This window comes from Musca vetustissima, unplaced genomic scaffold (genome assembly GCF_032173495.1).
Source record: "Musca vetustissima isolate MV318-11 ecotype Yass unplaced genomic scaffold, APGP_CSIRO_Mvet_v1 utg5835, whole genome shotgun sequence".
Lineage (NCBI taxonomy): Eukaryota > Metazoa > Arthropoda > Insecta > Diptera > Muscidae > Musca > Musca vetustissima.
In genome coordinates this window covers 169,629-284,862 of record NW_026883122.1, presented here as the reverse complement: position 1 = coordinate 284,862, position 115,234 = coordinate 169,629, and the positions used below count along the sequence as shown (strand labels likewise).

Below are 115,234 nucleotides of genomic sequence, written 5' to 3'. Positions count from 1 at the left end.
TAATAATCCGATATTTCCGTAATGTATTTATTTGTCCGCAAATCGTTTAATATTCGCTACGAACTCCTACTGAAAGTTCTTCTCGACAAGTATGACCATTTTATACTTGCATAGAGTTCTGCTTCAAATACTCTGAACTCGACCGCCCATAGTTAATGAAAGGCTAGATGTCAATGCTTTCTTTAGTTATTTTAAACTTCTTATAACTACCAACCGTTCGGTCAGTGGGTTCAATGTTAGTCGGCTCTAAACATGGTTCTGCTTGAATGACGACAATATTTTTGCAGATACATTGGAGCATTGAAATAAAAAGCGCAGTGATATTAATTTATCGTCCAACCAAAAGTGAAAGAAAAAGTACATTGTTTCTTTATACGCTCGATGACAATTATGTTCATCCATTGATCTGAAAAAAATAATATATGATTACAGAGCTGTTATACCACTTATATTTTGATTCTACGCACGGAGCTAATAATTTTACAATTTTAAGTAGTTATTTTGTATAAAAGAAAGCTCTAATGTTAGATATTTTTCGAAGCCTGGAAAATGGTAGATATTTTTTTACAACAACAATTGTCAACTTCGCACTTGAATGTTGTGAATACATTGTATGAATGTTCTCATTTCGTTGCATTGCAACTATATAACTTTATTCACTTGATGTGAAATTAGCAAAAAAAAAATGGTAGTACACGTAGGATGTTTGGTATTGCAAATTGGTGTAGACCACCTATAAAGGTTTTTTTGGAGATTTTAAAAAAGTTTTTCAATCGAATTGGCTGTAATTTGGTATTTTGTATTAATATTATATAAAATCTCACTATGGAAAATTATCAATTACGATCTCCGATATGGTATAGCCCCACTATTCCACTAGTGTATTTTTCGGTATGTTCATGGTGCTATCACAACATGAGTTTTTTCTTAGAAACCCCAATTAATTTTATATATTTTGAATGACAACCTCATGGTGGAGGGTTTAAAAAATAAGGCTCATATATGCTGTATTGAATTTATATATGATGGTTGCAGAGGAGTCTGGAGCATTTTAGTACTTCAGCAGTGTTGTTGTAGCAGCTTGTACTGTACTTATTCTCCTTAATCTGGTTCTGCTTCTAATTCCATGTTCAGGAAGGCTGCGACCTGAATCGGTTTAGTCCAAAGAGAAGATGGGGTTGGGTGAGTGGGTTTGGCTGGACAGTTGAATAGGTGTAGCGTGTCATGTGGTTCATTACCACATACCGGGAAAATATTATCGACCTCTCCGTCAATTACCAGTATGAATTGAGGCGACTACACCATCCTGATCTTAATTTTGCCAAGACCACTCTGGTTTGTCGAGTTAGATGTTGCTCTTCTGCAGCTATCGTAGGCGGGTGATCTGTGAGGATTGTATTTACACGATATTCTCGAATTGCTTCCTCAAATACATCAGTGTGCATACGATTCAATCCTGCTTGATAGGCCTGTTGATCTAGAGGCTCTCTATTGTACCATTTGACACCTCTTCAGATCATGAAGATCCTTCTTGACATGCCTAGGTGGTGGGTGTCTATCCATTCGGTAACGATTTGGATGGCTACTTTTATAACACCCAATCAGGTATTAAATAGGCAACATCTTGTTTTGTTGACGCAAAGGAAGGATCTTCGTCTCCTCATGTAAATTGTCTATTGGAGTTATGAGGAGACACCTTGTTGCAGTCCTCTGGGCGGCATTCTACCAGGTTTGAAAACTTTTTCCACTGCGTTGCTCTGACGTTAGCGGACGACACTGACGCCGCATAGTTCACCACAGACCGGCCTATAGCTGTGTATGTCGTTAACAAGGTTTCTTTGTCAGCTCCTCAAGTGCTGCAGGCTAGTGACTTGAGAACCTTTTTTATGCTCCCGATCTTATTGAATGTGACCCCTAGAACCTCGGGTAATTGGTGGTCGAATTGTGGACCCCTCAAACTGACTCTCAGACTCTCGCAAATGTCATCAATTTTTTCTTTGTCAGTTCCTCAAGTGCTGCAGGCTAGTGACTTAAGAACCTTGTTTCTGCTCCTGATCTTATCACAAATATCTGTGGCATGCGCGGACGGCTTATAAAGACTGTTGAATGTGACCCTTAGAACCTTGGGGTAATTGGTGGTCGGAATTGTGGACCCCTCAAACTGCACATTCAAAAATAACCGCATCTCCACTGTCCATGTGGTAAACAGTGTTGCCATTGACTTAGTGGCGGATATTCCCATACTCCTCGACCGAAGAAGTCTGCAATATCCACGAGAATGTGGTTCAGACTCTCGCAAATGTCATAATTTTTAGGTCCTGACGGCATAATCGTACAATCATCTGCATATGTTACGATCTTTATTCCGTCCGCTGGGCGTGGAATTACAGAGAGGTAGAGGTTAGTTACTTCAGCAGTGTGATTTAGGTCGCTGTCCTACTGAAGGTAAAATTGTCTACTACTAGCCGTGGTTCACTGTTGGCAGCAAATTTTCTTAATTAAGATTTTGTCCACATCATTTGTTTTCCTTTGATCCCAAAAATGCAGTTGCTAGCACCGTCAAAAAAAGGTTCAGTCGATGTTGCCGACAGCCTATGGTGTGCGTAGGTCTACTTAACTACTCAAAAGTTTTATCATTTGCTTGTTGTTATGAAAGAGTTGACCATCTGTAGAGAGGTACCAGAAGACGTTGCCTTATAGACTTCATATTCGAAGTTAATCTAGACTTGGTAAAAATATTATAAATATTGCAATGTTTGGATCAAAAGAGACATTGCATTAGTTTGATATGGATACTGAGGAAAGTGAGCACTCACTAATCTGTGCCGTCTGTAGGCCAAAACTGGTCAGCCACACAAGAGATGATCAATTGTCTCCGTCTCCTCTTCGTCGTCAAAGAGTCTCCCTTCATTGCTCAAATTTCAGCTTTTCTCAAGTTCAACAGTGAACTGAGTCGCCAGATAGATCTTGACACATTGCACCAATGTTCATTGGCTAGTTCGTCAAAGAACGCCTCAAAATTCCGGAAAAGGTGAAATATGGGTGGTTTGATTGAGTCATCGATTGCTAGATCTGTGGATAGAGATCCTCGTCTAGCTAGTTCGTCTGCTTTTCATTACCCAATGATGTCACAGTGTACTGGTACCCAGCACAGCCGGTAGCTGTTAGTAAGTGTTTCATAAAACTGTTCTACACTCGAGGACGACCACAGACTTGATGTTTCAGAATTTTATAACTTTAAGAGCCGCCTGACTATCCACAAAGATCTCTGCATCCAGAGTTTTTATTAATTCTCCTGCCTTCCAAATAGCGAAGATTTAAATAGCGAAGATTTATTTGCAGTCGTTATAAGATTTTTCTGCACCATTTCCGATACAGACATATGGATTTTTAGGAGTTATTTTGAAATTAGCACTTGAAATTCGATTTACGCCTTTTGATAACTTCCCCAAACTCAGACTGAAACCTTTTTACATGTTTAGTTCTATTTCAATGTCTAATTATTTGTATTTCTGTATTATTTCAGATCTCATACAATCATCGGAAGTGTATCGAAGCAATTCCTGTCAGTATATTTACAGTGTGACACATTACATCATCTAGAGATGAATATCTGAAGACGTAGCTACAGAACGTTACAGGATTGTAAATTTGATATTATTCTCTGTTTGTATCGAAAATTATTTTGTTATTCACATTAAAAACAATATTTAATAAAAACACGTAAATTTTTAATTTTATGTGTAGTATTGCATGAAAATTACCTATATTCTATAAATATAGTATTTATATTTATAATAATAAAATATTTCAAAATTAAATAAAATTTTCAAAAAAAAAATAAGAAACATTTTTATTTCCGTTTCTATTGTATTCAATTCACATGTAAACAGGTTAATGCACTTAAAACGTTTAGCACACATTCTTATTTTGTGTGCGCCTAAAAGTATGCTTTAGATTTTTATTTCATAAAAATAGCAGTTCATATGAAAGGAATATGGTTGGCAACACTCGACATACATTCGTTTTTGGCACCTAGAGATTTGTGTGATTTTCCATTTTCGAATAATAGGCAAACAGAACGCAGTAGTAGCTATATTTTGGTACATAGTCAACTTCAAATGGCAATAACTCTGTATATATTCCACCGATTTCGAAATAATTTTCAGATATGTTTAGAGGAAATAGTAAATTTTATTTGCAAGCGGAAAACAAATATAAATGGTATTGATTTGTAGGTGAAAATCACAAATATGTGTGGACTTCAGAAATATGTAAACAGTTTTACAAAATGTTGGATTTAAATGCTTATGTGGGTATAACCGACAATTTGCTTTATATTACAAGATATTTGGGTTGTTTTATATGAAATATTCCCTTTTATAGCGCATTGTGTAATTTAATAATGAGAAGAAATAGTAAAATAAAATTTCCAAATTTAAAAAAATGTGGTATGTAGAGAATATCGTCTATGGTCGATCATAAGAGGTCATTTAAAATCCACAAAATTTTTACTAAAAGTATTAAAAAGTAGAACCAACATATTTTATGGGCTTTATCCAGGTTATTACAATTGTTGGTGCTGACCGAAAGAAGTTTTTAGGATCCAATGAAGGGAAATATGTCGATTGATATTTTGCTGATTTATGTGTAATATATAAAAAATATTTTGGACTTGATGATATTTTAATTGCACTTAAACTATGATTAGTATCAATATTAAGGTTTTCTTGGATTAGACTATACAGGATTCTCCATTCGGTTTAGATTATGTACATGTTTTTACAAAATCGGATACACTATTCGCTTAATATGAAATTTACAAGATTTTTTAAAACGTTGACCTTTTTAGATGGAGGTACCAAAGGGAATGGGTAAAAATTTTACGATATCCACTTAACAGATCAATTCCTATAATCCATTAGTTTCATATGAAATATTTTAAATTTAGACACTTATTGTTTTGTATTAGGTCCGAAATTAAAATAGGTTTTGTAAATAGCATTAATATTGTGCAAAAAATGGACAATTTGTGGGAGAAGTACCTAAAGAAATGGACCGATAAATTCCTTATTCGGACTTGATCTAGGTTTAGTAAAAGTATTACTATGTGGAATGTTTTGATTAAATCGTAAACTCAATTCGATTCATATTGACTAAAGTTGAAATCAAAAATGTTGACGCGCAAAGTTTAGGTCAAATCTATCAAATCATTGTGGCGGTGGTACCAAGTGGAGTATACCGATGATGGGGCCCATCGGAATACTGCTTCGGAATTCATGTAGGTTTGGTAAACGTATTACGATTTGCAAAGTTTGAATCAAATTGAATTTTCCATTCGTTTTATAATGAATTAACAATTTAACAAAATTTTAAAATTTTTCACACACTTTCACCAAAATGAGTGTGCACCTTCTTCGGACCAAATATTACAATATGTACAGTTTCGATGAAATAAGATATTCCGTTCGCTACATATGAGATTTACAAGTTTTCAAAATGTATACCCTTTGTGGGTGAGGAACTGGAATGAGTGGACATAAGCCCCACCTTTCAAAATTATACTACTTCGTTAAAATATTAGGTTGTGCAAAGTTTAGTTCAAATCGGAGAGTCCGTTCGCGTGATATATACCACATGGGGGAGGTACCAGAAGGAGTATTTTCGGATTTTATATAGTATTACGATTTGCAAAGTTTGGATCAAATCGGACATTCCATTCCCTAAATATTGAATTAATAAATTTTCCAAATTTTCACAATAAATAGATAAAATAGCGATATTTCGATGATATACATTTATTTCGTAACAAATAGCATATACCCTCATTAGCTACAGTTTTGGACCAAATCGTTAGTTTCTTTCACTTTATTTGCAATGTTTAATTTTAATGCAAAAGGAACCCATTGACATCCGTGCAAATGCTATTTTTACTAAAAACGAATTATTTCTTGCAATATATTTAATCGTTTCCAATGGGTAATATAAATATAATAATATCGAATAAATTTTCCACTAATGGCCAATTTTCCATTAAATTTTTAAGACCCACAGCTCTAATAGTCCGAAAATAACTTATTTTCCGTTTAAAATAACGTTATAAGACATGGCAAGATCATAATTCATTATTTTGCATTTGTGAGAAATATATCACTTAATACCATTTCCTACAAGCATTGCCGGATATAGGACACCCATATCCCTCAATACTAGTTGAGAATTGTGCCAACTATAACACAGTACAAAAAATCAGTTGATTAGCTTCACATTCTTCAAGTTGGTATTTTTGATGAATTTCTCCCATAAATGATAATTGTTTCTAATAATTTTCGATTTGCAAAAAAACTTTAAATTTTCCTTTAACCATTGTTGAAAAAATCATCGCAATCACGTAAGTATTTCCCGAGATATTTCAATTTAAAGTTGACCTTCATGCAAAATATAGCTACTGTTCAGTTCTGTTCGCCTATTATGTGAAAATGAAAAATCCATGTATTTGGCATGTGACAGAAAATGATTATTTTGGCTACCTTGCCATATCGTTTGTAGTGGTTATGTGGTGATTATGATGAAATTGATAAAATTAAAGCATACTCTTAGGCGCTTGATAAAAGTATGCCATTAGCCAACCCTTTTATGTTGGATTTATTTTCTATGTGGAGAAAGCAGTTTTATAGTGGGATCGGGATAGTTTTAAAGGTTTTAAATAAATGTTAAATATACCGATTCCGATTTCCTCTATAGAAAATATACATTTTGTATACATTTTAAGTATAGACCATAAATTGGAGATCCATTTCAATTGAATATTACAAAATAAAAAATATTATTAATGTGTATAAGACTTGTCTAAAAGCTCTTAAAGAAGTTCATCTATAGAAATTCTGCAGATGATATATATTTTGATTGAAACGTAATTAAGAGGCTTTTATATATTTGAAATGCATATTTTATTTAAATATTTAATTTTCCGACATGTTTTTAATACTTACCTCTACCACCTGGATATGAATTAACCAATTTCAAAATTAGTTTTTTTTAATGAAAATAGTTTTCTTTATTTAATTTATTTAAATTTGTTTTTATATATATTTTTATCAACAGTTTAAAGTTTTCTTTGTTTTGTTTATTTTATTATTTATTTTTAAAAGAAAAAAGAGACAAAAAATTAGGCTACCTATAATTTAAGTGGATTTGTTTCCAAAAATACGTTTATTACAGATTCTATTACATGTATGTATGCCAAAAACAAAATTAAACTAAATTTTTGTATATACGATATAAATGAAAATTGTTTTGCAAACAAATACTGAGGCATTGTTACAAACATCGAAACATTATCAACAAACAATCGTAAGGTTCAGACTCCTTTTTTCCAGTTACGAAACACAAAATATTTCAGCCAAGGTTCCGTTGACAAATGTTTTTTGTTTTTGGTATCCTGTGTTTTGTTTGTATCAAATTTGAATTCCTTTTTTTTTTTTTGGTTGGTTGGTTTTGTGTGTTTGTTTTGTTGAATGGGCGGCAGCAGTGTGTTGTATTGTTTTTTTTTAATTTTTTAATAATTTCTTTTACTATTTATATAATAAATATGTATATTCTTTATTAATATTGAGTTGTGTTTGTTTTTTTCATTTTTTAATTTGAGAAAAAAGTTATTTAAATAAATCTATTTGTATTTCATTATTTTTTGTTTGTCAATTTGTTTTTTAATACAGTGCAAGATAATAAAAAGTGTTATACTTCGTACTTGTATTGAGTTTTTGTTATTTTATTTTTAAATATATTTTTTTGTTGTGAAAAAGAATAAATATATAATTCTTTTTGTTAAGAAACTCTTTTTTTTCTATATCTTAAATGCTATTTTCAATTTGTTTTTTTATATAAAGTTGATACCTTTTTTCGGTTTTGTTTTGTAGTAATCAATTGATTTACTTCCAATATTTGGTTTCGTTTTTTTAGTTGAATTATTAATTTTTTTTCAATTAATAAAATATTTTTTTATTAGTTGTGGGGTTATTTTTTTTTTAAATAACATAAATGGTGCATTAATTTGATAAGGTAAATATACTTTTTTAATTAAATAGATATATTGCTTTGAAATTGGAATTTAAATCAAAATTGCATATCAAATAAAGATTATATTAACTACCAAAAATAGTTTAATTCTATTACAATTACTTCGTTAATAAATTAATATAAAAAATAAATAAAAATAATTTTGTGGAAATGTATTTTAGTTCTATTATCAGCCTCAGTTTTGGAGAATACTCACCATTCAACAGACTTATAATGTTTTTTTAAGAATTATTTTTTCGAACGAGATTCTGGCATCTATAGGGAATCAATCAAAATTGATTAAAATAATCTAACCAAAGGGAGTGCCCGGTTTGAAACCGATCGAAATGATTATTAGTCCCCAACATCAAAATTATAGAGAAGTTCGATTCTAAATACATTTCTCGAATAAATTGTTTTAATAATAATTCGAATTTCAAAAATTATAATAACCGGTTTCATATAACAAAGGTTGATTGACGCATGGTCTGTTCCAGAACTTACAAGAATATTCTATTAATCGAAATAGTTTTTTTATTTTCCATTTATACATTTCAAATTTTTTATAAACTTCCAAGTATGGAACAAACCAATATTTGTGTTAAAAAATTGAAAATTGTTATAATTAAATGTGTAGAATATGTAAGAGATGTATTTTTTATCAAACAATTTTTTATTTATTTAAATTTCTTATATAATTTAATTAATTATTTTTATTATTTTTGCACTAACAAAAAAATAAAGATCAGTTGGCATAATTGTAACATATGTTTGTAGGTGTGAGTGTGTGTGTGGTTTGTTATTTTAAAAATTCAAATTGAGTTTTTTTAATTTTTTACTGTCAATTGTGGTAAATCAAAAGTATTCGTAATTGAAAGAGGAGGAAATTTGAAAAAAAAAATCTAATACAAAATGTTGTTCTGCTTAGCAAAAAAGGTGACCCCTAAAATTGTTTTACAAAAATTTCTTTGTGTGATTTTTCTTTGTTTCTAGACTTTTTAATTTTCTTTGTAACTGTTATACTTAAATAAGTTAAGTTTATTTTTTCTCTTTTTTTTTGAAATATAATAATTTTCCTAGCAAAAAATATATTTTTATTTTGTATTTTTTGTAAGTTGTTTTTTTTATATTTTTTATTATTATATTTTTTTTTTTTAATTTCACAAACATTTGTTTTTTGGTTTTGTTTCGTTTCCTTGCATTTTCCTTTTAGCATTTTCTTTCATCATTTTGTTCTTTGAGGGTGGTGTTGTAATGATTGTTCTACTCTCGTTTCCCCAAATAATTCTAAATTTATAAAACCAAACAAATCTTAATTCATAACCCTAACAAAAAATCTAACTCAATTCTCAAAATTTAATGGCCTTTCCCTCCAACCCACACAAATGTCGTTGCCGAAAAACTCCGTTTTCGTTATAGGCCCCCTTCATTCTTTCAATTTTTTTTCTTCACACAACGTTAAAAACTACATTCTAATGATAATTGTAACTTCAAAACTAATTTTTGAAACTGGCATAACGGAAACGCAGAGAAAGTTAAATGTTAAAGAAATCAAAGAAGAACTTAATATAAACTACGATATCGTCATCATGAGGAGGTTTTACTTGCTCCCGAGGCAGGTGTCTGTTGTTGTGTTGAAAATCCGAAACGTGGTAGAAATAGACCAAACTTCGATTCGATGCCATTTAGTAAAGGTACTGCAGCGCGATAACCACCAATGTGATCGGGATTGATGCGTACATTGGATGTATCAATGGGTTTGGGCTTGTGCACTTCCGAACCGGTGGGATGTGAGCCACCGAAATCGACATAGAAGAGACGTTGTAACAATTCATAGGTAACTAGAGTAACACCAAATTGTGGTGATGAACGGAAGACACGGGCTGTAAAGAGATGGAAAATTGCTTTAATTATTTTTTTCTTTTTAGGAATTTGTTAGAACTTACCGGCTGTTCCCTTCCAGAAGGCCCGAGGACCCTCTTCAGCCATAATTTTCTTTGTGGCATCCCAGACACCAGTATATGTGGTCTGTCCAGAACGTGCCACAACTTGTAGACGGGTCTTTATCACATCGGCAGGAGTTACCAAGGAGGCAGCAGGTACACCCGCAATGGCACCAGCCGCCAATAAGGTCAGAGGATGATTGTAGCTGAAAAGATTCAAAACATTATAGTATTATAGAAATATGTAGTAGTATAAAAATATTTCTGATTGGCTAAACTGCGAACAGTAATCTGGGCTATTCACGATCATGATATATCGGATATCTATGTGTACGAACTTCATTGGCATACCAACACCCGGTTATTTTGGCTTATCCTCATTTTGATGGGAAACTGACCTAGGAGTTCTTTCGATTAAAAAGTCCTTCGGAATGTCATTCGGATCCGAGAAAACTTCTGAATGAATTTTAGGTTCCTGTAAATCAGAAGGGATTCCTTATCGGTTACAATATTTCTGTCCCGTTCGATGAACCATTTGCAGAAATTGCCCTATTTCACAGTGGAGGATGTTGCCAAGACTTCTCAACATTCAGAGATCTCTTCTCGTTTGTGATCAGACTACACACAGTCTTTACCTCATTCGGAGGGATGACTGAGGTAGCCTTCACACTCGACCTAGGAATTCTTTCGATTAGGAAGTAATCCGCCATGTCATTCGGATAGTTCCGAGAAAACTTTTGAATAAATTTGAGGTTCCTCTTAATCAAAAGAAATTCCTTGTCGGTTATAGTGTTTCTGTCCCGTTCTATAAACCAGTTGCAGAAATTTACCTCTCTCCAGTAAATATATTTCTCAGAGGTGGGTTTGGCTGGGCAGTAAAAAAGTTGTAGTGTGCCATGCACTTATCGTGCTGTCAATTCGCTCCCAATATGAATTGAGGCGGCTACACCATCCAGATCTCAGTGATGTAGATCTTTCCTGATGATGAAGATACTTCCTGACATGTCTAGGTGGTGGGCCTATCCATACGGTGATGATTTGGATAGCTACTTCTATAACACCAAGCAAGTATTGCATCTTGTTGTGTTGACGCACAGGAAGGACACCATGTTGCAGTCCTCTGGGCGAAATTCTGGCAGAATTGCACCGGATGACTCAATGGAATCAACATTCGACCAAGGACTGTCAACCATACAAGTACATGTTCATGGAAACTTTTGATTCATTCATCATTTCGATGAGAAGGTCACCAGCACCAGTCTCTACTTCAAGGGCCAGTTGCCTTAGAAGTCTCGAGGCTTCACTGAATGCCATGTAGATGGGACCTCCACCCTCGTTGGAGGATTTGGCGGAATCACTAGGACATTGTGTTTATCACATTGGTATCTACAGGGTCTTGATCGTCAGTCAAGAGTGAGTCGTCCCAGAGATGAGTTGGAATGCTTTACTATGGTGAGATGAGCCGATTTCCTCTATTAGGTCGAGGAAAGGGAACTTTTGCATCCCGGCTCGCGTTGACATCATTGAGAGTAAGGGCGTTGGAAATATCTGAATATTGTTAAAGTCGGCTCTATAGATTTTTTTCTAAAGTGAGGACTACAATATGACGAGAAAGAAAGTCACTGAATGTGGTGAGGATCATGTTACACAATGTGGAAATCGACTCTTTGATTTAGGATGGTTCAGCGTCAGATTCGACAACATGCTAAGATTTATATGAAAGTTACAGCTATCTACAACTTGAGATCATAACCACCAGTAAATTATCCTCTCTATAACTTTTTCAGTAATAATCTTTATAATAAACATTGACACTCACCCATCTTCATCGGCAAACATTGCCTTGGTATGAGCATATGTTGGGAAATATATGGCCGAAAATGGTACATCACGCAATAAACAGGCGCGTGCACCTTTGTACAAGCCAAATAAACCCAATTCACGGACAACGGATAAGGCACGAACTTTACCACCGCCAGCAATTTCACCAGCAACTTGTAAACGAATTTTAACAATTTCCAAGGGATTTGTGAATACCACTTGTGAGCCACCAGCCTAAATGAAAAATAAAAATCCATATAAAGTAAGAAATTAAAATAATTATTGGAGTACAAACAACTTACACATGCACCGGCCAAAACTTCAGCCCATCGGGGGATGACACCTTGTTTATCGGTAAATTTATCACGCACCAAATCGTTGACAGTCAATTTAATGGCTTTTTCGGGCGCTACTCCCATTAATTGTGGCAATAGACCACGATATAGACCTAAGACACCTTCGTGACGGATAACCTGAGAAGTTATTTGAAAATAATTATTGGATTATATTATGAAAATGTAAAAATGAGAATATGTACCTTTTTAAAACAATCCCAGGAATTTCGATAGGCCACTTCACCAATAAATGAGCCTGTGCGTTGATTTTGCATACGTGTCTTTACCAAATCGATGGGATAGACGACAGTGGCACCAACGGCTGTAAAAGGAGGGAAAATACATTGATTACTTTTAGAACGGTTATATATCGTTTTCTATATTAATTTTAATTGAAACTGACATTTATGAAAGACTTAATCTGGTGATGTTTTTAAAACCCCATATGAAGTTGAAGAGAGTATTTATGGACTAGATGAAAAGTCTATCAATGGACGAGCTGAAGGCAGCCTGTAAAGGAGAGCTGAACGGAGTATTTATATAGAGGAGCTGAATGGAGTCATAATGTAGACTAGATAGGGAACCTGATGAATAGAGTCTTTATAGACGTGATGAAGGGATTCTGGTGAACGGATTTCTTGGCGACATGAAGGGGTCTTTATAGACAAGCTGAATGGATCTTTTTAGATAACCTGAATAAAGACTTTATAAATGAACTGAAATTAGTTTTTCAGACCGAGATGAAGAGGGTATTTATATATGGGTTGAAGACAGTCTTGATTGACGCGCTACAGGGCGTTTTTATAGAGGAACTAAAGGTAGTCCTTAAAAGCGAGCTGAAGGGAGTCTTTATAAACAAACTGAAGGGAGGCTTTATAAATATACTAAATGGAGTCTAAATAGACGACTTGAAGGGAGTCTTTATAGACGAGCTGAAGGGAGTTTTTATAGACGAGCTGAAGGGAGTCTTTATAGACGAGCTGAAGGGAGTCTTTATAGACGAGCTGAAGGGAGTCTTTATAGACGAGCTGAAGGGAGTCTTTATAGACGAGCTGAAGGGAGTCTTTATAGACGAGCTGAAGGGAGTCTTTATAGACGAGCTGAAGGGAGTCTTTATAGACGAGCTGAAGGGAGTCTTTATAGACGAGCTGAAGGGAGTCTTGAAGGGAGTCTTTATAGACGAGCTGAAGGGAGTCTTTATAGACGAGCTGAAGGGAGTCTTTATAGACGAGCTGAAGGGAGTCTTTATAGACGAGCTGAAGGGAGTCTTTATAGACGAGCTGAAGGGAGTCTTTATAGACGAGCTGAAGGGAGTGACGAGCTGAAGGGAGTCTTTATAGACGAGCTGAAGGGAGTCTTTATAGACGAGCTGAAGGGAGTCTTTATAGACGAGCTGAAGGGAGTCTTTATAGACGAGCTGAAGGGAGTCTTTATAGACGAGCTGAAGGGAGTCTTTATAGACGAGCTGAAGGGAGTCTTTATAGACGAGCTGAAGGGAGTCTTTATAGACGAGCTGAAGGGAGTCTTTATAGACGAGCTGAAGGGAGTCTTTATAGACGAGCTGGATTTGAGTCTTTGTAGACGAGCTGAATTTAAGTCTTTATAGACGAGCTGAATTTGAGTCTTTATAGACGAGTTGAAGGGAGTTTTTATAGACGAGCTGAATGGGAGTCTTTATAGACCGGCTGAAGGGAGTCTTTATAGACGAGCTGAAGGGAGTCTTTATAGACGAGCTGAGGGGAGTCTTTATAGACGAATTGAAGTGAGTTTTTTTGACGAGCTGAAGGAAGTCTTTATAGACGAGCTGAAGGGCGTATTTAAAGACGGGATGAGGGGAGTCTTTATAGATGAGCTGAAGGAGTCTTTTTGTAGACGAGTTGAAGGAAGTCTTTATAGACGAGCTGAAGGGAGTCTTTATAGACGAATTGAAGTGAGTTTTTTTAGACGAATTGAAGTGAGTTTTTTGACGAGCTGAATTGAGTCATTATATCAGGAAGAATATTGAGTAACGAGCAGGACCATTTTGAGTTTTCAAAATACGAAACATTCCCTCGCTAAATTTATATCATATTCCCCAAGGCTACATATTACAGTTTCACATATTTCAAATATTGGCAAATTTGACCCTTTTAATATTTCTACTTACCACCAGCCAATGAACCCAATGTAAAACGATAGGTACTCTCCAAAATCTGTATAAATGCTGATCGATCTGCTGGACTTTCGACTGCCTTAATTTCGGCCAATCTTGTTGTGATATGCTTTGTATAATGTTCTGGAGCGATAATGCTTAAATCGCTATAAACTATGCGACTGCAAGAAAAAGTATAGAAATAAATTAATTCAATTATTTATTTAAAAAACCAATTAAAAACTAATAATTAAAATAGCTAAATGAACGAGAAAAAATAAAACCGGTAAGGACTTCACGGGAAGGGTTGTAGAACTCAAAGTCTGGTGTATATGGAAGAAAAATAGCTTGAAATCATAATTTAAAAACTGAAGAAAAAACTGTGCAAAACCAAATCACAACAACAAATAGATTTGTTTTATGACACTTGCCTACTTGCTTGGATTTTTTTACGTCTCCACCAACTTTTTTGTGTAGCGGATGAACATTTTGTTGTTTATAAATATGTTAATGAGATTTATTTTTGTAATAATGAATTTTGAAGGGAAGACAAAAAAATTATATAAGAACAAAATTACAAACAATTAATTACTTGGTTGTAAAATTTTATATAAAATGGAGAAATGAGTTCAATACTAAGATTTTAAATTTATTGAGGTTATGAATTTCGATTTTTTTAATTCAATAACATTTATTTTTAATAATTCTTCACTACATGATTCTGGATTTTTATACTATTTTTTATAATTTTCTTTAAAAAGTTTGTGAATATTTTTTTGAACTTACCCCGACTGTTGCAATGCCCCTGTCAATTGGAATAATATATCAATTTCCAATGGGGTTATTTGACTCATTGTCTGAGCGGCAAACAATAGTTCATCTTTGGTAACGGGCTCTGTGCGATTACCTTGTGTAGCATGTAAATAGATGCGTTTTATCAATTCCATATTATTTAGTAACGACGTGAAAGCCATAAAATATGGAAAGCTTACCTTATGGCCTTCGGTGACCTGGAAGAATCAAGAATCGGATGTTTTGTGTTTTTGTGGTTCAATATGAAGTATGTGAGATAGAGAGAGAATGTTCAAACGGGAGACAGTGGCAGTACCACTGTCAAATGAACACAACTGATGACGCAAACAATCGGCAAACAAGAACAATTTAATAATTTTACTTACCGCTACCAAATTATCTTTAACATCGGCTGTGAGTAAATGCCTTTTCACTTTAACCATAATATCTTGAAAATCTAAGGGGGAAATATATCCAGAACCAGCTGGATCTTTGCTACGGAATGCTTCCATCGCATATTCTTCATGGAAATCATGAAGTAATTGAGTAAATTCAGCGTAATTAATCAAACGTTGTTTTTTCTGTTGAAAAAGACGAGAAGAAGAAGATTAAAAATTAGTAAATATTTAAAATTATAAAATAAAAATAAATAATACAGACCACCTCAAAGGAGTCGGTATAGACGAGCTGAAGGTAATCTATATAAACGACAAACTGCCTTCAGACAAACTGAAAGGAGTCTTTATAGCCAAGCGGAAGGGAGTCTTTATAGACGAGCTGATGGGAGTCTTTATAAACGTCCTGAATGGAGACTTTATAGACGAGCTGATGTGAGTCTTTATGAACAAGCTGAAAGGAGGCTTTATAGACGAGCTGAAGGAAGTCTTTATAGACGAGCAGGAGGGACTCTTTATAGACGAGCTGAAGGGACTCTTTACGGAAAAACTAAAGGGTGTCGTTATAGACGGACTGAGGGGAGTCTTTATAGACAATCTGGAAGCAGTTTTATAGTCGATCTGGACGGAGTTTTTATAAACGAACTAAAAGGAGTTTTAATAGACCAGCTTTAGAGAGGCTTTATAGTCGTCTCTAGGGAGTCTTTATAGACGAGATAATGGCAAAATTTATAGGCGAGCTGAAGGGAGTACCTATATATGAGTTGAATGGAGTCTTCATGGACTAGCTGAAGGTAGGCTTCTTATTAAACGAGTTAAAGATAATCTTTACAGGGAGCCTTTATAGACGAGCTGAAGGGAGTATGCATAGACGAGCTGGAGGAAGTCTTTATAGACGAGCAGGAGGAAGTCTTTATATACGACCTGAAGGGAGTCTTTACGGAAAAACTAAAGGGTGTCTTTATAGACGGACTGAGGGGAGTCTTTATAGACGATCTGAAACTGAAAGGAGTCTTTATAGACAAACTGATGACTTTATAGATGACTTGAAGAGCGTTTTTATAGATGACCTGAAGGGTGTCTTTGTAGACGAACTGAAATGAGCTAAAGGAAGTCTTTACGGACAAACTGAAGGGAGTCTTTATAGATGAACTGAAGGGAGTTTTTATAGACGAGCTGAAGGAAGTTTTTAAAGACGAGCTGGACGGGGTCTTAATAGTCGTGTCTATATACGAGCTGAATGTGGTACTTTGGACAATCTAAAGGGGGTCTTTATAAACGAGGAGAATATGGTATTTATAGACGAGCTGAAGAAAGTCATATAAAATAAATGAAAGGAGTCTTATAAACGAGCTGAATAACGGTGCTTTGTAGATAAGTTGAATGCCAGGAAGTCTTTATAGGCAGACTGAATGTCTTCTATACATACAACATTTTAATAAGAAGGCCTCATAACTCAATTGGCTTATTTCAATAAAATACATAAACCATTCTTGGAAATATATTATCTATGATGTTATCAATGTACTTTATACTTACTTCACCAAAATATCTTTTGATAAACGGACTGTCTAAACTGAAGGGTATTTTTGAATGTAGCTCGGTTTTTTGTACGACTTCAGCAAAATCAGCTAAAAGAGAAAAAATAAACAAAATTAACAATATGATTTTTTAAATATATGTACGAATAACTTACCATAAGACACTGTTCCATTTCCTTGGCGATCGAATAATTGAAAAGCTGTTTTATATAAAGCGTCTGGTGTGCACAATAGACCTTCGAAAGCTTGAAATTCTGAGAATGATATAAGACCATCTTTACTGGTATCGGCAATACCAGCTAATAAACGCACTGATTCCTAAAATCAAAACGAAAATTAAAAAACAATATTAATTATCATTTAATTGACAATGTAAAATGTGATTTATTTATAAAAACCCCTTTTATTAGGCAGATAAGACAAACGACCTTCACGTTGACTTTCTTATTCAGTAATTTCACTGATAACACAGTGACACATTTTTCAACTTTAAAATCTTGAACCAATCGAGACCCCCAAAATCTTGAAGCTTGTGATGGTGGAAGAAAATCCCTAGATGGGTTTTGCATTATTAGCTAAGGTTTTCTTTTAAATTAATTTTTAAAATATTCGACTGGGGTGGATTTTAGCACAATTTTCAAATAATACGTACTTATTATTGAGTCTATATCTCGTGAACTATTCGAAATATTGATTTTCTTCTCTAGGCAATATTTTTCCTCTTACTTAGATCTAAACATTTTCGCTTCAGATAAAATCAATAAAACAACACCATCATACTGAAAATAGCACAACTGCAAAAATAATTAAAATTTCGGCATACTTTTTCCATGTTTTTTCACACTTATTTCAGAAACTGCTACTGACTTGACCAAACAATATATGAAAATAAGATAGCCAATATCAAATCAAACCACTCTTCTTAAAACCCCGATTTCATTGGTTGATACCTTCACATAGTTATGGCCTCACAAATTCATCAAAATGAAGCAAAAAAATTCACTCCCAATTGTATGTTTAAAAAAATTAAAAATTGTTATGCTTTTTTCAATAAAAAGGTACAAAATTGAAGTAAAAATGAAAATGTTTGGGCTCTTTGGTTTTTTTTCGAAGACATGTCACAGCGAAATATGTACAGGGTAAACGCAGGAACTGGAGGTGGATCGACCACACATTAAAGAAAAACTGGAATAGTATTACATGGATGGCACTTGAATGGCATCACCAATGGTCGAGGAATAGTACCATTACTCAAGAAGTAAGACAAACAACCTTACATCAAAGAAGCAAAAACAACTACAGCAAGTGTAATGGTGGAGGACCGATGTACGCGACATTCGGAGCAGTGCGGGATCAACACTGCCAGTATGAAAACCTTGGTTGTTGATTTCTAAAACGTCTGAATAAAATAGTTTGCCTATTTTCATCTGGCAATGTCATATCACTCGACGGAGCGGAGAAGTTGAAGAAATGTCAACTTTGCCGATGCTTGGGGAAGTATGCAAGCACACCTCCCATGATCCAAAACTATTTTACAAGAACATTTTATTGTTTGAGTATTTTTTTGTTTTTGTTTGTTTGCAAACAAAGCAATAAAAATTTGTATAGGTTGTTATAAACTTTTCGACGACAAGCAATGACTTTTAATCCGGATTAAAGGTCGGACGGACAAGTGTTATTTTCATTTCATTTTTGTTTTAGATTCCCATTCATATTTCGCGATACAATTCACGCGTAAATTTTATTTCTATTATTAAAATCCGCGATAGTGTTATCAATCGAATATTGATTATGGATGTCTAAACATGCACCTGAAGCCTGACCAATATTCAAAATTTAACAGTCATTGACATAGATTTTGGGTGAATGATAACGGGACCCCCCTCCGATATTTTAAAAGACCAATTATGTGTGACGTGTTGAATTTTTTGAGAAGTAGTACGTCATAAGAAAGGAATTTAAAGATAATGTAAAATTCTTAGATTTTTTGTAAATTTTTAAAATTACAAATATTGTAAAAAAATATTTGTTACATAATTTATTTAGAAAGCGTGTGCGGTTGGATCATTACTAGGGAAATGCATTCAGTATAAAAAATATAATTTTCTTATCTACACCTACAAAACAAAATGCAATCAATTTGTTTGTTCACATCAGGCTAGACATAATTATCAATAATTTAATTTAAATTATTAAACAAAAAATCTAAATTAGTTTTTTAAGACTTTGGTATTAAAAAACAATGCAAATTCTAAATGCACTTGACTAGGTAGTTATGTAGAGCAGAATTAAGTTATATAAGCGAGCTGAAGGGAGTCTTTATAGAGGAGATGAAAGGACTTTTTACAGACCTTCTAAAGGGATTCTTTTCAGACGAGCTGAAGGAAATATTTTTATACGACCTGAAGCCTGTTTTTTTATGGACGAAGATTTATGGTAGCCTTTAAGAAGAGCTGATAGGAGTATTTTTAGATGTGTTGATGGGAGTCTTAATAGGTGAGCTGAATAGGGTATTTATGGCAGAACTGAATAGTATATTTATAGACGGCTGAAGGCAGTCTTTATAGACAAAATGAAGGGAGCCTTTATAGAAGAAATGAAGGAAGTCGATATTGGCGAGCTGAATAGCGTATTTATAGAAGAACTGAAATGAGTATTTATAGACGAACTGAAGTGAGTATTTTTAGATGAGCTGAAGGGAGACTTTATGAACGAGTTGAATGCTCTTATAGACGAGCTGAAGGGATTTTTTTATTTATAATAGGAAGGGATTACAGACGAGCTGAAGGAGTCTTTACAGACGTGCTGAATGACATTTTTATAGACGACCTGGAGGGAGGCTTAGTTAGTATTAGGTTGGGGAAAAAGAGATCCATTATTTTTTCGGCAGATGACTGTTCTCATAGATTTCTCGTAAAGTATCGATCAAACAATTTCAGATTTATGCTCGTTGGAAGGGTGCTTGATGCATTCAGTTGTGAGTTACAGGGTGTTAAAATGGAAGTCAACAAAGGAAAACTTCGGTACATTTTACAGTTTTTCTTTGACAAAAGCGAAAATGCAAGCCAAGCGTTTAAAATTGTGAATGGTGTTTATGGTTCCGATACTGTTACAACCAGTTATGTGCAATTTTGGTTTCGTTGATTCCGTTTAGGAATTTTTGATCTTAAAGATGCACCGTGCACAAGTAGGTCGGACGACGAAAATATCGATAAAATCCGAGAAATGATCGAGGTTGACCGGCATGTTAGCAGTCGTAACATCGTCCAGGAGGTAAAAATGGACCATAAAACTTTTTTAAACAATTTACAATTGACCAGAATTGGCCAAAAGGAGAGGTGTCATGTTCCACCAGGACAACGCAAAGCCACACACATCTACAGTGACTCGCCTGAAACTTCGGGAGCTTGGTTGGAAAGTTTTAATGCATAAAGTGACTCGACAACTTCAGGAGCTTGGTTTGGAACGCATCCGCCATACAGTCCGGACTCGGCACCAAGCGATTATCATATTTTTCTTGCATAATAAAATGTCTTTAATGATAAAAAAAATTGGTATCTAGGGAGGATTGTGAAAATGGACTATTAGACTTTGTTTACAAATAGAGAGCAGGACTTCTATGAGATAGGCATTAAAAATGGCAACAAACAAATCATATTTGACCCAAATCGGACATTCTGAATCATGCTGAATTAATTCCTATAATTCATATAAAAATAATGGATTTCTTTTTCCCCAACCTAATATATTCAAATTCTCAAAATCAATCTTATCTATACATTCTGAAAAAGAACCATTCAAAATCAATTAATTGTTGTTAATTGTTATTTCGAATCTGTGATAATAAAATAGTCCTCCTGTAGTTTATAGATTACATTAGAGTTGTAAAGATAAATTTACGATTGTAGTTTGTACTGGTGATTACCTACAACCAGGGATGGTCCGTGTGACGAATTTTTTTGTTTTCGATATTCAAAAAGGTGTAAACGTCGAAAACGTCATATACCAGTATAATATGTAATAAATGTAGTAAACGTCATTTATTTTAATATTATTACCATATACAGTTATTTTCAAGAATATATATTATTTTTACATTTATATGACTATTCTTTCCTAGAACTGATAAAAAATTCAAAATTTTTAGAGAAAAAAAATTTTATATTTTATATGGATTTCCAAATTGATTAATGGAAATAGCTATTTTGTCAAAAACCTAATGGTTTTGGGTGGGTTTCCTACGTTTCTGACGTATGTATTATAAGTCGGAAATGCATGTCATTTACTTATGTGTTATGTTATGACGTATTAAACTATCTATAGAAGACATATATTTTTTATTTTTCTAAACTTAAAAAAATATATCTCAAAAGGGTTAATTACCCAATAAAAATTAAATTTATTCAACATAAAAACAAAAAGAGGTGTGATCAACACGCTTTCGTTTTCATTTGGACCACTGCCATTTAAACAAATTGATACAGCATGTGATTTGTATTTTAAAATCCCAAAATAAGAACTATTGTTTTTTTACTTTTTTGTTAGTTTCTAATTGTTTTCATTTAAATAAGATTTCGTCAGACAAATTGTATTTCTTTTTTCTTTTCTTTTGTTTATTTATTTTTGTTTATGCAAATACTTACATCATTAAATGCAACATCTGTGAATAGACCCAAAAATTTTCGCACAAAATCCTCACTGGTCATAAAATGTTCACCATTCTTTTGATATGAGGCGTACTTAAGGAAGACTTCTCGTAATTTATCGGTGTTGGCACGTTTTAAAAACGAGGGACCCTGTGAAAAATAGAAAAATGTTGAAATTATTATATTGTTATCAATAAACATAATGTCTGTAGATATTATCAATAAATTAGATAAACGTTTCTGAGATTGTGAAGTGAGAAAAATAAACGCTTAATTATCAAATAACGTATGCGTCAGTTTTTATTTGTTCGTGCATTGATAAAACAAAAAAAAAAGGAAAAATGCAAGGCATATATAAAAAAAATAAAAGATTTCTTAAATATGTGGGTGTCTAGAAAAAATAATAAAAAATAGTATTAAAAAAGTTGTGATATTAGTTGGTTACCACTGCGGAAATAAATACTGCGGCGTTTACAAATTATAATGGATATTATTGCAATTAGAGAATGTAATAATATCTCCTATAAATACAGAACTGGACTGCAGCTGATGGACGCGGTCAAAAAATTTAGAAAAAAACAGTAACGTTTTTTTTAAATGACGTGAATTTAGACGAATGCCCTATAATATTTCAAGGGAAGTTTTAGGAACTCAAGAAGACATATTCAAAAATCGGGAAAAATCGGAAGTGTATAGTTTACAAATAAGGGCATATTTGTTGGCTTATAACAAAACAAAAAATTTCAATAAAAAAGCATAACCAATTCAATTCTGTATAAAAAATAACATTAAAATTTTGATTTTTTTAAATAAAGTATAAGTACATTAGTGATATTTTTAAGATTTAAATGTACAGAGAACATGTTTTTATTACACATTTTTAGTAATTCATTATCAATTTTGATATTAAAACAATTGGAATTATTTAGTTTGAGGTAATATTTAGAACAAAGAATCCCTTCCAATTAATCATTATCAAGTGAGCTTCCAATTTTTGTTTTGTTATGGTTTATCTGACTAAAAATTCGTTCCACATTTGCTGATTATTTGTACAAATTTAGACACAACTGGAAAAAGCTGACGCTTAATTTCGGATATGTTTTTCCAAAAAATCTTCAAGTTAACTTCAGCAATTTCAAAAATTTCTTCAAAATTCAAAAAGCATAACTCCCGAAACCCGGATTCTAAAGATTGGCTTTCAGTTTCTAAAATAAAATTCTTTACAAATATCTAGAAAATATTTTTTCCTCTTCTTATAATGATTTAAACCCATCATGTTCACATATTTGTAAGTTAATGCCGTATTAAATAAAAAAACTTAGACAATTTGTGTCGATTGTTGAAAAATCGTCAATTCTGAGGATAAAATCGGCATTTCCCATTTTTAGTGTAAAAACTTATCAAAATCCCGATAACTCAGCAAATATGGCAGACCTGGTTAGGGCATACACTGATCATTGTCTGTCTCCCATTAACCAGATATACCAAATTACAAAAACTGTGACCCTTGTTTTTTCATACGTTTTAACATATCATATATTTGGGTATCAATTTGGAAAGGTTAAAGTCCATTCTAATCCATTTGAAAGGAAAATCTATTGCGTAGCTGGTGTTGTCATTTGTCAAAAATCGTGACTTTTGAGTTAATGATTGAGAAGTTGTAGAAGGTCCTCTGTCCTTTGAAAGGAGTCAGTCAATTGAAAATTTAAAACGCATTTTCTGCAAAATCGATTTTTATACCATAAACAACTATGTTGTCAGGGTATTATAGCTTTGTGCAGACTCAAGAGTTTGTAACGCCGCGAAATATTGGTCCTAGACCCACCTTTATGTATACCGATCGTTATATCTCGATTACCTGAGTCTATCTAGACATGTGCGTCTGTCCATTATAATTTGTAAACACGATACAGGCCACAATTATGGACCAATCTTGACGAAATTTTGCATGTAGGATGGGATCTGCACAATGAAGACCCCTATTGCTTTTGGTAAAGACAAAATACTTAATTTTTGTCATCCAGAGACAATTATGGCCCGAACATCGCGAAATTTTACATTACGAAGGGGATCGGGCCAACGAATCAGCATGTCTGTTTTGATAAAGATCGGTCATTATTTAGCGGGTCAATTGGACCCTGAATTTTGCGTGAAAAATTGCGAAATTTGCATTCTATGGCGTACATATTTACGGTTTTTCAACCCGGAAGTTCGTGTACAATGTACCCGGTTATACCCGGTTCTATGAATCCGATAAATACAAAATTGATATAATGGTAAAGATTATTAAAATACCTTTCAATTAAGTGGTGATATGAAGGTTACTTCGTTTGGGAGATACTGTCAAAAACTGGGTTTTGGACCCCGATTTTTTTTGAACAACTCCCCAAAAGTCGAACTTGTCCCTCAAATGATAGACTACATTTTGCCCTTTCCAAAATGGGACAATATGTGGTTGTATATGTTGTGTATCAAAATATTTGGGCCTTAGAACCCTACAAAAGCAAGTAAATTCTTTCTACACGACAGAATCTCCATGTAAATAGAATAGTTGTTTAAGTTTTCGGCCTTCGGCCGGGGTTTAAAGACTTTCTCTTTTGCACAGATAACTACACCGGCTACGCGACAGAATCTCCTTTTAAATAGAATAATTTCTTTAAGTGGCGGACCTTCGGTTGTGGATTTAAGTCGTTCTCCTATGGACAGATACCAACACCGGCTCGTCGACACAATTTCTTTGATTTTGTAGGGTTTTAACGCCCATATCTCTTGATCCACAACAGATGGTTCGATATACATATCACACCATTTTGGAAAGGGTGTATCATTTGATTCATGATTTGTGAGAGGCTATAATGGACCCAAGTTCAAATTTTAGGAAGTTTTTCAAAAAAAAAAAAAATCGGTGTCCAAAACCCATTTTTAAAGTATCTTTCAAACGATTTTAAATAACCACTCAAGGGAAAGATATTTTCATAAGCTTTAAAATAATACCCATTTTTCTGGGGGAAAAAGTCAAAAAAAAAAAATCTGATCGATTTAACTAAACTAGAATTAAGCCGCTGATTTTGCTAGAAAATTATGGCTTTTATTAATTGTTCAAATATTTCAGAGGAGTTGTTGGTATGTTTTATCCCTTACTACAATATTGAAATTGAGTATACGGAATATTGAAAGTCGTGGTAACATTTTGTGGTTACTTTGGTATTATGTTTAACATATGTTTTATGTTTATTAATTCACAAAAATATTACAAAACAACACATTTTTAACTTCTTTTATAAATGTTTATTAATTGTCATGAAATTAATGTCATTATTTTCTGTGAGTGTATAAAATGCATTGATCAGCGTGCTGACTTCAATAATTGTCATGAGGTAAGAACCATGTGTAACAAACAAACCAACAAATAAATAAATTACGTACACTTTGAGCCTTTTTTAATGGCATGGTGGACACTAATTTTGTGATCTTTTACTACAAAAATGTTTTTAGAACTTGAAATAAATAATTATCTTCTTAGTATTATTAAATCACTTTATTATTATTTTGCACTAATTCCAAAATAAAGTCGCGCTTTATTATTTATTTTCTTGGAATTAAAAAAGCGAAAGCACTCTCAAACAAGTGTTACACGTGGAAAATTGATCAAAATTTGGCAAAATACAAAAAAATCGAACGGAATTCGTTTACCACACCACCATCACCGACAAATTAAGAACTAAACTCTACCCACAGAACTAAAAGACTTCCAAGTCGAGTGAGAATCAACAAACAAACAAAAAAGCCGCAAACAACCTCTTCAATGACAGATAGTTAGTTACTCTCTCTGTCTCTCGCAAAAACAGGGGAACTGAATATAAAATAAATAAAGCAAGATAAAACATTTTATTTTCCCCCCAAAAATGAATAGCCGCATAAAAACAAAACAACATGAATTAAATTGACAATTGACATTTTTTGTTTGCAAATAAGGAGCAGAATAAATATTTCAATACACTATTTATTTTTACTGTCCACTCTTTATTAATTGTTTACTCTCCATTGTGGGGCTCAACTGTTCATAGGGGAGCTTACTTCATTAGCTCTTATTTTTAAATGATACAATATATGTGAGTATGACATTTGTATGCTCTTAAAAAGAAAAAAAAACATAAAGAGAACAATCTCAGCGTTTAGAAAACCTAATCGTAAAATGTAAACAGGTGTAGATTAGACAAAACACAAACTAAATTTTATGCAAAAATAAACAAATTATGCGTAATTATTAAACAAAGTCGTTCTTGGTGCTTCATTTTGTCTAACGCTGATAAAAATATGAATAAAATTAATTCAACAAACGAGGTTGGTATTATAATGAGAATAAAGAAAAAACTTGCAATAGCGTCCATATTGCGGTCAGTATTTTGAAGGCTTTAGTTGTATATTCCCATTGTAGTGGCTGCAATTTGGCATATTTGTCCCGTTTAATTATACCCTCCACCATAAGAAGGTGTGTAAATTAAATTTGCTATTCCGTTTGCAACACCTCAAAATATTCACCGGAGACCCCAGAATAAAATTATATACCAGTCAGTTGAAATCACGATATCTGTGGCAATATTTAAGATAGAGCTCTGAAATTTTGCACAGACATTGCTTGTTCATTTATGATGTTTGGTATTGCAAATATTGTTCCACGTTTCGGCGTAGTGCCCATATAGCAGTACTCCCCAATACTCGATATTTTAGGATTTAAGATAGGTTTCCCAACCGAAGTGACTGTAATTTGGTATTTTGGATTACATTGAATAACACATATCTGTACGAAAAATTATTAATATCGACCCAAGTTTCAGGTATCGACCCATATAACGGTACCCCCGGTATTCGGTATTTTGGCTTTAATTTGGTATTTTGTGTTATCATTGTATAGCACATTTTCGTACTAAATTTTTCCCAACTTATCATCGTTTTTACATGTTTTCTGTAAAGTTCCTACCAAAGTTTTCCAACTTGAGTGTTTAAATTTTTTTGTTTATACCACATAACGCAATAACATATAAACGTCCCGACCGATTTAAGGGATTTTGAATGCACACCACTTGGTGGAGGGTATACGCAAATTTACATCGTCCCCTGTCAAATAACTTTCTCAGCAAGATCAAGACCTCTTCATTGCTTTTGAACGTATCAACAACATCTTCTGGTCACAAAAATCCCTCTTGACTTTTAGGAATTAAGAAGAAGGGGTACGAGTAAGCGCTGTCCGGACGCTGTAATGTGGACATTACCCGAAGTTACTGTATCTTCTAACATCTACTTTCCCGACCAAAGCGTGAAATTTGTCGACAGCCGGACAGCGCTTACTATGCGTCTAATGTGATATACGTTCTCCTAATAAGTGAAAGCAAACATCTAATATGATTTAGAATGCATAATTGCAATGTTGAAAATTGTGTCAAGCTCTGATTGAATTCTGTGATTTAAAAACTTGTTTAGCACAAGAGTCAAACAATTTGTTTTTCTCAAATTATTATATACGTATTTATTTTTCACAACAAAAATGTAGGTTTTGTTGTAATTACACTTGATGAGTTTTAAGTTTTATTTAATTTTTAAGCCGAAAATTATTATTAATTAAAAAAAAAAACTTAAAGGTCGGGTAATGTGGACCACTATAAAAAAAACGGGGAAATTTTCATGGGGACTAGTTCGAACAATGGGCCTATATTAAAAAAAATTCTGCGAGGAGTTATTTTACCCTCTGAAACCTCGATATGCGAAATTACAGATTTCTCGGTTGGATAATGAAGCTAGGGCCTCCAAAATACCGCGATGCCGCTGTACCCTTAAATTGGGCTTCTGCAAAACATAAATCCATATATTAGTGCAGTCAAGATCCAAATAAATAGAAATGAAAGTCAAATAAATATAAATTTATCATAGGCAGACCACAACTTGCTTTTTAAGAATATTCTGGTCTACATTACCCCCCAAGTTACTTATTTCGATGTTTTGAGTTTGTTTTAAATGGGGTCAAAAAAGGAGCTTCTATTAACAAAAAACCAAAAGACGTAACTACAAGTGGGTTTATTTGATAAATGCAAAAAGGCGTAACTAACAAAAAATTCACGTTTTTACTTAATTGTTATGACTGCCATTAAACTAAATAACTAAATTTGTTAAAAAAATTATAGTCTATTATTCGTCATATGCAATATCACCCTGCCGGGCATACTTTTTCATTTCACATGACATGTTTATAGTTTTCATTCAAAACTGTTTTTTGCTTCTCCTACATAATTATGCTTTTGTTAGTTACGCCTTTTTGCATTTTAGCAAACGATATATAATATTTGGCCTGGAATATATTTAGACAAAATATATACTATGGTGTGGAAACAATTTGTTATTTTTTACCATTGTTACGCATACAATATCAAAAAAAGAATATGGTTTTCCGCATTACACGAAGTTCCTCTAATAAAGTGTGTATAAAGTTCGTAATCGAAAATCGACATGTCTCTATAGACTGCATAAATTATTTTAGTTCAACAATAAATATATATATTTTTGGTGCCTGTTTCTATCCCAATTAAAAAAAAAAAAACAAAATGTATATTATTACTCCTTATTACCGAGAATTGTATTTATCTATTATTTACACCCAATGTCATCTAACCGGTGTTGAATACCTCGTCTACTGTTTTTGTATTTATTAAATACTATATTCTCTACTTTTTCTCACTTCTCAATCCGAATAACATGTTTGGTTTGTTGATCAACTATAATATTTTGGGTTTTCTCTTTTGTTTATAGTTTTTTTATAATAGAGGTGTGAAAAGAGAGGAGAGTAAAGGAAAAACCGCCATATGAAATGTCTAACAAAAAGAGAAAGCAGAGAACGAGCTTATTGATACATGTACTCAAGGGCACCAGTTCCCATGGTTGCCCAGCATTATTTTATAATTAGCAATGCGAAAAATCCCCATAAAGTTGCATCATCTGAGAGTGTTTTGGCGTTCTGTTTCTTCTCTTTTCTCTTGTGTATTCGTTTATCCCCACATTGTGGAGCCCACATATAAGGCAATTAAGTTTTGTTTTTATTGGATATTTGATTGTTTGTTATGGGATCTATTGTATACGTTGAAATTTATTCAACTACCGGTGTTTTCGAAATGAGAGAGCGAGAGAGTAAAAGATAAAGAAAAACACAGCATATGATTCTAAAGTAAATTGTGACTAAGTCAATTAATAAAATGTATGTTTAAATACATATAACAAAATTATCAATAAATATTTTTCAAATTAAATATAAAAAATGTATTAAGTAATGCACCATAAGCTAGTCATGACAGTAAATTAAGAAGATACTGGTAATTACAGCATTATAAATATGTTGTTTGTTAAACATGTTTGTAATAATGATAGACTATAGAGTGGAATCGAAGTTGTCGGATAACGATTAGTTCCCAATATATATTATATTCATTGTTAACCAGTAAGGAAAGTAGTAAAATCGATCTGGGCTGACTATATGATACCCTTCACCACTAAAGGTATATTCTACATATGTATGCTAACAGAAATTGAACTTAAATATGTGATCTTTATCTATAAGTGACCCGGCTAACACCAATTCATACACATGATTTTCTGCAACCTATGCTAAATTTCATTTCATTCGGGCATATATAGAGTCGTATGCATACAATGGGACACATTTATGTTAATCGATTTAAATCATTGCTCAAAATATGTATGAAAGCTATGTCTGCATCTGCACCAATTTCAAGACGTCATGTCAATCGGACAAACCTTTGCGTTTGGTGCACAATTTACATATAATCCGAAAAATATATATCTCAATATGAACCAATTTTCACGAAACTTAGCACACATCATTCTAGACTGAACCTACATATATTCACAAAATTTTTTCTAGACTCAATTCAGTATGCTATGGCAAATCTAATAAATATAAGGGACTTTGGTAAACTATTTATATAAAATCGGACAAAAAATATATATCTAAATCGAAACCGAAAATTAGCACAAATCAATTTTAGATTTAATTCCGTATGCTATACTAAATCTCGTGTACATCTTTGGTGCTCCATTTACATAAAATCAGACGAATATATATATATATATATATATGGGAGCTATATCTAAATCTGAACCGATTTCGATAGGGTTCGTCCTTGGGCCAAATGAATGAGGTGTGCCAAATTTCATCCAATTCGGATCATACGACCTGTACTTTGTTCACAATTTAACATGGACAGACGGACATGCATATATCGACTCAGAAAGCGATTCTATGCATATTCTCAAAAGGAATCATGTGTCTATTTCTATCTAGGGCAATGTGTCTATCAATAGGGCAATCTTTGGGCATCTGGTACATCTTTTAGCTGAAATCGGTCGAAAATATATAAAGTTGGGGAAAAAGAAATTCATTATTTTTCTATGAACTTTAGGACTTCGGAATGTCCGATTTGGGCCAAATATGCAACATTAGGCCCACGAAGTTGACAATATATTGTCATTGTCGTATGTACTCGGATGTGGGAGTTACACTTAAATATTTACTGGTGATTACGTATTCAAATATTATTTAGTAACTCATTACCACCCTAGAGGTCGAAAATATAGCGCTGATCGCTTTGAAATTTTTCATGAGGATCCAGGTATGGTCGAGGACAACGCCTATATTTTTCGGTGATCGTCAGATAAAAATATTGGGATAAAATGGACCGAAAACTTAATGTTTTGTGTTTTTTTTTTTTCGAGTCGATCTATAGGCCACAACTGAAAGCCGAATAACAACACAACCCACGGTGAAGGTCAAGAGAGTGCAAATATTGCCCAAGATCGGAATATAGAACCACACAAGGTTAGTTTTTCGTAGAAGTTGTGTAGGGTATCATATGGTCGGCCCATCCGACTATACTGCTCCGCTCACTGGTTTATCATTAAAGAAATTTTGCAATGCAAGAAAAATATGATAATCGCATAGTGCCAATTCCGGACTGTATGGCGGATGCATTAAAACTTCCCAATCAAGCTCCCGAAGTTTCTGGCGAGTCACTGTAGATGTGTGCGGCCTAGCGTTGTCCTGGTGGAACACGATACCTCTCCTGTTGGCCAATTCTGGCCGTTTCTGGTCAATTGTGAGTTAAAGATAGTTAAAGATAGTTTTATGCTCGATTTTTAGCTCTTGGGAGATGTTACGACTAACATGCCGGTCAACTTCGATTGGGAGGTGCATCTTTAACATCAAAAATTCCTGAAGGGGAATCTACGAAACCAAAATTGCACATAATTGGATGTAACAGTATCGGAACCATAAACACCATTCACAAGTTTAGCCGCTTGGCTTGCATTTTCGACTTTGTCAAAGAAAAACTGTCAAATGTACGGAATTTTCCCTTTGTTCACTTCCATTTTTAACACCCTGTAACTCACAACTGAATGCAGCAAACAAATTTGTTTGCTTCGGAACGCCATCCTTCCAAGAGCCAATTGTTTGATCGATACTTTACAAGAAATCTATCTGTACAGCCATCTGCCGAAAATATAATGGATTCCTTACTGATTTCATCAAAACTCAATGAACTTCATTTGGTACATTTGCCGCAATCGGACAAAACATTGGGACTTTGCTATATAAGGGAACTGTATATAAATCTATACCGATTTTTACACGTTTCATTCGGATCATAAATGCGTTCCAACTTTGTGTGCCATAATAAATTGATAGACGGACAAAGGTAGAAGATTCAAACATGCAGACAAGCATGCCCTCAGTTATATCTAATACCATGAAGTATTTCACTAATTTTCTCATATTTTCTCCCTTGAACATTATTTTATATTGAATACTGCGGAAAAAGGTATTTCATAATAATTACATATTTTTTCTTCATTCGTGGATTAATATTGATTGCAAAAGCAAAAACAGACATCACTCGTAATCACATGCTTAGTAACCGCGTTCATCCATTGATTATCAGCTGTTACTACCCCCAGCAAATAACTGCGGCTGTTGTTGTTGTTATTGTCGAACTTTTAATCAACATGTTGTTTTTAATTCGATTTCTATGTCAATGCATCCATGCCCGTGATGATGTTGTTTTTCAAGCGTGTTACAAAAAGTGGAAAAATATTATTCTGCTGTTTACAATTTCAGATTTTATTAATATTTTGTTTTTTATTTAGAACACCACCGCCACCAATTCACATCTTGGAGGAGATACAACAACCCCTGATATGATGAGTTGTTGCCTGCTGTAAATAACGTCCGTCGGCATTGGATGTATTGACTTTGTAATTGGTATTTACAAATCGTGAATCGTGTGATAATTTCAAATGACGTCAATTGGAAATTTCATGTCTATGTCTATCTGCAATCAAGTTAGAAAATCGAACGAAAACAATTATAATGGATTAGCATTTAAAATAAATGAAATCGTCGATTGTTCATTTTTTTGTTGTTATAAATGCTATTTAAATATAATTTATTGTTCAAATAGTTTTTATTTTTTCTCCAATTAAATGGAAATTATTTTGTTTGGTGATTTTTTATTTAACCATAAAATGGCAAATATATATTCAAATATTTAATAAAAGGAAAAATGTCACATTCAAAGAACATAGCTGAAGTATTGAATATATACCACAGGAATATTAATTTCACTCCCTGATGCATGATTTCAATATTTTGCCCTATTACTTATTCGTATTTTTTCCCATAAAGAAATTATATCTCGAAAACATATTTACATGCTTTCAAAATTATTTCATTATCCATTGCCGCCGTTCACACCACATAGTCTTGCGTCGTCGTAATTTAGTATTTCGTTATTATTTGTTTTAATGTGCGGGCGAAAAATGACTAAGAATGAAATTGCGAATGAATTTTTATTTTCGCATGCAAACTTTACGTTTTGGTGACGATAATCAAAACGACCTTCAATGTGTGTGCGGGGCGAAGTAAACAAAATTTGGCGTTCACAAAACTAATGCCAACATTTTGTCTCGCTATATAGTAGTTCATTTGTACTTAGGGGTGTTTGGCCTCCTGCCCTGTAGATTTTATCTATGGCAAACATTTACACAACAATCTGTGCGGTGGAGAAATTTTTGGAATCATAAAAAATTATATTCATTCAGAGATTCAACAAAACTAGCATTTATAAGGCACAGTGGGGGAGAACGACAAAAAGAGCTGTAAACACATCCCATTCACAACATATTTCTAGAAGGTAATTTTCCCCCCTACTATAACGTGGAGTGCATATTAAATTTGTACTACCATTTGCAAACACCTCGAAATATTCACCGGAGACCCCAAAAAGTATATATTTTTGATCAGAATAAAATTCTATGTCGATTTACACATGTCCGTCTGTTGAAATCAGGATAGGTATGGCAATATTTAAGATATAGCTCTCATAGTTCTAGGACTTCCAGGATGTATGGTATTGCAAATGGGATATATCAGTCCACGTTTTGTTGTACCTCCCAGATAACGGTACCCCCAATATTCGGTATATTGGGGATTTTGCACACGTTTTTCAAACGATTTGTTTGTAATTTGGTATTTTGGAATCTCATTGTATTAGACATATCTGCAGCAAAATTTGATTAATATAGACCCAAATTTCTGCGGTACCCCTTGCCCAATATTCCGTATATTTTGATTTTGGGCACGTTTCCCAACCGAATTTGCTGTAATTTGGTATTTTGGGTTGTCATTGTATAAAACATCTCCGTGCAAAAAATTACACCCATATAACGGTACCCACATTCCCCGTTATTCGCAATTTTGGGGCTTTGATATACACCCATTACTAAAAATTATTAATCTCGACCCAAGTAGTTTTGTATTTTTTATTCTCATAGGCTGTCAAATCTCGCTACCAAAAATTATCAATATTGATCCCCGTTTTGGTATTAACCCATTATTAGGTAATTTTCTCATGTCTTTTGCGGTATGTTCTATCATAACATGAGTTTTCTCCTATGACCCCCCATCTCAACTCCATCATACAGAACACCTGTTTCTATATGATGGAGTTGCCAGATTGAAACAAAATTTAAAATGTGTTCATAACAGAAATGGAAGTTCCTAAAACACCTCATTTTTTTACCGCGCTTTTTGTGCTAGGCTAAGAACTTTCCGAATTGCCCTCGCACTGCTCCGCTAACTGGTTTTATCGGGACTAGTAAGGAATAGATAGAACTATGTAAAAATGTTATATTAGGTTGGGAAAAAAGAAATCCATTATTTTTATATGAACTATAGGACTTCATTTAACATTGATCGGAATGTCCGATTTGCACTGTTTTCTGGTATGATTTGTTGTCATTTTATTTTCAAAAACTCCAGTAATCGATTTTCACAATCCTCCCTAGATACCAATTTTTTATCATTAAAAAATTTTTGCAATGAAAGAAAAATATGATAATCGCTTGGTGCCAAGTCCGCACTGTATGGCGGATGCATTAAAACTTCCCAAACAAGCTCCCGAAATTTCTGGCGAGTCACTGTAGATGTGTGTGGCCTAGCGTTGTCCTAGTGGAACATGACACCTCTCCTGTTGGCCAATTCTGGCCGTTTCTGGCCAATTGGAGTCTTCAAACGGTCCAGTTGTTGACAGTTGATAGTCCCACCAAATGCATAGCAGAATTTCCTGACCGTTAGCCCTGGTTTGGCCGCCGTTTGAGGTGCTTCACTGATCTTTGACCACGATCATTTTCGCAGAGGGTTATCGTATGTGACCCATTTCTCATATCCAGTCACCATTCGTTTAAAAATGGGTGGATGGAAATTCGATCCATCCTATTTATACCCTTCACCACACTATGGTACAGGGTATTGTGTCTTTGTGCATATTTTTGTAACAGGAAAAAGGAATCGAGATAAACCTATGGTTCCTTTTGAGAATATGCATATAATCACATTCTGAGTCGATTTATTCATGTTTGTGCGTCCGTCTATGTATTTTTGCGAACAAAGTACAGACCGCATTTATGATCCGATTTGGACGAAGTTTCGCCCAATTTTATGTAAATGGTGCACCAAACTCCCAATATGGGTCCGATTAAGACAAAATTTTACACAGTGTACTGAATTAGGTCTAGATTGATGTATGTCACGTTTTATTGAAATCGGTTCAGATTTAGATATAGCTTCCCTATATAGTTTCGTCCGATTTTATGTAAATGGTGCACGATGCTGTCAATGTTTGTCCGATTGAGACAACATTTTGCACATAGTACTGAATTAGATCTAGATTAATGTATGCCAAGTGTTTTTGAAATCGGTTCAGATTTAGATATAGCTCCCAAATATAGTTTCGTCCGATTTTATGTAAATGGAGCACCATACTGCTAATATTGGTCCGATCGAGACAAAATTTTGCACAAAGTACTGGATTAAGTCCAGATTGATGTATGCGAAGTTTTGTTGGAATCGGTCAAGATATAGATATAGCTTCCATATATATTTTCATCCCATTTTATGTAAATGAAGCACCTACTGCTAATATTTGTCCGATTAAGGCAAAAGTTTGTACAGTGTACTGAATTAGGTCCAGATTGACGTATGCGAAGTTTTGTTGAAATCGGTTCATATTTAGATATAGCATCCATATACAGTTTCGTCCGATTTTGTGTAAATGGAGCATTGACATTCAATTTTCAGATTGGTATGTGTATGGGTTGTTTTAATTTAGTTCAAATATCTATGTACGCAGTTAATTTCGTCCGATTCCATTTCAATGGTCCTCCAAAGATGCTATGTCTATTCTATCAAAAGGATACTGCACATATGAACATCTCTTGTATGTACCCGAAGTGGTGAAGGGTATCATATAGTCTCCCCACTTTTGAACTTTGAACTTTTTGGTTTTTCTGTTAATTGGTGTGGCACCCAAAAATCGAGCTTTTTTGAATCCAGCTTTGTGTAAATGGTTTTAAACAGTTTTATTGTTGATTTTTAGGTCCTGGGCGATGTTACGACTGCTAAAATGCTAGTCAACTTCGATAATTTCTCCAATTTTATCGACATTTTCACAATGGATTTCTTTTTCCCCAACCTAATACATAAGTCCTTTAGAGATAGAATAATTCGTGTGGGTCTTTTATAGATAGATCTTCCATATTGAATAAAACTGAATACCTTCTAGAGGTCTTAAAAATTGCATATGTAAAATACATCATTTAGGTCTTCTATAGATAGAATACATTCTACATATAGAAGCCCCTCTACAGGTTTTCTATATGTTTAAAGCCTTTAATAGGGTTCTATATATGAACTTATTCTATATATGAATACATTTTCGTGGCATATGATAGGTTTTTTATAGATAGAACCTCAATTTCTATAAATGACAGATCTTAAGTAATACCTCAACAGATATAAGAACTACTAAAGACCAATTAATAAAATACATATAGATCAAAAACTTAATAAAGTTTTTATGATCAACAAAAAAAATGTTCTAGGTCGAAATCTTAAATACCCACTGTTCCTGTCCACCCATTCATATCTCAATTGTGATCTAAAACGTGCTTTTTTTCGTTTTATGACATCGCTTTTTTATAGATGTCATTCGCCAAAAACTGAAAAGAAATTGACTTGCAGCTCTTAAAAATCATACGCCACCATGGTTCGGTTGTCATGTTGTTCTTCTTGATGTAATGGGTTGGTATCTGGCTGTAGGTTGGTTCGCAGAGACCACATGCAATGTTGTTGATTTTTCTTTTTGTTTTGTGTATTCTCGCCCTTCTTCCTTACAGCAGGTGGTAGTTTACCTTGTGCTCACTCAAACAATTTCCTATTTGCCACACCAATGCCAACAAAAATTTTGTTTTGTTTACATATATCTGGCAAACGAAGCAAAAAATAAAACGACAGCAAACAACATTTTTCATTTTACACTTTTTCACAATACAAATAGAATTTATGTAGAGCAAATAACTATACGGATTTTTTCGTGCATGTATGTCATTTTGAAAAACGGCATTTTCATGTCCTTTGCTTGGAGTTTCCCTACATTTGTCTCCTGTTTTTATTTCGATATTTTTTTTGTCCCCATATTTTTTCCAACTTTTCCATAAATTATAAATTTCCTCACAACTGAGTGAATTTCAATGTAAAGGTCATAGAAGTTTTGTGTGCCATCAGTTTTACCGGTGGTGCTGTGGCATTCCGATGTCGACAAAATAACTGAACCTGAACGATTGCTGCCTTAAATTCGACATAAAGAAGAGATACTGACATTTATTTATGAAAATGCCACCGACAGATTGCAGTGGTTTTTATTTTATTTTTTACCTTGCATGCCGGTTGCAAATTAATTATTTATTTTGAGGCTTGTGAAAAGAAACGCAGAATTTGTATTAAAGTTGAATAATAACAACTTTGTGTTTGTTTGTTATTGTTGGTAGCATTCAGGACTATGGGATGGAAATAATTAAAATATTTTAAATAATTTAACAAGGTCAAGGATGAGATAAAGTTGTGCGTTTAACAAAGTTTTTAAATAGTTGGATTATTTAAAAAACGGAATCGAACATATTTTAGGTCATTTAATTTATATATCATTATAGAAGGCATTCAATCTATACATATATTGTCTATAGAAGGTAAAATTCATAGAAAAAAAGAATTGAATACCGTTAGAAGGTATTATTGCTATACAAGATCGCTGAAAGGTCCATACCATAGCTTCTATTTAGTGAAGCCATATAGGATGTCTCCTATCCTTAGACAAGGATGATTGATCGTAAATCTTCTTCCATAAATAGTAAGATTGTTGAAAAGGTTTATACCTGTAAAGTACACATATAAAGTAGAACAATAAGGTTTGTATCTTTGGAAGAACCGAATTTCTCTAGAACAATCGTATATTTTATACCAATCACCATAATGTGGAGTGTAATTTGTCGGTCCGTTTGAAAAGCTTCGACATATTTGACGGAGATCGACCCCATATATTCTTGTCTGCCAGTTTTTTGAAGTCACGATATTGTAAATATTTGAGGATGTTTGGCACTGAAAAAAACTTGTCCCATTTTACATGCAGAGGAAATAATAGCAGATAACTTTCGATATAGCTGAATTTTTTGACATAATCCCCATATACAGGTCCTGACCATTTTCGGTAATTTCAAGTTCATGGACATACTCTGAGTCCATATTTTTACATAGCCCTATTCAATACCCCATTTTAGGTATTCTGAAGTTCCTAAGTGGCTGAAATTGGGCATTTTGGTTTCCAAGAGAATAAAAAACATTATTACAGAAATTGTTCAACATAGGTCCATGTTTTAGCATGTTATCTAAATATCAAGTCACCTAATCCTATGCGTTCCTTACAGACATTTATAGAAAAAAAAAAACGCAAATGTTTTTTTTTCTATTTTGGGACCGTGTGGTAAGAATAAGAGGTCATATAGTGACACATGTAATTCTAATTCGATTATGAATAAGAAATTAGAAAGTCCTAGCTAATTTTGGCTGGACCAAAAAATGTATAGCCTCTACTATGAGATGAACATTCAAAACACTTAAAATCGGCCTGGAATGCTATATAGGTACAATGTCAAATTGTAGATTCTCAGATTGGAAAATTGGGCTAGGACCTTGAACATACCGAAATTCTAAAAAAAAGTTGTACCGTTGAGGGCTGTAACAAAGAAGAAGTCGGTTCAAATCGGACATTTCATTCGCCTGATATTGTATATATAAATATTAAAAACGTTGACCATTTGTGGTGGAGGTAAAAGAAGGAGTGCTCTAGGCTTGTCAATGATAATAGGTTTAACAAAGTTTCGTTTGAATCGGTTAGTCCGTTCGCATGATATTATAAAATTATTTTTTTGCACAATTTTGACCATTTTTTGGAGAAGGTACCAAAAAGAGTGGATGGAGGGTACAAGAAATTAGGCCCGATCAAAGCCAATAGATGATGCAAATAATGCATTTCGTCAATAGGAGGTTAGGTTAGGCTACAGGGTGCGAGCAAGAAGTAAGAAGTAAGCCGCCGAACCATTCGAAAGCCTTTGGTCATACTGGATATCAGGATAAAAAATAAAAACTGAGATAAGAGCTAATATTATGTGCGATACACCGCATAGGACATATTTTTTGCTAAATTGTAACCTAATTAATTTTTTACCTAATTAAGGTTTTACTTAAAATTTTTTGTCTATAAAAATCATCTTATATAAGCCGCAAAGAAAGTCTTACACCTGTAGAAGAACAATAGGAGGTTAGAGTAATCAGCATAATGTGTATCTTCAGTAGTGTTGGCGGTTTATTTGGGATACCATTTGTATTTTGTTTTTGCAAAATAGTCAGGCTGGATCTGCTAGAAAGCACCAGCTCCATTCGGAACCCCCTGTTCATTGTTTTCTTTGTGGATCTCATCTACAGCCATTAACTGTATTGGAATTTATATTCCGCGAATTTATTGCCCCCAGGACCAATTTACCCTTACATATTCACCGACCTTTTTTCATTAATTCCCAGTTCTGCTGATATTTTGTATTCTCATGGGGTAGAAAATCTCCCTATCAATATGGGGCCATGTTTTGGAGTAGTCCCCATAGAGTGGGCATTTTGGAAACGTCTGACACGTTTTTATTCGAACTGATTCTAATTTCACATTGCACGTTTTTGGAGGCTGATACATGTGCAGAAAGTTAACAATCGAGGTTAATGTATGCACATAGCCCTACATAGGATTATGTTTGGACATATCCTTCATACAAAATTTCGTACGTTCCTATTTGCGTACGTTTAAGGTTTTAGAACCTTTTTTTCACCGACATTTATTATGTAACATTTTTAATATACACCAGATGGTGCAGGGTACAAAAAGTTCGGCCTAGTCGCGTTTTTTACTTGTTCGCAAATTTACTGACAACATTGGAAAATCACACTGAAATCAAAAAAATACAAATGCCAAATAATATGCTAGGTGCTATATCGATTTGGTGCTAAACGAGTTTGAAAAGTGCTAAATTTTGAACTAAAGGTTCTAAGTTGGCAACACTGAATTTAATACACATATCCCAGAGTTTTTTTTTCGAATCCTTGAAACACTTCTGAAATGTGTTTATGATATAACCAACGACATCGGTTTCAATTGTTATTTTATCTCCTCAAACTTACAATTCTGTTCTGGAAAGAGGAAAAAGTTAGGGGGGCACCGCTGACTTTGAAAACAGTGTTTGGACCAAGTTCAAGTTAGCATTCCATCCAGAAGATTTTCATGATGCACCACGCCATTACAGTCGAAAAAACGTACTTTTTCCGGTCTTGCCTCTTCTGAATGTTTCAATTTGGATGATTGGTATTTGGTTTGGTTCTAGTAGAAGACTTGAAGGAGAGCTTCAGTTTACTGGAGATTCAAATTTATAGAACACTCAACACAGGATCTTTATCTGCGCACGACCTTGGATACATTTGAATTATAGAAGACGATTACAAGTCGTTTTTTATGGAATATTATTAGAAGGATACCCGCAATTGACATTACATATATCCATAGAAACCACCCACTTTTAGAAGACCCATAAAAGTTGCATATTAACGCGACTTGTGGGCGTTCCCACATTCTATTACTATTTATTTACATTTTATGTCACATTTTGTTAAAATGTAATTTCCTTTTTCTCAAGCTATATTCACTTCGTCATCATCACCATCATTCAACATCAGCTGAGTTCCGTAGTGCGTTTAAATAAAAAAGCTACAAAAAAACTACAACGCGAATGATTGCCTGACTTACACTTGTATGTAGGCAAACTTATTTCATGAAGAGCACTTGTGTTTTACTTTTAACAAGCACCCGCCGTTTTTTGCACGTTCTGTTGTATTCTCTGTGTTTCATGCAATGTTGCTTTTTGACACTGTACTGGAAAAAGCAACGTGATCCACACACAAACAGACCGACCCACCGACCGACCGACAGCAAATAAATCGCCTTATTAACCCATTAGAGAACTTTTGCTGGGTACAAAAGCAAGTGTGATTGCAGCAGTTGGTGGCAACTGCGTCACTAGTCAGGGGGTCGTACTCATCTAAACTGCACGCTTTCCTACTTATGTACATTTATATACAACATAGTTATATACAAGTATGTATGTAAATATGTCGATTAAGCCACCTATTTACACAGACAAACAACAACTTTTTTGCTACAAAAAAAATTCATTTGGATTTCCTATACTTAGTGCAATAATAGTTTTTTCATTGCTCTCCATTTCTACTTTTTTGCCAACCATTTTTTTCTATTTATTTAACGAGATAGTAAAATGTGATAAGTGCATTTAAGTACGAATGTGTATATAGTATTAACATGTGTTTTTTTTATTTTTCTATTGTATATATTTAACATGCCGGTAATGAATGCAAAAACGTGTAAATTATTGTTGTTGTAAATTAATTTACATACACTGGGAGAAATGTTACTTGGAGAGTGACTCTGGAAAAAGATTTCAAATTTATAAAGAGAAATCGGAAATAGCTTTTTATAAATATTATTACTATTTAGAAGTTTCTGGAACATAGGTAATATTTAGAGTTTTGATTTGATCAGCCAACAATCATAATGTTAGGTCAGAACGAGACTGTGGTTAGGAATACTGTGATGGCTGTGAACATGTATTATGAGGGGCTTCATATATGTAGTCGAGCGCAAAAGTTTACTTTTAGACTTTTCCATTTCTGTCTCTGACCAAATACTAGATTTTTAGACTTTTTGATTTTTCTTTGGCCTGTTCAAAATTGATTTTCGACTGTTACAGACTAATGACAAATATACTAAAAATTTGATATTTGATTTTTATATGAATTGTTTTCAACAATAAAATAAAGTTCAGGAATGTGAAATTTTTGGACAGTTTGGGCTTTGTGATAATAAATCAAGTATTTATGTAAAAAATCGAAATTCGATCTTGAATAGCCGACTTTATGATTTCCCCATGGATAAAAAGTCGACTTCGACTTTTAGACTTTTCAATACAAAAAGTTGATTAATCGATTAATTTTTTTCCAGGAGGACAAAGGAGTAAAATTGTCCGCCTCTGACAAAAATACATGACCATGTACATATTTCAGTAAAATGGACTCCACTAGCAAATAGGAAGAACGAAAGAAGGAATATTCTCGATGCTATAGACAATGTATTAAAAATTATAAGTATTTCCCTCGTTGAGTACATAGAATGATCTCCAAAGAAATCTGTAATCGGTGGTCCAGACACTGAATTCATTTTTTAATGGTTTTCAAGTAAAAATCGACTGATGATTCTGCAACTTCACGTTCGACATTCGTAAGAAGTTCATCAATCGCCGCTAGACTTGATGTAGCCCCACAGGAAATAATCCAACGAACTTAAGTCCGAATTGTTGACAGCTGAGGAGAAAGCGTAAGTATGACAACAATGTTGACAATGATGGCTCAGGGCAGCGAGAAATGAGCGTCATTCCTGAAGATGGTTTTCCGACGAAAATCTAAGACATTTTCAAGTTGTTGGTTATCACAATTCATGTGAATACGACACATATGGTTGTAAAGTGGTTTCAGTTCTTCTATGGGTGTAAGCCAAAATCTTTTAGCAAAATTCGCCACAACGATGTTACGAGTGTGGGAGACACATTTGGGTTTTCGTAAACTGAAGTCTTTGTCTGAATGGTTCGCCTCTGCTGCCATCCTTGCCTTGTTTCGCAGGAGAAATTCCCTACAAATTTACCAGGTTTCGTAATTGATGTGATGAGGCAACGAACCACATTGTGAAGTCTTGGAAGTTTTGGCTTCTTCGGAGGAGGACCGTCGTGCAGCTGAGACCGAACATGATGAGTTGGCCAGATTTAGAAATATTTGACATGCATTTTCTATGTAACGAGCAATTTCGTAGCCCAACTTTGACTTCAACACTATTGGTTTTGCGACTGTGATATCAAAATGTCGTCTTGTAAGAAATATAGTTAATGTTGTCTGAAATGTGTGATGCCCTATCAAACTAATCTTAATTAGTTATTGAATATTTCAGAACAATTTAAACATAGCACTCGGTGATTGAAATCATAATGGTGTAAATAAATCAAATTTTCTCGACTCTAATTTTTAAGACTCACCATGGGATAGTGGGATGCAAAATCGACATATATAGTTTATAATATATTATTAATTTTTTTGTTTAATGTACTTCTTGTGCTATTATTTCCAACACAACTATATGGACGTTATATATTTATGTACGAGTACATACACACTTGTTACTCATTATGACATTTCTCAAAGTCAACGTTGTGCAATTTTATATTTTTTCATTGTTTGTTTTTATATGCCCCCCACAAACACATACACCGACATAAACAGACGTTTAATTTGTCCAAAGATTAAAATAGAAACAGCCATAACGGCAACAAAATAACATCAATGAATATTTCAAAACAGGAAAAACTGGAAATTACGTCTAGAACTAAAGATCCAGCACTCCACACTACTCATAAATTTATTGAAAATTATGTATGTATGTTCATATATTATTCCTATAGTAACGAAAATCGTATGTTCTTATATAAAAATATGTTGTCATATTTGTGCTGTCAATATAGCATCATAATAAGTTTAGCATTAAATTAGTAGGTCAAAGGATATAACTATCTATGTTCAAATAATTTTAATTTCGATTTTTTACACAATATTTGGCTACTTTTATGCTTGGTTTAATTCATCTCCGATTATGTGTCAGAATTGTTTAATTTCATTGCTATTAGTTAGTACTATGTCCGCGACGACCCAGATCGACTGCAGAGGGACATATCGAACGATGAATCTTCGTCATATACTTGGGATGGGATTATGGATCGTGATAACGAAGAACCTGATATCCTGAAACTCGACGAAACTCCACTGGCCCACGTTCTTCAAAACTCAAAAGTACGTCCCCCATGTTGATAGAGGGACGATTATGCTGGCACTTGACGAAAAAATATAACATTTGTTTAAAGTGTGTATATATTTTTTTGAAACACCCTGTATATTTTAATATTTCCCCCACCATATGTCGACGAGCTGAATCCATCACAACACATTTCAAAGTTATACCCCTATTACGAAAAATTTGCATGAAATTCGGATTTCAGATTGGAAATTTTAAATATAAATGTTGTAATATTGTTTAGTATTGCCATATATAGATGAATATTTGGGATAATAAATGAACATGTAGTCCTCCTGTGTCGAAATGTCAAACGTTAAATATGCCTGCATGATTCATTCACCTCTGCTGCAATCCTTGTCTGGTTTAAGCAGAATATTTCCAGGTTTCGGAAATTATGTGGACGACAAATGATTATGTGAGGACTTTAATAAAGTACCCATCTGCAACACATCTTCACCACAGACCTATATAATGATATAAAGGGTGATTTTTAAGAGTTTTATGAACGATTTCAAAAATACATAAAATTCAGAGAAATTCATGGAATTATTATTCGACGCAATAGTATGGTCCATATAATTTAATTTGTGAGGATAGTTTCATACGAACGTTGGCGAATCTGACTCAAAAGGTCCAACCTCTAAGTCGAAAAATAAAAAAAAACACATATAACTTTGGAATGATGCACACCAAATGTGGGAAATGTTTCACATTCGAGCAAACTCGAAATGCAACACATGATCGACTATACAATGTAAAGTTGCAATTGAGTTCATTGATCTTATCAACACTTAATTGTTGCATTGTATTCGGTATTTATATCGAAATAATTTGGAAAATACATATGTGAATTTTCTAACACCAATTCTGAGGTCGGTAACAGTGTCTGAAATACAGAAACTATGGAATGCAAAACTAGCAACAATCGAATGGTTGGAAAGACCGCAGTTGCAAAAAAGAGACAGACAAACTACTGGTTGCAAAAGTAACAACCACCAAGTGAGAGGAGAGACAGAAGACGATACCAAAACAAAATATTTATTGGGAAAAGTAGTGACTTTTTCATGATTATAAGAATATTTTCTTGTATTCTAAGCGAGGTGCATGTCCAATATGGAAAACATAAACAATATATGAACTTATGAAAATATTCATTATCAGTTTTTCTGCGTATTCATCAATAAAAAATCGGAAAGTAGATCAAGGCGTGACCTTTTATATGAGAAATATAAACAAACCTCTGTTATCGTTTGAGCCTAACTAAATAATAAGGATTCAATTCTAGTACTTATACATAGGCCAGGGACTTTTTTATTACCATCAACGTATAGGTATGCATAACAATGAAATATCACATTGTACGAAACTAAGTCAAAATCTGGACAGATCTGACCAACATTAAATACCAAGTAATATAAAAAATAATCTCTGCGATAAATTTCAAAGCTTTATCATAAAAATTGCCGCACTGTGTAATTGGCATCAATTGATATTTTATTTGTTTTATGCATATGTATATACCTACAAACATATGTACTGCGTATATATGCGGATTAGTAAGATTTTAATTACATTTTCGTTTTTTATTTCTACTATCGGAAACACCAAAGGAAAAGGAATAAAAATAAATAAAAATAAATAAAATAAAACGTCATTAAATCTATTGTTTATTTCAGTTTTTTTGTGATTTTGTTGTTGTTAGTAAAACATACCTCTACTTTTTTATCGTCAAGCATTGTGGTGAGTTTTAGTTAGACGACAAGATTTTCTTTGTTGACAAAATTGATGAAAATATGTTGTTTATTTTTTAAAGGTTTTTTGTTTTTATTTTGGTATTTATAACTAAAAATGGCAGACTTTTAAAGGAACACTTCAATTTGATTTATATTGAGTTGATTTGTGGACTATATGTGGGTGGGTGTGAGTGTGCGACGAGGAGGAGAAGGATGGATATTTTAATAAATGCAAATTATTTAAAATCAAAAAAACACAAACACGCTCACACAATTTTCAAATATTTTCATCGAGTGATGCTAATTTATAAAAAGAAAGAATTTGATTAAAATTTTACAAATATTTTTTTTTAAGATTTTTCTTATGTGGGAAATTATTTTTTCAAAAGTAGGCTAATTTCTTTTTTTTTCAATATTTCACAAAAAAATGTTGGCAATTTCACAAAAAACACTCTTGCCCTTGATCAGTGTCGCGTAATCATGTGGAAATTTTCAATTTCAATTTATTTAAAAAAATTGCAATATTTTTGCGTTTGTTTTTCAGACACTTTCAATATAAAATTTTCAAAAATTATTTGGCAAACATATATGCGTTTTTCATAAATCACAAAATATATGTATATATTTTTCAAATTTAGAAATAGCCAGCGAAAAAAATTATTACGAACAAGAACAATAATGCCAACGCGAATTATTCACCGAATAACCGAATGCTGTGAGAACAACAAGACGCACACGTCCGGTTCTCTGGTCGTTTGTTTAGTAACTGTTGACTGTGCCACAGCGAATATCTGACGACTTCCGTGAGATGATTTTTCCCGTTAGAATCGCTTTGGAAAATAACCGAACAACACACAATCTGTTGATCTGTGAACATATCTGAGAGATATTCTGAGTTTTCTCTCTCGCGCGCCGGATGATTGCTGAGAGGTAATTACTTTTTTGCAATATTTTACATTTCTATATGAAATAAGAAAAGCTTTTTTCATTATTTAACTATGTCTCTGTTTTACTTGAATGAGATAATGAAAATTCGTAGGAAAAAAATTGTTTACAAAAATGCAACGAAAAGCTTGACATTGACCATGTGTAAAAATACAATTAATAAAGTAGCATTCGGTTTATCCGACATTTATATACCCTTTATTCTGTGTGGATATATATATATATATAGATCTCGGAGGCTGGGGAACCATTAATGTGTTGTTTTTGGTAAATGTTCACGTTCAAACACGAGTAAAAAAAGATGTAATACTGGTGCAAAAACTGATTTGTATTATCCATTGACAAGAACAACGACGCCACTGCCATCTATGAAAACTATAAGCAAATTCATCACACTCGAACCAAGCTGGAGAGTTTTCTTACTCATGTAACAGCTCCATAGAAACTTTTTTAGTTTGTCAAAATTCTGCAGATCTCGCTTGTCGTAATTTTGGCACAAAAAACGAAGACGAACAAAACGCGCCCAACCAAAACATCTGTTAAAAAGTAACTAAAATTAAATACTATTGATCCGTTAGTCTATACCAGGAAATCAAGTGTTTCTATTTGGGTTTTTGGTGCGTTATAATATTTCCAGCAAATTGGTCTTATTCAACAAATGCACTCTAACAGACTTCGAATTTTTGAAGGACCATTGACAACAAATTGAACGAACTTAAACATGTGATCTTCACTTGTAGGTGAACCGGCTTAAATCTATCCATATACAAGTCATTCTGCCACCTAATCTAAATTTTATTTCATTGGAGCAAATTGAGAGTGGTTTGTGCAATGGGACAACATTATCGATTTAAATCGAACTCGGCACTGTGCAAAATTGAATAACATTCGGGCACCCTTTGATTATTTCGCCTGTAATAAATATAAAGTCGCTCAAAAATATATGTGGATGCTATGTCTTTCTATGCTCAATTAGATACGTTTGGCAAAATTTCCTATCAATTAGGCAAACACCTACCGAAAGGTGTACAAATATATGGGAGCTGTATCTAAATCGGTCAAACTTTGACTCTTTGGTACACCATTTACTAAAATCAAGACGAAAATATATTTTAGCTATATAACAAATCTGAACCGATACCAACTTCAGTACCTTCTGCAAATGTTTGTGCCAATAAAAATCGGACGAAAATATATATGGGAGCTATATCTAAATCTAAACTTACCAAAGGTTAAGTTATCCTAACTAACTTCTGTAGCTTGTTCTGGGTCTTTGATACACCATTAACTTAAAATCGGACGAAAATTTATATGGGGGCTATATCTAAATCTGAACCGAAACTTGACACAATCTATCCTAGAGTCAATTCCATACGTTATGTCAAGTTTTGTCTAAATAGGACAACTCTTAGAAGTGTGATACACTATTTACATGAATTCGGAAAAAAATATATGCGGGAGCTATATTTAAATCTGAACCGATTTTCTCCAGTTTCAATAGGCCAAACAAGTGGGCTGTGTCAAATGACATCTCAGTCGGATTAGAAATGTGGCCTTTACTTTGTTTATAACTTAACATGGACAGATGGACGGAATGGTCATGAATATATCGACTCAGAAAGTGATTTTATGAATATTATCAAAAGGAACCCTGGGTATATTTCGTTTCCCTTTGCTGTTACAGACATATGCACAAGGACATAATACCCTGTACCACAGAGTGGTGAAGGGTACAAAATTAAGTCTCACCTTCAACCAAATTTGCTATATTTTAGTATTTTGGGTTCCTTTTCAAAAGTGAAAAATATTGGTCTACTAGGGTAGCTCCTATAAACGGTACACCTAATTTATTTTCCTTTTTGGGAATTTTGGGCGCGTTTTCCATTCAAATTGCCTGTTTTTAGTATTTCCCATTGTCCTTGGTTGTGAAATCGTTGTACCAAAACTTATCGATATTGACTTATTTTACCCATATAACTTAATTTTAACCAGTGATCGGAGCAGTATAGTCGGACGGGGCCGACCATACGATACCCTACACAACTACCACGGAACTCAAATTTTCTGCGGATGTTTATTCCGAGACTGGGCAATATTTCGTGATATTTGCACCCTCTTGCCCGATTAGAGGTAAACAGCACCTCTTCCTCACACTAACATATTTTCGGAATATTACGAGTATTCAGTACAGCTATTGTCTAGATTCCCTTCACCGTGGGTTGTGTTGTGATGTTCGGCTTTCATTTGATGTCTATAGATCGACTCGAAAATAACACAAAAAATTAAGTTTTCGGTCCACTTCATTCCAAAATTATTATCTGATCATCACCGAAAATTATAGGAGTTGTCCTTGACCTTAACTGGAACCTAATGGAACATTTCAAAGCGATCAGCGCTATAGTTCCGCTCTCCAGAGTGATAATGGGTTACTAAATAATATACGAATACGGAGATACCTTTATATATTTAGGTGTAACTCCCACATCCGAGCACATTCAACAATATAATTGGTCTTAATTTAAAGGTCAACCACTCCTCTTGGATATAATATCAACTTCTCGGGTATACGTCCTTCAGGGGTAAACATATACGCCATAGAATACAAATTTTGTAATTTTTCACACAAAAGTCAGGGTCCATTTGACCCGCTAAATATTGACCGATCTTTCTCCAAACAGGCATGCTTATTCTTTGGCCCGATCCGCTTCTCCATGCAAAATTTCACGATGTTCGGACCATTGTTACGGCCTCTGGAGCGACCAGAAAAACCGACAAAAATTTAGTATTTGATCCATTTCATCCCCTAAATATTAACCGATCTTTCCCAAAAACAATAGGGGTCTTCATTGGCCAGAACCCATCCTACATGCAAAATTTCGTGAAGATTGGTTCATAACTGTGGCCTGTATCGTGTTTACAAATTATAATGGACAGACGGACGGACACACATGTCTAGATCGACTCAGCTAGTCGACACGGTATACTTAAAGGTGGGTCTAGGACCAATATTTCGCGGCGTTACAAACTTTTGGGGATGCACAAAGCTATAATACCCTGACAACATAGTTGTGTAGGGTATAAAAATTCTTGCAGAATCGTAATCAACTTGCCCAAAGTTCCCATATGTGATATTTATTTTTACAGAATCGTTTTATCGAAGGTAAGGAAAAACATAAGCTTAGCAGGAAAAATATGTACAGAAAATGTTTTCGCTATATATAAAAGTTCGAGTACGCCTTTAATGCACACTGGTTAGTTCGTTGTAGGCGTACTCGACTTATTAACAGTTTAGTTCGTTTTTTATCCTCTCATTTCGTATGTTTAGGATGAACACAATGGACCAACGTGGAATGAATTCGAACTTCTTAATTTTATTATTATTATTTTCATTGAATAATTAAATTACGACCTTTAAAATGCCTATAATTCTATGAAGCTTTTTTAGGAAATTATATCGAAAATTGTGTGTTTATGATCTAAGAAAATTGCACTCCTCGATATATTAGGTTGAGGAAAAGTAAACCCATTATTATTATTTTTTTATGGTCGATTTTTAGCACCGGGGCGATGTTACGACTGTTAAAATGCCGGTCAACTTCGATCATTTCACCGATTATATCGACATTTTCGACAACCGGCCTACATGGCGAGTTACATCTTGAAAACCAAATTCCTGAACGGAATCTATGAAACCAAAATTTCAAATAATTGGCTCTTACAGTATCGGAACCATAAACACCATTCACATTTTTATCCTCTTGGCTTGCATTTTCGCCTTTGTCAAAGAAAAACTTTAAAGTGTGCCGAATTTGCTCCTTGTTCACTTCCATTTTTAACACCCTGTAACTCACAACTGAATGCACCAAACAAAAAGCCTTCGTCTATAGATGGTCCAATATCAACACATTTCATTGAGAAGCCATTATTCATTCCGAGAACATGGTGTGACGAATTGCCTCCACTTTTTCAACTTTTGTTTCCTTACTAATGTGAATACCATAGTGAAATCTTGTTATGGTTTTTACTCCACAAGAATCGGACAGCTATCATAATTGACAATTTATTCAAAATTTACTATTTTCGAAGGAACAAATTCAGGAAATTAGAGTAAAATGACAAAATGTTATACAAAAATACTCCTGAATCGATTTGTCTGAAGACATGTCAACTCATACAGCTATACCTCCGTGAATTTGTAGGTCATATACAAAGAATTCATCATCTGAGTTTTTTATATACCAGCCATTCCCAAATGGAATTATCCACCCCAGATCATAAGTTCAATTTTGTTGCATAGTGTAATCAAAGTAAAGCATGGAATGACTCATTTGATGACAGCTAAGTTTTGCCTTTTCCAGGCAATTAACAAACTGTCCAATAAAATTAATCAATTATTAAAAATCCACATTATATTCACTTGTAGGGTATGCTAAAATATATCATTGTTAAGGTGTAATTTCTAACCTCATATTTTTACTGTTTACAATTTGAAATAATCAGACGATTTCCTAGTCATTCATAAAGAAATACCAGTGTAATTGGTGAACCTAATCCTTCCCCTCTCATAATAATTATGTGCCAGTGCAAATGAGGTCATCAAGTTTCGTTGCCGGTTGGTTCAACAACTTTGTTTTTATTATTCTGAATTACAAAAAAAAAAAAAAACAACAACAAATTATGATTTTTTTTTTGTTATAAATTCCTTTTGAATATTTTAAAGCTTTTGTTGTTATTTATTTCTCTTTAATATATAAAATTCTTGTTTACGACAATAATGAATGAAACTATAAAGAAAAATATGTACACACATATTTATTTATACGTCACATATATTAATTACAGCAGCATTGCTGTTGTCAAAGCGAATTGTTATGATTATCATTTTTTGTTGTTTTTTTTGTAATTGAAATAAATTCCTTTTGACGCAAAAGCATTTTTGGTTGACAAGGAAAAGTGTCTGTGTCATTTTGTTATACTAAAAGTCTCCTCCCTGTGGAGACTTATTTTGAATGACATTGTGTGAACGAATCCACACGTGTTTCCATTATCCATTGGCCTTGACCCATTACCAGGTGCTGCTGTTGCCGCTGAGCTGTCACCTTAAAACGTGTTTGCTTTGCGTATTTGGTGACTGGTTTAGGTAAGTTTTGTTGAGTATTTCCGTAAAGGAAGTGTGTTTTCGGCCAGAAGTTTTAAAGGTGAGAAGGTAAAAAGAAAGATACATACAATGTTTTGGAAACTTAATTAGTACTCCAATTAGAAATATGAGAGGATTATAGTGATAGAAACGATAACGATAGAAAGATGTAACAAATACGTTAATAAGAGCTCCAGTAAGGACATTAACTATAATCCATTTAAACAGAAAATAAAACTGTGTAAAGCTTCCGTTACCATATATGGATTGCATTCTATAATGCATTTTAAAAGGTAATGTTAAACAAATTTTAAACTCAAATTGATTTTATTTTTTGTTTAAATTTTTTGAGGATTATCCGGTGAATCCAATTTACGATGAGTGATTTGGGTGATGTTTTACTCCTGTATCGAAAGAGGTTAGTGTGTATAAACTTTAAACATTACATAGCTGCAAATGAAATGATCTCACGGTGTGATATCGCATGAAATGTTTGGTAAACTGATATCAATTTAAAAAAAATCACACAAAGCATTTATATTGCAGGATAATTAAATATTAATTGGTTACTCTTTGTCCCTAATGCTTATTTCTGACTATTCCGCAATGGTGTCAATAAAAAGTTAACTTATTTTACTGTAACACAATATCGAGTTCATGGTTTGCGGCGCAGTAAAATTCCGAAGGACATATTTGACATAAGTCAAGTTTTAGAGTCATAGCGTAATTTGTTGCTGATAACTCAAAAGTTCATGAAGAAAAGGTTTTATATTTTTATTTGCAGTTACTTCAGGTTATTTTAAAGTTGAAATGTATTCAGTCACAGCGAATGAGGAATATTTTTGTCAAACATATCCTTCTTCTATCTTGAGTCGATATGCGTCTTTTTCGTCCTTATTTTCTTGAAGTATAAACTAATTACCACAAAACAAAATTTTTGGATCTACAAATATTCTACAAAAATGTCGATCATAAAATTTAGCATGGGTCCCAAAGAGAAATGCTCAGAGAAATATTATATCTACGAAAAATTTTTGCGGGATTTTCAGATAATAAACTTGATTTTGATACCGGGTTTAATCAATGGATTGCACTTACATGCATACCATTTGAATGCTAATAACATTGATAATCACAGCGTACCAGATAGCGGCTACAATTAGGGGTATTTAGTTTTGTCGGATGTATTTTTTGTTCGATTTTATCTAAAAGATGGACCAAATAACCAAATTTAATCAATTTAGCTTAGCGCACAGTTTCGATTTTTTTACTTTTATATAATTTGATTGGTAATAGGTTGTAGATGCTCTGAAAATAATAATGATCCAAATTAAATACACTCTGGTTGGAAATCCTGGTAAGAACATAAAAATACCGAAAATAAAGAGGTTTTTTATTCACCAGGATTCCGAAATGACAAATTAGAGCCACTTCGGCTAAAAATTAAATGTTAAAATGATATTAATACTGAAAATAATATGGGACATTTATGCCAGGGTTATATCAAAACATAGTCATATATAGACCGGAATGCAAAATTACAGAAAATTCGGCTAAAATCATCAAAATACTGACAATGGGGAACTAACCTTATATGGGGGCTATATCAAAATATGGAGATATGATAATAATTTTCTCTATATTAGGTTGGGGCAAAAGAAATCCATTATTTTTTCGGCAGATGCCTGTACTGATAGATTTCTCATAAAGTATCGATCAAACACTTTCAGATTTATGCTCGTTGGAAGGGTGACATTTCGCAGTAAAACATAATTTAACTGTTTTTTGTTTGGTGCATTCAGTTGTGAGTTACAGGGTGTTAAAAAAAAGGGAAAAGGCGAAAATGCAAGCCAAGCGGCAAAAATTGTGAATGATGTTTATGGTTCCGATACTGTAACAGCCAATTATGTGCAATTTTGGATTCGTTTCGGCCGTCGAAAATATCGATAAAATCGGAGAAATCATGGAAGTTGACAGGCATATTGGCATTCGTAACATCGCCTATGGGGCTAAAAATCGATCATAAAACTGTTTTTAACCATTTAAATTGAACGAAAACGGCCAGAATTGGCCAACAGGAGAAGTGTCGTGTTTCACCGGGACATATACAGTGACTCGCCAGAAACTTCGTGAGCATGGTTGGCAAGTTTTAATGCATCCGCCATACAGTCCGGACTTGGCAGCAAGCGATTATCATAGTTTTCTTGCATTGCAAAATTTCTTTTCTAAAAAATCTATTAACAAACAGTTCATATAAAAACGAAGAAATGTATTCCACCAAGAAAAGAATTCCCACTAGGGACTTCACAAATATGACTGCACAATAGACTTCGAACTGTCCCTGTAAGGCCAATTATGTGCAATTTAGGATTCGTTTCGGCCGTCGAAAATATCGATAAAATCGGAAAAATCATGGAAGTTGACAGGCATATTGGCAGTCGTAACATCGCCTATGGGGCTAAAAATCGATCATAAAACTGTTTTTAACCATTTAAATTGAACGAAAACGGCCAGAATTGGCCAACAGGAGAAGTGTCGTGTTTCACCGGGACATATACAGTGACTCGCCAGAAACTTCGTGAGCATGGTTGGCAAGTTTTAATGCATCCGCCATACAGTCCGGACTTGGCAGCAAGCGATTATCATATTTTTCTTGCATTGCAAAATTTCTTTTCTAAAAAATCTATTAACAAACAGTTCATATAAAAACGAAGAAATGTATTCCACCAAGAAAAGAATTCCCACTAGGGACTTCACAAATATGACTGCACAATAGACTTCGAACTGTCCCTGTAAGGCCAATTATGTGCAATTTTGGATTCGTTTCGGCCGTCGAAAATATCGATAAAATCGGAGAAATCATGGAAGTTGACAGGCATATTGGCAGTCGTAACATCGCCTATGGGGCTAAAAATCGATCATAAAACTGTTTTTAACCATTTAAATTGACCGAAAACGGCCAGAATTGGCCAACAGGAGAAGTGTCGTGTTTCACCGGGACATATACAGTGACTCGCCAGAAACTTCGTGAGCATGGTTGGCAAGTTTTAATGCATCCGCCATACAGTCCGGACTTGGCAGCAAGCGATTATCATAGTTTTCTTGCATTGCAAAATTTCTTTTCTAAAAAATCTATTAACAAACAGTTCATATAAAAACGATGAAATGTATTCCACCAAGAAAAGAATTCCCACTAGGGACTTCACAAATATGACTGCACAATAGACTTCGAACTGTCCCTGTAAGGCAATAATATGTGGAAACATTTGAGTCACGATATTCGGTGTATATTTCAAATCAGTCAATTCCACAGACTTCTCAAGAATTTGATTTCGCCTAGACATCTTCATTGTGTGTTTTGCATTAGGATTTTGGCTTACACCCTCAAGATTTAAAGTCTATGGACCATTGGACCATTGTTGCCAAGTCAAAAAAAAAACATGTCTATATATGCAGGTCTAGGTTTATCTGTATTTTTTATAGGCCTTACTAAGTGATATTTTTAGTTATTTTGATAATTTTTAGTTAGTTGTAAGTGCATAAAATATGCCCTTGAAAAAGATAGTAGAGATTTCTTTGAAAAATATGTCTTAAAACTTCGGAACCAGAAAATGTGTTTGCTATAAACAAAGTTCGTTGTTACCGGTGTTCGTTATAAGCGTACTCGACTGTAATACAATTAATATTGAAACAGTTCGTGTTCTGACATATGGTTATTGATCCCTAGATTGACAAAGAAAAACTTTCACCTCAGCCCTAAATAAAACCAAATTAAAATCTAAACTTACGAGTAACTTCGACTCCAAATCCCGGATTGTGAAAAAACACCGATCCATCATCGTCACGTCATGAACGTCAATGAAACTATCCTTAGCGCGTCAATATATTCTACCTAAAATAAAAGTAACATAATTTAAATATTGTAGTACAATTATACCTTTCCATTATAGACCCCATAGTTAAATCTGAAATTGTGATTATTATTCCAAATTAAATTTTTGTATTTCATAGAAATTTAAAATGATTTAAGATGTCCTTATGAAATATAACAAACAATTAACTACTCCCATATGAAATTAAAAAAGCTCTTAACTTTCCACTTTTCCTTTTTTATCCCCAAACATCCAGACTTTCCCCTGAACCACTTCCTCAAACACCTTTACACAATTTACAAAAACCATAAAATTATGCAATTTTCTACAGAAATGACACAGCAATTAGCACCTGCATGGCCTTTACCTTGGGCTATTACGTTCTGGGCAACTGTTTCAGATGCATCTCTCTCATGACAGATACTAAACCTCTAATTAAGTCTGGGATTACAGTTTTCCTTAACGTGCCATTAGTATAGCCTTCCCCCTTCAACAATTACAACTAGATGACAATGTTGAAAAAGAAAGACACACACACATACCGACAGACAGACAAATGCAGTATAGGCAAGTGCAGGGAGGCATAATATACACTTGAAACTCAACGAAATTGTTTTTCATTTTTATTTCAATTTTTTTATGCAGCAGCAATTAAATTAAAGTCTCAAATTACATAAAAAACAACAACAACAAGTTGGAGGAAACAAATGGAAATGAAAAGACAGAATCAGTTAATGAAATAACGAATTGGAAATAGTTTGCCATTTAAATGAATTTATGATGATTGTTGAGGGGAGTGGGTAATGGGAGGGTGTTAGCTTTTAGTAGTTCAAATGATAATAAAAAAATACATAAGTAGATTTTCATTAATTGGTAATAATTGAAATTAATCTGAGGAAATGATTCTGAAAAAGTGCAAATTGAATGAAGGGTGCTGGTGGGTGTTTCGTAGTAAGGTACTACGAGGCGTATTAGTGACGTGTTTGTTTGAAGACAGTATAGAAAATAAAAAATATACACTTTTAGGATTCGAAAGCCTAAGTCAAGTTTCGCGTTATAGAAAATTGTGAGATTTACGAAATAATTTTTTAAGTTATCACTTCTAATGTTTTTGTGCGAAAATATATAAAGCAGACTTATATTGACAATTTTCTGTAAGTCAACCGAAAATCGCAAATATTAAATTTTAAATCGTATGGTTTTACATTACATGAGTTGAATCGAAAATTTAAACTGACCATTTGTTTATTTGTTGTTGCATCAACCATCAAAAATCTGTCGCCCAGTGTCGTACCTCATAATCCACCCAACAAACGATATAAAACAGAAATACGAATTACACATTTACGACCAGATAGTTTTTGTCATCATCGTCATCGTTGTTGTTGCTGTTGTTTTTTTATGATTTAGTTCTATGCCGTCACATATTGCTTAAGTATGCTCTTTATTTTGTGGGATTATATCGTCAGCGTTCTTTTGTTTTGTGCATTTTATTGCCTTAAGCTCTTCTCGTTTCGTTCTTTGACTTTTTACCGTGTTGTTTTGTATTTCAAAAGCGACAATTGTAAGCGGTCCTTTACGCTAATGAATAGCTAAAGCTAGCTGTGTGGGCGGATGGATGAATGGATGGATTTCTTTTACAGGTTGTGTTGCCTACTCACGAGTACCAATTAAACCGTAAATTTAAAGGGATTGCGGAATTATTTAGTGGATAGAATACTAACCTTAAAACGAACAATATAGATTTTCTATTTTTGCGAAATCTTAATAAGAAATCTTTTTGCGAAATCTTAATGTGTAGAACGACCTACAGAAGCCCTACTATATATAGAGCGATTTCAAGAAAACTACATTAGGCCTTATATAGAAGACTTTATGTAGGTATGTATATGAAAACCACAGAAGGAAAAATTCACCATAGGCCAATGTTCGGAGATATGACGCGCTCTTGTTTCTGCCGGTGGCCCTATTATACTTGAAGAGATAGCTTGATATCTTGATTTGTAGCTATTGTATGTATTTTCTGAGGCAGTGAACATAAGGAGTCTAAAAGGGAATATAGCAAAAACACTGAAGAACAAAATGCAAAAGCTCCGAATGAACAATTATACCCTACAAAACTATGTTGTCAGGGTATTATAGCTTTGTGCAGCCCCAAAAGTTTGTAACGCTGCGAAATATTGGTCCTAGACCCACCTTTAAGTATACCGATCGCCATATCTCGACTAGCTGAGTCGATCTAGACATGTGTGTCCGTCCGTCTGTCCATTATAATTTGTAAACACGATAAAGGCCACAGTTATGGACCAATCATCAAAATTTTGCATGTAAGATGGGTTCTGGCCAATGAAGACCCCTATTGTTTTTGGAAAATATCGGTTAATATTTAGGGGATGAAATGAACCAAAAACTTTATTTTTGTCGGTTTTTCTGATCGCTCCAGAGGCCGCAATTATGGCCCAAACACCGCGAATTTTTGCATGGAGAAGGGGATCGGGCCAATGAATAAGCAAGCCTGTTTTAATAGTGATCGGTCAATATTTAGCGGGTCAAATGGACCCTAACTTTTATATGAAAAATTCCAAATTTGTATTCTATAGCGTATATATTTACCACTGAAGGGCATAGACCCGAGAAGTTGATAGTATATCCAAGAAGAGTGGTTGACCTTTAAATTGATACCAATTATATAGTCATAGGTATTCGGATGCGGGAGTTACACTTAAATATTTACAGGTGCTTACGTATTCATATATTATTTAGTAACCTATTACCACACTGGAGGGCGGAAATATAGCTCTGATCGCTTTGAAATTTTCCATGAGGATCCAGATATGGTCAAGGACAACGCCTAAAATGTTAGGTGATGATCAGATAATAATTTTTCGGATGAAGTGGACCAAAAACTTAATTATTTGTACTTTTCGAGTCGAAAGCCGAACCTCACAACACAACCCACGGTGAAGGGAATCTGTACAAGTAATTAGAGGGTCTGCACTGATTATTAGTAACATTTGCTGACCTCTAGCCAGTCAAAAGTGGGCAAATATCGCGAAATGTTGCTAAATCTCAGAATATAGAACCACAGAAGGTTAGATTTTCATGGAAGTTGTGTAGGGTATCGTATGGTCGGCCCCGTCCGACTATACTGCTCCTCTCACTGGTTTTATATTTTGTTTGGTAAAAATCCATTACTTTTATCAGAAATGCTGGACTTTATTTAACATGCTTCGGAATGTTCAAATATGCACCGTTTTGTTGTGTGATTTGTTGCCATTTTAAAGGTAACATCATAATGCCTCTCTCATAGAAGTCCTGATCTCTATTTGCAAAAAACTCTAGTAGTTGATTTTCACAATCCTCCTCATTAAAGAAATTTTGCAATGAAAGAAAAAGATGATAATCTATTGGTGCCAAGTCCGGACTGTATGGCGGATGCTCAGCCAAGCTCCCGAAGTTTGTGGCAAGTCATTGTTGATGAGTGTGGCCTAGCGTTGCCCTGCTCAGGGTGCAGAGAATGATTAAAATACACTCTTTCTCACGAATGCTCACGACGAGAATTCGAATGTTTTTCAATTTATCGCGAATAATAAAGTTACAATGAATGAACAAGCATTTGCAATCTCTCGCAAATGTTCGCATTGTACGAAAAATTCACGAACGAGCAAGCACTTTTAAAAACAACCACAAACATAATATCACACACGCACAACAAATGAATGAGTGAGTAGCTGAAAGTGTGTGGAATAACAAAACACATGTCTAACAACTATTGAGTTCACGAACGTTTGTTGTTGCTGTTTTGAGCATTCGCGAAAATTAGGGAATGTTTGTTTTCATTCGTGAGAAAATGTCAGAAAGAATTTCAACCACCAAACGGAACGAACAATCTTGTTGTGTGCTCTCACTCGTTTGTTATGTGTGTGTGCGAACATTCTTTGGTGAATGCTCGTTTGGTAAAGAATTTATCGCCATAAATTCATTCGTAAAATGAGCACAAAACGAAATAAATGTATTTTAATTCATTCGCGAGAGAATTTTTGCGCACCCTGGTCCTTCTGGAACACGACACCTCTCCTGTGGGCAATTCTGGCCGTTTCTGGTTAATTTTAAACAGAGCTCCGAAATGCTCGCTCGAATTCGAGTAAAGAGTGAAACTCGCTCGAATTCGAGCGGGAGTACTCCTGCGAGTAGAAAAAGTAAATAGAGTATACTCTATTTTTCTCTGCCACTCAAATAAGAGCGGAAGTGCTTCGCTCGTTTTCGAGTGGGAGTGAAATACGCTCGAAATCGAGCAGATTACACTCTTGCCGAGTACTCTTTTATTTTTATTTTTTTGTGATACCGTTGTTTTACTTGATGTTGTTTGCGTGCATTGTTTGTTTGGTTTGCAGTACTCCTGGAAAAGCATGCATCAACAAGCTCGTTTTCTGCGTTCTCTTTATGTAAGTCATTTCATATAAGATTTTTATTTGTACCTCACATGTGTAAACATTTTCAATAAAAAAAATAATCAATATCATTTTATGTTTTTTGTAATGATCTATTTCCCCACAGCACACAAAAGATCAACATCAAAAAAATTGGTACTACACACATACACAAATAACCAAACAACCAAATTTATTTGTCCACTCGATTTCACTCTTGGAGTGAACTCTTACTCTATTTCGAACATTTTGACTCACACTCTTCAACAAGGAGTACTCGCGAGCACTCCCAAACAAAATAAAAGAGTGGAGAGTATACTCCGTAAAAAACTCGTACTCTTTACTTACTCCCACTCGGGAGTATTTTTCACTCACGAGTAAAATCGAGCAAATCGGAGCTCTGATTTTAAATGGTTTAAAACAGTTTTATGATCTATTTTTAGCTCCTGGGCAATGTTACGACTGCTAACATGTCGGTCAACCTCGATTATTTCTCCGATATCGATATTTTCGACGATCAGCCTACCTGTGCGAGGTGTATCTTTAACATCAAAAATTCCTGAACGGAATCTACAAAACCAAAATTGTGCATAATTGGCTGTTGCAGTATCGGAATCATAAACACCATTCATAGTACAGCCATTTGCCGAAAAAATAATGGATTCATTTTCCCCAATCTAATAAAAACACTTCGGGTCAAAAAAAGGAGGGTGGGATCTCCAGATGTTAAAAGGCAGACTTGTACACTCTCTGCCAAAACCTAAGTGGGTTTATCTTCGGTAGGGCCCTATTAAATTATTTCATCCAAGAACTTCGGTCAAAAATGCGGCTACTATCTTTAAAATACCTATAGTCTGACGGGATCATCATGTAATCGGTTTGAAATTAATTCTGAAATGTTCAAACTACTGAAAATGTGGTGGTACCAAAGTTATGACCCGAAAATCTCGAAATATTACCCAGAGAAAAAAGGAGTTTGACCATATGGTAAGTATCATTGTTTTGATGCTGATCGGTCAATATTTAGCGGGTCAAATGGACCCAGACTTTTGTGTGAAAATGTGTATTCTTTGGTGTATATATTTACTCTTGAAGGACATATAATAATATCAATTTTATTGTGTTATGTAGCGCTGATACGTAGGAAATTTCGCTTAAGATTCGTATATGATCAAGGACGACGCCTATAATTTTCGGTGATGATCAAATGATATCTCGTGGATAAAATGGACCGAAAACTTTATTTTTTCTAGTTTTCTAGTAGCTCTAGATGCTACAATTATAAGCGGAACATTACAAGTTTTCCATGAGGAAGGCGATCTAACAAACTAATTCGAATGACTGTCATGATAATGAACGGTCAATATTAAGTGGGTTAATTTGACCCGCTAAATATTGACCATTCATTATCATGACAGCCATTCTTTTTGTGTAAAATAAAAAAATTGAATCTTAGGGAGTAATTTTGTACGCTTGGAAAATATGCTCCAGAAAACATGCCGCAGAGGTGTTGATGGTCAAAATAGAGCAAACATCGCACCAGGCTGGGAATATAGATCCATCCGAAACTCAGTGGTAGTTGGGTAGGGTATTGTCCGACTATACTGCTTCGCTAACTGGTTTAGCCTATGGTAATTTTATTAATTCGAATGTTACATATATTACATGTAGCTATTTCTTACGCATATTTCACTCCCAACAATGAGCGTATCTGCTTCGCTGAGGATACATCCAACTTACGTTCACTATGCCCTAATTGGCGATATTTTTTATAAAATTGCTCCAGTCCGAAAAAATCCTCTACTATAGAACAAAATAACTTCATCTCCGTAGAGCAAGCCTAGATTATTCAACCGTAATATCCCCTGAAAGTATCACCCTTGAAGGAAATTGTGCAAAACTATGATTTTAAGCTGAATCTTTCATCTTGGCGAGCTCTTAATAATATTAATATTATTTTATCTATTCTATATCTGCTAGATATAATCTTTTAAATTTGTTAACAATTTAAAACACATAAAGACCACTTCATAATAATAAGATATCTTTACCATTGTTTTGTGTATCCCCTTAACGCCACTTAATACAAAAATATCTGCATAATCCATATTGCGTGTAAATAAAATAAATATTTTCACAATACAACAACAAATTACAACAAAAAAAAAATAACACCACTTCTCGTCTGGGCCTAATTGTTTGGCAAGAGACTTTATTATTATTCATTCTCGCACATGCTGTAGAAAAAAGTAACAAACCCAGCCAGCTCAATCAGGCCGGTATCATTTTGTTATTATCACAGCTATTTTATAAGCCTATCGCAGTAACGACGATGAGGAGCCTCCTCCTCCTCGTCGTTGTGTTGTTTTTATTTTTGTCCTTGTAAAAGGCACGACAACGAGACAATTTGAATATGAATGTGACCTTTGTTGTCATAGAGAGAAAAATAGAAAAAAATAATAAAACCCAGATAGGCAGAAGGACGTTCTGGTCCTACAACAGCAACAAGAACACATAATAATAATGTCACTTGACACAAGTAAGTACAAAAAAGAAGGATTTTAATAATAGACAACAACTGCTGATAATATTTCAAAGTCAATGTCAAAGTTAAATTTTACAGAACTATTGTTTTTGTGCTATTCATTCTTTAAAGGGTTAATTAGATATTTGTATATGAAAACATATGCTATTTATTGTCTTCTTTAAAAAGACGGGATGTAAAGAAGATAGTGGGTACTTAACAATTGGTTATGCCTAAAATATGGATGCGGAAAATGGGGTTTAAAAGTACAAATCGGAAACTTCTTTTATTCGCTAGTGTTTAAAATGCATGTTTTATGATACAAGATGATATACTAGAATTCCCTGTGGGATATTTTGTGCCATTTCTACTGTTAACATGATGCTTATATGGAAGTACAAAATAAAAAAGTAGACATACGGTCCAAATTATATATAACGACAACAATTTTAGCGACATATCGGTTATAACGACGCAAGAAAAGTTTTGCCGTTTATTTGATATCGCTTATAGCGACAACTTAAAATGATAATTAGAAACTGCTGGATTACACATATCACTGTATAAGGCGTTTGTTGAAGATATTCCAGACCCAATTCATAATTTTATCCTTCATACAACTCATTCCCGCTATTTAATATCTGATGTAGAGAGGACCTATATCATTCGAGGGTAACCAATAAAATAGATATCAAGTGATTCCCAGTCAACTGTCGAGTATCCATCCGTTTTTGCATGTTATTCGTGTACATCTGTCGGTGGTAGTTCAGAATGAAAAAATTGAGACATGTTGCATTTATTGTCCCCTAACCACTTCGTATCATGTTTTTGGACAAATGTGAGCTCAAACAAATGAAAATAACATTGAAAAGTTCGGTCGGTCGGAACTTTGTATATAATCCACAATATAGTTTGCCTTCAAGATTTTTTAAGAAAGTCGGGATTTTCATATTGGGTCATTTTGAAATATCTGTTACTATGATGTTTATGCTCTATAAAAATTAAAGACAAAGACGTAAAGAAAATGTAGCTAAGGCTATTAAAATGCAAAATTACAGGCTATTCGTTGGGAAAATGCGGCTAAAATCCCCAAAATACTGAAAATTAGGCCTGAGCGTTATCGAACCATGCACCTACATCTTCTGCAAAGATGTTTTTCACCTTCTAAGAACCCGGAATGCCAAATTACAGTCACTTTAATGGGGGAATTTACTCTAAAAGTGTTAAAATACCGAAAATGGTCATAGATCCTTGTTTCTTAGCTTCCCAAAACTAGGAATGTCAAAGTGTTGATACGAACAACAAGCCAACCGAATTTTTAACATTGTATATTATTGTCCCATTACCAACGAGTAAAACAAAAAAAAAAACCTAGGCTTTGGTACAGGCACATCCACCTTTAGAAATAAAGAAGAAAACCTGTTGACAGATACAGACAGCATTTTGAGGATCTTGAAGTAGGATTTTGAAAAGCTTCTGGTATCAAATAGTAGCGGTGAAGAAGATATCCCAGAACCAATAAATGATGTCGATATCGAGTCTATACCACCTAGCCAAGATGAGGTCAGAATAACAATCAATCGGATAAAGAACAATAAAGCAGCAGGTGCCGATAGGTTACCAGCCGAACTAATCAAGACTGGTGGTCAGATGCTGGTCAGGAGCATGCACCAGCTGATTAGTACGATTTGGCCAATGATTGAAACCTCAGCTTTGTAAACGACTGAAGCCAATGGTCAATGACATTATTGGACCGTACCAATGCGGCTTCAAACCTGGCAAAATTCACTCTGCGCCAAATCCAGGAAGAGAACCACGAAAAACACATCGACATATTCCACATATCCGTCGATTATAGAGCCGCATTCGACAGCCCTATCCGTTCAGAGGTGTTTAAAGTCATGTCTGCAAAATTAATACGCCTATGCAGGATAACGTTAACTGGCACAAGATCAGCACATAAAGTCGGAAAGGACCTGTCGGAGCCCTTTAATACCGAACGAGGATTCAAACAAGGTGATAGTTTGTCGTGTGACCTTTTTAACATAATGGGTCGAACATTGAAAGCGGTAACAGCCACCTTTGAACAAATTGAGGAGGAGTCTGCCAAAGTGGGTCTGGCAGTAAACGGCGAAAGGAAGTATCAACGCGCAAGACGTCCTGTAGACTCGAACCAACTGTGGAACTTGAGAACTACAGCTTCGAGGTAGTCAAAAATTACACCTTGGTTCCGCCGTAAATAATACTATGACCATGGTCTAAGTAAGCAGTTTAGAAACAAGGCCACCTCCTGCCATATGCTGTTCAGAAACCTGCGCCGAGCAAACTTGTCGACGGCTTATGTTAAAAAATGTCGGCGGCGGCTTAAAGCCGGCTGTGAGCCGATGTCAAGGCATAAAATTGTTTCGTTTTTGAAAATCAAATCTTTGCTGTCACTTATTTTTTCATAGAATAAAATATTGGTGTTGATTGTGGGGTACTTACGGCCCTGAAGATCTAATCTAACCCTGAAAATCTAATCTAATTGGTAATTCTCCTAAAGCAACTAATTAATTGTCCTAATTAATTTATCATTTCCAAGAAATAGCATTTACTCACCCTTTTAGTCGCATGGGAGTCTCCTCAAAGCAAGCATTGCAAAGTTGGAACTTTGTAACTTTGTTGTTTCCAATTACAAATTGACCAAAATGGTCCCAAACCACTGATCCTCCTGAGGATTTTTTTTGTTAAAGCAATTGTACTTTTTCTTAATTTGACTTTTTCTCCTCAATATTTTTTAATACTCATTTATATCGTTATCAATTTCAGTAAAAACAGCTATGTCGTCATCGGATTCTGAATTAGTTTCATTTAAAATATAATTTTTTGGAAATAATTTGTAATTTTTTGGTTCGCCATTTTTGTTTATTTGCTTTTAACATAAAAAACTAACGCACACTTTAAAGAGTTGCCTATTTGCCAAAAAACAAAAATAGCGTTCCAATATTACCATATTGCAAAAATAAAAATTTGGTTTTAAATTGGCTCAATAACTTTTATATATTAAATATATTTATTATATATTAAATAAAATTACACCCTACACAACTATGTTGTCAGGGTATTATAGCTTTGTGCAGCCCCAAGAGGTTGTATATATTTACCCCTGAATGACATAGATCCAAGAAGTTTACAACATATCCATGAGGAGTGGTTGGCGTTCAAATTGATAACAATTACGTTGTCGTTTGTACTTGGAAGTGGGAGTTACACGTAAATATATACATGTGCTTACGCACTCAGATATTATTCAGTAACCCATTAACACACTAGAGGGCGGAAATATAGCGCTGATCGCTTTGAAATTTGCCATGAGGATCCAGGTATGGTCAAGGACAACGCCCATAATTTTCGGTGATGATCAGATAATAATATTGGGATAAAGTGGACCAAAAACATAATTTTTTGTTTTTTTTTCGAGTCGGTATGGTCAAGGACAACGCCCATAATTTTCGGTGATGATCAGATAATAATATTGGGATAAAGGTGACCAAAAACATAATTTTTTGTTTTTTTTTTCGAGTCGATCTGTAGGACACAATTGAACACAACCCACTGTAGAGGTCAAGAGAGTGCAAATATTGCCCAAGATCAAAATATAGAACCACAGAAAGTTAGATTTTCGAGGTGGTTTTTAATTCTAATAATTATATTAATTATAAAAACAGTATTTTTGCACTTTTTTTTTTTTGTTATAACGAACATGCAACGGCGGCCGTATTTAAGCCGAACAAAATTTCGGCGGCGGCGGCTTTTGAATTTTATCGGCGGCTCGGCTCAGCTCGGCACACCAGCTCTTGGTGTGTTTGAGAGAAAAATTCTCGGAAAGATCTATGGGCCGATCTGCGTTGACGGTTAATATCGCCGTCGAATGAACCATGAGTTGTTCCAGCTATTCTCAGACATCGGCATTGTCAGATTAACGAGCTGCTGCGACTACGTTAGCTAAGTCATATTGTAAGAATTGATGAAGATGCTCCAGCTGAAAAGGCAAATAAAATCAAACCAGCTGAGTTACTAAGTAAGTAATTATTTCTATATTTAAATTGTCAGGGCGAAAGGATTATGTTGATATAGTTAAGAAAAAACTGTGGGCCTGATAAAGATTGTATTCGATCTTATTGGAGTGAATGGACGTTCTGTCACAAGCCAGCTAAGTAATGACTGTTTTAATAACGCAGAAAATGAACATGTAAGTAAATAAGATGAATCGAGACAAGACATAACAAAAGAGAAGAAAACATAAAATCAATTTAATAATAAAACTACAAAAATAGTTTAAATACTAGGCAAGAAAACAGTACTTAAAATTTTATGAACTGCTTTCATAAATTTTATGAATTACTTTCATAAACTTTATGAATTTCTTTCGTATAATATACGAATTATTTTTTTTCTGTGTACTCAAAAACATAATGTACCACAGTGTTGTGTAGGCTATAAAAATACCCTAAAAGTAATGAGGCATTGTCAGATAAAGAAAATTTAATTTCTTTTATAACAAAATATTTTAGGGTAATGGGTAATGTTTACGTATACCTAACCTTATCTTTACGTGAAAACTAAAATCATTAATAATTCCCAATTGAAACTCTTGCAATTTCCAGTATTTAATAAGGAAATTAAATTCTTGAAACTCTTCCGATTCTTGTTCATTTAATTTGGATACTAATTATACATTAATCTAGGTTCTCACACAATATACCAACAACAAAAACTACTTTTGCTTTCATGCGTTTTAACACATCTGCCCGATGACACCCATAAAAAAATCGTTAATTATATTTAGTTAAACAATGCCACGATGATACCTCCTTAATCCATATAAATGATTTCCGTTCGTTTTTTTTCTTTTTCAACAGGACATTCGCAAGGTCATTCATTTATTATATTGTAGAGACCAGCAACAACAACATCACACACACAAATACAAAAAATGTTTTCTATTTGTATAATAAATGCTTCATTACACGTGTCAGAGACTCCTCTTTGGCTAAAAGTCTTGACGTATTCAACGAAACGGAAATGAAAAGATAGAAATACAGAAACATGTGATACAAAAGTTCATATTTCCGTTAAACGTCATTACCTCCTCACTAACTATCTATCGTTGGTGATGATGATGATGACGTTCCGGAGGGGAAAGGTGAAAAATCATAAAGAATAAAAATAAAAACTGATATACAAGTCAGCTACAAATCCAATATCTTTTTGTGAAAGGTGTGGCATTTTCTTTGTGTTGTTCTTGCGAAGTTGTTGGTATTAAATTGCCCATTATATCCTTAGAGATTTTGTGTGTGTGTAAAAATAGCAAAGGTAAACAAACAATTGAATGTGAAATGAAAGAATGTAAAGTCGACTTTGATATTATTCAATAGAATTAGGAATGCGCCAGTGAAGTGTGTAATCGAATGAATAATAATTTCGAGGAATGAAATACATTGGTTTTTGTTAACTATCAACATGTTCAATGTGATTGATTCAATGCTGATTATTCCAGGTATACAAGAAGTTAGAAATATTTATTTTTAAAGCGGGGATTTATATGTAATATTTTTAAAAAATTATAGTATTTTTTTTTTAATTTTAACGGCCAGGAAACTTGGCGACAGATGCAGAAACCTTGTTTAGGATCTCGAAGGAGTATTTTGCAAAGCTTCTAGTACCAAATAGTAGAGGTGAAGATGATAACCCCCACATGACGGTATAGATTGTATATCACCTAGCCAAGATGTCAGAATAGCAATTAATTAGCTAAAGAATAATAAAGCAGCTGGTGCCGATGAAATAACAGCCGAACTATACAAGACCGGTGGTCAGACACTGATCAGAATCATGCACCATTAGTACAATTTGGCTAGAGGAATGCATGCCCAATGATTGGAAACCAAGAATGCTGTGTCCCTTCTCATCGCATATAAAGTGCTATCCAGCGCGCTGTGTGAACGACTGAAGAGAATTGTCAATGGCATGCGGCTTCATACCTGACAAATCCACCTTTGACCAGATTTTCACACTGCGCCTAATACTGGAAAAGACCCACGAAAAAAACACAAACGACACATTTCACCTATTCGGCGATTATAAATCCGCTTTCGACAGCCCTCTCCGTTCAGAGGTGTTTATAGCCATGTCTGATACTCTATAGGAAGACCTTCTGGTCCTCTAAAAGAAGACTGGTCTACTTTGAAAGAAGTCCTTCGGTTCTTCTATAAGAAGTCACTCAGGTCCTTTTAATCAAGAACTTCCAGACTTTAGTAAGAAGGCCTTCTAGTTTTATATAAGAATACCTTCGTTCTATAAGATGTTTTCTTAGATCTTTAATGAGAAGATTTGCAGGTCTTCAGTAAGAAGACATTCTGCTTCTATATAAGAAGACCTTCAAGTATTAAATAGGAAGCAGTTCGTTTAGTCATTATATAACTAGATCCTTCTTCTGGGTTTCTCCGGGAAATCCTTCAGGTTTATTTATACAAACCCTTCAGTTTTTTTCAGATGTTTTCAAAGAGGCATTTTATACAAACCCTTTAGTTTTTTAGATGTTTTCAAAGAGGCATTTTAGGTTTTTATCTTGAAGAACATCTAAACTTCATTAAGCCGACCTTCAGATTTTCTATAAAAAAAATCCCTGAGGTATTTTATGTAAATATATTTTGGATCATATGAGATGCAATTGGGTCGAACATTGAATGAAATGCCGAGAAGGATAGTGTTGGCCAACATATGCTACTATGGTCTGAGTAAGCAATTCTAGAACAAGGTCACCTCCTGCCAGACTAAACTCACACTCTACAAGACGCTGATGCTACCCGTGCTGGTGTATGGATAAGAAACATGGATACTTGCGCAAGCAGATGAGACAGCTCTTGGCGTGTTTGAGAGAAAAATGTTCCGAAAGATCTTTGGACCGATCTGTGTTGAAGATGAATATCGCCGTCGAAAAAACCATGCGTTGGACATCTATTCCCGGACATCGAAATAGTCAGACGTATCGAGCTTCAGAAACTACGTTGGCTAGGTCATGTTGTGAGATTGAATCAAAATGCATATAAAAGCGAGCCAAGTGATGGCTAACGCAGACGGGAGAAAGAAGACAACATCTCAAAACATGGTCTTTCAAATTGGAAGAGCTGCTCACAAGACTGACGCGCCTGGAAATATTTTTTAAGCTGGGCTTATGGAACAAATGTTTTGTCACAATCCAGCTAAGTAAGTATCAGAAGGGTAGATTCTTTTTAAATTTGTAAGATGACTATGTGAAACGCGAATTTTGCAATTCTGTTTAGAAGAACTATATATTATGTAGGGGGAAGAGTAATCCATTATTTATTCGGCAGAATTTATGCTCGCTGGAAGAGTGACATTTGGTTTTGTAGATTCCGTTCAGGAATTTTTAATGTTAAAGATACACCTCGCACAGGAAAGCCGATCTTCGAAAATGTCGATTAAATCGGAGAAATTATCGAGAAATACCTTTAAAATGGCAACAAATAATACAGCAAAACGGTGCATATTTGGGCCAAATCGGACATTCCGATGCATGTTTAATAAAGTCCTATAGTTCATATAATATATAAGCGTGGATATTTTAAAACCTTTTTAACCCTTATAAATAGGCCTGGATTTTTTAAGGCCTCTATAGTCCTTATAAATTGGCCTGGATTTTTTAAAAATATATTTTTTAAGTGATTATTTATACTCTTTCGAGTCGAGCTTGATGATCTTAATTTTGCAAAAACATGTGTATACCAGGAAGCAATTGTAGGTGTGTGGATTAATTATCCATCGCTACAACAAATCTGCTTTGAAAAGGACTGTTCCTAGAATGAAGACAAATGTCGAACTTTGACAAATTTGAATTTAATTCGCATATGCAAGTTTCGCATCAGGGCGGAATAAATACAAGTTATCAACGTACGACCTTTGTAAAGCCACATAGCCCAATATGCCTGATGAGCCGCTTAACCAACGGCGAAACGCGTCGCATAATGGTGGGTACGTAGGTTCTTCTCCTGGCTTTCCTTTTCATTGCAAAATTAAGATCATCAAGCTCGACTCGAAAGAGTATAAATAATCACTTAAAATCACTTTCAAATGATCACAAAAATTCAAATAACAAAAATTAATTTCAGCCGAGCACGGCTAGGGCTCGAACCTAGGTCCTCAGAGCAACACAGATGTTGCCAAGACCGCTTAACGTTCTGAGCCATAAACACTTCCAAAACGGTTGCGCAAAAACATGTGTATACCAGGAAGCAATTGTAGGTGTGTGGATTAATTATCCATCGCTACAACAAATCTGCTTTGAAAAGGACTGTTCCTAGAATGAAGACAAATGTCGAACTTTGACAAATTTGAATTTAATTCGCATATGCAAGTTTCGCATCAGGGCGGAATAAATACAAGTTATCAACGTACGACCTTTGTAAAGCCACATAGCCCAATATGCCTGATGAGCCGCTTAACCAACGGCGAAACGCGTCGCATAATGGTGGGTACGTAGGTTCTTCTCCTGGCTTTCCTTTTCATTGCAAAATTAAGATCATCAAGCTCGACTCGAAAGAGTACAAATAATCACTTAAAATCACTTTCAAATGATCACAAAAATTCAAATAACAAAAAAAAAATATATTTTTTAAAAATATATATCCTTATAAATTGGTCTTGTTTTTTAAAACATTTTTCGTCATTATAAATAGGCCTACATTTTTCAAAAAAATTATTTTTTCGAGCTTATAAATTGACCTTGACTTTTTAAAACCTTTTAGGAATTTTTTAAAAGTGTATTTTTTGTCCTTATAAATTTGCGTGGATTTCTGGTACCGGAAGATAAAAAATTATATCGTAATCAAAGCCCCTAAAATTCAAACGATCCGGGGCGCGAACCTGAACTTAACTTTTTCTCTATTCTGTTTAAAGTTCTTACAGTTCTCCTTCCACCACTTTTCCAAATAAACAACAAACACAAATTGCCGGCACTTACGAATCGAAATAGTGTAGGGCACGCAAAAACAAATTGAAACTGTCATAAAATCAAAGACCGAATGACAATTGCAATTGCCATCCTCAAACAACATCAGTAGACCCGACAAAACAATCACATGCTGTCATACACACAATAAAAAAGGATTCCAACACTATACCACAGCAGAGAACATCAAAAGCACAACAAACAATAACAACAACAAAACACAATCACACCTCTCTCACTCGTTCCTCTCTTCTTTTATATCACACGGCTCTGTTTTTGCAACACCACAAAAACACTCTCCATAAGCTCTCCTCTCTCCGTTAGAAATCGATAAACAATGACAAAAACAAAACATTGGATAAACAGAATATGACCCATAACATGGGGGGCAATAAAAAAATACTGTTAAAAAAGAGGGGAGAAACAATGACTACAACAAATACTGTCTGAAAGGAGTGGTGGAAGGCGAAAAAGAAAAAAATAAAACAGTAGAACAAAATATGTCTAATTCCGACAAAGAAATTTTACAAATACAACTAAGTACATACTTGTGGTAGATGAGTGTGAGTTTGTATGTGTGTGTTTTGTGAACTTACATCTTGACATTGAACTGGCTGTATTATCCAATCAATTGGACAAAAATTATTAAACATTATAATTTTTGTTTGTGAAGAAGGGTTGATGGTCTGTCGTTCGATAGGTCGGTTGACTGCTGCTCGATGATGGTGGCCTCAAAATGGAAAACAAACAGGATACCAAAGTCACCAAAGCACTTTGCACAGATTATTATTTTTTGTTAAACAACTTAATCTCCTTTTGAATAATTTTTTTAAAATTGGTTTTTCCAGCTGTGGTTATGTCTCCTTTAATTCCACCACTGATAACAAAAAAATAAGTTAACCTTATTTTTTTCGTTTTGTTTCTTTTTTGAAAACTCCAGAATATTCACTTTGCACAAAAACACAACACTAAAAAAATCTGAAATGAATAAGCACTGGAAGAGGGGATGGTCTTCAATGTTCCCTCCTTCTCTCTCCTTCACTTCACTTCGAAAAAGGGATTAATTAAGCAAATCCCCTATCAATTTATTTTATTACTGTTGTTGTTTGAAAACTTTCTTAATCGCTTCGAAATTCTTTAACACAGAATCTGGAAAAACAAATATATTTTTCCAACTTTCTATTATTTATTTTTCCTTTTTCGCTCACTCTCTTCTTTCCCTCCGTATATCTTTTAATGGTAAGATTTTTTTATACCGTAATTTCGTTTTGATGTAAACACCGCTCGACAAATTTATTTCGATTTTTAAGACTCGGATATTTTAGTTTTAAGCGCTCAACACTTGTCGACCAACCACGAAGAACTGATTAAAGAAACAGAAGCAAACAGCCTTCATGGGCAATGGCTTGAACCGAACGATAAAAAATGTTCTTTGGCTCTCTGTTAATTAACATTCCTGGGTCTGAAATGGTAATGTTAATCAGTATAACAGCGTAATGCAGAATCGTAATTTTGTGGTTAACAGTGGGGGATAAAAGTTGTGATAAGTTTAGGAGACTAATAAATAAGAGCAAAGAACGATATCTTTTTTTTTATTTCAGATATCCATACTTTCTGAAATATGGACCTCCAATGTTTCGCTGAGGCCCCTATGTCTTTCCATGCCTTTTAAAACTCACTGAGGCAATATGGGTATCAATTTGAAGCGGTTAAAGTTCTTATTACAAAAATTTAAGTTTTAACCCATAAATATGGGCTTCCAAAATTCCACTGGGAACCTTAAATAGACTATCTTCTATGGAGAGATGCCAAAACCGGCTACGCCTCAGAATATAATTTTAAGATGACCCCACCCATTTTCAGTTTCAAAAAATTTAATTTTGGTTTTTGATTTAATTCGAACCTACATTAATTCAAGAATGTCCTTATAAAACGCTTTTTCTTGAAACAGTGTTTGTACGAATGGCGGGCACAATAACTCAAAAACTACTGATCCAATCGATTCCAAATTTTGACACGTTTCTCTGTGAGTGTATATCTATCGTATGAACTAGGATAAATCCAATCGGTGAATATCTTCCTTATTTTTTATGTTTTCCAACAAATACAAATAATTACCTTGTTGATTATCGTATTGCATTGTGAATTTAAAAAAAAAATCATAGGAAAATACAATTGTTCTTTCGGAATATTTTTCCTATTTCTCAGAAAATTTGAATTTCCACAAGAAAAAAAGAACTACATATAATCAGGACACCTAGAACTATTTACAATAGAAACTGATCCGCGCTAGGGCATAAACTAGACTTGACGCCAAAGTTTTTAAATATCGAAATATCAAACTACAGACTCTCAGGTTGGAACATTTTGACAGGACTTTGAATATATCAAACTACTACAAATAACAAAAATGTTCTATTATATACAGTGGCGAGCAGAAACGAGTACATGTTTGCATTTTGGACACTTTTTACGTCATAAAAATAAAACTAATAAAGCTATTTCAAAAATTTTGGTTGCATTTTATTGGGTATTTTGTACTTAACAAAACTACCTAAATTTAAAAATCTAACTCTTAAAAATAACTAAGAAAAAACCAGTAAGGAAAGTAGTAAAGTCGGACGGGGCCGACTATATGATACCCTTCACCACTATGGGTATATTAAACAGGACTATTAACATGAAATTGGATGAAATATAATATGTTATATTTATCTAAATGTGAATCTACCTAGATCTGTCCATAAATAATGTAAATCGACTTCAAACAAATATAAATAGGTCATCCGTTGGGCTATGCCTGTACTTCTAGAAAACGCAACTACGTAATTCTATGCTCAATTTTGTACGTTGTGCAAAATTTAATGTCAATCTGACTAACATGAGGAGTTTGATGCCCAATTTACTTGAAATCGGGCGAAAATATATATGGAAGCTCTATCCAAATATTAAGCGATTTCAAACACACTTGTCACAGGTGCGTAAATTACTTAAAATCAATATATAAGGCAGACATCACTCTAGGCTCAATTCAGTACGTTATGCCAAATTTCGTGCAAATCGAAGGATATATAGGGACTTTGGGGCACCATTTACATGAAATCGGTCAAAACTATATATGGGAGCTATATCTAAATCTGGACCGATTTTCTTGAAACTTGGCAGACATCACTCTAGGCTTAATTCAGTACGTTATGCCAAATTTTGTGCAAATCGAAGGATATATAAAGACTTTGGGGCACTATTTACATGAAATCGGACGAAACTATATATGGGAGCTATATCTAAATCTGGACCGATTTTCACGAAATTTGGCAGGCATCATTCTAGACCTAAATGATTAGGCTGTACCAAATTTCGTGCAAATAGAAGGATATATAGGGACCGTTTACATTAAATCGGTTAAATATATATATTGGAGCTATATCTAAATCTGAACCGATTTTTCCCAATTTCAATAGGGTTCGTCCTTGGGCCGAATAAGTGACCTATGCCAAATTTCATTCAAATCGGATCATAAATGCGACCTGTACTTTGTTCACAAAAATACATGGACAGACAGACGGACGGACGGTCATGCATAAATTGACTTAAAAAGTGATTCTATGCATATTCTCAAAAGGAACCATGTGTCTATCTCGTTTCCTTTTGCCTGTTACAAACATATGCACAAAGACATAATACCCTGTACCACAGTGTGGTGAAGGGTATAATAAAGAAAACGAAATCAACCCCAATGTACTCACTTTTGCCCGTCTTCATTTGTTTTAATAATGTGCAGAAAAGGAATGTAAAAATCACGTTTTTTTAATCTTTTTTTGGTTTTCATTATTTTTTTTAAGAAAATATATAAGTTTTACATCATTTAAGTCCCGTTTACTAAAAAATTGTATAAAGTTTTGAACAAAAATCAAATAAATAACTAATAATAATTCAAGAAGAAAAATATATAATAACCACTCAAGAGGACATTCGGAAAAATCTGAAAAATCTCTTCTACCCTGGAAATTGCAAAGGGAATTAAATTGTGTCAATTATTGGTCATATGGGTACAAAAACGGTGTTCCGTTGTTCCCAAACCTCAAATTAGAGGTCGTACACCGTTTATAAGTTGTGTGGACCCACGTCTAATGATAAGGGAAATGTAATTTGATAAGTTTTAACACCAAAATATGCGTCAAACGGGTCCGACGAATCCAAATTCAACCGTTTTCAACCCGACGATAAGCGTTATTGGTGATGAAAACTAATTCAAAGGCCAAATGCGAAGCACGGTTGAAGAATTGACATGGTATGCGAAGGCTTTATCTTGTGGGTCCTGGACCGATGTTAAAAAAATTGACAATATAATAATGAAAGAAGTCCATTTAGATCATTGTAGAGTCATATCAGTCAGTTTAGGTAGCTAAGTACGCCTATTCTGTAGTATAAGTTATTATGTGCAGGACGGTGATCTAAGATATACGTCAAAATTCGTGAGAGAATATCTTCGTTAGCAAAATTTTGAATTAACACAATGGTCTGCACAAAGTTTCGACATCTATCCGAACGATAATTTGGGGCCAATCGCAAAGAGAGAGGTGGGACAGTACCAATCAGCCCTTATAATTTAGACGAACTTTGGTAGTGGATCTGAGGTGATTGGAAGAATAATTCCAATGAAATTGTACTAAAATTGGTTGAAAATATGCCAAATTTCATAAATGATACATTAAAAATATAAAACTACGGTATAATGAATAAAAATATTCAAATTCTGCAAATTTGTTCAAAAGTGCAAAAGTGAGTACATTGGAGTTGATTTACTTTTCTCTGTTTTTTTTTTCTTAGAAATTAAAGAGTTAAATTCTTTAACTTTAGGTTGATTTGTTAGGTACGAAGTACGTTATAAAATACAACCAAAATTTTGGAATTTGCTTTTATATTTTTATTTTTATGACGTAAAAAGTGTCCAATGTACAAACATGTATTCATTTCTGCTCGTCACTGTATATACGAGGATTAGTAGGAGAATTTGACACCCAATAAGAATCCAAAATATCAAATTAGAATCAATTCCTTGAGATTTTTAACCCAATGAAAATTCAAAATATAAAATTACATTTTGGTTGAAATACGTGCCGACATTTTGGAGGTGCAGTTAAATGGGAGCTATTCTAATAAGTGGACCAATAATTATACTTTTTTAGGAAGATTTTCTGTTTCTGGTCGCTTTACGTAAAACCCAAAACGATATATGGTACGTTCATTCACTCTTGGTTCTTCGGGGCTCACATTAGCAAAAAAGTATTTTGTGAAATATTTTCTAACCACTTTAAGGCACATTCGGAATCCTCAGAGAGATTGTGAAGCCATAAAATGATCTTATATAACTAAAGCGAATGTATTCTAACTACTTATATAACTAAAGCGAATGTATTCTATCTATTTTTATGGTTTATAGCGCATAATTATCCCCTCCACTGTAATCTTCTTTAACATTACCATGGAAAAACAACCAACATACATAGCCTGTCTATCGGAATGTATGAATATATTTTATGGATTTTCTCACTCTCCGGAATTCCTAAGGACTAGTGGTTGTTGTTTTTGTGCAATACATGTCAAAAGCGCATGCCCCCTTAACAGCTGATGGAAATGTATTTTTATCACAACAGCTGTGTGGTATGGAACATTGGAAATTTGTCCCAATCTTTTAATCCTCTGGCTAAATATATTTTTAGTAGTACAGTGAGGTGCAAAAATTATATATTTTACGGGATAACAGATTCTTACTAATAGAGTGAAGCAGAAGCCTTATAGAAATCCCAGGAAAACGAGCTGAGAAGAATTCAGTGCCAAACGGCATTGACACCCATTGGTCTGAGGATGTTGAGAAAGAAACGACAATGTAACGGATGATATCTTCCTGAAATATGACATCCTGTGTAGTCACCTACGATGTGAAATTCCATAACAATCATCACAGACTCCGAATCGAAGAAGATCAAAAGTTGACAAAAGGACTGATTAAGTACACGAAATTGGTATGGACAATAAACTGCATTCACCAGGACCATATAATACGAGCTATGGCGCAACATTCGGCCGCATGGGCGTGTCTGCTCATATTATTAATACCAACCCTTTGCCGAAAAATCAAGTATTACCTTAGAGCGATTAGCTGATCTTCTTTTCTACTAAAACACTAGAAAGGTACTTAGACCTTGAAATAAAAAAAAAATATTTGATTTGGATTGTAGCATTCCTACATCAAAGGCTTATAAGTTGATACTGCCTTTCATGAGGTGGTCGGACATATTAAGAGGAACACAAAAAAGATTACCTGATCCGGATTATGTAGATTGTAGATACAATATGCTTTGGTAATTTTGTCAAATTAGGTTTAAGAAATGGTCTTGGGGTCAACAACACGAAGAAAAATTGATATGGTAATCTAAAATCCTACCTAACTTGAATGGAGTGACTTTGGAAGTCTCATTAGAAGCCAAAAACCTGAAAAAATGAATGTGGTGGGATGCACTTGAAGAGGTCTCATAGCACTTTACTCGTGATAGAACCCCATAGGGAGAAGTTGGGGATTAAAACAGTAAATCACACACTGGCCTAATTTAACTTATGGGCAGGGGCTGGACAAATGAACACTCTTGACCATCGATCCTTATAACTGGGACTCTCAGAAGTATGTATCAAGCTGTCTTGTAGATAATCCAAAATCTCCAACCACTAGGCTTTTAACATTAGTTCCAGTTCCTCCACACAGTAAGCTGGTATATTTCTGGCCTGATCTGTCATTATAGATGGTAACTCCACAATGGAAGAAGGAATTGGTGCAGGTATTTTACGAACTTTGTAGTATTTTAAGGCACAAATCTTAGCAATCATGAAATCGGCTGAAATAGTAAAAAACTTGATGTAAATATATTAATTGATACCCAGACGGCTCTTAAGCCAATCAAGACGGGTATTATGAATTCCCAAGAGGTTCATAACTGTAAAGTTGTTCTGCACGACTTACAACGAGTCATTAATTTTTTTAGCTCCAGGACATAATTAAATAAATTGGAATGAAAAAGCTTGATCGGTCGATCTGCAGATTTGGGGATCTGTAAGACTACCTTTTGGGTATAACAATGACGAAATCTGTAAGATATTGTGACGACCAAAAATCGTTGCACTCAATTTTGCCCACACCATGTATTTTTTTCTACTTCTTAAAGAATAAATAAAGAATATTATAAAACCCACCACTCTCCTTTGTCTCAGCCAAAAGCAAACAACAAAATACCAGGGGTTACAGTTATTCTCTCGCACCAACTCATCACAGCCACTGGTTGTGTTGATCACAGCCAATGTTGTTGTGACAAGTTGATCAAAACAAGTTCCCGTTATCCCACGACTGAAAAGGGACAGTCAGTGCCAGACCTCGACAGAAGACACATCCATTCCAGGAGAGGGACACATTCAATAATTCTGATAGCCGTCCTAGGTTACTTATCCAGGTCCCTATTCCCAAAGAAATACTTCTGTATCCATGTTTTGTGGAATCCTTGCTTGAGTACTTAGTAAGGTCTCTTGCAGTAGAATCCGTGCGTATCCCGTGGTATATATTCCCCAATAGCACTACGTAATTGGAAAATCCGAATCCTAGTGAGAGTATCCTGTTGTGAGAGTACTTACCCTGGTCTCCCAGTACATTCCCCAAAAGGAGCACTTATTCAGGTCTCCACTTCGAACGACGGCTAAAGTTACCCATCCAACCTCGGACAGACGTAAAACCAATAGTATTAATTAATATCTAAGTTTCCTTTGTGTATACATCAATTTTGTACGGAATAAACATTATAGAACTTAAAAACACTCGCCTTTCTCTCTCGCACACAAACAAATTTTCTGGCGCGAACCGTGGCCCAGGGGAGCTTACTTCAGCCTAAGGGTAAACCTGTCGTTACAATATACAGGAAGAAAGCCGGCAGTTTTAGTAGCTTGGAAGCAGGACATCAAAATCCATCTGTCCTGAGATTTCACGGCGTAGAACTAGCACCCCGGAAAAAAGATCAAAGTGAGTGTAGGGATCATAGCAAGTCACCACGGGATTAGACCACCCAAATCCAATTGGATTTAAGTTGAAAACTTTAGAGGTCCATATCTCGGAAAGTATGGACTTCCCCATGAAAGTCATATATTTTCGTGATCAGGGAGACGAGACCTACCTGTGGTAAAAATTCATCATTCATTCAACATCTATGGAGCCCTTTATGTTGGGATCAGAAAGAGCTGGAAACAATTAAACATCTACTGTGTCGAGGTCTAACGTTAAGCAGCAAACCTAACATTGCCAAAAGCCCGTCATTCCTTTTTTTAACTTTCTCAGATACTCAGGATGAGCACAATCAACCAAAAGCCTGCGAATAAAAGCAGCTTAAAGTCTTTAATCTATCTTATCAATTATTTAATGTGGTAACAAGTTTTATAAAACGATGGGCCAAAGAATTCTCGGATCCTTATATAACAAAACAACTATACACGTCTATTGTTAGACCTATATTAGAATATGGTTCTGTAGTATGGGATCCTCAATATGCAATATATTCCGATAAAATCGAATCAGTGCAGAAACAATTCTTACTTTTTGCACTGAGGGGTTTACATTGGAATAGTGATTTTGTATTGCCTTCTTACACTAGCAGGTTAAAATTAATTCGGTTACCTACATTAAAAAGTAGACGTATTATGTTGAACACTATGATGGCACTAAAAATATTAAATGGTAATATACCCTCTGATTTCCTAATTTCATCTATTAGAATAAATGTTCCTTTTCGATCTAGTAGATATTATCAACTATTACATGTAGATTTTCATCGCACAAATTATTCTATGGGAGGTCCACTCAGTAAAATTTGTATTGATTTTAATTCTGTGTACTGTAATGTAGATTTTAGCAAGAATGTTGAATTTATAAAATCTAATATAATTGTATTTTTAAATGAGTAGTGCAACTTAATAATAAACTGGCTGTTGGAGTAGATTCTGTAGCTGGTTTTCCATTCCCTTCTCACATTCCACCATGATGCGGATTATGGTGTGTACGTGATCCCTACGAAAGGGGAGGTCGCCCCCTCGGTCGGCAGGGGTGGGAAATTGAGGCGTGGGAACGTTCGAAAAAAAAACAATAGTAGATGAGAATGTCATAGACGATACAGGTTTATGCAGATGGAATACTCACGTATCTATGGACAACCCGAAACGTTCAAATTTACACTACGAGATATTTGAAAACTTACCTTGGGTTGGAAAACGTGGTTAGAAGCTTAAAAATTGATTAAACGGCTTGGTAAGCTTATATGGTGGGCAATGTCAAAGCATGAATCTATATCGAGAATAATCCAAGAGGTATTTTACCCATTAAACCCTGAAGTACTAATTTACACTCACATGAGTTTAAAAATGTGACAGGGTATTAAAAATTTTAAAATTAGCATTTCTTTCATATGAAGCTACTGTTAACCGGTTTCTAAATAACGTTTAGGATTCTTATTCTTTGAAAGAGAACCCAACATATTTCATCTACACAATAAATATCACAAGTTTGTATTATCAGCAATAAATAGTATTATTTTTTATTATTAAAGTGTTTTAACAAATCATTTTGTTGTTGTATATATAGACTATATATGCCAAACAAAACAAGTTATAAATGAGATAACAAAATAAGGCTAAGCTTAAAGTAAAATTTTTTATAACAGCTATAGAAAAATAAATGTAGACAATTTTAAATATTATATTCCTTGAGGACTGAAAGGGTACAATTTCAAAGGATAACATATAGAAATGACATATCAAAAACATGCCACTAATCTTTCAATAAATTCACAGTTTAAAAATTCCTATTGAAATAATACTAGTGTATATGAAGGTAAGTTAGAATTAAATTTGTGTTCTTTTCAGCTCTCAAGGAAACTACTTAACAATAAATTTAAGTGTTAATTTTGATTTTGCCAAGCTATTCTCTCATAAAGTTAGTATAAAAATAAACAAAAATGAATGGTTAATAGAATTTAATATAAAGCTATTATGCGACAAGAAATTCCAAGTATTTTGAAGAACAAATGCTAAGAGAGGCAAAAACAATATTTTTCAAAAAATATTTTAGTTCAAGTTAATGTTATTTCTTTTTTTTCGGCTACTCTGTTCTGTTAGTTATTGTTATTACTTATTATTTTTTATCTTTTATAAACTAGACATAAATACATTCTCGAAAAATATCAAGTGTCATCAATACGTATTTGTTGCTGTTGGGTTCATTAACTATTTTCAATAGTTTTAGTTTAACACACTTATTTCTTTTGTTTTTTTTTCATGTAAAATAAGTGTGTATGTTGTGTGTGTGTATTTTTTTGATTTCATTCCATATTTTCTCTAGTTCGATTATATTTTTTTCCTCATCTTCTTTTTTGTCAATTAAAGCACTTTTGTTTTTACTAAAGTTTTAAAATATATAAATATATATATATAGGTATATAATGCTGTTTGCACAATAATAATTTAGTAGTTTGGTTATTTGTTGGTTGTTTTTTCTCTTTTTTTCAAGCCAAAAATGTAATAGTATGTAATTTTGTTTTAGCCAATAATTTTTGTTTTCATTTTTTTCGGGTTACAAGAAAATTTCCATTTCGAGTAATGAAGAGTATTTTTTTTCTTCGCTTTGCCAATTTGCTTTAATTTTGGTATTCAAATTTAAATTCGTTTCATAGTTTTGTTTTCTTTGGAAATGTACAATATTGCTGACTCCTTGTTTCTGTAGTCGTCGTCGTCGGTCGTCTGTCCGTTTGTTTAGACATAAAATTCCTGGAACTATCTTCGTAGGTCGACAACTTTTATTTTTTGTCCGGCATCCATTTGTATGTGTTGGGCTTCCTAAAGAGGGTATAGTGAAATGACAATTTTAAATGAATATCAAGGAATTATGAGAATTATTTTTTAATTTCATTCATACCATAAATAGAGGCGGGTCATTTGGATGCGGATGAAAGCCTGACTGCCGGCATTCAGCAATATAGTTCAGACCATAGTTTGGAGTAAGTATAAAGAAACCAGTACTGAAATTAAATAATAAATTTAATTATATGTGCCGGGTAATATCGTAGTATTATCGTTTTATGGCTCTTTTGAATGAATGAATGTCATTTTTAAAGTTATTAAACGCCCGTGTATGGCAATATAATAGTTAATAGTTTTAGTAACAAATTCCTAGGCTAAAATATAAATTTTGTTGTTTTTATTAGGTTCCAAGTAAGTAAAATCTATTAACATTAATTTTTTTTCAATAATTTAGTACAATCACTTCAGTTTTTTGTTTCTAATTACACTTTTTAATTTTGGTCGAAAAGGCACCAACATTCACTACGTGGCTTTTACAGTGATGCGATTAGTGAAAGACCCACAGTCCTGCAGGAAATATAAACCTTAGATGGCATCATGGTCAAAATACTTAACAAAGGTTATGAAAGCACCGAAAAACTGGATCAATCAACTATCCACTCGCAAGGAATGGTCTTGATATAAGTAGTCAATGCAGAGGTTCAGAGTCGGATCGAAATAAAACCCAAATCCCCTTCCACATAGTCAAAGTCAAAATCGTTAGCCATGAGTTAGCCATGTTCGTATCGAAGCATAGAGTAGCCTACCACAAAAATACATTCTTCCGAAAAAACAGAAAATTAACGTACCTAAAGAAGCATGAAAATGTAAAGGCGACCACCTTTCATTGCTTCCGGTAGCTGTCGAGAACATGCAGTTCTCAATAATGTATGCTTTTGGGCCTATGCTTAAGTGTTTCTTGACACGTTCACAGGTTGCCGATAATGGACTGTTCAATAACATTCATGGGGTAGCTGCGAAATAAATAAGCTGTTGCGACAGTCAGTGGTCCTTGGGGAGTCTCGAAAGAAATGATAGAGTGCCCTTGATCCCAAGATCGTAGAGGATCATTACACACAATCTAGATGAAGAAACCGTTTAGCCAATCTATGGGATGATTATTACCTTTGACAGACAGTGCTTCAGTTTTCCCCTCTAATTCAAGTCGAATGATCACCCTTGAAGAGGATGAGAATCTAGCCGAAAGTCAATTGAGGTGAAATTGGCGCCACCTGAATAACCTCCCAACCCCACTAGACTCCATTACATTTCTACGACAGAGGGATATACGATCCGGAACGACCCCGAGTCTTACCCCATTATGTAAAGCAAAGGGGCTGCTACAACAACAAAAACAACACTCCATGATATAAACGCAAGCCTGAAAACGAGTATTTTAGTCTCAGCAAGGAGAGTTTTCCGACCTATCTCTCGGATGATTCGCCCTTGACTCTATGGATACCTCGCTGTGGTCAACACAGGAGTGCTTTAGGTGTTTCCTCCATCTCAGAGTGAATCATCAAAGCTGATGAAAGAGGACGTCAATCTTGGCGGAAGCCATTCGAGGCGAAATTGACGCAATGGACGATTCATCAGCCCAAACTACAAATGGGTATGCCCGATTCATAAGTAGCCAAGGTTTTAGAGTCTCTATTGCTTCCGTCTCTGAAACAGCATTTCGTTCTTGTTACCCACCAACACGGTTTCAGGGGATCATATAGTACAACGACGGCATTGCAAGATATTACTTCAAAGATTGCGAATGGCCCCAATCAGCGACGACCAGCTGAACGGACCATTGTGTCAGCTTTAAATCTGTCCAAGGCGTTTGATACGGTCAATCATTCCGAGCTGGTATCCGACATCACAAATTCCACTGTTCCGAGTGATATCAAGCGTTGGCTTGCCAACTACCTTAATGGGCCTTCGTTGGGTTCTGTGGCCAAAAATCCAAATATCGCAAGATAAAAATGGGATTACCGCAAGGCGTTGTCAAATCTCCCACTTTGTTCAAAATGTAACTTGCGAAACTCCCATTCCTCCACCAGATGTTTCAGTGGTGTCGTACACCGATGACTGTACGATTATTTAGTCCAGCGTTAATGTTGACGACGTAAGTGCAAGAATTTCCAACTATTTAGCGCAATTTAAAATTATCCACTGCAAAATCTACTTTGTAACGTTTTACTTCCTGGACGCGAGAAGTCAATCCCTACCATCCATAATCCGAAAATCCTTGTGGTGGTCTTCGATACCCTCATTCATTTCTCCTCATATTCTAACTACATCAAACAGATGGTGAAAGCTAGGAATAAAGTTCTGAAAGCTTTGGCTGGCACCTCCTGGGTGCAAGGATAAAGAAACGTTGGTTACGACACATAAGGCCATAGGTCGTTCCATCCTTAAGTATGCTGCCCCAGTCTGGACTTCTTTCCTTAGCGACACACAATGGAGATCCTTGCAAAGAACTCAAAATAATCCACTCCGAATTGCAACCGGCTGTGTCCAGATGACGAGCGTTGATCACCTCCATGATGAAACCAGGATGCTGTCAGTCAAGCGAATGGGTATATGATCCGAAATGACAGGAGTCTTATTCGGCTAACGTCTTTCACCTCAGCCCATTGTTGTAGTAGAGCTGCTACAACATCGGTTCATCGAGCGGGACTGGAGTACGATTAGTGTCAAAGAATTTATTCAAATTAGGAGGGATCGCAAATATATTCGGACCTACTCAAGGAACTATCCGAATTGTATTGCGAATCTCGATTTAAGGAATTCCGATATCGCGTTTAAAGATGGCTCAAGTTAACACTGGGTGGCTCAAACACGTCTGAAAAAAGTATGCCAGGAGCTGCGAGGTGGTTTCTTAATAATGAAAATTTTTTGGCACAATCTTTTACTGTGAAGAGGGCAAGGAGTGTCTAAGTCTGCGAGATTAAGATCGCCAGAAAAGTGGGTGTGACACAATCCCTCTCCGAGTAACAAACACAACCCACTAAATCAAATCCATCAGGTGTTGTGCTGTCAAAACACAGAACCAGGATTGTGACAGAGCAACAGACAAAGATCCGCAAAGCAGAAAGTTCTCTCAACAGCAGCGTCGACTTCTGCGGCGGCAGCAAATCCACCAACAAAACCTGTGGATGAGTTCCGCGCAATCCCTTGCAGCATTACAAACAGGTTCTTATGCATCGGTTTCGTCGATGAAGATCCCTGGTAAGAGTGGCAAGGAAGAGCTAAAATCCATCGAATAATAGGGAAACGACACTGCTACTCAACTAAGGGTTCCTAATTTCCGACTAGTGGTAATATTTAACCGATCTTATATCGATCGTCGTAACCTTCGGTTTGTCCAGGTCACCTTATAAAAAGGTGGTCAAGACAATACACTGTGAAAATAAGGCGCCTGCGATAAAGGAGACCTAAGAAAGCAGGCACCGTTCTCTCAACAGCAGCGTATTCGAATGAATGGGCTTTATTTATCACGGACGTTGTTGGAGAAAACTACCTAATGATGAACTAAAAATAGTTGTTTTACAAAGAAGCAGGCAAAAACTAAGGACAATCGCTAAACGTGATGAGGATAAACCTTCAGAATGGGTAAGGCTACAGATGCAGGCAAACAAACAGTGATTAACCCATAAATTTTTTTTTAAATTTTATACAGAGTCCATCTAATACAGCTGTATTTATCTTCGTAGACAATAACGATTTGGTCGTGATCAACACAAGGAAAAGAAAATACCTCTATGATGATCGGAGTTGCAATGAAAAGGAAAGCCAGTCGTTTCCACGACAGAGGGGTCTACGATCCGAAACGACCCGAGTCTTACTCGGCCAACGTCTGTCACCTCAGCCCATTGTGTAAAAGCAATAGGGCTGCTACAACAACAACAACCTCTATGATATTCAGGCATTAAGCAATTGATTTCTAGCAAAGATTTGATTGAGTTAATTTACAAAATTGTTCAAAATTAATAATTTTCAACTGTCCATGATTTATATGATATTTCAATTTTTGCAACACACTATTTGAAACGACAATAGAGTAAAAAAATAAAAATACTAAACTTACGTTTGATATTTGGGCGCACAGACAATAGCAATAGCTTCAGGCATCATTAATTGATACGCCAATTGAGTATGTAAATCCACAGATGATAAAAATGCTGTTTGGCTAGGATGGGTCTAAAAAATAAAAAAAATGTTAATTAATAACTCTCTTTTCTGCCTTTTATCAAAAACCTACATGAATCCAACCCAATGTTATTAGATTTTGATCATCCTGAATTTCAAATATTTCCTCCTCATTCATGGTATTACACGAATCGGGGGTACCATGTTGTTTGGGTATGATAATGTGTGTTATGTGCAAACGATTTTTCGCCAATGACCCAGCCAATATACCGCAGGTTTCAATATTTTTTGCCGTGTTCGATTTGGCCAACTGTAAGAAAATATCCATTGTATTTTGTGGTATGACTACCATACGCAAGGAACCGGCCAACAGGGAATCGGAACGTTCATATTGAGGTTTTGTTGAACGATCAAATGTAGGTTTTGTGGGAATACTAAAATTAAAATAGAATAATATTAATTAAAATGTATGACCTTAAAAGAAAATATGGTGTTTTACCTCATGCCACCTTTGCTGTCCTTATCCACATTATCACTTGGCAATAGCAGGTTACTTTTTTGTCCACCACCGGTGGGAAAATCATTTGGATATACCACCTGATCGAGCAGACCCAAATCCGGTGCTGAGGGTGTATTTTCAGGATCAATTTGAACATGCAGATTGGCGGGTATAATAGAAGAGCCATGCGAAGAATTGTTAGATGCTGATTCACGTTGCCGTCGTGCTTTTTCACGTTCCAATTCTCGTACACGTTCTGCCTCTTTGTTGGCCAAAAACTGTTCATATTCTCGTTGATAACGATCGAGAAGTTTTAGTCGCAGCCTTTCCGATGTTGGCATTACATCATCTTTTATTAGTTTATTAATGGTTTTCATTTCTGATTTAATGCTCGGAAAATCGGGATGCGTTCGTATCTTCTCAACGAAGAGCGTTAAATATTTCATATATAAAATGAATGCATTCTCGTGATTTCCTTCCTTTAAATAAACTGTAAATGAATATATAAAATATGAATATAAATTAATTATTAGATCCAAGAGTTGATAAATAAATGTAAATGTAGTCATGAAACAACATTTAAATTAAAAATTTGTGGTTATTTTTTATCGGAGTCTATTTCAGTCTGGATCAAAGCCTGTGAACGGAATAAATTGAGTTCTTAATCTGAACGGATAATTAAAACACTAGCCCCTTGGACCTTATATTATTGATAAGAATAAAATTCTTAGCTATGTATTTTTGTATTAAAAGCGAGATAGAGCTCGCAATGTTTAGGAAATAACATTCAAAAATGTGTATACGCATTGCTACTTGGATGTTTAGTATTGAAATTGGATATATCGGTTTATGTTTTGTCAGTCACATATAACGGTACCCTCAATAACACGTTTTCAACAAATGCGTTCTGGATATGAATTGGGAACATTGCTATACCCGCATCTTAGTTGTGCCAGAATCGAACAGGATTACCAAGGACGAGGCCTCTGTCACACCCTGTTGCAATTCGGAGTGCATTATTTTAACTAGTTGGCAAGGATCTCCATTGTATGTCGCTAATATAGAATTCCAGATTGTGTCAGCATAATTAAGGATGAAACCACCTATGGCCTTGTATTTCGTTACCAACGTTTCTTTATTCTTTTCACCCGAGAGGTACCAGCCAAAGCTTTCAAAACTTTCAAAAAACCTTCTAGTTGACGTTTTGGAATGCGATGAGAAATGAAAGAGGTTATCGAAGTCCACAACAAGGATTTTCGGATTATGGACGGAAATTTCAAATTCTAAATTGTCTTCTCGCGTCCAGGAAGAGAAGAGCGACACAGTAGTCTTTGCAGTGGTTAATTTTAGATTGCGCTCCCGTAGGCGTTGGCGATGGTGGCTAAGTAGCACCATAACCATATATACATCGGCGTACAACGCCACTGAAACATCTGATGTAGGAATATAGAGTTTCGCAAGATACATATAGAACAAAATTGGAGATAGGACACCGCATTACGGTACACTCATTAAAATCTTGAGATATTTGGATTTTTGCCCACAGAACTCTACGAAGTCTTGCCGACCTTAATGTAGTTGGTAAGCCAACGCTTGATATCACTCAGAAGAGTGTAATTTGTCCGTTCAGGTGGTCATTGCTGATTGAGGCCATTCGCAATTTTGCTATATGTTTCGCTGAAACCTTGTTGGTGGGTAGCAAGAACGAAATGCTGAAGCAATAGACACTCTAAAACCTTGGCTCCTGGCGAAAGAAGAGATCTCGGCCGGTAGGATTTCCCATTAGTGGCGAATTTATCTGGTTTAGAATTGGAATTTTTCAAATATCAGCAATTACCAACTGTGTCATCGATAACTCGAGAATTTTTGTCAGATGTTATTGAAAGAAACAGCAGGTACATGTTTATTTCTTTGGAAAGAAATAAATTCCCAGGAGAAATATTCTCCTGGGATTGCATATATTCAGCGCTTAGCTGCGACATTCATTTGAAAGTTGAGCGTTGAAATCACCAAGAACTAGCAAAGCTGCCACTAGTAGTCACACTAGTAGCAGTAATACCGGATTGAAAGCTAAACGATGCCGCAATCGCCTACTAAGCCGGAATTCCAATTCCTGTGTGAACGCAGGGTTGTACATTTCATATGGCACCAATTACTGCAACCATTGTACCTTACAGATGTTACGTTTCTTCGTATGATTTCCCCGCAAATCGAACAGTTCCACGCCTGTACGAAATTAAAAGAATGGCTAGCAAAGCTGCGGGCATGGTTTGCTCTCTTTGGAAAAAAAACTTTCGTTTGGTAGTCGAACTCGGGTGGTTCCGAAGCGTATATCCGATTGTTGTGGGAATAACTAAATATAGTGTTTCAGTCTGCAATCACTACTGATGTACTGGTTTTAAAACTGATAATATTATGGAAAATCCAACAATGGGAATGTGGAACAGTTTGTGGTTACGATAAGGAAGTTTAGTAATTTCCACTCAAATGTCTTTTCTTCTTATATACAGTTTTATGTGTTTTTTTTTTATAGATCAGGAGTGATCTAAATAAAAGTGATAGCGATTCTTTAATGGTAGTAATTATTAGTAATAAAAATGAATAAAACAAAATCAGTTTTTGAAAATTGTTGTTAGTGTCCCCTGCTGATCAGCATTAAAACCATCTTATCTTTCAGTTAGATAAACATTTCACAAGGCATTCGTAGCGATTGCAAATCTATGAATCATGTTTGTAAACAATAACAAATTATGATGCTTACTGGGTACATATTAATAAACAAAACTAAAAAGTTATTAATAACAAGAAAATATTTATTTATATTCATACCATGAGCCATGCGTAACATTTCTGTGCCCGAACGATAGTAACTGTAAGAAAAAAACATAGAAAAAAGACATTATTAATAATACACATTAGTTAGTTAGTCCTTACTACACCGCCATGCATGCATGTGCATATTTCTGTGTGAAGTAGCAGCATTGCATTCAAGGACTGTGCAGTTTTCGTTTTGTTTTTGCATTTTGGCGACTATCAACAGGAGACTTCAACCTTCGCATAAAAGGATTCACATAACCTGCCACCACACTAATAAGGTCATCGCATACATGTCGACGACGGCGACGACGACCTTGTCTCAATGGACCTTCTACACTCATTCCATAATGCAGTTATGCCAATAGAAGGTTATCGACGGCCAAAAAAAGTTTGTTGTTATGCAAAATTTCCAAATTTTCCACAACAACAACACACAAACAGATCATTGCAAAACAATAAACCTATGCACTTATTCCAAAGGAAGTCATTTTGATTTTCCTCCAATTGGATTAAATTTGTTAAATTACTTACCGATTGATTGGCTGTTTTGGATCAATCTCATTGACTTTGCCATAGTTTATTAGATAGTGCATCCGTTCCTGCGGTTCCACAATACCCATGCCCATATTATTTATGGCTTTTGACGAAGACATTTTTATTAGATTTTTTTTTGTTGTTAAATTTTTTTTTGTTTAAAATAAATAATTATTATTGTTGTTTTTTTATGAAGTCATCCAAAATTCTCCGGTATTACATTACTACTTCTTCCTTTTTTCGTTTCTTCTTATTTTTTGTATTGTTTTGTTTTGTAATTATGTTGGTGTATAGTAGAGTTTTGTCGTTCGAGAACGAACGAGTTCAAAAGAGCTATTCAGTGAAATGAACGATTGGAACGATTTCCAGCTTCTTGATTTGTTTTGTTATTTTAGTTCGCCTAGTTCAGTTAGTCCTGATTTATAGCATTTCCACATTAAATGAAACCTTTTACAAATTAAATGAACCCTTTTCCAAATTATATGAAACCTTTTCCAAATTAAATGAAACCTTTTCCAAATTAAATGAAACCTTTTCCAAATTAAATGAAACCTTTTCCACTTGAAATGAAACCTTTTACAAATAGAATGAAACCTTTTCCAATTGAAATGAAACCTTTTACAAATAGAATGAAACTTTTTCCAAATTAAATGAAACCTTTATTCTTACCTAAGGAAATATAATATTTGCACTAATATTAAACCAATATTTGAAAATTAAATCAAAGAATATTAACAAATATAGTTGTATGGCTATGTAATTAACATAAATATTCTTTAATTCGGTGTGATTTCATTTAATATCTGTACTACATAAAACTAAATAAATAGTAATACAAACTGGGGTATTTCTTGACATTTTAATAAATAAATATTTAAGAACAAGAATTGAATACCCGGTCCTAAATGCGAAATACATATTTGACTTAATAAATTGTTGATGATAAGGTAACTGCTTATCTTAATGAAGGGGTTCCCGACTTGCAGCTTGTGGGATTTTCAAAACCATGTCCATAACGTAGTTAGAACAATCTTGCCGAGTAAGCTTTTGAATACTTCGCTCGATTACATCAACAATGTTATGTTCCATTGAAACGTCACACAGCTCAGCTCTTGGACATAATTTTATTTTTGAAAATGCATTTTCGATTGGATTTAGCATTGGAAATAAGGCGGTAAGAATTTAAGGTTGCATCTTTTGGATTCGATCAAATTTTTTATGTCATGTCGCTTGTGTATTTGAGCGTTATTTTCCAACTCTGGACTGATTTTCTCAAAAAAAAAAAAAAAAAAAAATTTCTATAAATAATTTAAATCTGTCTGCATTGACACTGGAATTAGAAACGATTGTGTGATGTACAACTCCCGCGTTGTTTATTGCTGCAATTATGGTGACATTACGACCTCTGACCGTAGGCAACACAATGTGTGCTCTTGTTCCTTGTCTTGAACGGGCTTGGGTTCTTCGTATGTGAAGATTAAATCCACACTCATCAATGAATATAAATTTTTCTCCTTGTTGGGGTATCCATTTTGTAAAGTCTTGAGCATATTTTTGTCTCAAGCCTAATGTTCTGGAGTCATTCTTTCGTTCTGTTTCAATAGAGGCCATATTAAACGTAATTTTTAATTTCCGTAATCCATATTCTATGCAGCTTGTGGAAATATTTATATCATTTTCTCTCAACAGTTTAGTTTTTATGGCTTTGAGGGTAATTCCAGGTTGACTTTCTATATAGAACTCGATCAGACTTAAAACTTGTGGTGTCAACAACTTAGTTCTATTTCCTCCACGCTTATTTTCCTTTAATGTTCCAAAAATAAAATTATGTGTGACGTTTCAATGGAACATAACATTGTTGATGTAATCGAGCGAAGTATTCAAAAGCTTACTCGGCAAGATTGTTCTAACTACGTTATGGACATGGTTTTGAAAATCCCACAAGCTGCAAGTCGGGAACCCCTTCATTAAGATAAGCAGTTACCTTATCATCAACAATTTATTAAGTCAAATTTGTATTTCGCATTTAGGACCGGGTATTCAATTCTTGTTCTTAAATATTTATTTATTAAAATGTCAAGAAATACCCCAGTTTGTATTACTATTTATTTAGTTTTATGTAGTACAGATATTAAATGAAATCACATCGAATTAAAGAATATTTATGTTAATTACATAGCCATACAACTATATTTGTCAATATTCTTTGATTTAATTTTCAAATATTGGTTTAAAATTACTGCAAATATTATATTTCCTTAGATAAGAATAAAGGTTTCATTTAATTTGGAAAAAGTTTCATTCTATTTGTAAAAGGTTTCATTTCAATTGGAAAAGGTTTCATTCTATCTGTAAAAGGTTTCACTTCAAGTGGAAAAGGTTTCATTTCATTTGGAAAAGGTTTCATTTAATTTGGAAAAGGGTTCATTTAATTTGGAAAAGGGTTCATTTAATTTGTAAAAGGTTTCATTTAATGTGGAAATGCTATATATTAGGCGAGTTTACTTGCGGCAATTTTTATCGTTCTCTTTTGAACTTGCTCCATGCGTCTATACAAGGCAATTCGGTTTCCAAAATATTTTTTTATTTGTTGTTTTTTTTCACATTTAAATATATATAAAATGTCAACAAATACGAAATACGCAAAACGAATTCCCAGAAAATTGTCGGTACGAGCAATTTTTTTCATTTCTATACCCCTTGCCCCTCTCTCCAACAAACAAAGACTTGCCGCAAGTAAACTCGCCTAATCTAAATTGAGACATATGGTAATTGAAAAAGTTATGAATAATTTATGTTCCCGTACATAAAAATTGTATTTATTTTATTTTTGTACTAATCAATTTTAAACGGTATTTACTTTAGAACTTTTTACTGGATTAACCTACTTTATGAGGATTTATTTGACATATATGCAAAGGAATTGACAATTGAAACCCACTGGGTTAAAGAAATCCGGTTAAATTTAAACGTACTGTTATAAAGGGGGGAATTGAAAACAGTTTCATACATTTCTCTAATCAAAAAGTAATAAAAGATTGATCACCTTTTGATATATTTTATAAAAGAGGAGGCAATTGAAAAACAATTGAAAAAAAAAACGTTTAATAGAACATTCTTGCAGATTCTGGAACAGATCCATTTTTAATTCCAATTAAAAAAAATTAAAACTATAAGAAGTCGTTAAATTCGTCTGGAACCATCGTATAAGATACCATGAGGTGCGTATTCAAAATAAATTAAATGGCTAGTGTTGTCCGTTAGGTGGTCAAAATTGGACGGGACATTTACTTCGCTCTCCAAAAATACGGAATGACAGCTCTTACTTTTAACAAATACAACTAAAACCTTACTAACTGACTGATTGGCTTAACGATTCATCAATGCCCAGACAAAACGGTTGAAATTTGGGGCGAGAGTCACTCTTAGTCTAAAGGTGTCGGATAAGGCTGGGTGTTTGGAATCTCGTACTAGAAGAGAACGAACAGTAATAATATGAGACAATTTTGGGCGACGTATAAGATGATAGATACCAAGCAACGGCTCTGACTGGCTTTAACATGGCGAAGCCCAGGTTTATTTTGGTCCCTCTTCCACTTGGAATGTGCACACGTTGTACAGAACAGGCGCAGTATTTGCTTTGGCGTATGTACTCAAGAAGTACAAAGCGCCTAGAAAAAGCATACTACCACTGCCCTGACCATGACATTAAAATTCTGCTGGTAGATTTTAGTTCCTTTCCAGAACCTAAAAGAATCTAAAATTTTTACAAGTTTTGCATCTTTTTAATCGAAAACCGTTCCTCAACCCACAAAATTGGTAAAATATTGAATTAAATTTAAGAGAACACAAAACAAAATGGCGTTCTCTTTGTAAACTTTTTACTCGAAAAATTTGGCCGAGTAAAAATGGTAAACAGTAATGCCAACATCTGATTGGCTGTTATGTTGATTTTGAAGTATTGCCATAAAATTTTGGCATATTTACTATATTTTCGTTCCCGAACTTTTCAAATTATTTTGTACTCTGAGAGCGATATTGAAATGTTTCCCTTTTACTAGCTTTCCTATAAAAAAGTACTGGAACAGACCATTTAATGCACAAATCGCAAGATAAAATATTTTTGGTCCCATCGTCGGAAAATTTAGCCTCCATGAAGAAACATTCGACAACGGCATCGACTTCGCGGCAGCAAAAAACATGGTAGTTAGCAGCACCATATTCAAGCATCTCGATATACACAAGGCCACCTGGATTTCTCCTGATCAAGCAACGATAAATCAAATTTATCATGTTGGCATAAAATAAATGCATTAATCCAGTGTTTTAGACCTTCAGTCGATCCGAGGAGCGAAGGTTTGCAAACTCGACGTCGAAAAACTGCACACACAACAGATAGCAGAAACCTACTCCATTCAACTTACCCACCTGCTTGACGAAAGCACAATGCAAAGAATTGCTCACTCCCTACAAACTGCACCAAAAACAACAATTGGGTAGCAAAGACCACCATCAAAGAACCCATGGTACGATGCCGTAATGATACGTAATGATATAGGGCAAACCTGAGAGAGAAATGCGAGAGAGAATTATCCGGAAAAATGAGAAACTGTTTTTTTTTAAAGAAGAACAAGAAAACGGCAGCAAATCGAGATGTATAGTAGTCAGAATGAACCGGAAATTGTACTAACGAGTAAAACACCAAACCGAAGGCTTTGGTGCAGGCACATCCCCTTGTAGAGATCAAGAAGGAAACCAAGTGACAGACACAGACAGCGTGCTGAGGGTCTGGAAGGAGCATTTTGAAAAACTTCTGGTATCAAATAGTTGCGGTGAAGTGGGGTATCCTCCAATAATATATGAGGGTATATACTGTATACTACCTAGCCAACATGCAGCCAGAGTTGGAAATAATCGGCTGAAGAACAATAAAGCAGTAGTTGCCGATGGATTACCAGCCAAACTATTACAGACCAGTGGTCAGATGCTGGTAAGGAGCAAGCACCAGTTGATTAGTACAATTTGGCTAGAGGAATGCATGCAATGATTGGAACCTCAGCATACTGTGTCCCGTGCACAAAAAGGGAGACAAGAAGATATGTGCCAACTATAGAGGAATAAGTCTCCTTCACATCGCATATAAAGTGTTATCTAGCGTGCTGTGTGAACGACTGAAGTCAATGGCAAATTACATTACTGGACCATATCAATGCGGCTTCAGGTCTGGCAAATCCACCATTGACCAGATTTTCACTCTACTTGCAAAGAACCACGAAAAACACATCGAAACATTCCGAATAATCGTCGACTCTAAAGCCGTATTCGACAGTCCTATCCATTCAGATGAGTTAATTCGGATATGCAGGATAACTTTTACTTGCACAAGGTCAGTAGTTTAAGTAGGAATGGACCTCTCAGGCAAGGTGACATTTTGTCGTGTGTCCTGTTTAACATCCTGCTGGAAAACGTCATACCGAGGCAAAGGTGAACAGAAATGGCACTCTGTGCACCAAACAACACATGTTACTCGCCGATGACATCGATATAATAAGTCGAACATTGCAAGAGGTAACAGCCTCCTCTGAACAAATGAAGCAGTAAACGGCGAGAATACAAAACTTATAGTATCAACGCGCAAGACGCCGAGTAGACTCGGACCAACTGATTTTATATAACTTGGTACCGTCATAAATAAAACTAATGACATTAGCTTTGAAATCTTTGCCGTGTTGGCAAACAGATATTATTACGGTCTGAGTAAGCATCTCAAAAGCAAGGCCACCTCTCGCTTATATTACCCGTGCTGTTATATGGTTCTGAAGCATGTGTACATGGGCAAGCAGTGTTTGAGAGAAAAATTCTCCGGAAGATCTATGGACCGATCTGCCTCGACGTTGAATACAATCGTCGTATGAACCATGCGCTGTACCATCTATTCTCGGACATCGACATAATCAGACGGATCGAGCTTCGGCGACAACGTTGGCCAGGTCATGTTGTGAGAATGGATGAGGATCTCCCCACTCAAAATGCATATAAAAGCGAGTCAAGTGATGGCTCACGCAGAAGGGGAAGGTCTCAAAATCGATGGAAAGATCAAGTAGAAGACAACATTTCGGAACATGGCATTTCGAATTGGATGAGCTGCGCACAAAAAATATTTTTTAAGCTCGCTTATGAAACAAATGTTCTGTCACAATTCAGCCAAGTAAGTAAGTAATAGGAGCATGGTACAATAATACAAGGTAGATTACAGCCGCTTACAAATTACAATATTTTCGAGTTGTCCAGCATCCAGTAAAAAATCTTAAAATTTGTCCAGACCGAACTTTTTATATTCTACACCATGAGGTGCGTATTCAAAATAAATAAAATTGATCGTGTTTCTCCGCCAGGAGATTTTTTATCCTCTAAGAAACCAAAGGTACACAGGTTGGCAAATTTGTCAAAACATGGACCTTTACTTATAATGATCTGAGGCTATTTTTTACCCATAAATAATATGCCAAATTACAGTCACTTCAGTTGGAAATGATACCAAGAACCCTAAAAATACCTAAAATTAGACGGGACATTTACTTTTGCGAATAAGTTAGGAAATACGGCTTTTTTTCTACAAAGATGTTCTTTGCTCTCCAAAAACACGGAATGCGGAATGACAGCTGTTGACAAATAAAATCTTCAAAATATCAACATTTAGTGTACATTAAATTTTTTATTCAGTTTGCAACACCTCGAAATATTTGGGTTCTCATTGCATCCCCATACCAAAAATGATTAATAATGACCCAAGTATCAGGGTAGGCCCCTGTACAATCTCACTACCAAAAATTATCAATATAGATCCCAGTTTTGGCATAGCCCCACTATTAGGTATTTTGAGAATTTAAATCATCATTTTCTCATAACTTTTTCGGTATGTTCAAGGTCCTATGATAACATGAGTATTCTCCTGCGGGCCGCTATTAATTATAGATATTTTTAATGTCATCCTCGTAGTGGAGGGTATAAGAGTTCGATCGGCCCGACTTAACGTCCTTTTTATTTTGTTTTATTTCAAAATAGTCAAGTGTAATTCCAGTTTGTTGTTTTATAAATACGACTATTTATTAGTGGGTAAAGTATGGTATTGTCCACCAAGGGATGAGTCAAGGAAGATTGTAGTTTTGGATCTAGCCACTGACAAATGTTTGAAGCTTGAAGTTAAACAATTGCAAGCATTCGCCGAAATAACGTTGGGCGCCACATGAATTAAGAATTGCTACTACTTTTTAAATTTCCTATACAGTGTTCGTCAATCCGTAAAATCGGGGCGGTTGACCGCGGTAAAATGAAATGTTTCCATATTTTCTAATTCATTGTATTTTCAATTACTACATTATGACATCTTACATATAAAATCAATAAATCTGAGGAAAAACTTTCCCCCAGTTGTACTATAGTAAGTAACCCTGTTACAACCATCAGTTTTTTCTAAGTTAAAATAACATCACATTTGGAAACATTTCTAAACACTTGCTATAGTAATTGATATCTTATCGACAGTTTTTCGCAAACTTTTTTTAAATACCGTTTCCAACATCATAATCTTATGATAATCGGATTATTAATCGTGTTATCTGGTACGGGGGTAATACTTGAGATAGTCCAAATATATACTGCTTTTATAGTAGTTTGAAATTGTTTTCAACGGCAACGATTGCAAGGTAATCAGTTGGTCTTTGGGGGTCTTGGAGTGTGTATTGGATTTCTCATAAAATAGCAGAAAGTGTGAGGGTGAGTATTTAAAAAAATACAAATTATATTTATTACATCTAAAAGCTATGGATAGAGAATTTACACGTTTGTGGAATACAAAATTCTCTAATGGAGTAATATAGCCCAACTCCCAATTTTATGACTGAACAAGCAACGTGTTTTATTTAATTTCGTGATTTTTGTACCCGAGATCATCAAATGTAAATAATTTTTATAGATCCATAGACCGGTATGAATTTAAATTAACTTTTGATAATTTCTGCATTTTAACCTTGAAACCATCCCACCGATTGCAAAGTGTATCTATGGTCGAAAAATGCTAATGAAAATAAGTTCGAAGGTCATCAAGTACTGAATATATAATATGACAAAGTTATTCCTATTTTTGGGAAAATATCCCATGAAGTTCCGGTTTTAAAATGAAAGCACCAATTGAAGTAATTTATACATTTCCACGAGGTGCTTTCAAAACCTAATGTTTGTGACATCTATGTTACTGGAAGAAACTATTTCTCAACTTCTTCAGAAGCAATTATTTTCGGTAATTTTTGATAATCGCCAAATGAAAATACCAACCAAATAGAAATTATAAATATCAAAACCCAAGGGTGCGATAGCCAAATTATTATGGATTGATTAGGCGATAACCACCCATATTTATTATCGCTTTAAAACATGTTTTGAACAAAATAACAAAAAAAAAGTAATTATAACAAATACATGTTACACAGAAACGAATAAAAATGTTTCACATGAATGAAAATATTATACATACATTAATAAATTTATTGTACATTTTAACAATTTAATTGCTTATTTAATTATACATGTTCAAAAATTAAATCAAATTTAATTATGTTATCTGGTTTCCATTGGAAGATAATCTAATTTATTTTTTATGGTACTATTACAGAAACTAAAAAAACGTACCTACAAATTTTCTAAATTAACAAAGATAAACAAATCATAATTATCCACTACTTTTGTTAACGGCTAAATTCCTGAAATTGTTCAGCCAAAAAATATTTTCTTACTAAAGGACTAAGTTAGAGGTGTGCAAAAATCGAGGAGAGTAAAAAAGTTAGGAGAATAAAGGAGAAACCGCCATATGAAATGTCTTACAAAAAGAGAACGCAGGGAACGAGCTTATTGATACATGTAAACACGGGCACCAGTTCCCATGCTTGCCCAGCATATTCCCTCCATTTAATGAAAATAATCATTACCCATTCTAATGTATCAGACGAACATGCCTAAATTGACATTGAATTTTACCCTAATTAAGAATATATAGTAATCCAAATATGTATCAATTTATTATAATATGGGGTCCAGACGAATATTTCGATGTGTTGCTATTGTAATGACGATACTAATATTCGTTACCCACTTGAATGTAACACAATAGAAAAATATCTTCAACTGACTAAAAACTCCCCCACAAGGCAACGAAACTAAACAACTGGTGGAAAAAAAATAGCAAAACAAAATGTAAACAAAAGTGGAAGCAGTAACAAAAACACAAAATAACGATAAAGGTAGCTTCTGTGTAAACAAAAACAAACAAAGAAACAAAACAAAGCACTGTAAAGTATCTTAGATACAATTGTACACACGTAGATACATACATAGATACCGACACAATACAATCGATATTTACATTCATTTGTCAATCAAAGTATATCACAGTAGTCTCCCGTTTGTGAGAGATTCGCTCATATTCTCAGTTTACTCATTTAATTGAATGATTGATACAGAATGACCCAGTAGGAAATGAATTGCTTATGGGAATGAAAGTAAAACAAGGAGAGTACAAATTCGCCATGAATCAAGTTGAGTGGCGTGATTTTGTTTTCCTTATGTCGCTCATAAGATTTTACCGTATACCTTAAATGACTGTACACTAATAAATTTCGTATAAATTCTAGATTATGAAGAACTGCCGGTCTCATCTGAATTATTTACTATAAAAATATCTATTTAGAAAGATGAGGATCCCTATTTTTTTGTGAACTAAAAAAATAAAACTTTGAAATTTTGAACATACCTTACAACTATTCGGTTTACGCTTATATATAGCTCCCATATATGCCCTACAACAAATTATCATTATTGGAGTAGCCCCCACATAGCGATACTTTAAAAATTTCTAAATTGGTTGCAATTTGGACTCTAATTCAGAGTAACAGAACACCCCATTATTCGGTATTTATACCATACACAAATATGTTGTAAGGGTATTATAGCTTTGTGTGGACCCAAAACTTTGTACTCGACTAGCTGAATCTATCTAGACATGTATCTATTATAATTCCTAAACACGATACAGTTATGAACCCATCGTAGATTCGGTTCTGGCTAAAGACCTCTATTATTTTTTGCAAATACCAAAAACTTTATTTTCGTCTGTGTTTCTAGAGACTACAATTATGACCCGAACACCACGAAATTTTACATGAAGAAGAGATTTAGGGGGTCAAACGGAACCGATGACTAAATTTGCATTCTGTTGCGAATATATTTGGTCGGGGAAAAAGAAATCCATTATTTTTTTCGGCAGATGGCAGTACTGATAGATTTCTCGTAAATTATCGATTAAACAATTTCAGAATTATGCTCGTTGGAAGGGTGACATTTCGCAGTAAAAAAATATTTTGTTGTTTTTTGTTTGGTGCATTCAGTTGTGAGCTACAGGGTGTTAAAAATCGAAGTGAACAAAGAAAAAATTCAGTACATTTTTCAGTTTTTTCTTTGACAAAGGCGAAAATGCAAGCCAAGCGGTTAAAATTGTGAATGGTATTTACGGTTCCGATACTGTAACAGCCAATTATGTGTAATTTTGGTTTCGTAGATTCCGTTCAGGAATTTTTGATGTTAAAGGTGCATGTAGGCCGGTCGTCGAAAATGTCGGTAAAATCGGAGTTGACCGGCATGCTAGCAGTCGCAGGACAACGCTAGGCCACAAACATCTACAGTGATTCACCAGAAACTTCGAGAGACCTGACTGTATGCATCCGCCATACAATCCGGACTCAGCACCAAGCGATTATCATCTTTTTATTGCATTGCAAAATTTCTTTAATGATAAAAAATTGGTATCTAGGGAGGATTGTGAAAATCGACTATTAAATTTTTTTGCAAATAAAGAACAGGACTTCTATGAGAGGGGCATTATGAAATTATCTTTAAAATGGCAACAAATCATACAACAAAATGGTGCATATTTGGCCCAAATCTGAAATTCCCGGGCATGTTAAATAAAATCCTATAGTTCATATAAAAATAATGGATTTGAATAATTATGGATATCTAATATTAATTCCAATTATATTGTTGTAGATACTCGGATGAGGGAGTTATACATTAACATTACCACACTAGAGGGCGTAAATGCTGCGCTGATGATTCCGGTTATGGTCAATGACGAATCCTTTAATTTTGTGATGATTAGTTGATACATACTTCTTTTATCAAATGAGTCGAAACATTTATTTTTGTCTGGTTTTCTGGTCGCTCTAGACGCCACAATTATAAACCCAACATCACAAATGTTCCTTTGGAAAGGGGTAATTTTTTATTACGGAAACATTATTCGGTCAATAACCTATAATCGGTCAAGAAGAAGAATTTTTTGCGATTTTATGCACTTTTTCAACCTATGATGTGTGATGTTGATATATTATGTGCCAATTTTAATTTTTCCTGTTACTTTTCTTGAGGGCATATGGCTTACACTAAGCATAGCCATATTACTCGTTCAGCCGCCCTGTGTTTCTTGATGGACCCCGATTTCGTGGTCCTTGGGGATTTCATTTAAGAAGCATTCTTGACATGGTATGGATATTTTTCTTTAGCTGCAGACAATCAATCTCCTGGTTCGTGAAGTTCTGCAACATTAAGTTACTTGTGGTGTTGGGTCAGCATATTCTGCATATGATGCTGAGGCATATGTTTATGAATACTTCTAGCTTATTTACTGCATGTGTATATTATAAAAGAGATGTAATCAGCAAAATATAAATATTCGAGTTGTCGTTGGGGACTCCATGTATGTCTCTTCTCTGAGAGCAGAATTTATTCCCAATTTCATCAAACACAATTGTGAACAGTAGAGGTAACAGAGGTCATCCTTTCTATACTTCCGCGTTGGTGCGCAACGGTTGGCTTCTGTCATATACTTTGACATAGCTACGTCCCGACTTTAAATTGGTCCAATTTAGGAACTCTGTGGTTTCTAATATCTCCTCCAGAATGACAGCAATATTATCGGGTAGACTGCGTTGAATATCATAATTTTACGGGATGTAACTATGTAACTGAATTCGGGAAAATACTGCAATTGGTCCTTCGGCCTACTGTTTAATTTTTCTATTGAAAATGATGATACCATATTTTTATGAGAGTCGCAGAGAATTTTCAAACTTATTGGATTTTGTAAAACCGTAGTCTGTTGGAGAATTTTTAAAAATATTTTATTATGTTCAAATTTTAACAAGAGACTTAAATTTGAAAGATTTTTCCGATCACAAATTTAGTAGTTCATAGATTTTTGGGACTACAAAGCAATTTTTTGTAAACCAGCCCTATAATAAAAATGTTGGGAATTGAGAAATGAGAATTCTCTGTTCCAAAATGTATACTATGAAAATTCAAATCTATTCTTTTTGAACGAGTCAATTCGCATTTCCCAATTTCATATTATAATAATAGTACCGATTTGCAAATCCATTTTTTGCACCGATGCCTTTTTCTACTGTTATTTAGACAGGAATAAGCATATCACTCTGTTTTCACATTATTTTAAAACACATAGACTTCGACACAATCTTCTACAGTATTATTTTTTTCTAATAAGGTTTATCTTATATCTTCTCACAATCACCCCAGTCATCTATTTCCTACTAGGTCATTTCGACCAAAACAAAGAATAGTCATCAATCCAAGCGTCACAATGGAATATCTCGTCTCGCATACAAGAGCACCACCGTCTCTCATTATGCTGGTCGTCGTCGTTGTCTTCGGTTAAATGTGCGCCATGGAATTATGAAAAAGACATGCAGCGGTCAGTTTTATAAAACCCGTGTCGGTGGTGGGAGCTTGCCATGAGCGTTGTTGTAAAATAAGTTAACGATCGAATAACAAAATAAAACAAACGCACCAAACAAAAATTAAATAAAAAACGGAAAAGCGCAAATTGGATTTTGTATTTTGGCACCTTTTGTGTACGGTGGTTATTGTTGTTGTTTCTTTTTTATGTTACAAAATTAATACAATAATAATAAAGAAATAGAAATAAAAACAAAATCTAATAATGATGAATGGATGAATGTTAAAAATGGTTGTTGGAAAAAATGGTTGTTGAATGTTATATATTTTGTATTTAGTGTGCATTTACAAATAACATAATTAAATATAAATTTGAATTCGAAAATATAAATAAATTAAATTACATATTTATACAAATGTGATAATTTAAATAATTTTATTAACATCAGCTGGTGATAAAATGTCCAGAAACCCAAAATAAAATCTATGATTATAATTCAATTTAATAAAAAGAGAAAGAGCTCCGTACTGCTGTTGTGTGAAAAATGTAAGGGTAGGAAACGAGTGAGTACGTCGTGATTGAGAGAAACAATTTAACGATTTTCGTTGGGATTTAATAACCACCCCCACCCACAGCATCCCATTAACGTTGTGAATCTGCATGTTTTCCCCCTTCCATATTTGTGTGTGTGTGAGTGTGTTTGACTAAATTGATGAATAACGTGTGATAAATGTGCTTTTGATATCACTTTTCATTCATTGGATGGATAAATGGCGGCTAGCTGGATGAGTGGCTCAATGTTCTGTTCTCAGCCTCTCTCTATTATTTTATCTCAGCCACTGTGTGTTTGATCGCTGTCCATTGTGGGTGCTGTGCTGCAACTAACTATTCAAATCAATGAAAGTGTCGCAAGATAATCTTTCGCGCTCTCTTTCTCGTTCGGGTTGGAATAAAACTACAAATAATTCCACATTTTTCTTTTTTATTTATTAAATTTATTTCTACAAATAGTGACTGGTTGTGATTCGGAAAATACATAATAAACCCGTGAATAATAATAATAGTAATAATAGAAGTGTGTGATAAATAAGAACACATAAAAACAAAATTATTCTACAGAAGTTCAAGTCTCAATGGTGATCTGAATTAAATAGAAGCATATAGAGAAAATATTTTGTTGAGGAGAAATAAAAAGGAAATAGTGAAGTAAAAAAAACGGCAAATTACGAGCAAGCGCCAAATAAAGTGAGTTATATACTAAAGTAATAAAATTTTACTATTTAATATTTTTATAAAATCGGCTAGAGTGGTATTTTATATTGTTAATTTACGGCCTAAATTTTCTGAAACACGGCGCCCTAAATTTTGTGAAACACGGCGCAACTGGCGCCCAATGACTTAAATGTTTGTTTTATCCATAACAGTGATATTTCTTGCACTTTAATGAAATTGGAATGTATTTTAATTAAATTTGAATTAAGTAGGCATATTAGTATAAAACACACATACCAAAAAGAAATATTTAGATTTTATAGAACAGACCACAATGAGAACAAATTTAATCAGTCCCTATCTTGTAATACTTATATCATGGGAAATTGTAATTAGAGCTTTCCTCGTTCATTTAATGGATTTATGGATCAGTTTAATTAATGCAAAGGTCGTTTCCTTTAAAATGCTATAAATGAACTCATATGTATGTGAGGTTCGATAAAAATTAAAATATTGAATGAAGAGCAAAAAAAAAACATAATTTAAAAGTGAAATGTGTATAACAAATACTGGCCGAATATTAAATAGCTGTGAAAAAAAGTAACACCAATAACACATTTTATTGTCGGACAAACTCAAAGTTAAATAAAACAAATAGTAAAGTGTCAGTCGGTGTTGCAGACAGATATATACCCTCACCCTATGGTTTGCGGAGAAAATATACGGAGTTATACACAGGTTTTATTATTCGTTTTTATAAGATATTTCGTATTTGAAGATATTTCGGATTTTATGTTGATCAAATATACTATATATAATTAAGTAAAATCTCCTATGAATAGAATTGACTACTGGATTTTGTTCAAATTTAAGCAAATACATCTGCCAAAAAATAATTATTTTATAGGGGATGACACTGGTTTAGAATTTAAAAAAATAGACGCAGAAATATCAGGCAATATAAATGGCCGGGCGACCATTTGTACACTACACCACCAGGCACCAATAAATAGATACAGTGAGTCGCATTCAAAAGTATCCACTTGCTTTTTTATAATAGAAAATGCATGAATTTTTTCCATGGCCATAGAACGATTTTCTGTGTCTGATGAAAACGAGATTTCATACTCTACTCATACAGGCCCATACCATTACAGAGCCTCTTCCGTACTTTAAGGTCGGATATGTGTGCTTCGGGTCCACGGTATTCTTCGCCCTGCACCATACCTTACTTGGTCCATCCGACCCAAATAAGTTAAATTTGCTTTCATCAGCAAAAATAACATTTTATTGCCTCACTGGAATTCTGGCAAGTAAAAACTTTTTGGATTTTTTGAGCCAAACATTCAATTATATTATCCTAAACGTAAAATCATGAATGTATTGCTATCGATTCCATGAGATGCTTTCCTTGTATGCACTTAAGCTTATTTCATAGAATTACTATAGTTTAGACCGGGACTTAGCTACTTAGACTTAGCTAATTTGGAATACTGTATATAAATCCAATTTATTTTTTTTATTACGTCACACTTATCTTATTCAATGTGAATGTCCGCTCTTACATATATAATATATATAAATACCCTTAGTGTAGTCTCCATTGTACAATTTATATTGTCACCAGGCAATTCAAGACTGACAATTGCCAAAGAAAAATGTGGAATCTTCGTCAGATATTTAATTGAGGATCTTGCTTATATGCCTACTATCATTACTTTAGCTACAGCATTCAATTCAATTTATCTTTGATTATATAAAGATAAACAGGTGTTTAGCTGTGGTGTATGACTGCTAATATTTTTATATTTAGACTACTCGTATAGTGAATGATGCAAAAGATTAGTGAGAAAAATAAAAGTGAACTTTACCTTGATTTGATTCAAGAATATTAATGAATAAAGTAAATGAGAGTATAATTTGTATGCGTTTCTGTAGTCACATTTTACAATTTTACAATCAAATGCAATATATAAACTTGACTTTAAAACTACATAAAATCGGTAGCTATTTCTATGTTAATAACATTATATAGTTAATATTACATAGGTGTGAAAAGATACGAAAGTTTCCAATACCAAGGGTCATAGAATTATTATTTAAAAAAATGTACATATATATTACACAAATTTGTTAAGGGTAAGGGCTTTGTGTGGCCTCAAGAGTTTGTAACGCAGCGAAATATTGTTCGTAGTCCCACCTTTTCACCGAACGTCACATCTCGACTATTTGATTCGATCTAGAAATGTGTGTCCGACCATCTGTCTGTTCTCTTTATTTTGTAAACACGCTACAGGCAGATTCGGACCAAAGAAGACTCCAATTATTCTTGGTAATGATCGGCAATTATTAAGGCGATGAATTGGACCAAAAATGTTATTTTTGACTGTTTTTCTGGTCGTTCTAAAGGTCACAAATGTAATGTGAAAAATAACTAAATTTGCATTCTATTTCGTATACTTTTTCGCCATAGAATGCAAATCTAGAGGAATGATCGACTTTTAAATTGTTACCAATTATATAGTTGTATGTATTCGGATGCCAGTTATACTTAAAACTTTATGAGGGATCTACATTATCTGATAGTCTTTAGTAATACCATTACCCTAATAGATGGCGCTTTATGGCCAAGAACGACGCCTATAAAATTCGGTGATATGAAATGAGCCGAAAACTTTTTGTGTCACTTTTACTGGTCGCTCACCACCTTACATGTGGAAGGGAATGTGGTCAACTAATTACAAGGACTGTTTTGATTCAGTAATATTCGGAAAATATTCAAGAGTAAGAAAGAGGAGCTATTGACCTCTAATCGGTCAAGATGGTGCAAATATCGCGAACAATTGGCCGGGCTCCTAATAAAGATCCCCAAAAAGCTAGAGTTCCGTGGTATGGTATGGTCATATGGTCGTCCCCGTCCGATTATACTGATCCGTTTACTGGTTTAACATAAAAAATCTTTAGAAGTCTGATAGGCAGATTATAGCTATTCTGTAATTATTTGGTACCAGTTTTATAGAATGATTCGGTGAAAAAAGTTTGCAACTATAATTTTAATAAGATCTGAGAATGGATGGTGGTCGATGTCCCTTTAATTCATTGTTGTCATCGTTTTCGTTGACTTTTGATCGGTTCTTTTCTGTTACTCCTCATGGGAGCAATGGGCTTCGACAAATCACGGCCTTCTTACTCGGTTAGTTGTCGTTGTTTTTGCATCTTTCCACCTAAGGTTATTTTGTGTCAGATATTGGGTTATTTTTCGCCGTCAGGTGTTTCTTGGTCGACCTCGGTATCTTGATCCTTGCGGATTCCATTCATGCGCCATTCTGGTTATGCTATTTCTTAAGGTGTAGTTAATCCATCTCCATCCATATCCTATACTCAAGCATATGACAGTCAGGCATCTGTTTATAAATACAGATGCCGGAGGATCATATGCTGATTATACTGGCCCAACACCATAAGTGGCGTAGCTTTTGCGTGATGGTATTTGACACAAGCTAGTTTTCACTGCCGTATAGCAAAATCGATTTTATAACGCTTCGAATATTCTAATCATGGGTTTCCTGGATATATATGAGCTTCTCTATTCACCTTGCAGTCTGTCTATTTCTGTACCACCACAGTGCTTCCGAGATAGTATAAGCTACGTTGTTAATTTTGATGGCCTTTGTTTTCTTTATCTCCAGATCTTCTACTATTGACTGCATCTTGGATATTATACGCATAGTCTAAGTTTTTCGAGCAGTCGCGAGAGACTCCATGTCTATTCTTTGAGATTCCGACTTCATTCTTTATTTCATCCAGTACAATTGTAAACAGTAGGGGTGACAGAAGGCATCACAGTTTTACTCCTACGTTGGTACGAAACGTTGTGAAGAACTGAAAGTTCTGCATCTTCGTACATCGCCTATATTATTCTGATTATTTTTTGGGTTACAACATTTTTTTGCATCTCATATGGGAGTTCGTCTGGTGGATCGAAAGCTTTCTTGAAATCGATGAACAAAATGTAGAGGGGGGTGCGCCATTTTATAGATTGTTGCATACGAAGCTTTTTTGGGGATTTTTTTCACGTTAGTCCGCTTAAAAATTGTTATATGTATCTCAAGCCGGTCATTGTTCAGTTTTTCCTTGTTTTGGAGCGGATTTATTGTGTACAGTCCACTCGGAGTTCCTTAAAATCTTGAGTCCATATGATTGAACATTTATTTAATTTTCCTGGTGCATAGTCCGGAAACTTGTTACCAAGCCAAACAGATGGGATAATATTTATCAACACAAGAATTTACTTTTTTATATATTTTTTTACAAACAACAAAACAATATTTTATAATCTAATTACCACACAACTGTCAAATGTGTACACGTGTCTTTTAAAGGTTAGATCTAACTAAAGATCTTATCAGATTACAAATGACCTTTTTTATGAGTTCTTCGACAATTTTTACTACTACTACAAAGTGACAAAATGAATATACCTTCCATATTGAAGAGGAGGGTATAATGAGTCACAAAACGTGACTTGAGGCATGTGCACACATTTTTATATAGCAAATATAAAATCGTATCAAACATACAAATATATACTAATAATATTGAAAATGTATAATTGATCATAATTGAACAATTGAAGAAATGTTTTGAAATGCGGAAAAGGGAAGTAGAAAATTATGTATACACAAATTTCATCTTTTATTTTCAAATATTCTGGAGTTCCAATAAACAGGGAAACATTAAATTCTTTAACACTATATGCACCACTACAAATAGGAAGAGGACACTTTTAAACGAATTTTTACTATCAAGTCTAATTAATATGTCTAACATGTCTATTATTTATAAACAGAAGCCACCAATAAATAATCACACCAACAAAAAACAAAACACACAAAAATCAAAAGAACCCAGAAAAAAATCGGAATTCTTTATACGGCCTGTATGGTTTTTTGTTTTATTAATTTATTTGTATTAACTTTAGTTAAATATCTGCTATGCATTTGGCATACTAATTGCGTTCAGCTCAGTTTATTCTGCCTTCTAGCCATCCAGATTAAGTTAACACGTCGCAGTTAGGTCGATCGATCGGTCGGTCAGTCGTTCGGTCACACAATAACATGTACCTCTACTATCAGCCGGCTTGTTGTATGCTTCGGCGGTAGCGTCGTAATGACATTGAAAGTGAGTCTGATATGCTTTGGTTTTCTGAAATGTGTTTTTATGGTGTGCGTTTGTGTGTTTGTTATGCGATGAACAAATTAATAACAAGCGAGGCAAGTGAATGACTGACTGGCAAAAATTACTCTGCGATTGCAAAAAAAAGTGTGGTTTCATTTTAAGATTCGCTTTCAAGCGAACCGTTATAAATTTCTTGGACTTCAATTAAAAAAAAAAAAAAAACAGACCAAAGGTTATAAAATGCAAAATCATGTACCATGAACACCTGCAGTGGGAGTTATGTGGCATATGGCATGAATCTGTAATTAGTCGTCATTGGGATGATAACCCTCCATGTTGTGATTGGTAGAGTAATAAAATCACAAATCGCTATGATATGCAAGGGCGATCTTTAAGTACTCCAATACCAGGGCCAATGATACTTCTGTTAACGAAAAAAGAATTCCAGGCTTTGTAGCCTGGTAATTCTTCAAAAAAAAAATATTATTTTATCAGAGCCACACTTGTGGATCCAATATCCTTAGAAACAGGATTTCTTCGTTGAAAAATATTCTTTAAAAATGCATATTCTTTTAACAATCCACACTTCTGCCTCCGATAAGATAAGATTCTGATAGTCCCTGAAAAAATATTCTTTACAAATTGAAAACATATTCCTTAAAAATCCAACATATTCTTGAAAAATCTGCACATAGGCCTATGATAGCCCTTGAATAAAATATCCCTTAAAATACATTCTTATGACTCTGATAGTCCTTAAAAAATGTATTAAAAACCACTTTATGGATCTGAAAGTCCTTCTGAACTTAAAACATACATGCTTATTGATCTGATATCCCCTGAAAAATATTATTTTAAAAATCCACAAGTGCAGCTCTGATAGCCCTTCAAAAACATTCTTTAAAAATCCACACTCCTGGCTCCGATAGTTGTTGAAAAAATATTCTTTAAAAATCTACGCTTATATATCTGATATTTCTAGAAAAGCCACCCTTTAAAAATTCACGCATATGGCTTTGATAACTCTTGAAAAATATTCTTTGAAATCCTCTCATAAGTCTCCGATAGTCCTCGATTAATAATAATTAAGAATCCATGCTTAAAACCCCGACAGTTAGGCTTGGATAGTCCTTGCAAAAACATTTTTTTAAATCCTCTCTTATGGTTCGGATAGTCCTTAAAATATATATTTTTTTAAATCCACGGCTATGGCTAAGATAGTCATTCAATCCACGCCTATGGCTGCGATAATCCTTCTGAAAATAATTAAAAAAAATCCACGCTTATGGCTGTGATAGTCCTTCTGAAAATAATCTTAAAAAATCCACGCTTATGGCTGTGATAGTCCTTGTGAAAATATTCTTTAGAAATCCACGCCTATGGCTGTGATAGTCCTTCTGAAAATATTCTTAAAAAATCAACGCCTATGGCTGTGAAAGTCCTTCTGAAAATATTCTTTAAAAATCCACGCCTATGGCTGTGATAGTCCTTCTGAAAATATTCTTTGAAAATCGACGCCTATGGCTGTAATAGTCCTTCTGAAAATATTCTTTAAAAATCCACGCCTATGGCTGTGATAGTCCTTCTGAAAATATTCTTTAAAAATCCACGCCTATGGCTGTGATAGTCCTTCTGAAAATATTCTTTAAAAATCCACGCCTATGGCTGTGATAGTCCTTCTGAAAATATTCTTTAAAAATCCACGCCTATGGCTGTGATAGTCCTTCTGAAAATATCCTTTAAAAATCCACGCCTATGGCTGTGATAGTCCTTCTGACAATATCCTTTAAAAATCCACGCCTATGGCTGTGATAGTCCTTCTGAAAATATTCTTTAAAAATCCACGCCTATGGCTCTTCTGAAAATATTCTTTAAAAATCCACTCCTATGGCTGTGATAGTCCTTCTGAAAATATTCTTTAAAAATCCACGCCAATGGCTGTGATAGTCCTTCTGAAAATATTCTTTAAAAATCCACGCCTATGGCTGATATTTCTTAAGAAAGTATTGGAAATTACATTATATTTCAGAATAATAATAAAACAAAGACAATCCCCCTGTGACGCAGTCAGTACCCGCTTCTGATAATTCTATTGTGCGATAAAATGTTCAACAAAAAAATTTTTATTACGATCGGGCGGACAAAAGGTCAAAACACACAGCAATCCTCCCTCTACGTGACGTTGACAAAAACAAAAAATTGAGTAGATAAGTGTTGTTGGGATTCTAATTCATTTAAAATAATCTTAGGGGTTTTTTGGAAGACAAATGTTTTTTATCACAAAAAAAAAAAAAAAAAAAAAAAATGAAAATAATAGAAATGAGGGTTCATTGCAACCATCATCAAGATAGACAAAGAAATTGGAACAAAGAAATTTTGAATGTTTTTTTTTTATGTAACAGAATATCATATTGAGATTATGAATAAAAATGTCGATGATGATATGAAGTAATAAGTACAAAACGGTATACGTTCGGCGATCCAAACCCTGAAAATTATTAAAATACATTAAATTTGGAATTTGAGAAAGAGGTGCTCATTTGCTAAAATAAAAAAAATTGCTAAAATATTTTAACCTAATATCTTAAAAAATACGTAGGTGGTATGGTTATACAAACTGTGTCAAATATAGAAATATAGTCAAATACCTACATACGTTGGAATCTCGAAATTCGAATGATGACCCAGCCAAAATACCAAATTAATGAAATTCTTTTGGACAATTTTACGGACGTCTTTAAAACCGAATGTCAATTGAAGTATCTTCGACATTTTCTTCTATCATTATTTTCGAATCAAATGAAAGAAGTGCATGTAAAAAACAGTAAAGAAAGATCAAAAGTCGGACGGGACCCTTCACTACGTTGGGTATACACAACAACAAAACAGATAAAAATATACATATATGTATATGGAAGCTATATCTAAATCTGAATCTTATTTCGCACGCTGTGCAATCGAAGAAAACTTGGGTCATTAGGAGCATTATTTTCGTAGATTTATATGAATCGTTTTAACCGAAGTTTAATACATAGAATTGTATGCTCACTAACAAATGTTATTGCTATCGGAAAATTTTTAGTAACTGGTGCACAATTTATATAAAATCGGACGAAAATTTATGGGAGCTACATGTAACTCAGAACCGAATTCAACGAAACTTAACAATCGTCATTTTAGACTCAACACAGAACGGTATTCCAATTTCCATCTGAAATGGACAAGTCATAGGAGTTTAGTGTACCATTTCTAAAAATGTTTGTAGCCATTGGAAAAACCTTTGGAGTTTGGTGCACCAATTTATAAAAATCATATAGTCCGATTTTAGCGGGTCAAATGGACCCTGACTTTTGTGTGAAAAATGACAAAATTTGTATCCTATAGCGTATAGATTTACCCCTGAAGGACATAAACACGAGAGGTCGATATTATATCCAAGAGGAGTGGTTGACCTTTAAACTGATACCAATTTTATTGTCGTATGTAATCGGATGTGGGAGTTATACTTAAATGTTTACAGGTGCTTACGTACTCAGATATTATTTAGTAACCCATTACCACACTAGAGGGCGGAAATATGGAAATATAGCGCTCATCGCTTTCACTAATATCCAGGTATGGTCAAGGACAACGCCTATAATTTTCGGTGATGATCAGATAATAATATAGAGATGGTGTGGATCGAAAACGTATTTTTGTTTTTTTTCGAGTCGGTCTACAGGTCACAATTGAAAGCCGAACATTACAAAACAACCCACATTGAAGGGAATGTGGACAAGTAATTAGAAGGACTGTACTGAATATTAGTAATATTTTTGGACCTCTGGTGGGTCATCAGGGTGCAAACATCGCGAAATATTGCCCAAGCTCAGAATGTGGTACCACAGAAAGTTAGTTGTTCATGGAAGTTGTGTAGGGTATCATATGGTCGGCCCCGTCCGACTATACTGCTCCGCTCACTGGTTTTGAATAGGGTTCGTTCTTGGGCCAAATAATTCAGCTAGGCCATATTTCATCCAAATCGGATTATAAATACGCCCTGTACTTTGTTTATAATTTAACATGGACAGACGGGCGGACGGATGGACATGCATAAATCGACTCAGAAAGTGACTCGAAACCCTCCTCCAATGCTATAACATATCCCCCATATAACATATCCCCCCATAGGTCTACCTGGCTATAATTCGACATATCTAATTTTTAGAGAGGTATTTACCTCTTTCCACAATTTTTTCAAAATAAGTCTTTGTTTTGTCATTGCACTTATATTTAAAGACCTAGTCTCTTTTTTAGTAGTTCGATTATAGCGAACTAGAATGGACCGAGCCAACTATTTCGTTATAGAAGAAGTTCTTTATATGCAAAGTAAGACAAACCCTAGGAAAAGCAGGAAAAATATATGCAGTTCCGAAATTGGCAGTTTTTGTATAATATTTGACAATAATAAAGCCGCTTCTCTCTTACTTTGATGAACATGGTATTTTTTTGTAAAGGTTGCCAGAGTTAGGGTATAAATTAATTTTTGTGCGGATTATCATGGTTAGGTATTATGTATATTTGCTACAAGTTCGTTATAACCGAATTAAAATAAATCAAAAGTGGTAGTTGGGACCGAATAAATAGTTCGTTATAGGAAAAGTTCGCTATATCAGTAGTTTGCTATAAGTGTAAAGATTTGTATGAAAAATCCGTCTTAAAAATTCGGGACCAGGAAATGTGTTCGGTATAAAGAAAGTTCGTTATAAGCGTACTGTATTTTGAAGTTCCTTGCCGAATTTTCCAATTAAAATCTCATTTTAGTTTCTCAAAGGATAATAGTCAATATTCTATAGAAGATTTGAAGGTATTTTTATAGAATACCAGTGGGTCGATTCAGTAACTTATAACGATCCGACAATCGACAATTTTGTCTACACATAAAATCGTTTGCAGTAACGAAAATGTTATTCTGTAAAGATGTAGACAAATTGTCGACAAACTTTCAAAAAGCTTTTAATTTTGAACATTTTGAAAACAAAATATATACAAATTCAGAACAAAACAAGGCATGTTCAATATTGAAAAATATTTGTCGATAAGTTAACTTCGAACATTTTGGTGTTGTTTATTAACAACATTTTTAACAATTGTTGCTAAAAACTGTTATAGAATTGAAATATTGTTTATTTTGTCGTTATAATGTTTTATCGATTTGAGAATTGTTTAACTTTGATAGTGGAGGACTTATCTTGAACAGAAGGAATTGCCAGAAAGTTTATTTTATAGAAAACCAGATGTTTTTCTTATGAAGGATTAGAGAGTCTTATGGAAGACTGAAAGTCTTTTCTGGGGGGATGATTTTCTGTATATAAATAACATTTGGACAATCCAGTCTTATACAATTTCAGAGGGACTTACATTTTTTATATAGAAGATCGGATGGTATTTTTATAGATGATCCTTATAGGAGACAAAATCTCTTTTATAGGGAAAAGGTGTTTAGAAGATGAGAAGGTAATCTTTTAGAGAACCAGAATATATTTTTGCAGAAAACCTGAATGACTACTTATAGAATACTATAAGGCCCTCATATAGAATACTAGAGGGGCTTCTTGTAGTATATGAATTGTTCTCCTTATAGAAACCTAGAAGGTGGTCTTGGAAAAGAACAGAAAAAACTGATTCCTATATAAGAACGAAGATTTTCGTAAGAAACGGAACTATTTCTTAAGAAAATCTCCATTTTCAATAATTTGAAGATTTTATCCGAATTTGTCCACCCAAGCGATTGTTATGTGTAATTCCGTATGTTGAGGTTCAATTGTCTAAAAATTCGCAATATATAATAACATGTTTTGTTCACTTGATACCCACC

The 115,234-nt window shown here is 34.3% G+C and overlaps 2 protein-coding genes across 2 annotated transcripts; both read right to left on the bottom strand.

Annotated features, from left to right (window-relative positions):
* Positions 1–9,608: 9,608 nt before the first annotated feature.
* Positions 9,609–71,971, bottom strand: LOC133329866 (calcium-binding mitochondrial carrier protein Aralar1). The gene is made up of 12 exons (XM_061538327.1): positions 71,866–71,971; positions 21,660–21,812; positions 17,172–17,334; positions 17,015–17,106; positions 15,467–15,661; positions 15,075–15,298; positions 14,304–14,470; positions 12,361–12,479; positions 12,125–12,295; positions 11,821–12,056; positions 10,005–10,207; positions 9,609–9,941 (listed from the first exon to the last, which is right to left on the bottom strand). The coding sequence occupies exons 1-12, from the start codon at positions 71,920–71,922 to the stop codon at positions 9,646–9,648; spliced, it is 2,076 nt and encodes a 691-aa protein (XP_061394311.1). The 5' UTR covers positions 71,923–71,971; the 3' UTR covers positions 9,609–9,645.
* A 10,132-nt stretch (positions 71,972–82,103) lies between these two features.
* Positions 82,104–90,301, bottom strand: LOC133329865 (STAM-binding protein). Its single transcript, XM_061538326.1, has 7 exons — positions 90,180–90,301; positions 89,661–89,701; positions 86,832–87,321; positions 86,445–86,766; positions 86,271–86,383; positions 82,269–82,371; positions 82,104–82,189 (listed from the first exon to the last, which is right to left on the bottom strand). Exons 1-7 carry the CDS (start codon positions 90,299–90,301, stop codon positions 82,127–82,129), a joined length of 1,254 nt encoding a protein of 417 aa, XP_061394310.1. The 3' UTR covers positions 82,104–82,126.
* Positions 90,302–115,234: the final 24,933 nt, after the last annotated feature.

What these genes read in the sequence shown, in the direction of transcription:
- LOC133329865 (XM_061538326.1), bottom strand. Translation starts at nt 90,301, where the DNA reads ATGTCTTCGTCAAAAGCCATAAATAATATGGGCATGGGTATTGTGGAA. An exon ending in GACAGCAAAGGTGGCATGAG is followed by an intron (nt 86,767 to 86,831) that starts GTAAAACACCAT and finishes TTTTAATTTTAG; the next exon opens with TATTCCCACAAAACCTACAT. An exon ending in TGTGCGCCCAAATATCAAAC is followed by an intron (nt 82,372 to 86,270) that starts GTAAGTTTAGTA and finishes ATTTAATTTCAG; the next exon opens with TACTGGTTTCTTTATACTTA.
- LOC133329866 (XM_061538327.1), bottom strand. Translation starts at nt 71,922, where the DNA reads ATGTTTAATAATTTTTGTCCAATTGATTGGATAATACAGCCAGTTCAA. An exon ending in AAATGGAACAGTGTCTTATG is followed by an intron (nt 17,107 to 17,171) that starts GTAAGTTATTCG and finishes TTTCTCTTTTAG; the next exon opens with CTGATTTTGCTGAAGTCGTA. An exon ending in AAGTTTTGGCCGGTGCATGT is followed by an intron (nt 12,057 to 12,124) that starts GTAAGTTGTTTG and finishes TTTTTCATTTAG; the next exon opens with GCTGGTGGCTCACAAGTGGT.